Below are 144179 nucleotides of genomic sequence, written 5' to 3'. Positions count from 1 at the left end.
ATCTCCATTGGTGGAATGGTACTGCTCCGGCAATAGAGGGGAATTTTCCGCCGGTTTTCGAGTTGCTGATTGGAACATTTAACCACGGCCACTGTCGTGGGGGCGGGAATGTTGTGTGTTCGGCCTGTACGGGTGCTCTAGGCGGTCGGCTCTCGCCTTTCGGTCGAGGACGTCGAAGCAACCAGCTACCGCCTCCGGTACACCAGATCGTGTTGTGGGAGATAAGAAGACAGTTTGGTAATGTATGTCCGCAGCACCGGCAGATAGGGATTTTCCTAGGTGATAATCAGAGCTCAGCAATGCGCGCCTGTTCGTCTTTTTCTAACTTTGTTCTGTCTTGGGTAGCAGCAATTTATGTTAGGTTGGCTATGTGTTTTCTCTAAGATTTAAGTTGCAAGGAATTGGCTGCACATACCACTTCGTCATAATCCTCACAATCTAGTTTAGGGACAACTTCACATTCACAGCGTTTGTTTGAGTATCCAATTTGAGCCAATTTGATGTCTTGTAAATGTTTCATGTGTTTTTGTTTATTATTTTGTGTTTAGTCTTAATAAATCATATTGTTATTTTGGACAGAACTTTCATTCTGTTAATCGGTAGAGCAACCCTATCATTCCTCACTATGTTAATGAAACCTTCGTTTATTTAACTTATTTATCAAATTAAATTATTGCAGGTGCCAAACTCTCTTCTACTCCACTGGCAGGGTTGATTAGAGTCAGTTTGCGTATTTTTTTTAATCCTTGTGCAACAGCAAAAGTCGGAGTTAGAATAGGGGGGGGCTTAGCACATCATTTACATATGTAGATTCTAGAAGAATTTAGTGTTAAATACAGTGCTTGCCCTGGCACCTCGCAGACCTCCCTTTGAGATGTGGGGAAGTCAGCACTTCTTTCTTTCGTTTGATAAGTAATGACATCTGGCTAACAATTTCAGTATTACATTCTGCCATTTCAGATCAAATCTACAGACTTTTATATCAAATGTAGTAATAGTATTGTCCTCTCTTTATCAGCAGGATAACGACCGTCCTCAGCCCGCCACAGTTTACTCTGCCATCGACTGGGTTTTAAATGCAAAAGGAAGATGCCCTGCTGGCAAATTTGCTTTAAGATGTACGGAAATGAGTACTTCCTTGTTTCATTTCATTTCATATGTAATTACATTTGGTTAATATTTTTAATACAGTGACGCACCAAAGAAGCTGGTATGCGTATTCAAATGCAGAGATATGTAAACAGGTATAATACGGTATTGCGATCGGCAACACCTTGTAAGGTAACAAGTGTCTGGCGCAGTTGTTAGATCGGTTACTGCTGCTACAACGGCAGGTTGTCACAATTTAAGTGAGTCTGAACGTGCTGTTATAGTCAGCGCACGATCGATGGGACACGGCATCTCTGAGGTACCGACGAAGTGGGGACTTTCCCGTACGACCATTTCACAAGTGTACCGTGACTATCAGAAATCTGGTAAAACATCAAATCGCTAAGGCCGGAAAAATATCCTGCAAGAACGGGACCCACGACGACTGAAGAGAATCGTTCAACGTGACAGAAGTGCAACCCTTCCGGAATTGCTGTATATTTGAATGCCGGGCCATCAACAAGTGACAGCGTGCAAACCATTCAACGAAACATCATAGATTTGGACTTTCGGAGCCGAAGGCCCACTCGTGTACCTCTGGTGACTACACGACACAAACCCTCACGCCTCACCTGGGCCCGTCAAGACCGACATTGGACTGTTGATGCGTGGAAACATGCTGCCTGGCCGGACGAGTCTCGTTTCAAATTGTATCGAGCGGATGGACGAGTACGGGTATGGAGAAAAGCTCATGAATCCGTGGACACTGCATGTCAGCAGGGGAATGTTGGAGCTGGTGGAGGTTGTGCAGTGGTGTGGGCCGTGTGCAGTTGGAGTGATGTGGGACCTCTGATACGTCTAGATACGGGTCTAAAAGGTGACACGTATGTAAGCATCCTGTCTGATCACCTGGATCCATTCATGTCCGTTGTGCATTCCGATGGACTTGGGCAATTCCAGCAGGACAATGCGACACCGCACACATCCAGAATTGCTGCAGACCGGATCCAGGAGCACTCTTCTGAGTTTCAACACTTCCGCTGGCCACCAGACTCCCAAGACATGAACACTATTGAGCACATCCGAGATGCCTTGCGATGTGCTGTTCAGAAGAGACCTCCACCTCCCCGCACTCTTACGGATTCATGCTCAGTCCTGCAGGATGCATGGTGTCAGTTGCCTCTAGCATTACTTCAGACATTAGTCGAGTCCGTGCCACGTCGTGTTGCGGCACTTCCGTGAGCTCACGGGGGCCCTACACTATATTAGGCAGGTGTAATAGTTGCTTTGGCTGTTCAGTGTATTATATTCTGCTGCCTCAAGTGCCGTCTACAAATTCCTATATAAAATGCAGTAATACGGTTGCCCTGCAGTACTTTATTACAGCAGGTTGCCAAGCGTCTTGTGGCTGCCACTGTTTACTCTGCCATCAGCTGCTTTTTACCTGGAAACATAACATACCCTACCGAAAGATGTCTTTCAGAGGTAGAGAAACGAGTACTTCTTCTATTTGATAAAAACGATGTCTACAGATTCCTGTACGAAATGTAGTACATCTACATAGGTATCCCTGAAGCCATCGTATGGTTCGTGGCCGAGGGTACCCTGTACCACTACTTGTCAGTTACTCTCCTGTCCCACTCGCAGACAGAGCGAGGCAAAAACCACTCTCCATATGCCTCTGTATGAGCCCTAATTTCTCGTATCTTCTCTTCGTGGACCTTACGCACAATGTATGTTGGTGGCAGTAGGATCGTTCGGCTGTCAGCATCAACTGTGTTTTCTAAATTTTCTTTGTAGTGTTTATCGAAAAGATCTATGCCATCGACTGCGTTTTATTTGGAGAGTGAACATGCCCAACTCAGAGGATAGCTTTGAGACGTAGGGAGATGAGTACTTCCGTGATTCATTTGATAAGTAACTGGTTAACAGTTATAAGACTACATTAATGAAATATACAGATTTCTGTACGAAACGTAATGATACGGTTGTTCTCCTGTCCTTTATCCTCAAGTTAACGACCTTCTTCTGATTTCCAGTATTAACTGTCCAATCGACAGCCTTATTTTTTCTTTTTGCGAAGATAAATGCCCTACACGAAATCTGGCTTTCAAATGTAGAAAAATAAGTGCTTCCTTCTTTAGGCTGTTAAGTAATTGCATCTCGTTAAGATTTTTGTTATTATATTCTGCTATGTCAAATACTATCTACAGATTCCTATATGCAATGTAGTACTGAAAGTTTCGTTTAAAATAATTCCTTTCATTCGATTTGAGATTTCGTACTACTTTTGTGTTGTTTAGCTTTGGGTACATTTCCAACTACGAGAGAAACTTAATACATCTGCCAGAATGCGACATGTTGCATAATCGTTCTAAAAAATGTGAACTTTAGTATTAGTCTCTTTAATTAAATGAAGTTGTCCCTGTGCGTTAATGATCTGCCAAATAATGCTGTTCATGAAATCGTCTCTGTGTGCGCTGATAATTTTCGTAGCAAACAGATCGTGAAATGAAAATATCTCACCTGGTAATGTAAATGCGGGAAACGCAGTGCTTGCTTGCTGCTCTCTGCACGCCAGTTGCAAACTTCTAACTACAGTTGCTGAGAGGTTAGTGCAATGCTCCAGACTGCAAGTAAACTATTTCACACACATCACTGAGTGTGGCAGTTCTTAAATAAAAATGACTTGGATCGAGGTTTTGGACAATGCTCTTAGGTGAAAAATCCCTTTAACCACCTTTTTTAAAATTATCTGATGTCTTATTACTTGTATGCAATTGATATTACAACATTTATTAACACTGACAAAGGACGACACCGTCACCGAACTCTTACTCTCATAAACGTTAGAGAAATAATTAATAAACATGAAAAATATCTCACAGTTAAAATAACACAGTCTTTAATGAAAAATCTGAAACTCCCTGATATGGATGTCTCATTCAACAGTGAGTCTAATTAGGTGCGACTGCAGTGTCACTAAATAAGTAATGTTGCCTTCATTCCTCTTCATACTCTTTTCTGATCTCATTTCATTCCAAATCACTAGTCAAATCTTCCTCCTCTGTCTCTCAAACAAATATTTTCCTTGAACACAGATGTGCCCACCTCCACGCCTACACTGCCACGAGCCCCTTGCTCGGCGCCTGCTTCGCTACCCCTCTAACGACGTAACTTCCGCACTCCTCGCTGCCAGGCAGACTGCCCGTGAAGAATAAGAGATTCACGATTGTTGCTTGGCGTCTGAGACATATATAGTACGTATAAATTCCTGAAATGCAAATAACAAAGTCACAATAGATCTATTTCACTGTACCACAGCCTCTCCGGCCAGAATTTTGCAGGAGGATTTTTACATATGACGAAGATTGTACTAAAAAATTCGTCTATGTAATATTACACAAAAATAGTAGTAATCTAGGAAATAGTGTTGTATATTATAAAGAAACATAAAAAGATAACAGAATATGCAATATATACATGTGACTCCCCCCCATGAACCATGGACCTTGCCGTTGGTGGGGAGGCTTGTGTGCCTCAGCGATACAGATAGCCGTACTGTAGGTACAACCACAACGGAGGGGTATCTGTTGAGAGGCCAGGCAAATGTGTGGTTCCTGAAGAGGGGCAGCAGCCTTTTCAGTAGTTGCAAGGGCAACAGTCTGGATGATTGACTGATCTGGCCTTGTAATAATAACCAAAACAGCCTTGCTGTGCTGGTACTGTGAGCGGCTGAAAGCAAGGGGAAACTACGGCCGTAATTTTTCCCGAGGGCATGCAGCTTTACTGTATGATTAAATGATGATGGCGTCCTCTTGGGTAAAATATTCCGGAGGTAAAATAGTCCCCCATTCGGATCTCCGGGCGGGGACAACTCAAGAGGATGTCGTTATCAGGAGAAAGAAAACTGGCGTTCTACGGATCGGAACGTGGAATGTCAGATCCCTTAATCGGGCAGGTAGGTTAGAAAATTTAAAAAGGGAAATGGATAGGTTAAAGTTAGATATAGTGGGAATTATGGAAGTTCGGTGGCAGGAGGAACAAGACTTCTGGTCAGGTGACTACAGGGTTATAAACACAAAGTCAAATAGGGGTAATGCAGGAGTAGGTTTAATAATGAATAGGAAAATAGGAATGCGGGTAAGCTACTACAAACAGCATAGTGAACGCATTATTGTGGCCAAGATAGATACGAAGCCCACACCTACTACAGTAGTACAAGTTTATATGCCAACTAGCTCTGCAGATGACGAAGAAATTGAAGAAATGTATGATGAAATAAAAGAAATTATTCAGATAGTGAAGGGAGACGAAAATTTAATAGTCATGGGTGACTGTAATTCGAGTGTAGCAAAAGGGAGAGAAGGAAGCGTAGTAGGTGAATATGGATTGGGGCGAAGAAATGAAAGAGGAAGCCGCCTGATAGAATTTTGCACAGAGCACAACTTAATCATAGCTAACACTTGGTTTAAGAATCATGATAGAAGGTTGTATACATGGAAGAACCCTGGAGATACTAAAAGGTATCAGATAGATTATATAATGGTAAGACAGAGATTTAGGAAGCAGGTTTTAAATTGTAAGACATTTCCAGTGGCAGATGTGGACTCTGACCACAATTTATTGGTTATGACATGTAGATTAAAACTGAAGAAACTGCAAAAAGGTGGGAATTTAAGGAGATGGGACCTGGATAAACTGAAAGAACCAGAGGTTGTAGAGAGTTTCAGGGAGAGCATAAGGGAACAATTGACAGGAATGGGGGAAAGAAATACAGTAGAAGAAGAATGGGTAGCTTTGAGGGATGAAGTAGTGAAGGCAGCAGAGGATCAAGTAGGTAAAAAGACGAGGGCTAGTAGAAATCCTTGGGTAACAGAAGAAATATTGAATTTAATTGATGAAAGGAGAAAATATAAAAATGCAGTAAGTGAAGCAGGCAAAAAGGAATACAAACGTCTCAAAAATGAGATCGACAGGAAGTGCAAAATGGCTAAGCAGGCATGGCTAGAGGACAAATGTAAGGATGTGGAGGCTTATCTCACTAGGGGTAAGATAGATACTGCCTACAGGAAAATTAAAGAGACCTTTGGAGATAAGAGAACCACTTGTATGAACATCAAGAGCTCAGATGGAAACCCAGTTCTAAGCAAAGAAGGGAAAGCAGAAAGGTGGAAGGAGTGTATAGAGGGTCTATACAAGGGCGATGCACTTGAGGACAATATTATGGAAATGGAAGAGGATGTAGATGAAGATGAAATGGGAGATACGATACTGCATGGAGAGTTTGACAGAGCACTGAAAGACCTGAGTCGAAACAAGGCCCCCGGAGTAGACAACATTCCATTGGAACTACTGACGGCCTTGGGAGAGCCAGTCCTGACAAAACTCTACCATCTGGTGAGCAAGATGTATGAAACAGGCGAAATACCCTCAGACTTCAAGAAGAATATAATAATTCCAATCCCAAAGAAAGCAGGTGTTGACAGATGTGAAAATTACCGAACAATCAGTTTAATAAGCCACAGCTGCAAAATACTAACACGAATTCTTTACAGACGAATGGAAAAACTAGTAGAAGCCGACCTCGGGGAAGATCAGTTTGGATTCCGTAGAAATACTGGAACACGTGAGGCAATACTGACCTTACGACTTATCTTAGATGAAAGATTAAGGAAAGGCAAACCTACGTTTCTAGCATGTGTAGACTTAGAGAAAGCTTTTGACAATGTTGACTGGAATACTCTCTTTCAAATTCTAAAGGTGGCAGGGGTAAAATACAGGGAGCGAAAGGCTATTTACAATTTGTACAGAAACCAGATGGCAGTTATAAGAGTCGAGGGACATGAAAGGGAAGCAGTGGTTAAGAAGGGAGTAAGACAGGGTTGTAGCCTCTCCCCGATGTTATTCAATCTGTATATTGAGCAAGCAGTAAAGGAAACAAAAGAAAAATTCGGAGTAGGTATTAAAATCCATGGAGAAGAAATAAAAACGTTGAGGTTCGCCGATGACATTGTAATTCTGTCAGAGACAGCAAAGGACTTGGAAGAGCAGTTGAATGGAATGGATGGTGTCTTGAAGGGAGGATATAAGATGAACATCAACAAAAGCAAAACGAGGATAATGGAATGTAGTCAAATTAAGTCAGGTGATGTTGAGGGTATTAGATTAGGAAATGAGACACTTAAAGTAGTAAAGGAGTTTTGCTATTTGGGGAGCAAAATAACTGATGGTGGTGGAAGTAGAGAGGATATAAAATGTAGACTGGCAATGGCAAGGAAAGCGTTTCTGAAGAAGAGAAATTTGTTAACATCGAGTATAGATTTAAGTGTCAGGAAGTCATTTCTGAAAGTATTTGTATGGAGTGTAGCCGTGTATGGAAGTGAAACATGGACGGTAAATAGTTTGGACAAGAAGAGAATAGAAGCTTTCGAAATGTGGTGCTACTGAAGAATGCTGAAGATTAGATGGGTAGATCACATAACTAATGAGGAAGTAATGAATCGAATTGGAGAGAAGAGAAGTTTGTGGCACAACTTGACCAGAAGAAGGGATCGGTTGGTAGGACATGTTCTGAGGCATCAAGGGATCACCAATTTAGTACTGGAGGTCAGTGTGGAGGGTAAAAATTGTAGAGGGAGACCAAGAGATGAATACACTAAGCAGATTCAGAAGGATGTGGGTTGCAGTAAGTACTGGGAGATGAAGCTTGCACAGGATAGGGTAGCATGGAGAGCTGCATCAAACCAGTCTCAGGACTGAAGACTACAACAACAACAACATGTGACTGGCACATATTCAGTATAAAGAAGTCACGAAAAACTTTTTTGTTTTGCAAGTAACTGTGCTCTGTCGCTCATTAATTAAAGTATAAAAAGCTTTGTACGGGGGGCGTCCAGAAAGTAAGTTCCGATCGGTAGCGAAATGGAAACGACTATGAAAATCCGATAAAGCTTTGCACAGATGTCTCTAGTATGACCCCAGATAGCATCACGTCGCTCTTCTCATTTCTGATCTGAAAGAAGCGCGTAAAGATGTCTAGGAAATAGTTTCTCCCGCCAAGTACGAGGGCCTGGTGAGAAATTTCGCCTGAAGCTATGCAGCCAACGTTACGTAATTGTCTGTTTCTTCTGCAAGACAATTCTCAGCCGCATTCTGCAGGGGAAACGAAGATGTCCCTGCATCGTTTTCAATTGGAAATGTTTGATTACCCACAATACAGCCCGTAATTGTCTCGCTCTGGGTTTCATCTCTGGTCACAAGAACCGCTGTAGGCCAGCGTGGAGAATTGGCGAAAAGCACTGCCGGCTGCCTTCTATGATGAGGGTATTGGAAAGTTGGTACAACGCTACGACAAATGTCTAACTCAGAACGGCGACTACGTAGACAAGTAGCTAGACGGTGCAGCTAACTGTTACAAACAAAACATTTATGATATTCATTGTGGTTTCCATTTCGCGATCAATCGGAACTTACTTTCTGGACAGGCCTCGTACATTTCGCGCTCAGGTGCACTCCAAGTAAGATTACAAATGTTGATTACATTGGTGCTCAGGTGTACTCAGAACACGCTACATTCCGTTTAAAAGCAGTGTGCACAAGTTGAAGAAAATTCTCCATACATTGGTGTGCACTAGTTATAAAGTCATTAATTGTGGGAAAAATGCCGTTCATGGCATTTTCATTTGCCGTTATTCTGCACAAAATGTCGTGACACTGGCTGTGATTACGTCGTCTTTTTGTCGTAGCAAATGTGTATCGAAGCAATGTCTATTCGTGGTTTTTATACACGAAGCCGTTGGCACCAGTGTACGCAGTACGCTACGCAGGGCATGTTGAAGTGTCTTCCAGCACTTGTAACGTTGTAATATCTCACCAGGTGAAAGCGTCGTACCGTGACTGTTTGGTAGGCGGCTGAGAGCAGACTTAGTGGATGCTGTACCTGTCCATAATAAACCCAGTGACAACTCAGAGCCAGACCGCTCACAAAAGGTACCTCCACGTCACTTTAACAAAATGTCTGTGAAGCCATCTAAAATCACGATAATCGTAGTGGCATGTCGTGGTAAAGAAAACGTTCATAATACGTCCAACTTTCTCACAGTGCAGAGAATAACTCTACTCGAGTCCATTAATGTGCTGGTTTCATATATATTGTTACAATACAGTGGAAGAAAATGAAGCTTACACATTTATCTAAAACTACATATGGTGAATTCTCAGATGAAACGAAAAAGAATAACAAAGATTTCTTACGAATATCGAAATTTCAGTTTACACAGGTGTGTCGATAGTGACATCTCAAACAGAAGACTCATAATGTAAAGCTGTTTTACACTGTGAGAGAGAAGCGATATTAAAATATAGTAATCATTACATGTACAAAGCTCTGTGAAAATATCAATAGGCAAACATTGTCATCAGTCTTGGTACTTTTTACATGAGCACAAGTCGACCACTCGTGTTGTTGTGCAATAGTGATTTCTGCAGCGTGTATGTTTTTATATACTCGAGTAGACTTCCATAAGGATACAGGTTAAAGGAAAGGAAGGGAAAGAAATGTGAACAATATTTTACTGCTGTAGAGAAATAAAGAAATGATTACATTTCCAATAAAACAATATCAATCGCCTTTATTTTGGTTTAATTCTGGGCAACCATTCTGGACGTTACACAACATCATCTTCAGGCCTGCTTCAGTACATTACTTTCGTGTTACAAAATACAGCAGCATGCGATGTAACCTAGAAACTGGTTGCCTAGAAGTAAACCTAAATAGCGGCGATTGGTATTCCTTTATTGAATACTAAACAGCTGTAGTCCCATACTCCAGCCAGAAGATGGAGTTACATTCATTATTACATTTGTCTGTTGTCTGTCAGTCGCAAAACATAGAGCAAATGAAAATGTGTTCACAACACCTTAACTTACTCACGTGCCAATTACTTATAATTATCCCAAATGCCAAATTTAAGTGTTATCAAGTCGAGTACTTAATATCTATGAACAACTAAAGTCAACGTGCAGAGTGAAAATAATTAAGAAATTATCTCTTTCCGATGAAGTCGATTTACTATAGGCGAAAAACAATGAGAAATGATATTATCCTATTACTGAGAAGAAATTCCATTAGCGCAAAGTCACAAATTCATCAATCCTTCACGTTGCTGTTCACAAAGAAAAAAACGCATATTTTTGAAAGAAAGTGTTTACCTTCCTGCAAATACATAGCTTTGTATTATCGTTTTGCAACAACTTTTCTCAAACCATTAGTACATTTTTTACATCACATTTATCGTTTTCCATGGATCCCTTGGAAAGCAGTCTCTGGGATGTGGAAAGAGTCAAAGTTTTCTTTTTGACTCAGATACATGGATATTGTACGATTGTAATGAAGACAGAGTTATTAGCCATAATCCTTGTGAAGATATTCATCGATGGAGTAGAAGGAGTTGGCCAACAAGAAGTTCCCTTGAAGAAATACTACTCGTCAGAGATACACACCAAAACACAATCAACAAAGCACGCAACAAGGGTAAAATCATCACGTAGTCCCTGACAATCCCTAACATCAATATGGCACTTATAAATCATAAACGTGTGCATAAAAATCATAAAAAACTCGCTATTCTCACTTCATATTATCTCATCATATTCTCATTACAAAAATCTATAAATCATTGCTACACATACTTCATCTATAATTAAGCCTTAAGTCTTCACTTCACATACGACACCTACAGTAAAATTCTTACAGTCAATAAAGAAATCCTGGTTATATCTCAGGGTTAGAGTATCTCAGTGCAAGACGCTGAAATTAAATATCTCCTTCAATTACTGACAGTACGTATTATACCTGTGAAAATACATGTACTCTACCTGTTTTATCAGTACTATCTGGAACCCGTTGTAACATACTTCTGTACGTTAACCTGTAAGAGAAAATGCATTATGACGCTCAAAATTCCGTGTTATTGTTTCTCATGTTGCTTTTGTCTTTCGTGATGCCTTTGTCTTTGACGAAAAAATCGTTACTGTCTTCTTTTACGAAACGTCTTTGCTTTTAAAATGATATATGGTAAATATCGGGGTCCGTTACGCTAGAACATGACGTGGGATATGCTCTGTAACAATCATTGTATCCATTACATAAAAGTCATGACACAGTGAAAATAAACATATAAAATGGCCTTTACTTATAGAACAGTATGAGAAAAAAAAGTTATTCTCACTTACACATACACGTTAATAAAAGGAAATCTGTAGTAAAAGCTGAACTAGTACGTACAAACGGTTGACGTCATAAGAAAATGAAATAAGTGTTGTCAGAACGTAACTGTTATATATCGGAGTTGGCATCATTAACGAGTAGAAAATAAAATAATTTTGCAATGAGGGGTTTTCTATTGGTGAGGTGATGCAAACCTCTCGAAACTTCCGCTCTGAGTATTTCAAGATGTAGTTCGGAAGTGGGATTCGTCGAGTCCGAAATGATCCGCTATACAGGAATACAAATTTCTGACACATGTTTGCTTTACAAGGTAATGGGTGTGCTCGAACTAAAACTTTTTGTCCAGCTTCGAATTTTATACTGTGACTTACCTTATTTTGTAGCATGTTCGTTTTCTCAACTGCCTTTTTTGTATTAATAACTGCAGTGTCAATCAGTTCACGATGACGTAAACACTGTGACTTGGGGAAAGAAACAAGTTCTTTTATTTTGTCTGGCGGATTTTTATTCTTCGAAACTAAATGTGGTGAGAGCAAAGTTCAATCATTAAGAATTGTATTAACGGTGTGCTGAAATATCTGTCCCATTCAGTGTGTTGTTTGGTTCATCTGTTGCTGCTTCACAAGTGTCTGTCTTGGCTTTGATTCTTCATCTGAATTGTCGGTAGCAAAAGACGTGTCAGTGAAAAATTGTATTCACCATTGTGTATTGTTTGTGCGTGAAAAAAGCTCTGATCAGTTAACTTCCTATTCGTCAACTGAAATGATCTGCTGAAACTGTAATGCAATTTGCTCGTTATTGTTGCGTAGTAGAATAGAAGAGTCTTTAAGGTCGAAAATCGCTTCACGTTCTACCAAAAAGTCCATACGCAGCATAACTTCAGTAATTAAAAGTGAGAGATCCAAAAATTTGCATAAATGTGTGGCCATGAAGAGTAAATTTTAACTGTGTCTGTAGCTTTACATCTACTCCTGTTCCTGAAACTGCTCCTTTAACTTTAGTCTTTTGTAATAGGAATGTAGAGCAAGAATTATTCGCATTGCGTTTATTATATGCTGCACCACAAAACAATGTAACTGGAGAGCCATAGTCAGTTGCTGCGGTGAAATTATGTGAGTCAGCTTGTACGTTTATAACCGGATGGTACACATTCTTATGTGGCTATTTTTTTTCCTGCAATAATGTGTCTCTTATGCTTCCAACGTGATATTTCGTACTGTTACTGTGTTCGTATCGTAAAAATGTGCAAACTGAATTAATCCTGAACTTTTTTGTTAATATCTTGAATTAAACAAAGTTGCCCTGTGCTTTAATGATCTGCCAAATAATGCTGCTCATGAAATGGTACCTGTGCGTTGATTATTTTCGTAGAAAATAGATCTTGAAATGAAAATGTCTCACCTCCTAATGTAAGTGCTTGCAAACGCGGCGCTTGCTGCTCCCTGTGGTCCAGTTGCTGTCCAGTTGCAAATTTCTAACCACAGTTGCTGAGAGCCTAGTGTAATGCTCCAGACAGCAAGTAAACTATTTTATACACATCACTTAGTCAGACACTCCTTTAAATAAAAATGTCTTGGACCGAGGATGTGGACGATGCTCTTAGGAGAAATATTCCTTTAGCAAACTGTTTTTACATTATCTGAAATATTAATAATTGTTTGAAATTCGTGTTATAACACACGCATTAACATTGACAAAGACAACATTGATATCAAATGTTTACTCTCACAGATGTTGGACAAGTAATTGACAAACACGAAAAATCATTACAGTGAAAATTAAACAATCTTTAATGAAAAATCTCAATTTCCTTCACACGGCTGTCTAATTCAACAATGAATCCAACTACGCGCGACTGCAGTGCCACCAAATAAAAAAATGTTGCCTTCATTCCACTTCATACTCTTTTCTAATATCCTTGCATCTCATTTCATTCTACATCATTAATCGACTCTTTCTCCTCTGTTTCACAACACTCACTTTACTTAAACAGACGTGCACTTGACACTATGTCTACACCGCCAGGAGTCCCCTGCTCGGCGTCTAACTCGCAACTACCCTCCTAACGCTGGAACTCCCTTGCCCCTCTCTCTCCCCAGCAGCGATGACAAAAACGAGCACCCCTTCCAGCGACACAGCTACTCCTCCCTTCTTCCATTTGCTAGGTAAATAGATGTGGTTAACGTTGTTTATATGAGATTCTGCAACCTCAAATGCTGTCTTCTGATTCCTATATGAAATTCAGTAATAGAGGTAGTCTACTGTTCTTTATTAGCAAGTTGACGGACGTCTTTTAGTTTACTCTTCCGATGATTGCATTCGATCTGAAAATGGAAGATGCCCTACTCTAAAACCGTCTTTGAGAAGTAGGGAACATGAGTACCTCTTTACTTTCACCTGTTACGTAATTAGATCTGGCTACTCTATGAAACATTACAGTTTGCTACTTCAAATACTATGTACACATTGTACACGAAATATGGTAATGGGGGTGTTCTCCACTCCTTTATCAGCAGGTTAATGGACATTTTATGGGTGCCGCCATTTACTCTGCCAATGATTGCAATTTATCTGCAACTGGAGAAAGCCTTACACGAAAGCTGGCTTTGAAATATGGGGATAGCTCATCCTTTCATTTCATCTTGTTAACAGTTTTAATATTACATTCTGCTGATTAAAATTCTATCTACAGATCCCAATATGAAATGTAGCAACAGGCTTGCCCTCCTGATCTGTTTCGGCAGGTTAACTAGCGCCCCCTGCCTGCCAGTATCTACTCTGCAATCGACTGCGTCTCATCTCAAGAGGAATGACAACCCAGTCGATCGCTGGCTTTGAGATGTAGCCAAATGTGGACTTCCTTCTTTCATTTGGTAATTACATCTGGCTAACATTTTTACTATTACGTTATACATATTAAAAGTGTCGTGAGGATAATGGAAAAGAAAAAAGTTACCTCGTATTATGAAGACCTTAGTGAGTGTCTGTGCCGTTTCTCTGCGACAGTCTGTCACTTACTACAGACCGCGGCAGGCGGCTCTTGCTGATACACTGTGGTGACGTCACAGCACAGACACCCGCGTCTCAGTCGCCACGAGCGGCTCTGCACCGCCACGCGTGATGGCCCCGTGACCCAATGAGCCTGGCCTTGTTGTCTCTCACTGGACCGACAAGTTAACACCTCAAAGTGTCGGGCTCTGTACGACACTCTAGCACACGAGACTGGGGTTTCTGGTCGTTTTCAAAAAATCGTAATTCAGGAACGGTTACAGATAAATCATTCCATTTCTGTCTGTTTTACCACTGTACTTTAAACTTCAAATTGAAGTAACACATTATAGTTACCAACTTCATTTAAATTTACACTGTTATTACTAGTTTGTAGATGAAACAGGAAAAATAAAGTTTTATAGTAGGATTTATTGTACGTAGAAAGAATATTGCACTTGTTTGTGTTTTATAAAAACAAACTGAAAGGTATTGATTCAAAAAATCACAATACACAACTAAATTACATTACAATTTTTTATAAATAATTTCTATCTATAATCGGCTTTTGTGTGAAATGGCTCACAGAATTCTGGCATGTACAGCGCAACAACACACATTGCACATTAGTACGTTGCTTCTGCCCTTTTCCACTCTCCAGTTCCTTTTTCAGCTTTGTCACCACACACTTTGCACGATGTGTACGGCCTCGCTTTGCTGTCAGTTGCAGTAGGTTTTCTTCCAAGATGTCGCCCAGTTAGTCGGCCGCCTACAGTCGAAGGCTTCCCCCCTACTTGTTTCTCTCCTGCCGTCGTGGCCAGTGTTTCTCCAGTTAACAGACATGATGTAGGGAACCTGGTTCCATTTGTGAGATTTTTTACATAATATAACTGTTTACTATTCCCCGAATGAAAGATCAGTAAATAAGTAAGTCGTATGTAGGACTTGCTAACATTTTTTGTATTATTTACGTTCTGATATGTCATGTATGAGAAGTGAACGAATTATTTTTTCGGTTTGCGTATTGGCAATTACTAAATATTCTTACAAGTTTCAAATAATTCAAAATGAAATTCAAACTTTACTTCAGAGCACTCGTTAGTATTTTAGTTGATTGAACTAGCGATCCATCCTTCTGACACACAAAAGTCTGTAGTTTCCGAAGCTTTTATTTGTACACTGCTGTTACCGTCGCTGGAGAAAAATTTAGTCACCTGATCTTCATTGAGTCAACTTTCTTTACACGGTTCGTGTAGACTGTTCTCCAGAATATCAAAGAACGTATTGCAAGGATCAGTTTACTCAAAACGTGGAAATAAAGCTCAGATACTGGACATCAGCTAACGAAATTGGCTGGTGGCCACCCGAGCGACAAGCAGAAGGCGTACTGGAGTACTCCTCCCTCCTGAGCATGCGCAGATTCGCGCTGGTACTGAATGTGCCTGCTCAATCTGTGATGCTGGCGCCCTGTCTGTCTCCAGATGGCTGTCGCACTGGAATGGTACCGTACATGGGGGTTATTCGTCTCTGAACCCCCACATCTGGCATCAGTGGTGCATTGATAGAATGCCCACTTGTCACAAAGGTGTCCCGAGTTCGATTCGAAGCTGACGAGATTTACTTTGCCACCACTGTGTGACCACAGGTAGCTGCGACCTTCACCTTGCCGTGTTCAAACCTCGTTTTATTTGTGTTTTTTGTACTCGTGGTGGAAAATCGCGGTAACTCTGATCGTGTAAACACAATACAATGTATGTTAGAAGGTAACTTTAAAGTACTGATTGCATAGTACTTCCATGACTGGATTTGTGGCTCTGGGATATATGAACGGATTGCCTTTTGAACTTCCAAACGGCTAGAGGACAAATGTAAGGATGTAGAGGCGTATCTCACTAGGGGTAAGATAGATACTGCCTACAGGAGAATTAAAGAGACCTTTGGACAAAAGAGAACCACTTGTATGAATATCAAGAGCTCAGATGGAAACCCAGTTCTAAGCAAAGAAGGGAAAGCAGAAAGGTGGAAGTAGTATATAGAGGGTCTATACAGGGGCGATGTTCTTGAGGGCAATATTATGGAAATGAAAGAGGATGTAGATGAAGATGAAATGGGAGATACAATACTGTGTGAAGAGTTTGACAGAGCACTGAAAGACTGAGTCGTTTCGAAATACTGACGGCCTTGGGAGAGCCAGTCCTGACAGAACTCTACCATCTGGTGAGCAATATGTATGAGACAAGCGAAATACCCCCAGACTTCAAGAAGAATATAATAATTCCAATCTCAAAGAAAGCAGGTGTTGGTAGATGTGAAACTTACCGAACTATCAGTTTAATAAGTCACAGCTGCAAAATACTAACGCGAATTCTTTACAGACGAATGGAAAAACTGGTGGAAGCCGACCTCGGGGAAGATCAGTTTGGATTCCTTAGAAATATTGGAATACGTGAGGCACTTCTGACCTTACGACTTATGTTAGAAGAAAGATTAAGGAAAGTTTTGACAATGTTGACTGGAATACTCTCTTTCAAATTCTGGAGGAGGCAGGGATAAAATACCAGGAGCGAAAGGCCATTTACTATTTGTACACAAACCAGACGGCAGTTGTAGGAGTCGAGGGACATGAAAGGGAAGCAGTGGATGGGAAGAGAGTGAGACAGAGTTGTAGCCTCTCCCTGATGTTATTCAATCTGTATATTGAGCAAGCAGTAAAGGAAACAAAAGAAACAATTGGAGTAGGAATTAAAATACATGGAGAAGAAATAAAAATTTGAGGTTGGCCGATGACATTGTAATTCTGTCAGAGACAGCAAAGGACTTGGAAGAGCAGTTGAACGGAATGGACAGTGTCTTGAGAGGAGGATATAAGATGAACATCAACGAAATCAAAACGAGGATAATGGAATGTAGAGGAATTAAATCGGGTGATGCTGAGGGAATTAGTTAAGGAAATGAGACACTTAATGTAGTAAACGAGTTTTGCTTTTTTGGGGAGCAAAATAAGTGATGATGGTCGAAGTAGAGAGGATATAAAATGTAGAGTGGCAATGGCAAGGAAAGCGTTTCTGGAGAAGAGAAAGTCAGGAAGTCGTTTCTGAAAGTATTTGTATGGAGTGTAGCCATGTATGGAAGTGAAACGTGGACGCTAAATAGTTTAGACAAGAAGAGAATAGAAGCTTTCGAAATATGGTGCTACAGAAGAATTCTGAAGATTAGATGGGTAGATCACGTAACTAATGAGGAAGTAATGAATCGAATTGGAGAGAAGAGAAATCTGTGGCACAACTTGACTAGAAGAAGGGATCGGTTGGTAGGACATGTTCTGAGGCATCAAGGGATCACGAATTTAGTATTGGAGGGCAGCGTGGAGGGTAAAAATTGCAGAGGGAGACGAAGACATGAATACAGTAAGCAGATTCAGAAGGATGTAGGTTGCAGTAGGTACTGGGAGATGATGAAGCTTGCACAGGATAGAGTAGCATGGAGAGCTGCATCAAAGCAGACTCAGGACTGAAGACCACAACAACAACAACAAAATGTATGGAAAGTAAGGAGACTGGGTAGGGAGAAATAGTCGAGTGCATACAGAATGCAAGTAAATTCGGTTGGAGTGTAAAAATGGCGTCACGGAAGCAGGTGTCAGCTTTCACCGCAGTGTGTGGACGCGGGGGCCCCGCTATGTGACTGGCCGGTTGTCGAATATAACCTTTGCCCATACTAAGTCACAGGAACTATCTGCTTCAGTGTCATTACATAATTTTTCCTTAGGTTGTGCTTCTTGTTTCTGTTGTAGTGGAGATCATTGCAATTACAGCTTTTCCCTCCAAAACGTAGAATGCTTTCTATGTGACCCTGTAAATACCACAGCTAAACAATGTAGAAGAACAATGTACGTTACAAGCATAGCATTCTGTATTACTTCATTTCCTTATTTATAACATTTTAAAAATGTACGTCGAGTTTTGATGACATGTCAGTCAGAGATGTTCTTATCTCTATTTAGTGAACGTATTTTCAGTCATGTTTTGAACATTGTCCCACTACACGTTATTAACTAATGTTTTGCCGCAAGGGATGTCGCATTTTAGAGAGTAAATTAATATGGAGTATGTCGTTCTTCTTTTCGAACATTCACATTCCCATTTTTTCTTTCCTTTTTGTGTTTTGGGCATGCAGTTGTAGTAATTAGGCACGAATGCAGTGAACTAAAAGAAATGATTAGCGTACATTCGCATTCTCTGTACATCGTTCGTTTCTTGTTGCTCCCCTGCCGATGGACTGTTTCAATCGCAACCAGTGAGCATGAAAGGAAGCGACCATACAGACAGAAGGATCTATATTTATACTTGGCAGAACTAATTACCTACCGACATAATCGTCGCTATTGATTCCGTTTCCCAAAAGTTATAAATATTTCGATTTCGGAAAAGAAGCTCTGTATTTGGCCAAGATGTCGAAGAAGAAGGTCCCTTACGTACTGGTTGTATCGAGTAAGATGTGGAGGCAACGGTTTGAAAGCGGACAGAAGAAGTACGAGGAAGGGCGTCCCTTACCTGAGGGATCGCTACTCAAGCTACCTGCCGAAGGGGCAAGTGTGTGGCAAACGTCCGGCGTGGCAAAATGTCCGGCATTCGACGCAGCTGCCGGGGCGCGGCCGCTGGACAGGGCAGGCGGCGGGCCTGAGCGCCAGAGTTAGTCCCCCCAACAGGAGGGGGAGGAGGAGGAGGAGGGGGAGGAGGAGGATAGAGTGACAGGGGAGGGTGGGAGGCGGGGGCGGCCAGCGGTCCCTGCAGCGCCGGCAGGGGGCGGACCAGTGGCGAGGGCCGAGGGCGGCTCCACACACACACACACACACACACACACAAACCCCTCCCTCTTCCCATATATACTACCCACACAAATGCCTACATAGCTTCGCATTTCGTTAAAACAACTCACAAGCTAAGATATAATCTTTAATCCATAAGCAACAGTCAATATCTGTTAACCAAAAAGTAACATGTCGAATGTAATACTAAAACTATTCATGAAATATTATACTAAACTCTTTGTTTTGGAACTTTGTAAATAGCTCATATCAATTTTACAGTGATAACGCAGCTTACTTTTGTTATACTGACTGCAGTATAGATCGATGTATACTTACTGTCGCCGGCCGGAGTGGCCGAGCGGTTCTAGGCGCTACAGTCTGAAAGCGCGCGACCCCTATGATCGCAGTTCGAATCCTGCCTCGGGCAAAGATGTGTGTGATGTTCTTGGGTTAGTTAGGTTTAAGTAGTTGTAACTTGTAGGGGAGTGATGACCACAGAAGTTATAAAGTCCCATAGTGCTCAGAGCATTTGAACCATTTATACATACTGTCACTAATGTGGAATGCGACAGCTGAGCAAAGAACGTAAATTTAGTCACGCTCTTTGGTTTATTAACATTCTGTGAAGTACATGGATGATGCTACCTGTAACAAAATTTGTGAAGAGCGGTAGAATTAACGTCACAGTAAGACTTATTTAGCGTTTTCCGGTGTATTATGCGCAGCAGGAACAAACCACCAGTTACTTATAAGAGTAAGTAATGTCGTTAAGCCGACCTCATGTTGGAAATAAATCACGGCACTCTCAGTGTTTACACGTACATTTTTATGTCTTGCGACAGTTACACCATTCATTCTACCATCATCTAATGATGAATCGCTAGGCGACTCGAAATCGGTTACGGTAAAAAAAAAAGAAAAAAATCGAAGAATCACAGAAGGCTACTCGTTGTCATTCTCAGTCACTGTGAGTTTAGTGCCGTTAGTGTTAACGCTTCATTCTCCCCAGCTAATTCGGATCGACATCAAGATAAAAGATATCTGCGGAGCTCAGTTGCAAGTCACTCCTGAAGACAGTCAGCTCGTATTTTCAACGCATTTCACTCATTAGAATAGTGTCAACTACCCTATTTCTTAACTAAGTGTTAAAATGCATCGACCACCGTTCAATTTAGAATAAGATTTTGATGAAACAGAGCTAAGGTGTGGTTCACAGGAGCGGGCAGTAGTAGGCTGCTGTACTTTGGGCTGCCGAACTTTGGTATCAGTTTACACAAACTGTTCTCGAGAGACAGTAGACTGGCTCGCTGTGCGTGCTTCCCACTGTTCCAAAGACAAAGACAAAGGGTGCGGCGTGTTGCGGAGCTGCAACTACAGTAGTGGCCGCAAGTAGTTAAAAAAACATTTGAGATCCATCCTTACGACCTGCTGTTTTTTTCCTCCTCAGCAACCTGCAAAGAACGCTGGGAGGTCGCCAGGATCCACAGCAAGGACATTGTCGACTGCAGGTAGTGGATTGGAAGAGACGCGTTTCTACTTTGGAGATCAGCCAGCCTGCTCTGCTTCCACCGTCAAACCAAAGCAGCAGTGATGACGTCAGCTGCTTTTAGAAAAGCCTTTGGAGCAGAGAGAGAGAGAGAGACAGACAGACAAACAGTAGCGAGACTGCAGGAGCTCCACACGACGCATCTGAGGAACCTGCGACACCTGCAGGTGCCAGAAGGAAGCTGTTCATAAGAAAGATCCAGAGAGCAGCGAAAGGGCAGGATAATGGCGAGGAAGACTGTGATTCCAGCCACAGTGGAAGCATGCTCTAACACCCGCCGTCTGGACATGAATAGGATGGGGAGCGCTTCTGCTACGTCCAGCCGTGCCCAACTGGCGCCTCTGGAGAGGCCTGGAACTGGTGCCTGTGTAGAGGCCCGGAACTGGCACCTCTGGAGACGCCTGGACTGACAGTGGCGGTCGCTTCCCCTGGTTCAAATGGCTCTGAGCGCTATGGGACTTACCTTCAGAGATCAGCAGTCCCCTAGAACTTAGAACTACTTAAACCTAACTAACCTAAGGACATCACACACATCCATGCCAGAGGCAGAATTCGAACCTGCGACCGTAGCAGTCGCGGGGTTCCGGACTGTAGCGCCTAGAACAGCTCGGCTACTCCGGCCGTCTCGCTTCCCCTTGTGTCCTGAGCTTTGAGGAGGGGTCGGCGAGGGTACTTGGAGACTTTTGAGTCTGGTTTCTGTATCGAACACGACAGAGAGCCAACATTTTTCTTCTTGTGCACGAAGCGGCTGCTCAGTAGCCAACAGCTGAGCAGCAGTCTTTACCTCTGAAACTAACATCTGGTGTGAGCAAGGGCCACGTTATTCAGTCATTAAATCTTTGCGTTTCTTTCCAACCGGTAATTAGAAAACACGAAATTAGGAACTATAGTTTTCCAGAAATAAAAATTACGCGTTTTAATTATTTGTTCTCCTATTAGTGAGTGAAGAAGTATTTCGAAGGTTTCTGCAAGACTAGTATTTCAGTTTTCCACAATAACAGTACAGCTCGTTTAGAGGCTGCTTGTTTACTGTACCAGATGACTGGGTAGTTCTCGATACGCTTCCTGAGGAACCGAAAACAAACCGGCGTGAACTGTGTTATCTCGGCTGGAAATCTCCAGCCTTGTCGCAGGAAACCACAAAAACAGAGTGTTTGGAGGCGAGTTGGACTGCGTCACAGTGCAGAAGTCCAGCTGCCGATGCCAGGCGCGTCCACTCAGTGTCAGGACGCTGCCAGCAGAATGCAGCTCAGTGAGGTGTGGCAGAATAGCAGCCACACAATCGTGGAGTCACGCTCTTCCACAAAAACGGAGGGAGTAGACTAGACGCAACCTGTGTACCTCGGAACCTCGCCCAAGCAATATTGAGGGTAGAAATCAAGCCGTTAGCCTTTTCAGACCAGAACCACCTGATCTGCAGCTCGAAAGTGGCGCACCAGAAGAAGGCAGGAAGAACGGGGTTCTGCAGAAGGAAAGTAAAACGCCTGAAATACGCAGCGCTCCGCGAGGAGGCGACGGCGGGAACGCTGGCAGACCGCGTGAAGACGAAGCGGAGGCGGCGCCACAGACGGCGGCAGGGTGGCGCAGGGGGCGGCCGAAGCCAACGCTCGGGCAGGCATTTAGGGCGCAGCGGACTGGGGGAGCTCTCGGAACGGATTCCATACATTTACGTAATAAAGTATATACAAGTACTCAGCGCCGGCCAGAGTGGCCGAGCGGTTCTAGGCGCTTCAGTCTGGAACCGCGTGACCGCTACGGTCGCAGGTTCGAATCCTGCCTCGGGGATGGATGTGTGTGATGTCCTTAGGTTAGTTAGGTTTAAGTAGCTCTGAGTTCTAGGGGACTGATGACCTTAGAAGTTAAGTCCCATAGTGCTCAGAGCCATTTGAGCCAAGTACTCAGCATACACGAGCTGGAGAATACACCGCGATTTTTGTAGTTCCCGTAATAGCTTGGGTGTTGTGCCTTTATCAAACGCGTGTTTGACGGTGCTTGACTACAGCGTTTAATATTTGAATTGTTGTTAGTTCCGGTGTGACATCTATCTCGTATGTTTTCATTGGTACAGTCGTGGTTAACATTTTATTAGCTGCAACGCATTGCGGTGATTATTTGGTGTGATGGCATCTGCTCCACCGTTTGTCCCTGAATAGCTGCAGGTCGTGGCGTACGTAAGAGTGACCGCCTGTGGCGAGTCCGGTCCCCGCTAGTGTGCAGAGGCGCCCAGCCCGCCGGCCGCTGGTTCGAGCCCCGCCTCAGCCCTGCCACAGGAGACCCCAGCCGCACTCCGCGGCTCCTCCAGCCGGGCCTCCAGGCGCTCTGCAGGCGCGTCCCGGTCGCCGCACGTTTCTGCAAGTGTCAGCACGAATGCTCTTCGGAGCGGCCCATCACACATTACATACGTGAATGCGTTACGAAGTATTATCAACCGTGAAGGTGTTCAATTACATACCTTGACAAATACATTAATTACTAGGAAAATTTTGTTTCTCTCCCATTACCGTAACGGCAGTTGTTACAGATGGCAAGCATACGTCAGAGGCGACACAACCGTCTGGTGAAGGGACGGTCAGCTCTGAAACGTAAACAAGTCTCCAACAGGTGACAAACGAACAGGCACGAGTAAAGCCAAAAACATTGTTTGCTTCGTAATTGCAACTCGCCAAGTTTAAAACGGCGCAACGCAAACATAAATACATAAACAAGTCTTAAATTCATAGTAGAAAAGGAATTTATATCATGGTTGTTCATCACACATTCGCCGTCAAAACAGAAAAATCTGCAAAGTAATCGCGACAAATTACTTTACAAATACTCAAGACTTTTGTTGTAGGCCTCTTACCTTTGGCAAATTCTTTAAAGATAATGTTATTTTCGTCTCTGTTTTCACCACTGCATCTCAGTAGCTACAACTGTCTTTTTGACAATAAGCAACAGCATTCCCCTAGTCCACCTAGAAGCCAACTGCGTGAAAGCAAGAGAAAATAAGCACGCAGTTAAATCTGTGAAGAATATCATATCTGATACGTTTAGAAATTATTGCTCAGTGTTCGTCACAACAAACTGCCAATTGTTGTTTACCGACTGTTCTGTATGGTGCAACGTGCCACAAGGGTGCAGCAGCAACCGGACTCTCGCCGCAGGTAAGGATTTCTTCTGCCCGCCCGCCGAACTGGCCGGGACAAGAGGGAGACGGGCCGTGACCGCAAAGCGGCGCGCGCGCTTCTGCAACTGTATTTCTCAATGTACTCTACAAGTACAGTCCACTTCTACCAGTCACGTCTGTACTTTAATTTCAACCGCCCTTCCTTTGTAACGTGTGATGTGCATTCGTTTGGACTGTGGAAGGAGCGAGGCAGCGCCTTATGCGGCTGCCTACATTTTGCTGATTAATTAACGTTCGTAAGTCCGTAGCAGATTCAACTTTGACGATGGGCAGATTCAGAAGTTAATTTTCATGTAAATACCTTCGAACAATAAAATCCCATGCAATGTTAAAGTTACTTTCTGTAACTGGTAAGTTTTCAACCAACTTGCGACGTTCACCAGACACACATGACAACAGATAATAATATCGCTGGATATTAGTAAGGCTTCATTGCTAATTACTAATCCCTTAAAGGTATCGAACAAGTGCATGAATTCTTCTATGTTACCACTGAATTTTGGTAATGAAATTGCTGGTAGCTTTATTTCACGTGCACTGCATGAAATTGCATATTTAGGTGGTAACACAACATTTTACTGGAGCAATGTCGCTATCCTTGATTCTAAAACTAAGCACAAGTCTTCAAACGACTCCCTGTCTGCATCACCAGTTTCTTCTACATCGTTAATCTCTAACTGAGTCTGGATGTCGTTGTACTCGCCCTTGCTCGTATTTAGCAGAGACTGCTTCTTGGAAGCTATTAATAAATGTGGAGAGTCTAGTCACTCGTGACTTGATAACTGCTCTTTCCTTAACTAAATTTCGTTTCACCACAGGATCCGTGTTTCAGGAGATTAGCACAAAGGATAATAGATGACAGGACAGGGCAGGAGGATGGTACCTGCAGCCGCAATGGCGTCGCGCTGTCGGCACTGGCTGGCTGCTGGTTATGACGTCACAACACAGTTCTCGCGGCGTTTGTACTGTGGAGAACTTATGAAACGTCCCCTTAGAACAATTTTTACACGACTGTGCTTAACCTGACACACAATATTATTTAGCGCAACGCAATCTGACTTTCAAAAATCCCTACAAAAGAATGGCCCTGACTAACATTAAACTATACCTTTCACAAATAACTTACCTCACAAAAATCTTCATTACTCGAACTACTGCAATACAGCGAGCGCCACTATTGCCAGCTAAATAAAAGATTCAAACTACAGAAGGCACTAACTACTGATAGGGATAGTTAGCAAATGAAAGATATTAATAGAGAACAAACAATGTATTTACCTTAATAGTCATAATATATATATATATATAGCAGTTCATGACAAATTACAAAACTCCGCCATCTCTCTCCCCACATCCACCACTGCTGGCGGCTCACCTCCAACTGCGCAACGCTACGCGCTGTTCGCATCCAGCTGCCGCTGCCCAACACTACAATGGCAGACAACAATGCAAACTAGCCACAGACTGCACACAGCACAGCCAGTGATTTTCATACACAGCGCTACGTAACGTTGCCAATAAGAAAACATAAACAGCCTACTTACATAGCCCCCATGCTCCCCACAAAAAATTTTACAAATTTTTTTTGGGCAGTGGCCAATAATGATTTGAAAAATTTTTTCATAATTACAGTAAGAAAGATATCAAATGCACACACTTATTAATACAATGTTGGTCAGAAGCTAAAATTTTCTCACAGTCCATAAAGATAGTCCTGATCATTCATCATAATAGTAATTACAGGTTTTTTTTCACAAAGTCTCATTAGTAAAAAAAATTGCACACAGAAGTAGTGGATTTCCATGCAGTCTTGAAGAAGTAGTGTTGTCCTTCCAATGGAAAGACAGTGCTGACTCTTGACATGCAGACGGGTAATGGGCCACAACAGAGGAAACCCACAGCAGAGTCATTCGACGTTTTGAAGAAGATTGGTAGGTAGGTCATCACAGAGCAGACCCACTGCAGTCCTGGTAGAGAGTATTAGTGGGCCACCAGGGGTGCAGACCCACTGCAGTCCTTGTAGAAATTGTGGACAGGCCCACTGTAGTCCTGGTAGAGAGTATGGTATTGGTGGGCCACCAGAGGTGGAGACCCACTGCAGTCCTTGTAGAAATTGTGGACAGGCCCACTGTAGGGTGCACAATCACCATTGAAGAGTCTTGCAGTTAATATAGCAAGTCCATAACCACCACTTGTGCACTCACAAAGTTTTTGGAATTGTCCTTAGAACCAGCAATGCTGTTATCCAGTCCCTTGCTGAATTATCAACACACATGTAAACACTAAGAGCCCCAACTTCTCACATATTGTCCATATACTATGACCAACAGAAACGTGTGCAGTGAAATGTAACTTACAAGTTACTTAATTTGATGAACTGGTGTCAATTACAATTTTATAACATAAAAATACAATAACAAAGGTACAAAATACATCATTAAAGAGCATAACAATACAGATAACATTTGTAGTAATACAGGCTTTACAGAAGAATCGAACTAACATAAACATCAGTGTTACAGGAATTGTGACATGAGTACATACATAAAAGATCAGAATAATTATTGAAACATCAACTTCACACATGACCATTAAAATAAAACAGAATAAATAATGTCTAAGCATATTTACAAGGTAAATAACATATTATTAATGCCAATTATATTTGAGGATAACAGTATTCCTCATCATAGTGAATGTAGCTTAGTATTAGAAGAAGAAAAAATTCTATGAAACTACACAGACAGGAAGAAAACAAATACACAAGGGTACACAAACACATAGTGGAATAACACAAAAGGAAAGGACAGGTTTGTTTTACTGTAGTATTTTGCATGGAGATCTCCCTTGTTCATCATTATTCCCAAAAGTACTATCTAAGCCGGCCTTCTGTATTCTGTTCATATCCTCTTTCAAAATAGTTTTTCTCCCCTGTACACTACCTTTTTTTTTTTTAGAGAACAAACAATGTATGTACCTTAATAGTCATAATATATATATATATATATATATAGCAGTTCATGACAAATTACAAAACTCCGCCATCTCTCTCCTCACATCCACCACTGCTGGCGGCTCACCTCCAACTGCACAACGCTACGCGCTGTTCACATCCAGCTGCCGCTGCCCAACACTACAATGGCAGACAACAATGCAAACTAGCCACAGACTGCACACAGCACAGCCAGTGATTTTCATATAGAGCGCTACGTAACGTTGCCAATAAGAAAACATAAACAACCTACTTACAAACTCTACCGCGGACGTCTGTCACTGCTGGTGCTCGAGACACATGCGGAGCGTACGGAAATCTCGAAGAATCACACAAAAAGCCACCATAACCGGATACCTGTAATTCGCGGTACGTGCAAATCAAAGCACATAACTTTTCTATGTTCGACTGGTTATATCTGGCCTGGAGGACCAAGACGTAGGCAGCCGCAAAACGCGCTGCCTCGCTCCTTCCACAGTCCAAACGAATGCAGATCACTCGTTGCAAAGCAAGGGCGGTTGAAATTAAAGTACATATGTGACTGGTAAAAGTGGACCGTATTTGTAGAGTACATTGAGAAGTACAGTTGCAGAAGCGCGCGCGCCGCTTGGCTGTGACGGCCCGTCTCCCCCTTGTCCCGGCCAGTTCGGCCGTGCATTGTGTCGACGGGCGGGCAGAAAAAATCCTTACCTGCGGCGAGAGTCCGGTTGCTGCTGCACCCTTGTGGCACGTTGCACCATGCAGAACATTCCCCGCACCTAATTTATATAAATTACACTAAATACAAATAATTACATGCAGCACATGTAACACAAACAAACAAGGAAATAAAATGCTGTAAGAAATTGTCCACGGTAAACAAAAGAAACACTTCAGTTAGTACTTTGATAGTGATGTGCACTAGAGTCTATGTTTCCTGTGGAACAACGCAGATCTTCGGCAGTGGTCGTTGATAAGTTCCCGTTGCTGTGCGCACTGAAACAACTCATACCAGACCATCAGCACTAGGGTGTGTACCAACAATGACCCCAGCCCGCCACACGAGGGGTCGGAAATTGCCCTCCTTCAGTGGAACCGATGTACCTGGCTGTAGATTGTCCCTTGTTGATCGCCAGTCAGTCAGTTCTCTGTTGTAGTTGTGACAGGTAAGCCCTGGAGCACCGTTTCCAGACGTACTGCTTGCACTGCTGGATGAGCTGTCCTCTTGCACCTGGGACATGGCTCTGGGATAGTTTTTTAGGGTTCACCGATAAGGAAATGGCACAGAGTGAGGTACGAGAATTCAACTGGGTTGTTAGGAGGCTCGCTAACAGCAGCTGAGATCCTGCATGCAACAAACGAGGATGCTCAAAAATGGCTCTGAGTGCTATGGGACTCAACATCTTAGGTTATAAGTCCCCTAGAACTTAGAACTACTTAAACCTAACTAACCTAAGGACATCACACATACCCATGCCCGAGGCAGGATTTGAACCTGCGACCGTAGCAGTCCCGCAGTTCCGGACTGCAGCGCCAGAACCGCACGGCCACCGCGACTCGCTCAAGACTATTCGTTTAGTGACATGATGCTTAGCAGGAAGAATCATGGGGTGCTTCTGGCTATAAGAAACTTTTGATTGTTCTGATCTGCCGCCCACCCTTAACAACTGTTCCTCGTCCAGAAAGGGATGAAGTGAGTTCACTCTGCCTTTCTTGATGATTGGTCGGCCATATTCTAATTCTTCCGTTACCTTGTAATAATCTCGCAGTTGCACCATGCGAATGATTGCCTTCGATGCTGTGTGAAGTTCTGCTGTTAGGTTTCCATTATGCCTCTCGGTGGGTTGCCAACTAAGATTGTTTATACATCTCACATTAACTGTGGAACATCAAGGTCTGAAGAAACTGACGAGTTATAGCTTCTCTGGAATATTACATTAATAATAAGCTTCAAAAATGTATCAGTAAATGAAAAAGCTTCTGCTAATAAAAGTAGCCTAAAACGGCTCTCCAACGTATACCCTTCTATTAATGTAGAATGCTGAAACATTGAAACAAACATGCACATTTCAGTAGATGTCTGGACTCATTCCGATGGTATTTCTATCAAGGTTTTTTGGTTTTGCAACTGCAAGAGCTTATTTCTTGTTACTTTATAAACCAAATGAAATAACCAATTCAAATAACATTCTCTTGATGTGGTCATTTTTATTTAATATTGCATAGTACACTGCAAGATGCATGTCAAGTGCAAGTACAATAATCACTAAAACTTGCAGCAGCATATTCTTCATGTAGATATCAATGATTTTACTGTTGCCTTAACGAAATCCTTCTTGTGTGCCAGATCAGAATGTGGATAATGAGCATATACTTGTTTAAAAACAGTCTTCATTGTTCAAGGTTAGCTGCTTCCAAAAATTCTTTGACATATGACTTTATTTCTTCATCTGTAGATGGTGCCTTCGACTTTGTTGAGAGGGGTTCATCTTCAGATGAAGACCTGTCATCACTCTTAGGAGAGTATTTCTCTATTTTACCAGTTCTTCTTAGACTTTTTGTTTGGAGTCTTTTTAGCATTATCCTTCTTGGATGTCTTTTTTTAGATTGGCTTCTGTGACCTTCCTTTGATTTTGACTTGGATTCTGAATCATTCCTACTAGATTCTTCATCAGGTGCATCTTCCACATATTCCTTATCCCTTTAATTTTCTTTGTGTGTTGCTTAATTTTCTGATTTCGGAAGGTCCTACTTTTCTCAATCCATGTTGTCTTCGCCATCCAATGAATCTTCCCTTAAGCTCTTTCCATGCGCTTTAGCCCTCTTTAAACGTGGTGTTCGTTTCTCTGTTTCATTTTCCGATTCTGAATATCTCTTGTTGTTGGCCTTTTGGGCTGTAGAGCGCTTTGGTCTGCTGCCAGGAACAGGCGCTCCACAGTTACAAAAATGTTAAAATTCATCACATTTTCCTTTTCAATCAACGTCTAAAATACAACAAACTGTTTTCAAGACAGTCAGTTCCATCTTGCTCAGAATGTGTTTCTTCTTTTCATACTGGTCTGACCATTTGTCAAAGTCAAACCAACAGAATTTCCATATGTTGTTCCCCACAAGAGTGACTTTCCCAACTCTGTTGAACAGAACTCTGTGAAGATGCATTAGAGCATCAGCCTTGAATTTTTTGAGAAATGCGTCAGTTCTTGTTATTTCACCGTTATTTCACCGAGGGGAATTCCTTTGCCTTTTGGTATTTCAATTGCCTCCGTTTCTTTAAGGTCACAGAAGAATTCACCGACAATCAAACGATATGTTGTAAATATTCCCGCCACAAATTCTGAGACCGCGTTCTGTTATTGCTCTGTCGTTGGTTCAACATAATTTAACTGTAATTACTGCCTGAAGTAGAGTATTGTTTATTTCGTACTGAGTGCCAGGTCAATGGATGTCAGTAACACTTTCTCCGTCAAGAACACGCTACATAATTTCGGTTGGGAAGAAAGCAAAATTTTTCGCCTTTGCCTTATCCGAGATGTACTATAGTAATTTCTCATGTAAAACGTAATAAACCAAGTCTGAGTGATGGTTCTGCATTTATTATTTCTTTCCGTTTCCGTTCGCTTTTGAAAATCTTCATCACTCCACATGTGGGGGAAAAAATAGTCTTTCGTGCTGCGGGGGGCCATCCCTACGCGGCTGGCGTGACGCCACCGACCGACAGCCTCATTCCGCAGAAGTCAGGCGTGTTATGAAACAAAATTAAAAGAGTAATAACGAATCACAAGTGTGAGCATGAAGTGAGGTATATTAATGAATGAAAAAGCGATGTTATGCACTGGTAGCGATTTTAACTTTACAATGCATATAGATGTTACCTATGTAGACATAAATGTGGCATGTGTAGCTGTAGCGCTATTGAAAAAGAACTTAAACCACGTGTCTTCATAAAGCAAACTGCTCCGGTAAAGTAGTACGCATACTAACGTCTTGACAGGAATGCAAACCGAAAGTCACACAACCACAGATGGAGAGCCACGAATTATTTCTTACTTAAATCGGAGGAGCATATCGTTCTGCAGAGTGTTTCGTGTGGATTCAGGGAGAGAAAAGCATGCGTTCTGCGTCTATTCTGTAAGAATTAAAAGTTAAACTGAACGATTGTCAGGGTTCGTCAAACAGCACTCTCGCATCCTCTCTAAGAACGGACCCATTTAACAATTGCCTACGTTGGAAGAGCATATTTAGCAAATATTAGAAACTCAGTATTATTTAATTTTTGGCAGATACATAGATTAGCGTTCTTTGAGACAGCTTTCTACGCAGTTGAGCGTTCTGTCAACCTACTCACGGTAGACTTATTCTCTCACGGTGTTTATTATCAGCTACTCCGTTCCACCCCCATGCCGGTATTTAAGTGAGAATTTGAAGAGACACTGTCCTATATGCTAAGTCGATTTTCATGAAGTTTTGGCCATACATGTGAATGAAGTCGTGAATTTGATAAATGCACTCAACTTCTGTAGTATCGTTGTAACCATATTCGTTGTAGCTGTGTTGCTGAGACTGTAGATGTTGCTTCTTCTCGAGACACCAGCAGGCGGTGTGTGTTGGACGCTCTGGCTGTGTACTCGGCTGGAAACTGGCCTGCCGTGCAGTGGAGACAGCGTTAGCCAAGAAGGGTCTTGTACTAACATACAATGAGAAATCTTACGTTAAAAGGGGAAATTACAAGGTAATTTAGCATGTAACTGTGTAGTTTATTATTCTTAGGACATGGAGTATGGCTGAACTTTGCAGCAGAATCCAATGTAACGTTTTTTCTTACAACTGAAACAAGTGTTTAGGAAAGTAATTACACGTAGGAAATTTATTAAGCAATATTTTGCCGACCTGTCCAGGTGTGAGAACTTGAGGATGGGTATATTGTTGTTATGGCTTAGTGAAGCATAGTTATACTTGGAGTCTTTTTTCTCATTTATCAGTGGTTAACTTTTGTTCCTCACTTTTCATTCTCTACCTTTATGAATGGGTTTGCCTACTCCCACTGCACATCGCGAGTTGTGTGCTGCAGAAACATTGTTATGGAAACTGATAAGATACCGTCTGGCACTGCCTATCACTCGCAAGTACCTACCGTAAATGAAATTTGGTTTCCATCAGTATCTTAATAGTAATAGTGCAGAACAGACGAGCGTTGCGTTCGCACCGGTAGGCCAACAAATTTAATTATCATCAAAGTTCATGTTCACTGTAAGGTATAGTGATTGTAAGAATGTGTATGTGAAAAAATGATATTATTTCGGATGTTTCAAATCGGTAAATGATTTGAGAAAGATGTTATCTTGTGAATTTTCAAGCAGTTTTGACACAAACTCAGTTGCGTTAAATTTCATGTTCATTCGGTCTGTAATTAACAATAATAGTTCTGATACAATGATTGTTTGCAAGCGTAAAGATAAAGATTAGCAACATTCAGGGCAAACATACTAATGTGAGCCACTTGTTTTGCAGTGAAATAGCATACATAAATTTCTTTGAAAACGGACTGGCCTCGCAGGCGAATTATTAGATGTACTGGCCAGCCTGGATTTCGCATAGTGTAGCGTGTGCTTCACACACTTTTGCTTAAAATTCAATTTTAACACTATTTTGTCGCCCTGCACTGCGATCTACGTATTTAGGTATCAAAATAAATTTTGCTAGTTTCTCAGACACCAATGGAACATTTACAAAAACCGAGTTTAAACAAATAGGGACACGTTTCACAATATTTGACGTCCCGTTATTGAGCGATACCAGCGGTGAATACCGTCGTGTTTGACGATACGAGGAAAGGAGATGGAGTTCTGGGCTGTTTCCCCTCTGCTGGAGCGTGCTGTACCGTTCCAGTGCGCCGACATATCAGAGGAGAACAGATGAAGGGCGTCATGTGTACGTACTTATGTCAAAACGTCGATTTGGGAATATCGTGTTCAGTATTTGGAAACGTTAGCAAGTGCGCTGTTGTTTAATATACGCCACTAGTTGGTAGTATTTCTGCAGTAAAATGGTTGTCTATTTTGTGCATTTTATGGCACTGGAAGAAATTCGTGGTGTGTCTCCTGGGCAGATCTTGGGGTGGGGGGGGGATGTGAATCGAGCGAAGTAACATGGCGAGCTGCGCCGACATGCTGCCCGCCACAGAAGCCAGCTGACGGCCTGGGCAGTGGCCCCGCCCACCTGTGTGGGGACGCTGACAGCCTGGCCGGCCGACACACCGGGCCTTTGGCAGCAGGAAGATGATGATTGGCTCAGCTTTTTGATGCGGTCCAGCTAGCAATAGATCGACGACAGCAGTGTCAGACCGGTTTAATGTTATCACCTTTTTGGGGCGAGATATTATCTGCACAAGGATCACCTTAAACGTGTTAGTGGCGGAGCTTCAGGGCCCAGTGGGCAGTGGAAACTTATGACTTGACTATTTCTCATTGAAATAGAGAATAAAGCTTGTACTAGTTTAAAGTCAGATTCGTCTTTTAGAAAGAGGCCCACATCACCAGCATATGCAGTGCAAGCTGCTTTCATTGTTTCGATTGAAATGCCAGTTATTGATATGTGGACCATTCTAAAGAGAGCGATACGAGGATAAGACACACAGAACCACTGAAAGCGGGCAGCCTTGCCTCACAGACCTACGAATTGTCACCACTCCACCATACTGGTTGGGCAAGGTTGCAGGATACGTAGATTCAGTCCAGTCTACTGCTTCCGTTGATGTCGAAAACTGTGAGATTATTTGTGTGTGGGTACTTTGGTCTCCACACGCCCCTGTGTCGCATTTCGCTGATAGCGTCCTGTAATTCTGTGTGACGGATTTTGCATCGTCAGCTGGCCTTCCTCTGCTGTGGTGCATTTAAAGTCACCTCCAAACACTATGTTTTCGCGCCTTTTTTTAATGGAAGCCTCCAGATTCATCGTCTAAAGAAGCCTGATTTTCTAGTTTCTTTTCGGTTCCTTAGGGAGCGTCAGGGTTAGTGCCCCATTATCCACTAGAGTGACCTAGGATTCCTTAAATTGTGGCAATATGCCATCCTGTTAAGTCAGAAAATTTAAGTACTACCGTGGCAAAAATTAAACGTGAAGATATTTTTGGGACATACTTATAGGCTTCCAAAATTAAAGCCCTGCTAGATCAACACTGTGCTACAGTGATTCCAGTCCCGACACAGTAGAAAATTATGCCAGCAGCAGATTGCTTGGCTCTTGCGTCGTCTTTGAGTTTCTGACAGAAAAGGTGTAGTGCCTCCTTTGTGGAGCCCTTAACTTCTCATGTGTCCGAAATCTCAGTTCAGGACGCCATTTCACGAACCATCACAGCCAGATTTTACATGCAGAAAACTCATCGTAGTGGAAAAAATTTCGTAATTTTTAGTGTTGTGCAAGTTGCAATGCTACATATGTGATATCTCTAGCTTGACGTCCATACCACCTCTGGTCCAGATTCCTGCAATACCGCAGCAAGATGAGCATCTGTTTGTGCCAGAAACGCAAGGTTTCTGCCCATAAGCACTACACTGACATCTTGTTCGTAGTGCCTCTCCACGTAGTCTTCTAAAGTTTACAGAGGTACTGTGAAGTTTCTGGGAGCTTGGAATTAGCCCATTTCCTTCTTCTGGACAGCTTCCACGGCTTTCCATGTAGCTTCCAGTTACACAAACGTCGGTTTCTTGGAGGCGTGAATAAAAATTCAGAACATCAGTTTGTATAAAATGACGTCACTTTTCACAAGCTACCCGAAACAGAGCAAATTTGGGACCGTCCCTTACTTTCATTTCGGTACAACCTGATTCTTAAGTGAATGGTCGACGATACGTTTTATCAATCACATAAGCAACAGGATACTTGAGACTATTCTCTCTTACGAAATACACTGAAAATCGTCATAAATGGCTTCAGGAATAATTTACAACTAAACTCTGTGGAAGATTGTTATCTCGACAACAATGCAAAAATAGCGGCGTGGGGAATGAGGAGATAACACAGCCGGCAGTGAACCCACAATGGCGTCTGGGAATGACTTTCGCTATTGCAACCAGTCAGCTTTTGAAGTTCTTCCATTTTGTAAGTATGGTGATCGTTTGGAATCGCCCAGCGACTGATCATCAGACGGTGGTAGAGGTTTATTGCGTACTGGGGGTCGTGCAGCTGCGGCTGGGAATATACACTCCTGGAAATTGAAATAAGAACACTGTGAATTCATTGTCCCAGGAAGGGGAAACTTTATTGACACATTCCTGGGGTCAGATACATCACATGATCACACTGACAGAACCACAGGCACATAGACACAGGCAACAGAGCATGCACAATGTCGGCACTAGTACAGTGTATATCCACCTTTCGCAGCAATGCAGGCTGCTATTCTCCCATGGAGACGATCGTAGAGATGCTGGATGTAGTCCTGTGGAACGGCTTGCCATGCCATTTCCACCTGGCGCCTCAGTTGGACCAGCGTTCGTGCTGGACGTGCAGACCGCGTGAGACGACGCTTCATCCAGTCCCAAACATGCTCAATGGGGGACAGATCCGGAGATCTTGCTGGCCAGGGTAGTTGACTTACACCTTTTAGAGCACGTTGGGTGGCACGGGATACATGCGGACGTGCATTGTCCTGTTGGAACAGCAAGTTCCCTTGCCGGTCTAGGAATGGTAGAACGATGGGTTCGATGACGGTTTGGATGTACCGTGCACTATTCAGTGTCCCCTCGACGATCACCAGTGGTGTACGGCCAGTGTAGGAGATCGCTCCCCACACCATGATGCCGGATGTTGGCCCTGTGTGCCTCGGTCGTATGCAGTCCTGATTGTGGCGCTCACCTGCACGGCGCCAAACACGCATACGACCATCATTGGCACCAAGGCAGAAGCGACTCTCATCGCTGAAGACGACACGTCTCCATTCGTCCCTCCATTCACGCCTGTCGCGACACCACTGGAGGCGGGCTGCACGATGTTGGGGCGTGAGCGCAAGACGGCCTAACGGTGTGCGGGACCGTAGCCCAGCTTCATGGAGACGGTTGCGAATGGTCCTCGCCGATACCCCAGCAGCAACAGTGTCCCTAATTTGCTGGGAAGTGGCGGTGCGGTCCCCTACGGCACTGCGTAGGATCCTACGGTCTTGGCGTGCATCCGTGCGTCGCTGCGGTCCGGTCCCAGGTCGACGGACACGTGCACCTTCCGCCGACCACTGGCGACAACATCGATGTACTGTGGAGACCTCACGCCCCACGTGTTGAGCAATTCGGCGGTACGTCCACCCGGCCTCCCGCATGCCCACTATACGCCCTCGCTCAAAGTCCGTCAACTGCACATACGGTTCACGTCCACGCTGTCGCGGCATGCTACCAGTGTTAAAGACTGCGATGGAGCTCCGTATGCCACGGCAAACTGACTGACACTGACGGCGGCGGTGCACAAATGCTGCGCAGCTAGCGCCATTCGACGGCCAACACCGCGGTTTCTGGTGTGTCCGCTGTGCCGTGCGTGTGATCATTGTTTGTACAGCCCTCTCGCAGTGTCCGGAGCAAGTATGGTGGGTCTGACACACCGGTGTCAATGTGTTCTTTTTTCCATTTCCAGGAGTGTATAAAGATGTGTGTAAGCCGTGAGTGTGGCGTGAATTACGTGGGACACGAGGCACACTTACGGGCATTACTTTCATTTGCTACTATCCGTCGCTTTTTCTTGCTGCACGTAATATTCTGGATAACATCGTGTATGTTTTGCAGAAACGTTAATCCTATAGCACCTCTCAAACTATCTACAGGTAGGAACAGCCACACGCTTCGCTAAATGTAAAAAAACCAAAGTGCATGACTAGAGTTACGGTCAAAACACCTGCAGTGCCCCTGCCCCATTAAATCTTCGTTGTGCAGACAGTCTGATTTGTACCACGGCGGGAGGTCTACGTTAAGATGAAAGGCGACGATGTGCTTCTGTGTCGCGAAGGCAACGACTGTGAGAGCCAGATAATGGTTGTGGTAACAGGTTGACCAGTAGTGGACCGTAATGTTTACGTCCGCGCCATATTTAAAAATGGATCCTCGAGTCTTATTGCGATTTGATTCTTATTATCGAGTTGGTGGAACTTGTTCCCTCAAGACTGTGCCACTTGAGCGAATTCTGTCCCCAATGACGGAGAGAAGCTTGTCGTATGCTTTCAGCGGCGCCTTCTTGTTATTTACATGCGGCAGGAGTAGCATCCCTTTGAACATTGAATTTGTGCGACTTTCAACTATTCGACACTATTTTCTCATAGGTTTCGCCGACTTGTCTAATCATTCCAGCCGTGCTCACTTCCCGCCGTCCACCGTGCTATTACCACCTGCCCCCCGCAACGCAGAAGCCGGTGACACCGCAAGTGCACTTTCAGGCTCCGCCTGAGACTGGCGCGCGTCCGCTGGTTGCCGACCGGCAGGGGCAGCAGGTGGGCGCCCGGCACAGGGGGCGCGGAGGCGGCGGCCGCGCCGGCCTGCCTACTGCTCGGGGGAAGTGCGCGTCTCAGCGCTCCTCTAGTGTGCGCCCTAGGCTTGTCGACGTTTCTTGTTTTGCGTTGTTTACGTCTTAAATTTACAGAACGCCATTCTTCAGTAATAGTCAGGCAGCTCACCGTGTTTTATCTACTTCTGGAGCAGAATATAAACTGACAACTGCACAGTTTCTTGGTTTCACAAATAACCTTGTTAATTTTTAGAGAGATTTAAAAAGCCATGAAAACCTAAGTGTTCGTAGTTCCCGTTTGTACAAGCAACAGATTTTTTTATTTTTTCAAGAAATTTCTATTGTTTCTGACTAGATTTTAACAGTGCAACGTGCATGTAAACGTGAATGTTAGGTAACAGTGTATCAAATAACAAATAAGAAAAGATCCATGTTAAACTCACCACATAGTAAAATATGAACGTATTTTGAGTCGTAGAGTCTATCGTGCCATGGACTGGCTTGTAATTTTGCACCCCCCGTCCGGACAGAATGGGACAAAACAGCTGCCCCGAGTCCCACAACTCCGTGTGTCCCCTCCGGACACCCAGGTTCCAGTGCCACGCCTGATCACGTGATGCCTCACCACGCACGACCTTCCGAACGGAAATGCGACGGAAGGCGTGTGAGCAGAGCGGAGCAGACAGACAGCACCGAGCACGGGCTTCCTACGTAGTCGCAGCCGCGCGTGCGCAGTGACGCCTGTTTCCTGGCGCTCTCTGGCAGCTGCTCAGACGAACGTAGGCAGTAGTAGCAAGACGAAAGGCCCCAAAAAATTCTCGCCAGAAATCGAATATACTTTTTCCCGTTGTAGAAGTGACACCGGATAAACTTAATTTAGTCGTTACCGGCGTCTGACGCAGAATGTACAAAGTAGCTGTTTAGCGAAAGAGTCGAACTGTTTTCTGGCCACAGCACATTGGTTAATTCCGGTTGGGAAAGACGGCAGCTCTCGAGATTTATTTCGTTCATCTGAACACAAATCTACAAAGAAGAGGGATTTGTTTCCTCTCCAAGAAGGTGGTTCTAAAATGAATGTGCGCAACGGTACAAAATAATAAACGCTAAAATGAAGATTTGGTCCTGTCTTGACTACCCCCTGAAACAGATCATAGGTCCCTTAATGGACTTTAACATATAAATTCCTACCTAAACATAAATGAATGAATAAGACAACTAATACTGCTAAATGATAAACGTTGTTCCTGCTTATACAATTATTGTATATTTAAAAACCTTTATATTACAAAGTTTACATTTCCTAAGTAAAATTACCAATCAGTTGCCCAACTCTGCCCCTTATTCTGACTGCGCGATCTAATATCAATAACGTGAAATGACTGACGTCATCTACGTACCAAACACTAGAGGACACTACTTTTAGGGATGATCTACGGTGGTATGGAACCTCAGTGGAAATAAACTAACGTGATCACAGCTGTTTAGCTTTTATAGCCCTAATAAGCCGAAGCAATTTGCGATATCACTGTCTGTACTGCATCCAGTTCATCGAAGTGACGATTCTCGTACTCGTCTGCGACGATGCAAGAACTACAGCCACAAATAAACTCATTCAAACACTAGGACGGCAGAAGGCGATCCTCTGCCTAATATAATACAGACGAGAAACGCGAACTCCCAGTCACAATGACAGAGTTCAGATAACCTCGCAACGTAAGTATAGGCAGAGGAAGCGCTCCCAATTACTGAACTCTGCGTACTCAATGGCGACTTCCAACCTAGAGGTGAAGTCCAGAATCGTATAGGTTCGCAACAGTGCAGTGCCTAACTGTTCTAAGTATAAACTCTCCTGAGAGGAAAGACAGCAAGTCCGTCTGTCCCAACAAAGCTGATTTCGACCGCACGTCACACATGGCCACTCACAACAGAAGACCTCGTCTCTCCAGTGCTGGTCTCCCAGCAAGGCTCAGTTCCCCACCATCGTAGTTTCAAAAACGAACCATATTCCCGAAACTACGGAATACTTTGCCTCTCTACAGATTCTTCAGAGCGACGACCAAACATATTTTACTATTTTGTCGTCCAGCGCGGAAAGTTTGCGAGGAAATGTGTATACTCATACAATGGTAGGCTTCTGAGTAAAAATCCTTGGAAATAACCCAGACTGCGTGGTTTCCGGAATGCCGCTTCTTCGTTCCTCTCACCTGCGTCCAAGATTTGTAGAGTTCGGAAGTATCATCCAGTTATCCTTCTGGCCCTACAATAGCGGCCGGTCGCCCCTGTATTGTGCCTTCGCGCTCAGGTGTCCAGACTGTCCGTCTCGGTACTTCCTGTGTGGGCCCTCCACCCAGGGCTTGAGTTCCACCTGCCACTTCATCTCCACTGTCGTTGCAACCTCTACTAGTATAGGCAATCATTCATTACGCCGTTCTGATAATAAAGACACTGCATCACTTTTCATTCAATAAGCATTAACAGTTATTTACAAGACGTATGTGGCAATGTTGGTCTACTTTATATATTCATATATGCTTTTTACAACCTACCACATGATACCTAATTGTGTTTTTAGATCACGGCAAAGAATGTGGATGGGTGCTTCTAAGATGCGAAATTATAGTCACCTTACAATACCCCCACCTAAAGAACTATTTTGTACTAGGATGGTTTAATTCTTATAGTATTATCTCACCCAGTACGAAATCATATAACCATCAATTGTCTGTACAAGGGAACTAATAATAATATGAGGGCAGAGGAACACTTGAATCATGATAAGTTCATCTACAGTTATTCTGCATTCATTCATGGGTTTACTGCCATATATGTACTTATTACATTTTTATTATAATCTGTCTACCCCTTATGTTTGGAACATTGTTCCGAGATGTGACAATTGTAATATACAATATCAAAGGAATTTAACTAACATTACCAAATTTTTATTCTCTTTCAAAAATGGCAGTTCCCATCTTTCTTTAGACTTAAGACCGACGCTCTCTGTCCTTCATCCGTTCATAAGACATTTCACAAACTGATTTACCAAGTGTAGTGTTTCCGTAATGTTTATACCCTTTAAACAGTTAAAAAATCTAATGTTCTAACACATTCTTTGACAAACTGCATTTACATTTACTGTTCAAATGGCTCTGAGCACTATGCGACTTAACTTCTGAGGTCATCAGTCGCCTAGAACTTAGAACTAATGAAACCTAACTAACCTAAGGACACCACACACATCCATGCCCGCGGCAGGATTCGAACCTGCGACCGTAGCGGTCGCTCGGCACCAGACTGTAGCGCCTAGAACCGCACGACCACTCCGGCCGGCCTTACATTTACTGTGCCCACTAATATTTTTAATAAGAGTTCGGATTGACCACCAATTTAAACTTATGTGTTTGTTCACAGTGCATAAAATGTAATACATAAAAACATTAAAAACCCATAGCATCATCAACAAAGAAAATGACGAACAATAGTTTTACGTAAATACATGCATAATTAGAATTCTGGAAATACACAAATATACAGAAACAGTGAAGCACATCACATCATTATCAAAGAGAATGTCAAACAATACTTTTACATGAATACATACACAAATATTTTCTTAAGGCTACCCTGAAAAATAAGTACAAAATGTTTACACAATGATAGATATCGGAAAGTGATAGTTTTTTGGATGGACTTGTTCAGTGTTCACTACATTATGCACCTTTTTTTATCAAGAGTCACACACTGATTCGGATTTCACAACACACTTTCTTCTTCATTTGTGTACGGGGATGGAATCAACAGATTTTTTTGTTAAGTTTAGGAGGCAAAGCTTATTTGAGATCGTGTTGCCTTTACAAGTCAGTCTTTGGACCCTCAGCCCATTGTTGATTCCGTCAGGTTACCAGCCTCTCGCAGAGTTGATGACGTGCTGCCGGACGAGGAGGTCCTGTTAGACGTGCCTGAAAAAGTTATTTGTAAAATGAAGAAGTGACCGTTATTTCACGTTCGGTTCATATCGCCGTGCAAGCAGATGTAGTTACGGAGAGTTCTGTGAAAATTCGGGAGACTGTGGAGTGTTGTAGAGAAAACCATGTGTGTAACAATTGGCTTCTGTGAAGAATTCTGCGTGGCGTGTTCAGTATGCATTTACAGAACAGTTTTAGGCGAGCATTTCCCTTTGAAGAATCCACTGATGGTTCAAATGGCTCTGAGCACTATGGGACTTAACATCTACGGTCATCAGTCCCCTAGAACTTACAACTACTTAAACCTAACTAACCGAAGGACAGCACACACATCCATGCCCGAGGCAGGATTCGAACCTGCGACCGTAGCAGTCGCGCGGCTCCGGACTGAGCGCCTAGAACCGCTAGACCACCGCGGCCGGCTGAAGAATCCACTGAAAAGGACCGAATGTGAAACTCATTTCATAGCACAGCATAGACTGTATTAATCTCGTAATATTTCTTGAGTGTAACATAAGCTGCATGAACTAGTAGTGGATGTGATATCGACGTAAATGTGGGCTTGTTGACACCATAACTAAAAGAAAAAAAAACAAACAAACATTAGTATGGATAAGCAGACATTTTCAATGAAGGAAGGAAGCATCCACTTTTGCCCGTTATTACTAGAGATTTGCGGGTTTATTTTGTTACGTGAGTTACGCGGACTACGCAGTCGTAAGTATCAACGATGGTTTTGTTCAATGCTGCTTTCAATATCGTCTACATAGTACCTACAAGTGCAAAGCAATGGATGGTGAATGAACGCTGTACTCAGGTATGTGTGCATTAATTTTGCAGCTTGCTTCACTCAGTGCGAGCGTGTCTTTTAAAAATCTGCTACGCTGCACCACATCTTTACAACATTTTTGCAGTACCACATGTTTCTCAATTTTACTTTATTCCTTCGTGGACAGATAGCACATTTTACGCTCTGAACACCTTGTAAAATTGTACACTCATTTTGTTGTTAACGTAGTTATAGTCTACACAAAGAAGCATACCCTTATTTTCTTACCCACGACATCCTGCCCTTTCATGTACTGTAGTACCTCTTTTAACCTGATAATATAGTAGAAAATTCGATAAATTTACAAATAACTTCACTGTAATACTTAACTTAATTGCTAACTATATACAAGACTATACCTTTGCCATAAAAGATCCCTTCAGTTCTCCCTACTTACTTTATAAATGGCTTACGATGGCTCACATGATGGAGTTCCAAAGATTTTCCAGATTCCACAGACTTAATTTCAACCGCATTTGCATGTGCTAGTCTTCTTATTCGTACAGGGCCGCTGTATCTGTTGAAGAACTTTTGACATATGTTTGTTGGACAACCTATACCATTTAACTAAGACCTTTTGTCCAACTACAAATTCCCTTACATGCGCCTTTTGGTCTGTGCACACCTTGCGCTTCTCTCCAGCGACCTGAATATTGAGCAAAGCCTCCTCCACTGTGACTTTATGTTGTCGGCGCGTCCTTTGTGGAAAATCGATCAGTCCTCGAATTTTGTCTGGAAGGTCCCTATTCTTCAGAACCATCATAGGTGGCATCAGTGCAGTACTGTGAGGAAGCTCGTTTATCACATCTTGAAAATCTTCAAGAAATACATCCCAGCTAGCATGATTCTTTCCACAGTATAATCTACATAAATTACTCAAATCTTTCCTCGGTCTCTCTGCGGGGTTCGAACTCGGGTGAAACCTACTAATAGATATGGGCTTTATCTTATACCTCCTTAGTGTTGTTATCTGAGATAATACAGTCTACACTACACACTTGGTTTATGAAGTCTCTGCACAAGGCTCTACTTACAGTTGCACCAGTCGCCCTTTTCAGTGGCGTCTGCGCCAGAAATTTGGCTCTCAGCTACAATACTGCCGATATATATTGATGGCCCCTCGGTGTCTTGGATAATGGTCCCATTAAATCCGTCGCTGCCATATGCCTTACTGCTCAGGAATAATTGGGTATAAAGGGGCATGGGTTCCTAGTTATGGATTTCGCCTTTTAGCAGTTTTTACAGATGGCTAGTACTTTCTGGATGCGTTTCTCCAAGTTTTTAAAGCAGCAGACACTACTCATTTTTATAAAGCTTTTATGTGGAGCGAAATGTGCGTACCTTAGGTGTGTATACCATATAAGCTTATTTATTAATTCATCTGGTATGCACACCACCCACAGTGAATCATTAATGTTTGCCCTATAAAACAGAATGCCTTTTCTCAAAATGTAGTGCTGTCTTATGTGGGCCTGCGTCCTATCCTTCCACTTTTCTTTTATTTTGAGTAAATCTGGATCCTTGACCTGCACATTCTACATATTCTGCATCGTTCCAGTAACGACGTTTTCAAATACCACGCGTTGAGGTAGCACAACGAAAAGTGCTCTTGTTCTAATGCTTTAGCCGTCTCTTCTGTTATACCAATAGGTGAGCGGGACAGGGCATCAGCGATAACGTTTGTCGGACGAGGTACATAGACCATTGAAAACTGGTATTCCTGAAGCACAGATACCCATCTCGCTAGTCTTCCATGCGGAAATTCTGCGGTTAGGAGAAATTCTAGGGCCCTATGGTCCATATAGACTTCTGTTTTTCTACCAAACAGAAAGTATCTGAACTTTTTAAATCCCCATACTATTGCAAGGGCTTCATGTTTGGTAACAGAGTAATTTCTTTCACTTTTGGATAATACCGTGCTACCAAATGCGATTGTTCTGTGTACTAATTTGCCATCTTGTTCAAAATCCCGAAACACCATGACACCCAGACCGATCTTCACGCTGCCAGAGGCCATACAGAAATCTTGTGATGAGTCAGGATGTGATAAAATAGGAGCAGTGACGAGTGTCACCTTCAAATTATTGAATTCTCAGTCTGCACACTCATCGCACACCAAGGGTGTTCCTTTTCCTGTCAGTTGGCAGAGTTGGGAAATAGTTAATGTTTGCACATAGATAAACTTCTTATAAAAATTTATTATTCTTAGAAACTCTCTCAGTTGTTTTCTGGTTGTAGGAGTGGTAAACTTCGTAATTGCTGCCATCCTCCCTGGGTCGGGACTAATCCCTTGTCGTGTTATCACGTGTCCCAGAAAGCTAACCCTACTGCTCCCAAAAAAACTCAATGTTTGTGGTCACCCCATACCTTTTCAAACTGCTTAACACTTCCTCTAAGAGTTTTTTATGTCTCCCCCAGGTGTTTTCTGCTATCAATATGTCGTCTAAATAACGTGTGAGCTTCCAATCCAAAAGGGAGTCTTTTGAATCGAAAACACCTTCCGAAGGCAATAACGGTCGTATATTTTCGCCATTCAGGATCGAGCTCTATCTGCCAAAAGCTCGATCCCAAATCAAGTGAGGAAAACATCGAAACCCCCGTGAAATCTTTGAAGGAGCTCCTGAAGCATTTCAAGGCGATCCGTCTCTGGCACAATAATGGTATTTATTTGCCGTGAGTCTAACACCAGTCGAGTTCCACCGTTGTTTTTGTCTACTATGCTTAGTGGACTATCGCACTCAGATCTCGCGGCTTCAATTACACCCTCATCCTCCATTCTTCGTTGTTTACTTAGAACCCTTTCCCGGTATGACCATGGGATTACGTAATGGTCTCTGTTTCTTTACGTCAAATTTATACTGATACCCCTTAATGCATCCGGTTTTGGGTACGAACATCTCTGCATTATTTTTGAGTGCAAGCTCCAACCCTTTTATATCCTTATTCTCTATGTTATTCAGATTCTCGAGTTTCTAATCAGTCCTACTGTTAATTTCATTAACATGTTCACGTTCGGCCTTGAAATCTGCTCTATTGTCAGTATCTTTTTTACATTCTTCCCTCCGAACTGCATGTTGACCTGTGAATTGCAGTTATAAACAGCTAACCGGAATTTGAGCTTCATTGCCTTCTCATCAAGTCTGACTTTTATTTTATTCTCTTTCCCTAATGTTAACTCCCCTCTTCCTAGATAGATGATAGCTTTCTGCACTGAAAGAAAATCTACATCGATTATTATCAGCTATTAGTTTCAGTATTATGAACAGATTTACAGTCATATGGTGTCCTTGGCAATCAAAGTCTAGACATATTTGTTGAGATATTTCCATACTCTATCCAACTAACGCACCTCATACCTTTGTTTTTGTGTACTGTGAGCATAGGTGGATTAACTGACTTCTTGCATCTAGTGAAGAGCCTATTTCAAATACCTGAGAGTTCGCTTCCACTATCTATTACAGCAATACCCATAATTCCTCCAACTTGTACTGTTACCACCAGGTAGATTTCCTGTATGGGTAATGTTTCCTTTTTATCAAGTAATATCTCCCTAAGTCCTCATATTCTACAATATTTATGTTATTACTTCCGAGACGGTTTATGGGCACATTTTTCTAGTGTCTGTCGTCTGGCCTAGTCATTGTTCATTTTCCATGTTATTTTGGCGTACTCTCCCAGGGTTAGGTGGTCTAATTTCAGTCGATTGTTTCCAATTCCTGTTGTTGTTCAGTCCACCCCATCCTCGGTAAGACCAGTGACAGGTTTCTCTATTGTCGCCCCATGATGCGCCATTATTTTGTGTCTCCCATCTCCGGCCATTTTGTTGCCTATGTTCTCTGCCATAGTTTCTCCACTGCCCGTTATTCCCACTACGATCTCTCGCGCTCATGTTTTCGTGGTGCGGACGATTTACATTGTTTTGCTAATTATGGCCTCTATTATTCCCTTCGCTGTTCTCCCTTCTTTCGCTTTGCACGTCTCTCTGCTTACGTTTTTCTCGCGCCTGCTGCTCGTTGAAAGCGAACTCCATTTCTCTTGAGATACTCTTGAAGTCTTCTACACCACTTCCACATCGGTCGACGAGCGTTTGCGGGTAGCCAATTGGCAGCTTCATCTAACACAATCTTATTTCAGCCAGTGTGCATGGGTCGTCCAATTACTGATTTTTCTTGGTCAAGTTTTCAAAAACCTTCACTGGACTGTGGAACCCTGAACTCTCCAAGTCTCTGCTCATCATTAGATCCTGCCCTGTGTCTCTTTGGACCAGTATTTGTTTAAAAATGCGTCACGAAACTCTTCGCATGACGTGTACGTTTTTGCAATCTTCCACATGCATTCGGCCATTGTTCCCTCAATATGTGAACATACGAAGTCCAGTGAGGTAATGATAAATCGATTTGACCAATAAAAGTTTTCGAGTGTAAAACATTACCCTCGTCTTTGTAATGCTGAAATTTTCGTACAGAGATAAAATGCATAAAATCGAAAATTTCATTAGAGTTTCTCCCCGCTCGTCCCGTCATATTCTCACTTGGTGCTAAGGTTTCCGGTCTACCATTACTTTGGGCATCCCCTCTTTTATTCTCTGTCACGTTTTCCTCACTGGAAAAATGTTCCGTGTTGCGCATTAACGGATAACAATTAAGCATTTGAAACATTTCATTGCTCTTCTCCGTGTTCGCAATTTTCGATCCAGTCGTACTCTGTGTAGATGCGGGGTCTATATCTCTAGCGATATTTCGTCACTCTGCAGATACGCTTTCAGTCTCTAGTTGGCGGGCAACTCTTACATTGGAGCACATTCTAATAATGTCTGGGCTTGAACGTGACCGTGAAGAGTTTGAAGAGGCTCTTTCACATTCTATTGTTTCCAAATTACCTACTATTTCTTTTCCGGAGGTGATTTTGGTCTGTCTTGGTTGCGACCTGACTTCCTCAGATAATTGTTTAATTTCGCTTTCTATGTTCTGTTTAAATTGGGAGAGCTCCGCAGTCAACGCCTTATTTGATGCAATTTCTGTCTTTTGCAGCTGTCTTGTCTCATGCGCCTCTGCAACTTCGTTAATGCACCTCTACCTGTCTTTGTCATGTTTTCAGTCTTCTCTAATGTTTCAATAGCAATCCGCTTTGCGCCCCTCGCAAGTAATCGCGCCTCGTTCGCGGTGCTTCTGACTTCCGCTGTCTGTCGTTCTAGTTTTGTTCTGAGCGTCACTACCTCATTTTCACTTCCCTCGTTTCATGTTTTATTGCCTGAATTTCGACACTAACGTTCTGGATTTTATTTCCCATTTCTGAGCGTACTTCGTCGGTTCCCTTTCTTACTTAACTTCCCAATTCAGAGCTGACCTCCTGAATTTTACTTCCCATTTCTGAGCGTACTTCATCATTCCCCTTTTTTATTTGCTCTCCCAATTCAGGCACGACCTTCAGCATTTCAGCACTAACGTTTTGAATTTTATTTCCCATTTCACTTCCCATTGTTTTTAGATATGTAAGGATGTCCAACACATCCGTGTTATCTAAATCTTCTCTCCTGCTGTGACTTTGCATTCCACTACTCTTACGTGAATTTGTCCCCTTTTCCCTTTCCATTTTTTGGTATTCAAAAGAGTCATCACCACGCGCCCCTTATATGCTGACTCGTGACGATGTCACTGACGGCGATATAGCACAAATCTTAGTTGTTCCGCATTCACTTGGACTCCCTACATAATACTCCCGTATCTTTATGATTGCTTCAGTGTGTCGCTGTTCCTCATCTTCGCTATCAGATTGCCCACCACGGGCTTGACTGTGTGTATCGTCCTCACAAAATACCCTTGGATCGTTATTCTCCTCACCAGTGCCTTTTGCTGCTAACATAGCTGACTCTCATCCCATAGGCTTTCCTGACTACCCCGTGTATCTGCCATTTCTAGTACTCTGCTGTGCTACTTAGCGCGCTTTCGCCCTAGTTAACACGGACTGACCCCTGATAACAGTTCTCTCATAAAGGTACACAATCTACACAACCCACATTTATTATGTAACGGGCATGTAACATAAAATATCTACAACAAGGAAGATAAACTAATGGCTACGTCATGAACGAGTGCCAGCAGGTGTGGTCCTGCGGTTCTAGGCGCTTCAGTCTGGAACCGCGCGACCGCTACCCTCGCAGCTTCGAATCCTGTCTAGGGCATGGATGTTTGTGATCTCCTTAGGTTAGTTAGGTTTAAGTAGTTCTAAGTTGTAGGAGACTGATGACCACAGATGTTAAGTCCCATAGTGCTCAGAGCCATTTGAACCATTTGAACCAGCCATGAACGAGCAGTGTCGTTACAATTTAAGTAAAAAACAACGATAAATACATTACATGAATATCAGTGAACTGCAGCCAGAGGGATGAAGCGCAACGCCACTGAAGAGAAATACATTAAAATACACAAACATTATTTTTAATGTTATCACGTGAATTTGCCACTGCAAACTATACATGCAAGCTTTTGATCACTATCAACAACACCTAAACATTAAATGGAAATAAAGACTTTTAGAAAATTTCCCAGGTTTCAAACCACTTTATGACTACTATCAAAAGGGTGTAAGTAAGATCCTGGCAGGGTAAGCCATATCCAAGATGCTACTAGAGGGAGGTTTAAATGAACGTGCACTACGGAAAATAATAAACGCTAAAATGAACATTTGGCCCTGTCTGACTACCCCTTGAAGCAGACCTTAGGATCTCTTAATGGACTTTAACATGTAAATTACAACGTAAATATAAATGAATGAATAAGACAACTAATACTGCTAAATGATAAAAGTTGTTCCTGCTTATATATTTTTGTATATAAAAAACTTTATATTACAAAGTTTACATTTCCTAAGTAAAATTACTAATGCGATCTAATACCAATAGCGTGAAATGACTGGCATCATCTAAGTACCAAACTCTAGAAGACAGTACTTTCAAAGATGATCTACGGTGGTGTGGAACCTCAGTGCATATAAGCTAGAGTGATCACAGCTGTTTAGCTTTTATAGCCCTAATAAGCTGAAGCAATTTCGATATCACCGTGTGTACTGCATTCAGTGCGTCGAAGTGACGGTTCTCGTAATCGTCTGCGACGATGGAAGAACTCGAGCCACAAATAAACTCATTCAAACACTAGGACGGCACAAGGCGATCCTCTGCCGAATATAATACTGTCTTCCCCTCTCTGTGTTCTACAGACGAGAAATGTGAACTTCCAGCCACAAGGACGGAGTTCAGATAACTTCTCAAAGTAAGTATAGGAAGAAGTGCTCCCAACTACTGAACGCTGCGTACTCAACGACGACTTCCAACCTGGAGATGAATTGAAGCTCAGAATCGTATAGTGCAGTGCCTAACTGTTATAAGTATAAACTCTCCTGGGACGAAAGACAGCAAGTCCGTCTGTCCCAACAAAGCCGATATCGACCGAACGTCACACATGGCCACTCACAATGGAAGACCTCGTCTCTCCCCCGCTGGCCTCCCAGCAAAGCTCAGCTCTCCACCATCGTAATTCCTAAAACGAATCATATTCCCGAAATCACGGAATACTCTCCCTCTCTACAGATTCTTCCGAACGCCGACCACACATATTTTAGTCTTTTGTCGTCCAGTGCGGAAAGTTTGCGAGGAAATACCTATACTCATTCAATGGTACGTTTCTAAAAAAAAAATACATGGAAATAAACCAGCCTGCGTGGTTTCCGAGATGCCGCTTCTTCGTTCCTCTCACCTGCGTCCAAGATTTGCAGAGTTCGGAAGTATTATCCAGTTATACTTCCTACCTACTCAATAGCGGCCGGTCGCCCCTGTATTGTGTCCTCGCGCTCAGGTGTCCAGACCGTCCGTCGCGGCACTTCCTGTGTGGGCCCTCCACCCAGGGCTTGAGTTCCGCCTGCCATTTCATCTCCACTGTCGTTCCAACCTCTACTAGTACAGGCAATCATTAATTACGCCGTTCTGATAATAAAGACACCGCATCACTTTTCATTGAATAAGCGTTAACAGTTATTTCCAAGGTGTATGTGGCAATGTCGGTCTCCTTCATATATTCATATATAAGAGGTGCAACCTATCACATGATACTTAAATGTGTTTGTAGATCACTGACAAAGAATGTGGATGGGTGCTTGTAAGATGCGAAATTATAGTGACCTTACAGATGAAAGAGGAAGAAAAGCGTGACGTGTTAGAATTGGGCTCTGAGCAGTATGCGACTTAACTTCTGAGGTCATCAGTCACATAGAACATAGAACTAATTAAACCTAACTAACCTAAGGACATCACACACATCCATGTCCGAGACAGGATTCGAACCTGCGACCGCAGCGGTCGCTCGGCTCCAGACTGTAGTGCCTAGAACCGTGTTAGAATTGCAACAACATTCCTACTGCCATTTCTCCAGATATCGATGAGTCTGTCTGTTGGCTCCAATGTATTTATTTATTTATTTTTCGTGTTCAGCTCATCTTCAGTTGCGGACGTATTCTCTTTGACGCATTCCGCACAGCAGTGGAAGGTCATCCTTGCATCTAATACGGCCCCATTTCTGACGAATATAGAGACTGTGTGCATCTGGAGAGGAGATGGAGTCTACTTGTGGGGTGTGACAGGTGGTAGGCATACCCCACAGCGGCAACGGGCTTGGCGCTGCGCCACTTACTCGTGTAAAATGCTCCATGCTCAGATAACAGCTGCCCCATAAAGATGATAACATTAAACTGGTGGAAGATATTTGCCGCTGTCAGGGCTATAACGCCCAAACGCGCAAATCGCAAGCTGAACCTCATCACAGAGCTGAGGTCATCGACATCCTTTTGCTATGAAAGGTGCGGTACGTGAACGTGGTCGATTAACCATGCTGTTTACTTGTGTCTGTGGCGGGGAGAAATTCGGTGCTCTAACGAAATAATGTGCAACCAGTTGCGTTTTGCTGTATGCACCTCACTGACGACACCTGCAAACAATGTGACAAGTATAACATCCTGAAGACGGGCCAGAAATCAAATTTCTTTTCTGCAGCTGGTTGCTTATTATTTCCTCGCATACTACAGCTCCTGGTTAAAACATTGAATTCGGTCCTGTTCGCCACGTTATTTCATTAGATTCACACAACACCCCGTTCTGCAAGAATTGCTCCAGCGTTTCGGCACATCTTTCTTACGTTGTCATAAAATGCAAAAAACTGACCACCATTTCAGTGCCAAAATGCTACCAACTATGCATTAATTCTAAGTAAAAGATTACAGGCTGACAATACTGACACTAGTAATAACAGTATTCGTTAAACTGACACTTCACCTTCAATAAACACCCAGATTGAAAAAAAACGCAAGACCCAAACGGAGTTGTCTGACATAAACAAAAGTTAGGAGGCATGTTCCTTCATCTGAAAGATGACGTCATCTCAAATGTCGCGTCAGTTGAATAAGAGTGGAGCTAGTGGCCCCACTATGAGGTGTGCTTCAAACGTGCGACGTAACAGTAGCGGTCGTGGGCGTTAGTTGCCTTTAGCAGTGGGGGTTGCTTTTAACGCGACAAAGACGCCATTACCAACACCCCTCCGAGTTTGAAGGAGGTCATGTGATATGGCTACGAGACGCCGGATGTTCCTTCTGCAGGAGGACTTGGCAGGAATGTGGCCACTGTGCGTGGTTCCCGGCAGCTGTGGTCACGGGGATGCACGGTCGCCAGAAGACAGGGCTCCGGACAGCCACGTGGCTCTGCCGAGAGGGAAGGCCGTCGTGATTGGCGTATGGCTCTGGCTCATCGTAATGCATCTGCAGCAGCAATCTGAGCAGCAGTTGGCACCACAGTGGAAATTTGTGGTAAGGTGTTATGGGACCAAACTGCAGAGGTCATCGGTCCCTAAGCTTACCCACTACTCAACCTAACTTACGCTAAGGACGACACACAGACCCGTGCCTGGAGGAGGACTCGAACCTCTGAGGGGAGGAGCTGCGCGGGCTGTGACAAGACGCCTGAGTGCGCGGCTACCCCGCGCTGCAGGCATCATACTGACACAACAAAGTGTTGTATATCCGTTACTTCGAGGACAGCTCCGAGCCAGAGAACCTGTAGCGTGCATTCCACTGACCCTAAACCGCCGCCATTTGCGACCTCAGTGGCGTCAAGTGAGAGCTCATTGGAGGGCAGGGTGGGGGTCTGTTGTGTTTTCTGATGACAGCTGGTTCTGCCTCGGTGCCAGTCACGGCCGTGTGTTGGTCAGTAGGAGGCCAGTTGAGGGCCTGCAACCAACCAATCTGCGTGCCAGACTCGCTGGACCTACACCCTAAGTTTTGGTCCGGGGTGTGATTTCGTATGAAGCACTCTCGTGGTCATCCCACACACCCTCACTGCAAATTCGTATGTCGGTCTCGTGATTCGACCTGTTACGCTTCCAATTTATGATCAGCATTCGAGGGGGTGTTTTCCAATAGGATAACGCTCGCCCACATACTGCTGTTGTAACCTAACATGCTCTGCTGAGTGTCGACATGTTGCTGTGGCCTGCAGTCGAGCACACGTGGGACACCATCGGACGACAACTCCAGCGTCATCCACAAACAGCATTAACAGTCCCTGAATTCACCATCACACAAACTGACCTTCAGCACCTCTACAACACAATTAGTGCACGTTTGCGTCCTTGCATTCGCCGTTCTGGCGGTTACGCCAGTTATTAATGTACCAGCAACTCACTTTTGCAATGGCTTATCTCACATTTACATTAATCTGTATCTTGCAATGTTAATCGCTTAAATATATTACCTCGACAAATGTATTCTTGAAATTTCGTTAGTATACACTACTAAATTTTGGATGTAGCAATGGTCTTCCCTTCAGTGTTCATATAAATCTAGCGTACAATCTCTTGCCATGAAACAAAGAAAATTACGGAAGAATAAATGAAATACTCAACATAGATAACAACTTCATGCAGTTTTATTTTCCTGAGTGAATATGGAGTAGTCTAATAGTTCGACACAGATTGACAATAAAAAAAGTAAACTCCTACCATCCAGGAAAGCAGCATGTACTGTGATTTTGCTTGTTTCGTTGATAGCTGTTATCCAGTAGATGGTTCAAGGCACTTGACTAACTCATTTAAGCCGGCCGGAGTGGCCATGCGGCTCTAGGCGCTACAGTCTGGAGCCGAGCGACCGCTACGGTCGCAGGTTCGAATCCTGCCTCGGGCATGGATGTGTGTGATGTCCTTAGGTTAGTTAGGTTTAATTAGTTCTAAGTTCTAGGCGACCGATAACCTCAGGAGTTAAGTCGCATAGTGCTCAGAGCCGTTTTTAACTCATTTAATATTTGAAATGTTATCAGTTTTGCTGTAGTCTCTAACTTCGGTGTTTTTATTGATACAACTATGAATGACATTTTATTAGACACATCACACTGTGATTATTTGAAATGCTTGGTTTTGATCTACCATCTTCTCCTGAATAATAACAGATCACATACTTATTTAAGAATGCCCACCTTTTGTAGGCCTCAAATTCTCTCCAGTGTCCAGAGTCACCCACTCCAGGGAACGCGAGCTGCCGGCAGACCTACGACGCCAACTGGGCAAAACCTGCTGGTATGGTACCTGCCTTGACAGCCCCTTCCTTGCTGAGCACTCAGCCCTGCCAGAGGAAATACCGTACTGTGCTCAACAGCTACTCCATCCAGAACAGCACTCACATTTAACTTTGAAAACATTTTCGTCAGTCTCTCATTTATCCAGCATACCCTTTAACTTATGGCTTCCAGAACAGTTCGTGCATAAGCTTCAGGAGTTTAATATTAACTACAAGTTTCGATGTTTATATCAAAGCACTGGCCTGAACGAAGCAGTCGGCCACTAGCTATGTGTCATTCATAGATGTGGTCAGATCACGAGATGTGTTTCCTTAAAAAAATTTACTTCATTACTGAAAGAGTAAGTATTAATTCTATCACATCATATGTGTTAGCCCTGGGTGGGGGGTGTGGTTTTGTAGCATTAGGTACACATTATTCGCGCCAAATTGTAGTACATGTTTCTAGTATGGACAACTTACAAACGAAGGGGAGGGGACACGATGTTTGGGAGGAGCAGATACTAAAGATAAATTCATTGTCTGTAGTCAAAGCAACCATTGCACTGTTTAGATACATGGCCGGAATGTGTACCGGTAACGTATCACAGCATTACTTCTTCGAGAAAGATGCAACTATAGCGCAAACAATTGATCAATATAGGTTTCACAATTCGATTACCAAGGCCGAAACTACAGCAATAAAATAATGTACATTTGATTATTAATGACCGGATTTCACGTTATTCTGCCTCTTCCTTTTTCCGCCGACATATTTCGCGATAAGTAAGGATATCATGAAATTGCTTTCCATCAGGGCTACTAAATAATATGTATGCGCTTCTTACCACACACTTACTAGCACGTTCTTTCATTCAATGCACCAAAGCTTGTCCTACTTCCGGCATGGAAATTTTAGCTCTTAAATTTATTTCGGAGACATCTGTTGGTCAACTACGTCACTATCGTTGGCCATTTCTTTACGAGAGTAACTGCCTACGATTTCTTCGTGTCAGAGAACCTGCAGACGGTTTTATCGAGTATTTCAGTCCTAACGAACCACATACTGCACTGTTTAAACGTTCATCTGAGAGGTTAAGAACAATTTTATTCTTCAGTCCTTACTGGTGTTTGCCTTTCATGCGTGTTTAATTTTGATGTATCAGTTCGCATCTATCCTAAATCTCCATAGCAAGCCCTGAACATTCATAGTGCTATCCATGACTTGTGTGGCGAGATTGAATGCAAAGAATTTTTCGAACAGGAATTACGCTCATCAGATGATGGTACAGATTTATTCCAAACTGGGGTTGTGAAGCTGTCGCTAGGGATAAATAACGAAACGTGTAAGCAGTGAGTGTGCCGTGAATTACGTAGGACATGAGATCTACTTAATGGCACTACTTTCAGTTCCTAGTATCCGTTGGTTTTCTCCTACCACACGTAATATTCTGGAGAACACAATTTGTTTTCCCATAACCTCTCATACCTTGCAACACCCAGTACCAAGGCGACGGTCTGGAAGATTGCGTGCGACATGATACGAAATGTTTACTGAGTTCCTATTGGGACATTGGGAATGAATAGCAGAGAACAAGAAAAAACTAAACTACAGCCAAGAAGTGCTCCCCATCCAGAGTAGCTTAACTTGGGAAGGTGGACGAGAATCAGTGCATTCAAAGAGGTACGGTTGTATGGGTCTCTCTCCAGAGACACAGAATTCACAATTGTCGTCCGAAACCGGGCAATATTTCATGCAAGGATGGCCTTCCTGCACTGTGTACAATGCGGCAATGAAATTACGTGTGTAAGTGGTAGTGAAATGTTGGACTGTTTCTACTGTAGACTGTCCGTTCCACCCTCGACTGGATTCAGCAGTTGATATTTCCGCTAAACTGGAGCCACACGCTTTTTGGAAAATGCCCATAATGCAGAAATAACTCGTGTCGGCATTTTAGTGAGAAATTGAAATGGGCTGTCCTATTTGCTATGTGAATTTTCAAGTTCTTTGGACCATGAATGTGAGTGTAGTTGTGAATGTGACAAATGCACTCAACTCTTGTAGTATCGGCATAACCATATTCGTTGTAGGTCTGTTCCCGAGACCACAGGTGTCACTTATTTTCCAGTCAGTAGCAGGCAGTGTGTGTAGGGCAGTCTGGCCGTGTACTCAGCTGGAAACTGGAGACAGCATTAACTAAGAAGGACATTATACTAACATATTTCGAGTAATGATAACAAGTTCCTATTTTGTATATTTGTAACTGTGTAGTTCGTTATTGTTATGACATTGCGTATGGCTGAAGCTTATAGGGGAAATTGCATAATGCAACATAAGGTTTTGTCCTAAAATTGAAACACATGTTAAGGAAAGTAACTGTATATGGGAAATTTATTAAGAAATATTTTGCTAACCTGTGTAGTTGTGAGAATTTTGTGAAAGAGTGTATTGCTATTGTGGCTTAATAAAGCACACTTATACTTGGAATCTTTGTTCTCATTTATCAGTGGTGGACTTTAGTTCAGCATTTTTCATTCTTTACCTTTATGAATGTGTCTGCATACTGGAACTACACATCGCGAGTTGCGTACTGGAGAAACATTTTTACGGAAACTGATAAGATACCGCTTGCACTGAATATCGTTATCAAGAGCGGTAAATGAAATTTGGTTTGTGACAGTTCCATCATTATCATAGTAGTAACAGGTTGCAGAACAGACGAGCCTTCTGTTTGCACAGATAGTCCAACAAGTGTAATTACCAGCAAAGTTAATGCCCTCTATAAGGTACAGTGACTGTCAGAATGTATCTGTTAAAATCCGTTTCAAATCGCTAAAAGATTTCAGACAGTTGATATTTTGTCTATTTTCAAGCACTTTTAACACAAGGTGAGATGTGTAAAATTTTATGTTCTCTTGCTCTATGATTACAATAACAGTTCTGATAGAGTGATTGTTTGCAACTCTAAAGATAAAAATTAACAATATTCAGGGCCAACATTTTAAGGTTAGTCGTTTTGCAGTGAAATAGCATTCGTAAAAACGGACTGCTCTCTCGCAGGCGAAGTGACTTACTGGCTAGCCTGGATTCTGCTTCGTGTAGCGTGTGCTTCACGTACTCCCGCTCTAAATGTAATCTTAACGCATTTCTGTTGCCCTGCACGTAGATTTACGTATCTCTATAGCAAAATAAATTTTAATAATTTCTCAGATACCAACCATACAAACATGGGTTTAAATAAATAGGATCACATTTCAGAATATAGGATATCCCGTTATAGAGCAGTTACCAGTAGTGGATACTGGCGTGTTTGACGATTCGAGGAAAGGAGGTGGAGTTATGGGCTGTTTCCACTCTGCTGAAGCGTGCTGTACCGTTCCAATGTGAGGAAATAGCAGACAACACCAGATAAAGGGCGTCAGGTGCATTCCGTATTTTCGGCAAGGGGCATAAGATTGCGCTGTTTTAGTTCCATGAAGAGCGTTTAATATCATGGCGGAGGTGTGTAAGATTGTGTCTGAGATGGAAGTCATAGTTGCACACATAGAAATCAGACGTCAGCTTACATGTGCCACATATGGGGAATATCTGGGAAAAAGAAGCACTCGAGATAACTGCGATAATTCCCGATGACGTTTCTCCTCTGTTTTCAGGACAGCTGTTGTTTCTAAGAAACTCATTTAAAATGGATGTGGCAGCTATGGAAAGTTTTAAAAGAAAATATCGGCAACGAGATGGTCTATGCGGGTTGGCACCATGCATCCATTTGCTGAGAATTCGCCAGGATTACAAAGGCTGGTTGAACTTGCTAATAACTTTGACTGCGGGAGCAACATATTGAACTAAGGAGCATTCAGAAGTATTTGAAATTATTATCTGGAATAAACATACGTATAGTTGTACTTCAAACCAGAGAAACTACAACACATGTAAATAGTATTAATACGTGTCTCGGAGAAGAATTAAATCAACTGAGAAATGTTGGGATACTATCTACGCAGGAAGTTGTGAAGTAGCAGAAAATATTGGAATATCACCTGAACTGAATGTAATGATTGATGACGGAGACAAACGGCAAGGCAGAAGAAAACGATTTGTTGATGAAGCACCAGATGACGATTTAAACCAGAGCTGGAAGAACAGTTTTAACTAAATGTTTCCTATTTTAGTACACAGCTGTAAGAAACTAGAGTGTACTGTGATCAGCCACACACTGCACAAACATGTTGTTTCCTGTGCAACTATGTAAGGGAAACGACGAATCTTCCTAGTGTGTAGACGTTAGTAGGGAGGGTCTCAGATCAGAAATTTTGCTGTTGAAAAGATTCATGAAGGCAATGTTGGGTTTGAGCGACTTCTTCTGCGCCTTTTCAATGCTCTTCGTAAGTGCAATTTTAACGATATACTGCAAAACACGATGACGACCTTAAGGACTGTTCTGCAAGAGGGTCACAGTTTGTCTGGTGGTTGCATTATATTAGGATTATAAAAGAGGTGACTCCTAAACAAACTAGAGAGAAAGTACAGTTTGGTGAAGTATCGAATTTATACAAACAGCTGTGGGGGTACTGTGAGGGGTGAGGTTGTGCTCTAAATGTGTTTAGTTAAATGTGGACCGACTGTATATTTCCTGATGACAGGCGCGTTATGGGGGATGGATGTTGCTACTAATATCTCATTGTAATTAGAGACGGGGAGTATGGTAGTATACAATGTATGCTGAATATGCTGAAGTAAAGTAAGTGTGATATCAGAAGCGAAAATTCGGTTGACATAACTCATATAACAGTGTACGTTGCAAATTAAAGTAGTCTGATACAGCACCTTATAGACTGCTGTGAAATACTTTTCAGCAATCAGATATTATAGAACAGTTGTGTTTGTTTACAATGACCTGTTGACTTTTGCCAAGTTTAATCTGGAAGAGTACTCACGACATTTTTCTTGAGAGATAGATTGTCTGTTGTTATCTGAATTATTTTGCTGTTATCTGGCGTTGTCTCAGTTTTGCTACAGCGTTGCTTAGAGTATTTTTGTGCTGTATGCTACTTGAGGAGGGCTGAAATTAGTGAGTCACAATAGGATTGAGTTATTTGCTTCTTTATTTAAAAATTATGAATACTGCTCTTCTATAAATTGTGTCAGTACTCTTTTTTCGCACAGAGTTCGTTGTACTGGCTGCCTCATGACAGCATCTCCACCACCCGCCTGTAGCCCGACTCCCTGGCGATGTCCAGCGCTGTCTCCCCATCATCACCAGTTGTGGCCCCCCTGTCGGCCCCCGCGTCGAGCAACGCAGCTGCCACTTCTGCCTGGCCATAGGCTGCCGCAAGATGCAGAGGCCTCCACCCTCTGCAATCTCTGGCGTTGGGGTCAGCAGTCGCCCGCAGCAGCAGCTGCGCGACAGCGGCGCCTCCCTCCTCTGCAGCCAGGTGCAGAGGCGTCCTCTGCTTGCCCTTGATCTCCCTGGCGTCCACCGCCGCCCCTGCCTCCAGCAGCAGCCTCGCCGCCTCGACGTCTCCCCTGTGCACTGCCCAGTGCAGGGCGGTCCGCCCCTCCAGCCCGGCCCTCGCCCCCACGTCTGCCCCAGCGGCGAGCAGCGCCCTCAGCTGCCCCACTGCCCTCTTCCCAGCCGCATGGACCAGCCTCATGTTTCTCGACTTTGCAGAGAGCCTCCTGCACAAAACACACAAACTGCCACTCTCTGCTACAAACACACAACACACCCACATAACGAGGAAACCTGCCGCACAAGGAAAAAAATGGTTCAAATGGCTCTGAGCACTATGGGACTTAACATCTATGGTCATCAGTCCCCTAGAACTTAGAACTACTTAAACCTAACTAACTTAAGGACATCACACAACACCCAGTCATCACGAGGCAGAGAAAATCCCTGACCCCGCCGAGAATCGAACTGCACGAGGAAACAACTGTTGTGAATACAAAAGTGTCATGAAACAAGCCTACAATATAAGCTACAGCTTTTCTGTTCTATCCGCCCTCATAAAAAATTCTTCACTCATCGTCCTTTACAAATAGCATTACACAACCTCTGAAAGAATTACGTTGTCACATTTTGTCACACTCATCTCTCGAATTCAGCTCCATTTCTATCATGACGCTACAGCTAACCAGTCGCTCACCTCGACTACAGAACAGGCTTGTTGCAGCTAATACTACTACTCTGTCTGCAGCTTCACTGCCAGAGGTCACACACAAGAAGAATCCCATACCTCGGTTTTCAAAGACACACTTTCCTGATATGCAGCCACAAAAATTTCACTCCAGTTACTGGCAGTTTTCTTGACACAGCCTCACCAAATACTGAAACTCTCTGACAGACAACCATGTCTTCGAAACAATTCAGGCGTAACATACAGCATATTGGCCACTCCACCCCATAAAAAAACTGTGTGTGAGTGTGTGTGCGCACATCACATTTTGTGTGGCTGATAGCATATGCACATGTATTTAACGTGTACTACCATGCTCAAAAGCATCTGTACAATCTGATTTGTTGTCCATCTTCGTGTTTTCGCGGTGTAAAGACACTGCCATGAAGTTTCTGGGATCCAGCCGCATAAATTCAGCCTCTTATCCTAATATTTCGGCTGAACACCGTCCAGCCATCTCCAGAGTAAGCCGAGGTGACTGACGCTCCCGCACTTGCTCCGTCCTTTTACGCAGTGGTTCGGTCCTCAGGTTTAAAAGGACGGACCAAGTGCTGCGGCGTCAGTCACCTCGGCTCACTCTGAAGATGGCTGGACGGTATTCAGCCGAAATATTAGAAGAGGCTGAATTTATGTGGCTTCATACCCTAAACTTTGTGGATCGATCTGAATTGTGATTCGCCTGATTCGTGATCAGTCCACATGACATTGATCATCTGCTCTGTTTTCGGTACAGTCTTTGCCTGTACAGAATGTTCACTGCATGGGGCCACAAGAGACAACTGCTCTGTGCGACCATCAGTTTAGATGCAAATTAATAATTCCATAATGCAAATACGAGAAACATGTTGCTGGGGATTACACAGCCATTACGCTTGCAAATTCAAATTTATTGCAAAAATGAACCTTCAAAGCAACTTCCACCTTCAAATTACACGACGAACTTTTTTTTTACTGCGCTACTGTCTGGGAATTCAATCGAGCAAGTAAAGACGACAAATTTTTAGTATGGTTTCAGTCACAAGTAACAAAGAGTGTGCATGTTCAAACTTGAAACGACCTGACACAGATTTGTGTTTACCAGATATTCCAACCCAACACTTAATTGGATGGTTAACTAAGCACAGTCAAATGTTAGAAATCATTTTTCAGCAACAGCGAGATGACAAACTGAAATGAAGAGACTAAAGTCTTGTCTTATGGGGATTCCAACCCAGCACCTATCGACGCTGACATCTATAACCCGTTCATTATAAGAATAAACCTGGTGTAAACAAATGCAAATGCGATGACTGGTCAGAAGCCGTAGCACACGTACCCTGGTGTTGTCAACACTCTTGGAAGTAGGACCTACTTATGTATTAGATATCTTATTACTAAGTTACGTTAAATGAAACTTTAAGATATTCAAATGCATTAAGAGCCATCAAAGTTTTTGTTAGTCACGCTTTAGCCACATAGTTTTTACTTCAAAAATCGTGTACAGTCACAGCCTCTGCAGCGTTGTGCTCTGATTGTCGTGCTGTCAATGCGCAGTATGAAACTGGCTGAGGCTGCTCTCTGTTCCGTGGTGAAAAATCATGGTTAAAAAGTGCCGAGAAATAGGCTGTTCCTAATGTTTTTTCATAAATTTACAGAGATAATCGGCTTTGAGGTTTTTCCAGAGTTGTACATAATGCAGTTGTTTACAAATCCAAAATGATCGTGACAGAATCGCCTTGCGCGTCGAGCGAGCAGGTCGTCGTTAACTGCCGCCTGTGCCGCAGCGCCGCTAGTGTCGGAGCCGCTCAGCTCAGTCTTGTTGGTGTATCGGCCGGAGTCACATCGTAGTTGGCGTAGCGGAGTCTGTCGTCGTTTTCCTCTTGGCGGCGGTGTTTTCTGCCCGCGCCATAGTATACGTCGAGTCTCCAAAATCTGTTCCTCGTCGAGCCACTGTTCGTTTCAGTTTTGACGCGTCGTGTTCAACCTGGCTCCTTAGAAATTCAGGATTGGTTGGCTGATATTATCCGTGGTACACCTTATCAGGTAGATACCGCTTACTTTGATTCTGATTTGTATGCATTCTCTGTGAAGTTTTATGATCCCGTTCAAGCAAAAAGACTTCTCTCCCGGGTTGGTCCTAAAGTGTTGTTTACACATCGCGATGGTTCCGTTAGTCAAGTCCTCCTTGAAAATGTGGCACTCGAGTATACTCCGGTTAGAATTTATTTCCTGAAGTGGACGATTCATTTCTTAAAACAGCGTTGCTTCCGTTTGGAGTCATACGGCTTGCAGTGTTATAATGGTATCCGGACTGTCGAAGTGAAGTGACTTCTTTTCTTTTATTTTAATTGATTGCCTTCAATAAGTACTTTGGAAAAAAAAGAGTGACTATTTTCGTTTTTTGAAGGAATACACTGCCATTTGAGTGTACAATTTCGGTGTTTTTCCTGTGTCTGGGAAAAAAAGAAAAATTTAAATTGGCCGCGGTATTGTACTGTGGGGTGAGCGAGCAAAAAAAAAGTGTCTGCCATCTAAGTATGACATCCCGCGCCCGGGTTCGATTCACGGCGGGGTCAGGGATTTTCTCTGCCTCGTGATGACTGGGTGTTGTGTGATGTCCTTAGGTTAGTTAGGTTTAAGTAGTTCTTAGTTCTAGGGGACTGATGACCATAGATGTTAAGTCCCATAGTGCTCAGAGCCATTTTTAGCCATATGACATCCCGCGTTCGAGCCCCAGTCGGAAAGGAAAAAAGGAAAAAAGTGGTAATCGTAAAAAAAAGAGGTAATAGTCATACATTCTAAACTTACAGTCACGTGTTCGCGTCCGAGTGTATCGACTTTTTTTTTTTACTACATTTCGGTCCTCGTCTAAAGTTACGAGTCCGATAGAAAATCTAACATAATTCGCTTCACATTCTACCCAACAGTAACACAAAAAAAAGTGTACGTTAGTCGGTAGCGTAACGAAATGCAAACCACACGCGGTTATTCGTGCGTTTGTTTAAATCTCCCCAGTATCATTTTTTTTTTCTCGTTCAATTTGAAATACCTACATCTCGCAATTATAGAACTACTCATCATTTTTTAAGAATAATGCATGTCTTCTTGTTTCTAATTACATATTGGATGAGAAATTCCTGTTTACATTTCAAATACAAATTCCTAATTATCTGTTTTATGAAATGCTGTTCATAAAAGTTGCTTAAATTAAAAAATATAACAGTTTAATTTTTTAATGCAAAAATGAGAAACCAAATCCTCTTTATTTGGACTATGTCCATCGTTTTATGCCATAGAGGTAGATAAGTATCGTACAAACACGTAATATGAACCCAACAGAACTGAGATGGAGCCAAGCAGTGGGATATGGCCCAAGAAGTAACAAGACTGTTAAGCTGTCAGACGTACCGAAACTAACGCACGCAGCTTTTTCACGTCACTGTCGTACGCTGGCGCCTTGTAGAACGGGTTCATCATAAAAGAATAAGAGAAAATGCTGTGCCTGTTTGGCTTCGTGGATTCTAGCAGCAGGTGAACTGAATGTGTTTCTCGTATTCGGGTAAGGAAGGAGCTAAGAGATTACCAGACGACTAACTATAAGTAATACTTCAGTGGCTTCAATATTTACCTGTACAGTGAAATACTTCACTCTTCTCTTACGTTACACACAGCTTATACAGAAAAAATACCACGTGGTTCAGCCAGGACTTTTCATCATTCTTGCTGTCCGCCGCTCGTGGTCTTGAGGCAGCGTTCTCGCTCCCCGCGCACGGGGTCCCGGGTTCGATTCCCGACCAGGTCAGGGATTTTCTCTGCCTCGAGATAACTGCGTGTTGTGTGTTGTAATGGTCGCCTGGTCGTAGATATAGCTAATTGCTATAGTCGCACTATTTCACTCCCATTTACGGAGCTTGTTAGCACTTGATGTTAGGTTGGCGCCATTAAAATGCATTGTGTTGTGGTAATCGCTGCTACTTGCTGGATCGCTGCTGTGTCTCGATGCTGATGCTGGCTCTAAATCTGGTTGTCTAGTGTTAAAAACATGAGGTCCCGTGTTTTTTATGTGCTTTTGATGATAAAGAACGAGCGAAACCAACAAATATGTAAACTTCAAATATTTATTACTCTGGTGGCCATCTTAATTCCACTGTCCACCAAAGACCATGACTCAACACAAAGTAGTACTTCCGTTACATGTTCTTTGCATTGTTTATCCACCTCAAACAATAACACACAAACACACTTTACCAAAGTGACATTCCGACTGCCTCTCGACCCTCCTTGCTGCTCGTATTTATAACATTGTCAAAGAACTACTAAAAAGAGATATAGTTCATAAGTCACATGCACATCTGTTATCATAATTTGTGCCGAAAAGTTATTAATTTGCATCGAGTGACATAATTTAACATGTTATTAAAATGACAGACAGATTTGTTGACTTGACAGAATAATTCTTTGTTACAAAAAGGCCGTTTTTTAGAAGTATGTCAATTGACTTCTCTAATTTGCATAAATAAGTAAATAACATGAATTATTAAGAATTACATTGGTTTTCGTCTAAAATAGGATTGATTTCGTGAATACTGAGTGAAACTGCTCCTAGTGAACAAATAGGTTTCACTGGGTGATTTTTATTTAAGGAGATCCAAAATACCTAAGTTGGCCACTATTTTTCGTACTTCATATTAATTATTTAAGATGAACTTAGTGTTTTTACATGATGACATTTGCTGTATCAGTGATTAAGTGATATAAACTTTTGTGTGGGTCAGGTACTCAGTATAATTTAATGGGTTGACTGTTTATGGAGACATGTTATGCAATCATTGTTAACATACACAATAACTTTTCTACAATCATAAATACTGCTGAACTGGTTGAATTTGGAGGGTATCGCATACTTCGGTACAGTAAAGCCTTTAATATGTTCCGTTACAGTGTCCATCATCATTGACGAAAGCAAGTCGCCGAAGTGGCGTCAACTAAAAAGAACTTGTGATACGGCGGCGGAACTGCTGCGCATGGGGCCTCCCGGCCAACAATGCCATATGATCATTTCATTTTTTGCATCATTCTTGTTTATAATTACTATAAAACATTAGTTAAAAACGATAATGTGTTGCGGTTTGCGTCTAGTCGTCTAAGGAGCGTATTGAGGAAGATTTGCAGTGTATTATTTCATTCTGCTTAAATATTAAATGACATTCGAAGCTGTATTGCTCCTCTGCTCGTCTCTTGTTACGTGTGAACTGCAGCTGGGCACGCCACACTAGGCTAGCTGCACCAGCTGACCGGCCAGTGCTGTCCAAGATAAAGGCACCGGTACAGCTGTTGTCCCGTATTATCGCTCAGTCCATGTGCGCGTAACGCACCACACAGAACATACCCTTATTACCGTACCTGACAGTACTTCAGACAGCTTGGCGGCAGTTCCACGTGAAAAGAAATCCAATGAGGTACCAGAAAATGCCGAAGAATACATAGTGCAAGGTTTACATCAGGTTTATTCTTATGAATAACGGGTTATAGTCACTCGTAGACGTTATATATTGGTTTACTTCATGAGCAGCGAAATGTGCACATGTATGAATTGTAAATACCATGATGAATGTTTTCTGCTGACTAGGAATCGAACCCTAGACACATCGTTGTTGACTACATACAAAGACACATTGACTGTACTATTCTCTTTCACCAGTTGCTAGGAGTGGCATGTTTGAAACTGACATAAGAGAACGAAAAGCTGCCTGTCAGACTTGGAAGTCAAAACTAGAACCCACCATTATTGTTGACAAAGCGCAGACAGGCGTTAAAAATCATAATAACTTGTCACATGTAGTTTGGTGTGCGCATGGTACAACTCAAAATGACTTACCAGCATTCCAACCCAGACATGTGTCTTTTGTGAAGGTCTTTATGACTTTTCAGACAAGTGGAAACAATGACGCGGTGGAAATGTATCATCTGAAAGGCAGCGAACGTCGCGAAAAGGGAGAGCTGAGTTCGAATCCCAGTCCAGCGCCAAGTTTTCCACATCTCAGGCTCGAATACAGTAAGAGTCAAGTGCCCTGTGGTCCTGAACGGCGATTGACTGACTGATTTAAAAAAATATCGCTTAAGAAAGGTAACTGGGGACAGAGTTTCGACCTGGCATGACTTCCTCCTCTGTCAGGGCCCAGCCTGTACCGACTCTCCTCCAGGCTACCAGAGGTGGGAGAGATGCTACTTATGCTTGTTAAAAATGATTGCCGGATTTGAGAAACGAACCCAGACCTTCAGCATACGTAGCAAGAATCATTTCAACTTTTTTTAACTAACAACTGTTATCACGAATTAAAATTCATGCAAGTTGCGGTATTCGAACCCACTACATGCAGACTAGAAATTCACGCCCTTAACCCCTTTTCTTTCATTTAATTTTTTGACGATTCCAAGGTCTGGCAACGCCTCACCCATACCTGTCACCGAGTCGCTGCGTTATTTTCGCAAAAAAAAAAAAAAAATAAAAAAAAAATAAAATAAAATAAATAGACAACAGTTGAAAGCCTTTCCAGGTTTGTGTGGATTTTACAAAAAATTTGTTAAGAGGCAAGGCTTCAATAACCCATACTTGAACAACCTCTTAAAAAGGAATAGTGCGTTTGTTTGGACAGATGAATGTCAGCTGGATTTCGAATCTCTGAAGAATGAACTTTTACATAATAAATGTTTTACATCAGCCAATACTGTCAGAGACTTTCCATATGAATACCGCCAGTAGCACCTATGGGATTGGTATTGAAATTTTCCAAGAGGTCAATGGTTCAGGAAATTCAGAACAGAGCTATAGCTTTTGCCAGTGGGATGTTGATGGAATACGAAAGGAACTATACCATACACAGAAGGAGGAGTTGGTCATAGTACAGGCCTAAAGAAATTTAGAAATTATTTGTGTGGTTATAAGATCATCATACACACTGACCACTAGGGTCCAACATTTTGAAGAATCTTGCCTTCTAAATGGCATGCTAACTCTATGGGCTTTATACCTGTAACAATTTAATTGCGAAATCTGCTATGTAAAGGGAACAGAAACTTATGTGGCAATGCATTGTCCCAATGGTATTTATGAGGTACTCAAGGAATCCAATGAAGATTAATCTTTCCACATTAATCACATGAAGGAAGTTTCAGACAAAAAGAAAACAACGATTTACAAAAAAATGATATACCAAGAAAATGATGATCCAACTTGAAATCTGTGAAAGTAAATTTTGATAATATATAATATCCCCAGACTGAGAAGTTTTTAAAAGTATCTTGCGTAGGAGGAAAGACTTCGTTACTGAAGAATGGAAGGTGTGTTGTCCTATCAAATTTGATACCAATGTCAGATTATTTTCACCTATCATTGAGACAAAGGGGTGTCTAGATAAACTGGCTATTGTTATAGTGATTGCTAATAGTGCGCGTAGAAAGGCCACTGAACATATTAAATCTTCTGACACCTGCAAGAGAGCTAAGGTAATCAACAGAATTAACCAAGGCCCAATGCAGAACACGTTACCTGAAGATACCGTGGATTTACCATCCGTGGATCTGTATGGCGCCCCTTCCCCAAAACTTCTCGTAATTGCAAATATAATTTAGTGATTTTGGAAGTATTTTCTACATTTACAAAACTGTAGGTGACAGCAAAGTCAGTGTTCAATAGGATGATTGAGTATTTGGAAAACCCAAAGCAGTACTGTCCGATAATGGCTCCCAATTCAATTACAAAATCTTGAAAGATGGCATGGAGCAAAATGGTGTAGAAACTAAATATATTTCAGCCTAACATCCAGCACGCAACACTGTTGAACGGTATGTGAAGGAAATAGGAAGGTTACGTAGGACCTATTCCATCGACAACTGGGCAGATTTGTATCTGAATTTGAGTGTGTAATGAATATCTTGCCTCGTGAATCTACTGGTTTCACACCTGAGGAAATAATGCACAATAATAAGAACAAATGTTTAATTGAGAAAAAAACTAGTTCCCACCATGTACAGATTTGGGATTAGTACAGAAGAAATAATTGATGAAAGAAGAAACAAAGCAGAAACGAGATCTAATACGCACAGTAGGAACCTGAAGTTTGCCACGTTCAAAATTGGAGGCTATGTTCTTCTGAAGACTCATGAAAAATCAAGTGAACTTAAGCATGAAATTAAAAATATATATAACACGCCATTCATAATACAACATATACCTTACAACAATGCCTTCTATTTAATCTATCCAAAGTCCAAGAAGCCCCTTGGTGTCCATAATATAGTGGATCTCAAACCGTATGTCCCTAGGAATTAGTAAATGAAGTATATTCAGAAGTGATACAGAAATTAAAATGTGTATTATGCTGTAAAGGAAATACGAGGTATGTCCAAAAAGTAAGTTCTGTTTGGTTATATAAAACAGATGTGTACAAATACATAAAAAATATTTACTGTACAAAAATCTACAACTGTTAAACCACTTTCCTACATAGCTTCTGAAATTATGTAGGCACTTGTCATAGCATGGCACAAGTTTTTGTTTGCCTTCTTCAAAGAAGGTTGCCGCCTGTGTATTTAACCATATGGTAACATGTTCTTTCAGCTCGTCATCATCGTTGAAGTGTTGACCACCAAGGACAGATTTTGGGTGTAAGAAGAGATGAAAGTCGCTAAAAGCGAGGTCTGCGCTGTACGGAGGATGATCAAACGCGTCCCGGTGAAATTCCCGTAAGAGTTGTTAGGTCACATACGCCGTGTCAGGCGAGGCATTATCACGGAGAAAAACACCTTTTCACAGTAATCCTCGGTGCTTGTTCTGTATTGTGCGGCGCAATTTCTTAATGGTCTCGCAGTAACCATGTGCATTGATTGTTTAGCCTTGTGGTAAGAAATCGATAACATAAATGGCTTTTCTGTCCCATTAAACTGTGCACATGACTTTTCAAGGTGTCAAGATTTGCTTAGGCTTAACCTTCATTGGGGATGAAGTGTGCCTCCATTCCATTGATTGCCGTTTTGTCGTAGGGGCGTCATATGATACCCAAGTTTCATCCCCGGTGACTATCCGAGAAAGAAAACCGTCGAAAACCCATCGCCTTCTTCATTGTAGCGTGTCAAAGCCTGAAGTGCACTGCTCATCCATTGTGTTTTTTTTTTTTTTGTTTTTGTTTAGTAAGAATTTTTTGTACCCAACGTGAAGAAAGTTTTCGAAATTTCTGTTTTTCAGTAACTATATCATGAACTAGTGATTGCGAGATTTGCGGAACTTCCATAGCAAGGGCACTAAGTGGAAACTTACGGTTGTGTTTAATCTTCTCTTCAATTGTGTGAACCAGTTCATCAATAACCACAGGTGGGAGTCCACTTCGTTCTTCATCGTGCACTTGATCACATCCTTACTGTACAGTGTCACCCATCTTCTAACCACTGAATCACTCCTAGCATTTTGCCCGTAAACCTTGCAGATTTACCGATGAATTTCCTTTGGTTTAACTTTCTTTACATTAAGCAAACGAATCATAGATCTGTTTTCACATACGGCCCCGTTTTCAATTACGGCTGACAATATAAGGAAGCACTACAAAGCACACGTCGGCAGCAGCGATCTGAAAATGGCGTACATGTCTTCTCCTTGAGTCAGAGTAACTGCCGCGCGTGCTCGGAACTGCGATCGTAGCGCTGCTGCGGATAGAAATAGAAACGGAACTTACTTTGTGGCTGACCCTCGTACATCTTTCTATTGAAGATATTGTACTGTACTTAACTGCAATTTATGTCTGTACATAAATGGTGGTACCTATCTAAAATTGCTGATACCTTCTTGTAAGTTACACATTCTAAAAGCTGTTGTAAAATGTGAAACTCTATGTTGAAATGGCTAAAGGCAAATGTTGCCGAATTGAAAAGAAATGTGGATTGCCTAAAATACAGAGTGGGCGGCATAAAACACTTGCCAAAGTCGGGCAAGAAAACGTGTCTGGAAGACTTCCAAAACCAAAAATGGGCAGTCAATCGATTGATGAGATACGTGATGTGTCAAATGTTGTCAGACTGTGAGATGCTATGGCAGGTAGGAAAATTATTCGATTATCACCCCTGTTAGTATTTTATGTGTTTGCTATGGTTTTCAAAGAGGGACTGTGTTTCAAATAAGGACAGTGAGAAAGAATACTAGGTTCACTTTAAATATCTTTGTTTGTTTATGTAAATATCAAAGAATGGACTGCTATTATTAGAAGCAGCATTTGTAGATTCCTGTTTCGTAACTTCAAACTTATGCAATAGGATGTGTTACACGTAAAATGTCAAATTTCTTGTGATATTTGTAGGGGTATACTTGTATAAGTGTACCTACATTTTTTGAATGCTTACAACATGCTACTCTCAATAATCTTGGCAATACAGAAAAATTTTACTTACTACTCAACTTAACTGTTTCTCAAAATGAGATCCAGTTATGATAGGTGTACATAGCTGAATAATGATGCTTATGTCTTGTTTTGGTAATTATGTGTATCGAGTGTATAGTGTTTTCAAACCCAACTCTGGTAGAATTGATTATTTCTCTGACTGTTCGACACCATTAAGGTGTTATTGATGTTAACCTGACAGCAGACTTCAGTGAACCATGGGGCATATGTAACATCCAATTTTGACCTACTTTGTATCAATATTTCTATGTCAATTTGTAATGCTGCTTATGTAGACTGTAGTATCTATCATGGAAATTCTTTGACTATGTATTTCAGTTATGTGAACCTTCTGAACAATATTGTTTAAATCGTGCTTGTGGATTTAAATAACTACTGGAATAATTGTTATATAATGTACTGTAAATGACTTGGTCCACAGTTAGGGAATGTAGGGTTGAATGTCCAAGATACAGTTATTGAAGTAGCCTGGCGGACTGAAAAAGATGTGGTTGGTACGCAAGTGACAGCTCGTCCTTTGTGACGGGTAAGGAGTCTGGGCTGAGCAGTACTGTGGTTAACACCTCGCTAGCAGTAGCGGAACATCCTGGCTCACGTTCTTGCAGTTTTGAGGCAGAGGAGCCTAAGAGCAGTATTTATGGGCCTCGGGTGATGCATTTGGTGACACTGTTATCATGGCATTGTTTTTGGCCCTTTAAAAATATAATTCCGATTCCAAGAAGGTCTGCAGCAGGGCGAGGCCAACACTACTGCCATGACTGCATCGCCGCCATGTTAACAGCCACTGCAAATTACGCCACCAGTGCAACCAGCCTTCCACCAAACTGTTTATATTTGGCACTTTGTAAATTATCCAGGCATTTGTGAACTTTTATTGATTTTAATAATAATGTGCTTAAATCTGTCTTACACCCGTGATTATCCCAAATCTCAAATCTGCACAGGAATCCCATCCTAATGAATTTAATTCCGAGTAGCCTAACTTATTAAGGAAAGACTTATTCAGCAGTTGTAAAAATAATTGTGATTGCTTCGTAACGTGTGGAGTTATAGTGTTTAAAGTTCAGTTTTATAGTTTCAGAAATATTCCACTTCCAGTGCATTTTTAAATTGATCTGCAGTTATTTTCTTAAATAATTTGCTTTACTTGAAAAGCTGCCCACAGTAGTACAGTTACTATTTAAAAGAAAAATATTGATTTGAGGTGAAAAAGATTAATTGTTGCACTTATGCTGTTTGATCAGAATTACAAAGTTTTACCACTCTTCATTTCATGAGAAACTGTTTGAACTTGAATTTAATGTTGTGTTGGCATCTGCACAGCCAAATATACTTTGAGTAGATTAAAAGACTGCTTATCAAAGCACATTTGTTATTTAAAGAGTTACAGTTTGTTGTGCTTCAGTTAATAATTGTTGATGACAATATCTACCATTTCCCACACACACTTGGGTAGTTCTGTTAATGAGCATGGTTCTTCAAACCATGAAAGTGTAACGACCATCGTGTGCTAGGGTAGTTAATGAAGAAAAGCAAAGACTCCTTCAGAGCCAGTGTAATTAGATTTGCACTCTGATTAATTGCTTCATACTGAGCTTAAGAAAGATTTCCTGTTTTAGCTATTCTAAAGCAATTTGGTTAATGCACAGGCATAGAGACCCTATACTAAGTAATTATTTTATAGAGTACAATCATTAATAGACCCACTGATTTAAATCAGAATCATTTCATGCTCTGACCTGTTTAGTATTGCTATTAGCATCATGTGTGTTGAAGACTGTTGCTATCTCATTGGCCATTTGTTTGTCTGTCTTCCAAGTCAGTACTACTTTTATCTGCAAAGTTAGGTTACTGTGTTGTAGTGTGTTCATATAAAAGAATTTAGTGTGTGTGTGTCAAGGAAGTTTAGGTTAGCCGTAACACTGTGTTCTGATTTATTATATTGTTTGACACAAGAATGCCTAATTAGGCTGATGACCGATATTAATACCTAATATTACAACTAGCTTTTGTGCTGGCAGAATGTCTTTTTCAGACCCACCAGTTTACTGTTGTTTATACTCTGTTGAAGTGTTTAGGGAAACAAATCCCCATCTGATTGTTCTGTTCCCTTTCTGTTATCTCAAGGCCATAACTTTAAAAAAAATTCCTCACAAAGGATTAAAGTTAGCATCAACTGCTGTTTAAGGTGGCCAGTGTTACCGTTATAAGTGCTCCCTGTGGAGGACGCCTCCTGCAGCATTCCAGAACAGTTTCTGGATGGTGGACTCACTGAAGGACTACGCCCTTAAGTATTCTGTGACATTTGTATGGCTGCATCTGTGTCTCAGCATTTTCGGCTCTTTGGGATGGAGGCGGAGGTATAGTTGGTAAAGAGGTTTTCAGCTGGAGTACATCACAACCAGACACACATTCCAAAGTCAGGTATTGAATTGTAAAGTGTACCTAGGAACAAACGTATAGTAAAATCACAATTTAGTTATGATGATCAATGAAGTTAATTTTAAGAGAATTGTCACGAGGAAATCAATGTGTAAATAAATGGAATACGGAAGTACTGAGGAATGGAACGGGAATTTTAACTTCTATGAGGCTCTAGATAATGTGATAATGAATGCCTAGCTGGAAGTTCAGGTGAACAGTGGTTGGCGACTCTGGAAAGGCCAATAATCAAAGTTTGACAGACAAATCTAGGTACAAGGAGAGGAAATCTGAAGAATCATCGGCAAACACAAGAGATATTTAAACTGTTTGACGAAAAGAAAAAGGGCAAGACAGGAATACATCATTACTGGTTACTAAGGAATGAAATCAATACAAAATTTGAGGAAAGTACAAGCAGAATGACTACAGGAAGAATTAGAAGAAATGAACGTAGCAAGGACATACTCAACACATAGAAAATTCGGAACAATCTTCAGTGAAATTAAATGCACAGCAGTCAACAAGAGTTCGAAAGGAATTTCACTGTTAAACGTGCAGGAAAGAGCAGATGGCAGAAAACAGTTCATGGGAGGAACTACCACATGACTTGACGGAAGAAGAGATGAAAGCCGAATTGGAAAATGTGGGGGACTGACAATTAGAATTTAAAGCTCAGGAAAAGTTACACACAAACAAGACGGAATGGTTAGTTACCATTCCTTCAGAACTTACATGATCTTTGGGGAAGATGGCAATCAAATGAGTATTCACGTATCTGTGTGATTCATGAGACGGAAGTCTTAACAGCAGACTGCCAGAAAAAGACCATCTAGACACTACAGAAGCGACCAAGGGTCAGTAACTGCGATAGCTTTCAGACAATGACCTAAACAGCTCATAAATTCAAACTACTGACAAGAATAATAACAACATGCAAAAGAATGGAATACAAAGCTGACGATCTGTTTGAGGATACTACAGTTGGAGTAAAGGATCCACAGAGGCCGATCTGACCTTTGACTTGATAGTAGAATGGGTGTGTAAGAAAAATCAAGAGATTATTGGATTTGTAGATCTTTAAATGATATTTGATAAGGAGAAATTGTGAAAATGTAAGACCTTTTTCTTAAAAAAAAATAGGTGTAAGACATAGGGATCAGCACGTAACATACAATATGTACAATAATCAACAAGGATTGGTACTCTGATTAAAGATAGTGAAAGACAGGGTTGCAGGTAGCCTCCAAAAATGTTCAGACTGAACACTGAAGAATCGTTGATGGAATTGAAGAAACTTGTAGAAATGTAATTAAAACTGAGGTTGAAGAGGATTTCAATGATAAAATTCACTGGTGATATTGCTATGCCAACTGAAAGTGAGAAAGGAATATAGTAAACAGTCGAATGACCAAATTAGGATTAATGAACAGAAGAAAGACGAAAGTGCTAGGGGGTGGCAAAAATAACATTGGTGGCAAAGTTTACATCAGAAATAAGGACAAACTGCTACCCTGAAGCCAATTTATGCTGAGGGACAAAGTGTGGTTTTTATAAGGAGTAATGTAGCACGGAAAAACAGGAGATTCCACATAAAACAAAGTTACTAATACCAAAGATATGCCTTAATTTGTGTTAGACATATCTGAATGTATGTTTGGAGCTCAGTACTGCAGGAAAATGATTTGTGGATTATGGGAAAAACAAGAAGGGAATTGGAGCATTCTAAATGTGGTGCTATAGAAGGATGTTGAAGTTAGGTGAATACATAACATAGGAACTCTAGAATATCTTTGCAGAGTAGGTGAGGATAGTGATACATGGAAAACCATGACACTACAAGGGTCAGCGTAATAGGTTAAATGTGAAGGCAACAGGGATTAACTGCAGTGGTAATGGAAATAGCTGTAGAAGGTAAAAACTGTAGGGCAAGACAGATCGAAATGCATACCAGAAATGATTGTGAACTTTGGGTGCTCATGGCACTCTAAATCTGGTGCTCAAAGAGGCAGAAACATCATGTACAGCAGGCAGAGTCTCTACTATGCATGTTTTGTTACTGAGAGTGGCTGTTACACCAAACTACGGTGGGGTGACAAGGTGATCCACAACCTGACAAGCTGAGGCTCTGAAGAAAAATGGATCAAATGGCTCTGAGCACTATGCGGCTTAACTTGTGAGGTCATCAGTCGCCTAGAACTTAGAACTAATTAAACCTAACTAAGGACATCACAGACATCCATGCCCGAGGCAGGATTCGAACCTGCGACCGTAGCGGTCGCTCGGTTCCAGACTGTAGCGTCTAGAACCGCACGGCCACTCCGGCCGGCTGGCCTCCGAAGACATTTGATTCAGTTTGGTGCTTTATTAGCATATTTCTTGTTACCAGCAGAAGTTTTACAGCAAATAATTAGGTTTTTTTGTCCTCTCTCATTCATGCCAACCACCGCTAATGGTCTTATAAACATGTGTTTATCTGACCTCTGCTAGACCATTCCAGTACATCGGCAGTATTAGATGTTTATCAATCTTTACCTAAAGTGTTACATGCTCAGTGCATACCACCCTACCTCTTATAGTAGATTTTCTTTGTATGATGCTAGTGTACATGCCTGAATTATTGCAGACATTGGTTTGCTGATTCTGATGAGAATGAATCACTGAAGTGTGGACAGTAACACTATTTTCTCTACCAACCTATTCTTAATTAACCACTCTCCCATGATGCTACAGTCCGCCTTCTTAGCTGGGTGGTAATGTGCTTGCCTCCCATGCAAGTGGGTCCAAGTTCGTTTCCCAGCTGGACTGGAGATTTTCTCCACTCGTGGACTGGGTGTTGTGTTGTCCTCACCATCGTTTCATCCTCACCACTGGCACACAAGTCGCCCAATGTGGCATCGACTGGAGTAAGACTTGCACTCGGTGGCAGAACTTCCCCACAATGGGGCGTCCCGCCCAACAGTGCCATACACTTATTTCAATTTTCTTTATGCTACTACAACCTAATCCTGTGGATACCAGCCTGTTATTCATCTATGTTCTGATTATGTTCCCAGTTGACTTTCCTGGCCCTAATTAAATCTAGACTGAGCATTTACAGTTGGCTTTTTGGTATTTATATATTATCTACCACATAATGTTGTGTGTGTGTGTGTGTGTGTGTGTGTGTGTGTGTGTGTGGTGAGAACTCACCGCATGCGAGAGACAGTGGCCTCGTCAGGTTGAGGAGTCGTGGGCCGTGCAGCAGCAGGTGTCTGGCGAGGTGCGCTGGCAGAGGTGGCGGCGGCGGGGGCGGCGGTGGTGGCAGTGGTGGTGGTGGCAGGCCTCATCTGTGTGGCGGCTGGTGGGCTGCACACACAGAGAGAGAGAGAGAGAGAGAGAGAGGCACAGTGTGAGCTGGCTGATGTGTCCTCGTGGGGTCCTGGGTGCGGCTCACTGCAGCCAGCACTGCTGAGGGCCCGTCCACATACACACGCACACACACAAACGCAGAACGCACGCCGACAACGGGAGTAGCGGTCCAGGTAGTGCAAACGACTTGCCGGTGACAAAATCTCATCAGTTGTGTCGAAGTGGGAGCAATGAAAGTGAAAGTTTGGCTCTAGGCTCTCATGTGTCATGTAAGTGCTTGAGGAAAACTGTCCCTGCATCTTGACAGAAACATTTTAATTTCTATATATAGAAAGAAGACTGACTTAAAAAAGGAAAAATGGAAATGATCGTATGGCACTGTTGGCCGGGAGGCCCCATGCGTCGGAGTTCGGCCGCCGCATCCTTTTAGTTGACGCGCTTTGGCGACTTGCGGGTCAATGATGATGGACATATAACACCCAGGCCTCTGCCGGGAATTGAACCCGGGCCCCATGCGTGGTAGGCGGAAACGCTACCGCTAGACTACGGAGGCAGACTTTTTTTTTTTAAAAAAAGGGGAAAATTACTGAACATTTAAGCGGAAATAGTAACTTTATTTCCATGAAATGGTGAAGCCACATTTTCAGAAATTCACTTCGGCTAAAAAAATGGAAAAAACAAAAATGTGCAGTAGTGGCAGTGGTTACACTGGCCACACACACACACACACACACACACACACACACACACACACACACACACAGTAAGCGTTAAATGGATGTTGCTTTCGTCCTGTACAATTTTACTCCTTGTTTTCCACAGGTGTAATACATAACAGCAAAAAATGACACACAGCGATATGTTATGCCTGCTCATGAAAACTACTGCTGTAAAGCAGGACCCAGTTCATCGACTGGACGTCAGAACGCTTTGATTAGTATACTGAAGGTAATAACAGCTCTCTATTAGCACGGGACGTAGCCGTTGAATGCCGTGTTGGACATATTTCTAGTTCCAGATGATTGTGTCACATAGACATCACTCACAAACGAAAGTACTTCTGACAGATGGCTGCTAGCAGGTTTTATTATACCAGTTTATAACTTTGTACTCCAGCTCGTGTGACTTCCTTCACAGAGGCAAAGTCATGCTGTCTGAGGAGTTTATGATCGACGTTATCTTTCCTTCCATACTCGCGCAATTAAAGCTTCGATCTAGGATTGTGGTCATACCAAGACAAGCCGCATATGTACGTGAAACACTGGAAGGCTTGCAAGGGAGTTATCGTTTTGGTCAGATGTTTCAACTGTTCTGTAGTGTGAGTCATTCTACAGTCCAGACCCACTTTGGGTTTCCGACCAACGGTCCTGCGCTTACTTTTCCGAACGACAACAGTGTAAATCGATCCCCTTCTCAAGTAAACCGAAAACTTTATAACGATAGGTTAAACAAATTAGATCCCAAATAAAGTTGTACATCTCCCTATGTGTACTGCAAATAAACCAAAATAATGCTCGATACATCGTATATATCAACATTTACATAAAACGGAGGGACAAGCAAATCCACAGATATACGACGACATTTTTCAGGCTAAACAATCGCCATAGTGCAGTGTTTACAGTGATTCTTCCCGAGATATAGTCCGTCGTCATCAGGCACAGAGTTTGGTCAAAAATCTTCACAACCATATTTATCGTGAGTGAAAAGGAAATCACATCCAAACAAGACTGCATCAAAATATATTCCATTCTACATCACCAGCTATCCTTGCCAATATTTGACGAATTGGTGCGTTGCATTTGGTTTGCTGCCAAGCTATGCACTGAGGGAGAAGCTTTTATGTATCTAAATCAAGTTTTTTTTTTCTCGGGAATTCTTAAAACAGGCATGCAATTGTAAAAATTCAGAGTGGATTAATATCGACCAAGCACGTGTAAATCATCAACTGTAAAATGTTAAAAGTATCGCATTTTACGTACGAAGTTCTCGTGCACACTCTACAAGCCGATTCAGTTGCTGACCGCAGGAGAGTCCGTCCACACACGGAGCGCCCTCCCCTCTGGCGCGACACATTTCCGACCGTCCGACGCCCTGGCTTCACTGCCGCCTGCCACCCCCCGCACACTCCCGACTTGGCCCCATCCATCCCATTTTCATCTGCTCCCGAAACTTAAAGAAACGCCACCGAGGACTTTGCTCAGGTAGTGGTGAAGCGGTGCGTCGAGAGTTGAGGTTGTGGGTTCGTCAACAAAGTCAAACATTCTTCAGTGACGGCACCGAGAATATGGTCTCTTGTTCGCACAAATGTGTTCGTCGCAAGGGCGGCTATGTTGATTACAGGTACGTAAACATGGAGAGAAAATGCAGAATGTTAATAAAGTCTGCCTTATTTAAAGCGCTTTAAGAGTTTTCAAATAATTCGACAGCTAGCCTTGATATTTCCAAACTCAAATTTTACTTTTCCATTCGTTTTCATGGCTTTTAATAAAATATTAATAAATAGGTTGTCTGGAGTATTACTACGGTTTATTTGCTCTGTGACGTACAACATGAGAAATAAACTAAAAAGACTGCACCAAGAGACTCGACCCCACGACCCTCGGATTACCGCTCGGAACTCTCTGGAGCGCTGGCTGTGAGCTGTGCCGACATAATGACTCATTCCCCGCCCGACCCGCGCCAAAAGACCCAACGTCGTTTGCTGAACGCTTGGCGTTCTGGAGCCCTCATTTATGTCACAGTGATTTCTGGCCAAGCCATGCAGAGACCATAAATCTGGAGGAAGTATGTGTTGACCAGCAGTTGAGCTGCCCTTGTCAGTGAAAAGGAATAGAGAGACCCCTGTTCGACAGAGAACGCAGAATAATTTCTGACGGCGAACATGCAAACGATTAGGAATTGTTCAGCGTTACACTTTCCCAAATTTCCTCATTTTAGAATGGATCTATCAATTCTTGCAATGTAAGGGAGATCATTTTCTGCATTGAAGAACAACTCAGCATACAGATGCGTGAGCCCAGATGAGGAGCATTTGGATTGTCATTTATTTGCCATAGTGCTTTTAGTGCTAGGAATCTGAAGAGATGCTCGACATGCCTTTGATGCTGCTCTTTCCATTTAAGCAAAGGGGTGCGTCTTTAAGGGATATGGATCTTGTCAGGACAGAAAGGCGTTCGGAAGCAATTCGCTGTGGCCTCCAACATTTGCCTTAAGTGAAAATGACAATCCACTGACAATCATTTTCAACAATGACGCCGCATAGATTCGAACCAACTCACCTCCCGAATCCAGGGACTACTAGTTCAGCGGCTCGTCTCGCAGAGCTACCCGGAGTCGGTGGAGAATCGAGGAAAACCGGTTGTTGTACACTGTTTTACAATAAAATAAAATGCATCGCAACAAAAGATTGAATTCTTACATAGCTTGTTTTTCCTTTACATGTGCATCTTTGGTCATTCCACACTGCATGAGTGAGTTCATATTTTTAAGATTTAACTGTGCATGGAATTGCTGGCTTCAGTTACTGTGCTATTACAAGAGCAGAAATAGATTTCGTACGAAGGGGTGTGGGAAGGATGAAGCGTGCTGCCAGCTCAGAGGAATTCAAGCAGCCCGCCTATATAAACGAACTCACTGCGGAATGCGCTGTCATCCTGTACCCCGTCCGCTTCCCCTTCTCCACAACCCCCCTCCCCCCAAAAAAGTTCCATACCGGAACTGATTTTCGTAACTGATATCACGAAAGTCATCAGATTGGGTGATATTTTGTCATTTCGTCTACTAATGACAGAATACCGAGCAAATTTTTTTTAAAGCAATACAGCCATCGCCATTTAGGCGATATATTTTTGGGCGACACAGCTGAATCCGAGTGTATTTTTATCCACTGATTTTAATTTAATGTTATTTTCTATGATATTTACCATTTCGCTGCCTTGTGAAATACTGTAATATTGCAGCTACAGTCGCAGGTTCGAATCCTGCCTCGGGCATGGATGTGTGTGATGTCCTTAGGTTAGTTAGGTTTAAGTAGTTCTAAGTTCTAGGGGACTGATGACCACAGATGTTAAGTCCCATAGTGCTCAGAACCACTGTAATATTGCAACTCCAAAGTTCTACCAGCCTTCGAATAACGACTCCAGGGCTAACATTGAACTGCTATAGGCAGGTAATTGGGCAATGACAGTAGTATGTACATATTTTTAAGTTACCGTAACGCTGGCGGACGAATCAAAATCGGTTTGCCTCTTCTTTGCTGTTACGAACTTATTCATAATTGTAAACTATCACAACAGCACAGCCGGTCGAGATGGCCGAGCGGTTCTAGGCGCTTCAAAAATGGTTCGAATGGCTTTGAGCACTATGGGACTTAACTTCTGAGGTCATCAGTCCCCTAGGCCTAGGACTTAGAACTACTTAAACCTAACTAACCTAATGACATCACACAACACCCTTAAAATATTCCACAGATGTGATGAACTCTACCTAAAACATTGGAAATACTGAACACACGTAACCACTAAACATCAATAACGAGTACACTATTACTCCATTTCTGTTCTTTGAAAAAGCAACACACATTGGGATTTAATCATCTAGTTTCCTATGACGACAGCAAAGTCAGTGCTGTAACTTTTTTAACCAGTCGGTTTAGCTTTAACTGCAGTACAGTAACGAATACTACAATATACTGTCCTAGTTAAGGTTATCTGTTATACTTATTTGTTTTCGCATCCAAGATGTGCTTACGCATTTTGCATTTGACGATGTATTCGTTGTGACGCCTCATTTGCTAACAACAGTCTGCAGAAATCGATTGTTTGAAAATAAGCGTTACATCCCCGAATACGCAAGAAACAAAACCGAATGTTGGACCTTACAGCCGATGCCTTTCTCCGAAAATGGAATAAAAATCGCAGCTTTATACGGTAAGTCGCAAAAAGGGATGTCGTACTAAGCGACTTTTTAAATACAGTATAGCGTTCACATAGGGTTAGGTGGAACCATTGGATTTCGGTCCTACAGCCAACAAGTCGTTAAAAGTGATGTCGCTATAAACTGTCTCGACTGAATGTATCCGCAGGACGTGTGGCCTGTAATTGAAAGAGTGGCCTGATAATTTCTCCACTGGCAAAAGTTTCCGGACTAGTCCGCCATTTGGATCCCTGGGAGGTGACTGCCTAGGGGCAGGTGACTGTAAGAAAAGGTTGAATAACCAACGAAAGGCTTGCGGTCTATGGCGTGGGGCCCGAAATATGAGAAGTGTAAACGTGGTAGGGAAGGTCGAAAATCTGAAATGGGATATGCTAAGGCTCAATGTAGATACAGTGGGGGTCAGCGATGGTAATGGGAAGAAGACCAGGATTTTGGCCAGTCGAGTATCGGCAATATCAACAACGGCAGGAAGTGGTACAACGGGAGTAGGAGTCGTTCCCAACAGGAAGGTGGAACAGGGGGAGTATTACTGCGAACAGTTCGGCGACAGAGTTGTTTCCATCAGAGTAGACAGCAAGCCAACACTGGCAACAGTTAGTTCAGGTACACGCGCCGACGTCACATGCAGAACATGAAGACGTAGAGAAAGTGTATGAGGATACTCAATCGCCGATTCAGTACGTAAGATGGAAATGCAGTAGTAACGGGGGACTGGAATGCGGTGGTAGGGGGAGGGTAGCAGGGGAATATGGGCTTGGTATAGTAGGAACGAGAAAGAATTCTGCAACAGAGTTCGAACAGAGGACAGTAATAGCGAATATTCAGTTCAGGAGGGAGAGATATACTTGGGAAACGCCGTGAGACACAAGAGTATTCCAGTGAGATTACGTTGTGGCCAGGCAGAGATTCCGACATCCGGTATTGCATTGTAAGGCGTACCCAGGAGCAGGGATCACAATTTAGTAGTGGTGAAGAGCAGGCTGAAGTTTAGGAGACTAGTCGGGAAGAAACAGAGTGCACACAAGTGGGAAGCACTAAGGAATGAAGAGCTACGCTTAAAGGTCTCTGAGGCTACAGATACTGCAATAATGTATAGATCATTAGCCAGTTAGAATAGACATCTCTAACAAGGGCAGTGACAGAAAAAAGTTCAAGTAAACCAAAGTCCTAAAATACATACATTGTGAGCTATGAGCACTTTTTCATGATCGATACTGTGAAACTAGCAGTAAATAGTTTTTGTATCACTCTTTCCAATGTGTCAGTCGTTTTGAATTTCGTTCTTTGTACCTTACGAACATGTCTGTACCAGTGGAGGAGTCAGTTGTGTCTTGGCGGCAAAGTTTAAATATCCCCCACCTGGACGTCAATTCGGCATCGTGAGAATTCTGAGGAACAACGATCACCGTTCATTAGGTTACTTGCCGTGTTTGTAGAGATACCTGGTAATCCATCGCTATTTTCGTTCAAAACGACTAGAATAAATAACAGTTGACATCGTGTATCACCTACGTGTGAGCATTAGGGAGGCATTTGGAGCCGCAGAGCAGAGAAGGAGTTTTGGAAATGGAAAATATAGTTAAGAAAATGCTGCGTGTTCCAGTTTTAGGCACTGAAGCTTAGGGCGACTCACGACAAATACGCACAGGCAGTCCAGTTACGCTGGATTCCCTGAAAAATTCCAGCAATCGTAGATAAATAAGGGTATAAACGAGAGCTGTGCAAGGGGAAGTGGTACCTGATCCAGGAATGGTCGAAAGTAACAGTAGGCAGTCCTGCCAATGAATTAGGAGGCAAGCTCGCCAATGAGCGAGCCCGTGAAAACGCAATAGAAAACTAGAGCGGAAATTTCGCGGCAGTGACGAAATTACAGATGCAGTGCGAAACGGAAGTGGGAAAGAATGGTCTGAAACCATAAAAAGAAACGATGACAAAATTTTTCTCCGGTTGTTCGACATCGCCTTTCTACCGGTTTACCACTGCCGCCTAGTCTTACAGCTGTGTCGGCAGTGCAGGGGAGAGCGATGGCTGCCTCCAGTTTGCTGAGACTGCTGGGTGTGGTGGCCTAGCGGTGGGGCGCGCGCCCGCAAACCGAGGGGTCGCCTTGTCGAATCCCAGCCGCACCACAGAAATTCTGCGTGCGCCTTCAGTCTGAGCTTCACGGAGTCGACAAGAACGATGCGCGGTGGGGATTGCAGCTGCCCTCTGACCGCTGCGTAGCTCGGGTACGTCACAGACACACAAGTCGCTAAAGCGAGCGAAATAAGAGCCTGCCGAGTGGGGCACCAGGTTTGAGATTGGGTTCAGGAGTCCGTAGCAGATGGGGCTCGACTCGTCGATCTGAATGGGACCACTTCAACAGGTGGGAAGGTCAGCCCGGCAGTGTCCCAAGGGGGCGTTACAGGGCCTCAACTACTCGCAATGTGTGTCACGGGGGAGGGAGGGGGCGGGGCAGCGGCGGCTGGTAGGACTGAGGTGGAGTGCCCGCACTCTGCCCACACATTCATCCATCTACCCAGACCGTGTCAGTATTTCTGTCTCTGTGGAGTTCACGCTTAAATTCCACGTCGATCGTAAGTAATTGTGGGCTATACATTCTTACTACCTTGTGAACAGAAGTTAGTGCCGCAGGTTTGGGAATACTGGGGTCTAGTGTCTGGACGTGTCTGGAACTAACCGGCTATTTCCTGGGCAGTACGGGTTGTCATCGTCAGCGCGCATTCCAATGGACAGGTGACTTACGTTTCGAGTCAAGTGTCTCGTTCCGTCTTTGGTGCTCGTTTTCTGTGTGCCGCTTACATACCGGCAGGCTGCGACGAAGAGACGTCTGACTCCTGTTGTGTCAACCCTCTAAGTTTCGAGTGTCGCACGGAACAGGAAAAAGAGTACGGTAGTCTGTCTCTGACGCACAGTTAATCAAGGATCACGTAGCACAGCTCTCGTATCGCACAGAGTCCACCACCTGCAACGGCTGAGCCCGGCACATAATCATCATTCCGGACGAAGATTCAAACCTGATCAGAACCAACACTGTGGTGACCTGACCAGGTGGCAGAGATCGCATGATACACAGTCTTACCGGACAGGAGATGCGTGACATGTGGCGAGGCAGCCCACCTCGTATGCAGGGTGTTTCCGTAAGAGAGTGCAAAAATTTGACAGGACACAGGATACTCCACTCAACAATTTGAGGCAGGGAACCTGGGGTGACAGAAGCCAGCTTAAGGAGATGACAGGAATAAAATCACATTAATGTGTACTTTCTTATTTACATTAGTTACAATTAAGAGCAAATATCACTGACCAATGAACGTATCATTTGTACTGTATGTTACAAAATGTGCTGAACCTGATGGCCTTCGACATCAGTGCAAGAATGACATCGGCGAACTAGATTCTGGCGCACCCTGACAAATATGCCTGGTGTGTTTCGAATCACATCACAGGAAGCTACAATTATGGCAGTTAATTCCATCTCCGTTTCCACTGGGTCCTCACAGACAAGTGACTGTAGACATCCTGTAATCTATCCCCTCCTTCCTAGTTGCAGCTATTGTGCACAATGTGCAAAGTCTTTTCTGAAGATTTGATAAGAGTTAGATCGCAATGAACTACTCAGTTTACTTACCTTTTCTTGTAGAGTTGGCTCTAGTTCTTATCGAGGGGTCTGATTCTTAAAGCTGAAATTGTGACAGTCTGGCCATCTTGGTTGAAGATTATTGTTGAAGAATTTTTGTTTTTACGTTAATTTATTTTGTCACACTTTAGTGTATCACCCAGCCTTCTGAATTTTCACATTAACAAAGCCGAAATTACATTGTTCGCCCAAAATAGAAAAAAATACGTCCGATCACATCAGAGGCATGCTTGCTACTACTTCACTGTGCGGTAATAACATTAGAAAGGGTTTACAATTTTAACTTGACAAATGAATTCCTATTATTTTCGATTATTATTTCATAAATGAATCTAGAAACAAACATAATAAACAGTACTAGACTGCGTAATTAATAATAGAAATTTGAAGTGTGCCAAATAATTCGTAATTTCAAACGTTTTTAAAAAAATAAATTTAGCTGTACATTCAGAACTAGTATTTATTGATAACAACATCCAAAATAATAATTACTATTCATGAATTTCAGCTTGAAATATAACATTGTTTATAAAATTGTATGAAATTTTTCAGAAAAACCGCTGAGATAACATTGACCTATCCAAAATTCGAAAAATATACGGATATCGACTACTAGTGTTGAGGAAAAGTAATGCTAGAGGAAGATGTCCCGTTACAATCCACACAGGATATAACCGAGGGTATTCAGGTCAGTTGACCTCTGAATAGGACCTCCCCATCCAATCCGGCGACCACGAAGTACTTCCTAGTAATCAGGCTCGTCCTCCTGATTTGCATGCAGGAAATGAAAAACGTACATGTAAATAAACAGGACAGCACCTATAAACTTGTACGCGTGTTAGTCGTATATAAACTTGAAAACAGTAATGCCAGACTCAGCAGTGGCAAGTTTACTTGCACGTCTCCTTTAAGATGGCTTCTCCGACCACAGGTTCCCCTGCTTCAAAGTCACCAGTGGAACATTCTCCACGTCCCGCTGCATTTGCACGCTCTTTGGAAAAGCTGTGTATAACCAAAACGGAGTAAACGTATCGAGGGGTGCGGGAAGCCCGGCTATTTTTTGAAATGGGAGTAAATACTTTTTACGCAGCATTGGGCAGAGCATTAAAAAGAGCGTTCAACAGCCTGATGAGCGTGAAGCTTCACGACACAGTAGCCATGGCTCAGCTCCACAAACCCGTGTCCCGCCAGCCCTGCCGCACACCAGGTGTGGGGCTGCGCGCTGGAAGGCCACCGCTCAGTACTCCGCGGCTGGAGCCGTCACACGACTTGCTGCTGGAGCCTTCCAGGCGCCCACAACGTAAAGTCCAGACAGTGGGCGTGCTTTTCGTTCGTGGAGAATCTCACCAGACTGCGGCTGTGCGCTGCGAACTGTCCTGATCGAGCCGACGCACCACCACCCGACTTTCAAACGCCCTAAACAGATTCGAGAAGCGTCAAGTGTGGACACTGAAGAGGCTGATGCCGACTGCGCTCAGGCCCGAAGTTTAGCCCGCCCTCTGAGTGGTCGACGCGCGCTCTGTCACTTCTGGAAACTGGTGTACAGTGCGTGGTGGTCAATTTTTATGTCAGGACAACACAATGTAAGCCGGCACTGCGGCCTTTCGCTTCCTGTTTCTAAGGACTTGGCGGCTCTGACTGCTCAACAGGGCCAGGTTCAAGTGTGTTCAAGTGTGTGTGAAATCGTAAGGGACTTAACTGCTAAGGTTATCAGTCTCTAAGCTTACACACTACTTAACCTAAATTATCCTAAGGACAAACACACACACCCATGCCCAAGGAAGGACTCGAACCTCCGCCGGGACCAGCCGCACAGTCTATGACTGCAGCGCCTTAGACCGCTCGGGTAGTCCCGCGCGGCTGAACAGGGCCAGTAATAGGTGCGGTCAAGAATGGTTGTCAAAATACTCGTGCCCAAAATGGGACGCTCGTCAATGTATTATTCTCATTCATTTTGACTTTCGGGTTTAATGCTCATTAGATCTTGAATAAAAGCCCCCTCCCCCCCCCCCCCCTTTCCACTATGTCGTAACAGAGAGAATCTAAACCACATCCAGTGTAGTCATTTACCTATATATATAAATATCGGTTTATTTTGTTTTAATCGGAAGGCAGCCTCAGCGCGTGAATTTTCCTCCACCAGCCCTGCGAGGAGTACGAACTGGCCGTCAGAGCACAGCCCTCTGAGAAAGTGGCTGGCGGTAACGGTGCTACCAACATCTCATGGCAAACATTCGCCACGTAGCGAGTAAAACACTTCCGCACCAACTACCTGTTTGTGGAGGACTTCATGGCGCTCCGGCGACCTGCTGAAACAGCTCGCGCGCACCTCGGCGGGCAGTGAATCCCAACGCACGCAGCCGGTGCCCACCCGACTGAAGCACGACGCCAAAACAGAAGTGCGGCCAACATTTTAGCCGTGGGAACGGAAAAACCTGCATCTCACTACGAGGCGACTTTGAAAGAATGGAATCACTGCTCCCTGTTTTATTGACGCCGCTCTGTGTATCCAAAGACCGTTATATTTCTTTGGCAAAGAAAAATGATCAAATACTCGTCGAATTTCTCTGACGTGGCGCTAGAAAGGGGTATTACACTGTCATCATATTTTTCGTCAAATTTCAAGGTCGCGTACGAAAAGTTGTTATGCCGTGCAGTTGCTTGTACAACAACTGCATTGTGTGTTTATTTGGAAGAAAAGCGGCGGCAAAAAGGAAACATGCTTGGATGAACCCTAGGTACAGCGTTGAGACAATAAAAGCACTGACGAACATTTGTTACGAGAGCTGCAAGTCGAGGAACTCAAGTCTTAATATGTAGATTACTTGCGAATGGATCCGTGTGTATTTCAGTACTTGCTTAGTAAAGTGCATTCTCATACTACAAAACAGAATACTCTCTTGAGAAATGCTATATATGCGGAAGGCAGACAAGCTGTGACACTGCGACTTCTTAAAACACGAGAGAGCTACTCTTGTTTACAACACACCCCTCGAGTACCACATTGCACATTAACCAAAATAATTCCAGAAACGTGAGCAGTGATTTGTAAAGCACTGAAGGGGGAGTATGTCAAGGTAAGTAAACGTTTACTACACTATATGGGCAATAAAAACTATTCTTAATGTTGTATAATTTAAGTAATGGAATTAGTGTTCCAACAACAACAAAATTAAATTACGAAACAGATGAACCGCTTTTTAACTTGTGGCATCCAGCGTTCGAAAATAGAGAAAGTAGGATGTAAAGTTAAGAAAGGATTTTTTATTTTAGAGTGTGGCCAGATGCTCTATTCGGCCTTGCTGGAAATCTGCCTGTATGTTTGCAGACGTAGAGGTGGTTGGCTGTAGCTGTGCTTGTGGACAGGAAGTCGCCTGCAGCATACCCCACCTGCCCATCAGCACACAATAGCGTGCTCTGTGCCCCTCGCTCACCCCGCATCCTAGTCGAAGCAAAAGTATTAAAAAAAAGAGTCAAAGCAACAAACCAACTTTGAAGCCATCTTTACAAACACACTATGGAGACCTCAAAACGCTGTAGCGACACCAGCGCTCCAAGAGGTTACATTTTACATTGCCCTGAACGGAAGATGAACGACGCTTACGATCAAATCTACGGGGAGGCCATATATGTTATCAATGTTATCACATATATTTGATACCTCGCCGCCGCCCCCCCCCACAATGAATCATCGACCTTGCCGCTGATGGGGAGGCTTGCGTGTCTCGGTGATACAGATGGCCGTACCGTAGGTGCAACCACAACGGCGGGGTATCTGTTGAGAGGCCAGACAAACGTGTGGTTCCTGAAGAGGGGCAGCAGCCTTTTCAGTAGTTGCAGGGGCAACAGTCTGGATGATTGACTGATCTGGCCTTGTAACACTAATCGAAACGGCCTTGCTGTGCTGGTACTCCTAACGGCTGAAAGCAAGGGGAAACTACGGCCGTAATTTTTCCCGAGGGCATGCAGCTTTACTGTATGGTTAAATGATGATGGCGTCCTCTTGGGTAAAATATTCCGGAGGTAAAATAGTCCCACATTTGGATCTCCGGGCAGGGGCTACTCAGGAGGACGTTGTTTTCAAGAGAAAGAAAACTGGCGTTCTACGGATCGGAGCATGGAATTAAGATCTCTTAATCGGGCAGGTAGGTTAGAAAATTTAAAAAGGGAAATGGATAGGTTAAAGTTAGATATAATGGGAATTAGTGAAGTGGCTGGAGGAGCAAGACATCTGGTCAGGTGAATACAGGGTAATAAATACAAAATCAAATGGAGATAATGCTGGAGTACGTTCAATAATAAATAAAAAATAGGAATGCAGGTAAGCTACTACAAACAGCATAGAGAACGCATTATTGTGGCCAAGACAGACACGAAGCCCCCCCCCCACCACCACCACAGTAGTACAAGTTTATATGCCAACTAGCTACGCAGATGACGAAAAGATTGATGAAATGTATGATGAGATAAAAGAAGTTATTCAGATAGTGAAAGGAGACAAAAATTAAATAGTCATAGGTGACTGGAATTCGATAGTAGGAAAAGGAGGAGAAGGAAACGTAGTAGGTGAATATGGAATGGGAGTAAGAAATGAAAGAGAAAGCCGCCTGGTAGAATTTTGCACAGAGCATAACTTAATCATAGCTAACACTTGGTTCAAGAATCATGAAAGAAGGTTGTATACATGGAGATACTAAAAGGTTTGAGATAGATTATATAATGGTAAGACAGAGATTCAGATACCAGGTTTTAAATCGTAAGACATTTCCAGGGGCAGATGTGGACTGACTACAATCTATTGGTTATGAACTGTACATTATAACTGAAGAAACTGCAAAAAGTTGGGAATTTGAGGACATGGGACCTGGATAAACTGACAGAATCAGAGGTTGTAGTGAGTTTCAGGGAGAGAATAAGGGAACGATTGTCAGGAATGGGGGAAAGAAATGCAGAAGAAGAATGGGTAGTTTTGAGGGATGAAATAGTGAAGGCAGCACAGGATCAAATAGGTAAAAAGACGAGGACTAGTAGAAATCCTTGGCAGGGCGTATACGCGGAAAATGAAAAAAAATTCCCGGCTTTTTCCCGGATTTCCCGGTAAAAAATATATTTTTTCTCCTGGGTGAAAACACAATTTCTCTGTGTTAAGTGACACTATATTTTCTCTCGGAACTGTAAAACTTATCAATCCTTTGGATGGTTATGGTTTTATGCACAGGCGTGGAATTTCCCGGCACTTTAGAAAACGAAACTCACGGGGGAAAAAACACGTTTGGAAAGATGTCTAACGTGCAGCAACATGTACGCTGCGTATTACGAAAGTACACATTGGAATTCCAGCAAACACTGCATGTTACTTTCGGAATCATTGAAATCGAGATTGCGATGCGCTTTGGTAAGCCAGTCACAGCTCATGTCACGTGATCTCGCCGGCCGTTGACAGCGGACATTCAGAGCAACGTCACTGTTAAGTAGCGTGAACACACAAACAGGGAAAGTTAATAGTTTAAATTAATATACATTGTGTTGTTACAAGAAAAGGAAAGCTTTCACATATAAAATTAGTCTCTAAGGTTAATAATCTGCAAGAGAAGCTAAGCTTTCGCATATAATGTTGATCTTTTCAGCGCGTGTTACACTTTAAGATATATCACACAAATGTGCCAGTAAAATTTTCAATAATGTCGTAAATGTCTGATCTTCAGGGTTCGAAATCCTTCTAAATGGCTCGTCATCGAAGAGCTGATTTGTAAATGAGAGTCAAACGCTCTTTGATTTAAGAAATTCATGGTACATTCTCGCACATAGTTCAACTTACGTAAAAGGATATTTACTTTGAAAGTAACGCTTTTCAAACCACCATTCGCAATATTTTCCCGCGACCTGTTAGAAACAGGTCCGCTTCCGCAGTTGCCAGAGAGCGCAGATAACGCGACGCCGCGCTTGCGAAGCTGCCATGACGTAGGAAGCCCGTATGTGCGTACGTGTAAAACATTAAAAGATCACGCATTATGTCACAAAAGAAACAAGACGTCAGAGATTACTGCAAGAGCATCGGAATTTCGTGAACCATACTAAAATGTGCACATTTAGAGTGCATATTTAAAGTGCACATTCCAATGTCCAGATTCCCAATGAAGTAGACCTCGACCTGATACTAAGCTTTTCAGTGTGGTTTTCGGGATGTAAATTTTATTGGAGCACCAGTACTGTATTATATCATGTCTGGCTCTTAATTGAGGCAAAATGTCATACGTGCTAGAAGATGAAAACGTGCACTTAAAATTCAGCAACCAGTTGAAACTAGCCAGTACTGTGGAATTTCGTTTCAAATACATTGACTGCCTCTGCGGAAAAGGTTAATAAAATCAAATTTCTTTCGCAAACAGACAAAAATAACTACATTGTTCTGCAACGTGAATAATGCTTGACTGTCAGAAAGGTGGAAATAAAATAAAATCTGAAACTAATAAGATATTTTAGCCTTCCGTAATTATGTGAATGTATTTTAATTCACTTGATGGCTCCCGGCCACAGACATCCGTTTTGTTTTCATTTGACGTGAGAGTAAACGATGGGGAAACAGCAAAATAACTAAATGTAAAGACGGGTCACGTGGAGACTCCCCACTATAGCTCAGACTGCTCTGCGCATCAGCCCCGGGTCTACGACATTTGTGAACCGGGTCAATACGAAAAAATCGAATTTTCAAAAATATCTTCATATTGTAGCGTACATGTTTCTGAAAAGTCTGAAACATAATACATATGTGTTCGAGGAAATGTAAGACATGTTATGTGGTCTGGAGTGCGCCAAAGTGCATTGCCACGCCTCTTCATACACCATTCTTCTATAGCACGTCACTGTATTTCGCTCTCTGGAATTTAAACGTGTGTATTTTGTAATGGATGCCATCAAACTGTATTCAGGACAGTGGAAACTGAAATGTCCCGTTGTGCCTCTCCTGCCCCCAGTCGCCCCGTTGACAGCCTGCTCCTTTTTTTTTTTTTTAAAAAAAAAAAAAAGAAAACCTCGCAATTAATAGTGAATGGGATTATTTGTAAAGGGGAGAGTAAGAACTCTTCAGAAAATTTTCACTCTTTATTGTCTATTAGCTAATAACTTGCTCTTTTGTGGGTCATAACATTAAATATTAGGATACACAAAACCAATAAAGACCAGAGACAAGCAAGAAAGTACACATTTCTTCAATCCTTAGCTCCTAGCATTTTTCCCCTCTAATCTCGCTACAGCTTTACATGGTGTGCTTACCTCATCAAAGTTCGTCAAACGTTTTGCTATATGAAAAATCGAAATGTCATTATCTAATACTGAAAAAGCTGTTGACACAAATCATACCCAAGATGGTGTGGTTTCTCGATCTGATTACGTCTATTTTGTCACTGTCTGATAGATAAAACAAAATAGGCCTCTCTAATATTGCAGCAATTTTGAAACAAACACCAAATAAACGACACTGTTTTGGCACAAATGTTCATTTTTACAGCATGACAGAATATAATTCACGAAGTACCAATATCAAATGCCTATAAGACCTACTACAAGCAAAACGCTTTATGTTAGGAAATAGTTTCACATGTCATTCATACGCACCAGTTTCTCAAGCACGAGATCGAAAAGCAGTATTACGAAATTTTTATATAAATTTGGAATCGTCTTATTCTTCCATAATTTGTGTGATGTCCCCGTTTCTTCTCCTTCCCCGCTCTAACAAACAATCTCGTCATCAAGAATTCTGTAGCTATTCCTGCCACTGTGAAAATTTGTTCGCCGATTAACTTCACAAACCCTGCCAGAATCACGGGTTTAGTTATCCCGCGATTATTCTCCCGTTAGGCGTTGTTACGTGTTGGTACAACACGTTTTCCGCGTTACTATCAGAATAGAACTTAAGCGGCTGCTAGCCGGGAACTGTACAACTGGTCCTTACAAGTGTAGCGATCTGGCCAAAAATTTACTGTCAAAATTTCATTTCCTTATATACACTGAGAAGATAATACGCAATCTTTCTTAGCTGTTATTCCTGTTAGTCGTTTATTTCCACTCTGGTAGTCTGAATTTATGGATTTCGCTAATAACGCTGAACATTTGCAAACCCAGTCAACCACATAATCAGACAGCGATTGGCGTTCATCCGTTCGGCTTTACTCCGCTCAGCTCGTATAGTCACGTTCCCTTTGGTCTGCGGAAGTTTATTTCTAAATGCGACGGTATTCTCCTGACAGAGGCATCACGTACACTATGCACGCATTCAAAAATCAACTTATGATTCACTCAGAAACCAACTTAAAATGTGTTCAAAAATGTTCAAAAATCAACAGGGATGCGTTTCAAAATCTTATGAATAATCGATAAACCAACGTGAGCTGGATGCTTGGCATTTTGTGAAACACCTTTTTTTCCCCACGAGAATATGAATTTGGCGCCCCCTTTTCCCGGTAGCATCTAGTTACTTGCTGCGACTGCTTGCACAGCCAACAGCCACATTCCTGTAGCCAGAAGCGGGAAAATCTACTGCTCAAACACGACTCAACTGCGCATGCGCATGAGCCCGCTCGTAACTGCTAAAAAGAAAATAATGTAAACAGTTGCGGCTTCACACTCATCGGAGCCAATTTGTTGTTATGAAGCACTGCATAGTCTTCCTGAAGCCTTTGACACATTTGCTGTTGGCAGACGCTTGCATGATCACTGGGTGTCGTTGTATATGGCGCATTTCCTTTGCAATTTAAATTATTTTCTTTTTCTTTCTCTCGTTTATGTTTTATTGTTGAAGTAGTATTCTGCAGTACGGGGAAACAGTAATATCCTTAGGTAGAGTATCGGTTCTTACCGATCAAAATTACAAAACTTTAACTGAAAACTGAAAACTTTAACAATGAAAAATTCCCGGAATTCTAAAAAATTCCCGTGTTTTTCCCGGATCTCCCGGTACGTATACACCCAGCTTGGATAACAGAAGAAATATTGAATTTAACTGATGAAAGTAGAAAATAAAAAAATGCAGTAACTGAAGCAGGCAAAAGGGAATACAGACGTCTCAAAAATGAGATCGACAGGAAGTGCAAAATGGCTAAGCAGGGACGCCTAGAGGACAAATGTAAGGATGTAGAGGCATATCTCACTAGGGGTAAGATAGATCTTGCCTACAGGAAAATTAAAGAGAACTTTGCACAAAAGAGAACCACTTGTATGAATACCAAGAGCTGAGATGAAAACCCCGTTATAAGCAAATAAGGGAAAGCAGAAATGTGGAAGGAGAGAATCTATAAAAGGGAAATGTACTTGAGAACAATTTTATGGAAATGGAAGAGGATGCAGATGAAGATGAGATGGGAGATATGATACTGCGTGAAGAGTTTGACAGAGCACTGAAAGACCTTAGTCGAAACAAGGCCCTAGGAGTAGACAACATTCCATTAGAAGTACTGGCTGCCTTGGGAGAGCCTGACAAAACTCTACCGTCTGGTGAACAAATGTATCAGAGAGGCGAAATACCAGCAAACTTCAAGAACAATATAATAGTTCAAACCCCAAAGAAAGCAGGGGTTGACAGATATGGAAATTACCGAACTATCAGTTTAATAAGTCACGACTGCAAAATACCAACGCGAATTCTTTACAGGCGAATGGAAAAACTGGTAGATGCAAACCTCGGGGAAGGTCAGTTTGGATTCCGTAGAAACACGGGAACACGTGAGGCAACACTGACCCTACGATTTATCTTAGAAGATAGATTAAGGAAAGGCAAACCTACGTTTCTAGCATTTGTAGACTTAGAGAAAGCTTTTGACAATGCTGACTGGAATACACTCTTTCAAATCCTGAAGGTGGCAGGAATATAATACAGGGTGCGAAAGGCTATTTACAAATAGTACAGAAACCAGATGCCAGTTATATGAGTCGAGGAGCATGAAAGGGAAGCAGTGGTTGGGAAGGGAATGGGACAGGGTCGTAGCCTATCCCTGATGTTATTCAATCTGTATATTGAGGAAGCAATAAAGGAAACAAAAGAAAAATCGGGGTATGTATTAAAACACATGGAGAAGAAATAAGAACTCTGAGGTTCGCCGATGACATTGTAATTCTGTCAGAGACAGCAAAGGACTTGGGAGAGCAGTTGAACGGAATGGACATTATCTTGAAAGGAGGATACAAGATGAACATCAACAAAAGCCAAACGAGGATAGTGGAACGTAGTCGAATGAAGTCGTGTGATGTTGGAATTAGTTAAGGAAGTGAGACACTTAAAGTAGTAAATGAGTTTTGCTATTTGGGGAGCAAAATAACTGATGATGGTCGAAGTAGAGAGGATATAAAATGTAGACTGGCAGTGGCAAGGAAAGCGTTTCTGGAGAAGAGAAATTTGTTAACATCGCGTATAGATTCAAGTGTCAGGAAGTCGTTTCTGAAAGTATTTGTATGGAGTGTGGCCATGTATGGAAGTAAAACGTGGACGATAAATAGTTTAGACAAGAAGAGAATAGAAGATTTCGAAATGTGTTGCTACAGAAGAATGCTGAAGATTGGATGGACAGATCACATAACTAACGAGGAGGTATTGAACAGAACTGGGGAGAATAGGAGTTCGTGGCACAACTTGACTAGAAGGGATCGATTGGTAGGACACGTTCTGAGGCATCAAGGGATCACCAATTTAGTATTGGAGGGCAAGATTGGAGGGAGACCAGGAGATGAAAACACCAAACAAATTCAGAAGGATGTAGGTTGCGGTAAGTACTGGGAGATGAAGAAGGTTGCACAGGATAGAGTAGCATGCAGAGCTGCATCAAACGAGTCTCTGGACTGAAGACCACAATAGCAACAACAATTTAGTATTCACAATGTTTCATATGAAGATTTTGTTAAATACTGTGGTTAAATACAATCCTTTGTATACTGTTGTTGGTTACAATCTTGTACACTTATGTGTGAGGTTGAAACCTTGTTCTCTGTCAAGATGGTAGTTTATCCATTATTTCTTTTTTTAGTTTACGTGTGGCGTTCGCAAGTGTCTGTCAGTCAAATGACGAAGTCACTAGAATTGTTTCATTACAATTTTGGATTTAGAAGTACAAACATTTGTGCAATATAATGTTTTCCTTCTTCCTGGATAAAAAAAATTGCTTCTGTCGGTTACAACCTTGTTTTGGGAGGCAATTCAGTTACAATAGCAGTCCGTACTTGCCGTTCTTTATACTGAATTCAAGGTATTGCTACCGGCAACGGTCGCAACATTTTTCTGTATACGGGGCGTCCACACTTCAGAGAGCAGGGCGTGATACGTGTCGTACAGGTGAGTTCGTCACTGGGTATGCGGTGTTGCGTGTCTGCAGCGACGAGCGCATTCAGACGATACTGGAAAATGCAACAAGACGCTGTCTTGTGGTTTTGAAAGGATTTAGACAGGTCACCCACACATTACGCAGCATTACCGGACAGTGCCTACATTCTCTGAATCAAGGTCTAGGAATTAAATTGCACACATCACGTAAATTCCGAGCATAACAACTAAGAAAAGTAATTAGATGTCAGTGTCAAATAGGTAAGCGAGACTCACATGTGACATATTTTTTACCACCTGAGAAATTACACACACACACACACACACACACACACACACACACACACACACGCCGTGATGTAGGAAAGTAACTGAGCGCCGCGTCGCGAGCCACTGTTCCCTGAAGTGGCGGGGCAGCGGCTCTGACGTCACGTGGCCCCCTCCCCCCCCCTCCCCACTTCCCGCGTCAACAGCCACCAGCAACGGACGCTGCAAGTCGTGACCTTGGCGCTTCGGCCGCTTTTTTTCTCTCTCCAAGATGCGAGCACATGCAGCGCTTCCCGTGACAGAACGCTGCATTCCGAATAAACAATTTCGCCCTCCACTTGCCTCTAACAAGGGAACCTCCCCATCGCACCCCCCTCAGATGTAGTTATAAGTTGGCACAGGGATAGGCCATGAAAAACTGAACACAGATCAATCGAGAAAACAGGAAGAAGTTGTATGGAACTATGAAAAAAATAAGCAAAACATACAAACTGAGTAGTCCGTGTCGAAGATAAGCCACATCAAGGTATGTGTGCACTAAGGAGCACCGTGGTCCCGTGGTTACCGTGAGCAGCTACGGAACGGAAGGTCCCTGGTTCAATCCTCCCTCGAGTGAAAAGTTTTTATTTTCAGACAATTATGAAAGTTCATGCACTCAGACATGATCAACTTCGCTCTCCAAAATTCCAGGACATGTTAAGATTTGCTTGGACACATGCAGGATTTGACGGTCTACACACGGAAAAACTGGAAAACGTTAAAAACGTATGTTTTGACAGAGCACAGGGAAAACTGTGCGACTGTGAAACAGTTGCATTCATTTGTTGCAGTTTATGTGACAAATTTTTATGTTGTAATCACTTTTTTGGGAGTGATTATCACATCCACAAGAAAACCTAAATCAGGCAAGGTAGAAGAAACTTTTTACCCATTCGCCAAGTGTGCAAGTTAGGTGGGTCGACAACATATTCCTGTAATGTTACGCACATGCCGTCACCAGTGTCGTATAGAATATTTCAGACGGGTTTTCCTGTGGAGGAATCGGTTGACCTATGAATTTGCGATCAAATGTTTTCAGTTCCTATTCGAGAGGCACGTCCTTTCGTCTACTAATCGCACGGTTTTGCGGTGCGGTCGCAAAACACAGACACTAAACTTATTACAGTGAACAGAGACGTCAATGAATGAACGGTCAGATCGTAACTTTGCGAAACTAAAGTAAGTAAAATTTTTACTCGAGGGAGGACTCGAACCAAGGACCTCTCGTTCCGCAGTTACTCTAACCACGGGACCACGGCGCTCCTCGGCTTACATAGTCCTTGATGTTGCATATCTTACACTTGGACTACTCAGTTTGTATATTTTGCTTATTTTTTCATAGTTCCAGACAACTTCTTCCTGTTTTCTCGATTGATCTGTGTTCAGTTTTTCAAGGCCTATCCACTGTATCAATTTATAACTAAATCTGAGGGGGGTGCGATGGGGAGGTTCCCTTGTAAGTCTTCCACAGTCATTTTCAGCATCGACAGAACAGACGCTAGTCCCGTGTTCTCAAGAAAATCTTACGTTCCGAACGTATCCTTAAAGGCTATTTTCACTTACAGTACTACAAGTACTTTTAACTCGAAGTGGTGGCCGCTTGTATTTTCTACAGTTATTTCGATTTCAGAGAAGCTGGTGGGTTGCAAGTACATAACGTAATTAATTCGTATCAGATGGCCATTCAGTACATTTCACCGACTCAGTTTACTGTTGGCTGCCCTGGTATCCATCCAGGAACTTAAATTCTTCCGTCTGTTCCCTTGTGCTGTGCCCAGTACGAGGGCCTAAATTGTTCTTTCGTGGCAGCTGTTTTTGTAGTAACCGTCACTTTTGCGCTAGTATTTTTTAACAGTTCTTAGTAACTGGCTGTTATTGTGCTGTGATTGGTTGATGCAGTACAGACTACCCAGTCCCGTATTCGGTTTTATACTACGGGAGTACTGGTGCCACATTTAGTGGCTTTGTATTGAACATAAGTGCAAGGAAAAAAAGAACCCTCGGAAACGCGTACTTATAGGTGCGAATTCTTACAATAGAACAGCGCAAAATGACGCGCTATATGACGACGTCATCATCGCAAGCTGCACTTACTTTGGGGTCAAACACCAAGTTTAATTTCTGCCCTTTCAAACTAACTACAGTAAGGAACTAACTACAGTAAGGTCAGCACTGTGGACACAAAACTGTCAAGTCTTGATGCCGTAGTAGTTTTCTTTAGTCGTGTCGGAAATATTTCGTTAGAGAAAACTCACGTTAGTAAAGTCTTGCATGCATTTATAAAAACTGCGCCATTCATCGTGTAAAGACTGGGTATTACGTTTCGCACTGTGAGAATGGAGACTGCTACACCTGTCATTACACTGTTTTCAAGACCTCCTGGGTGGTGTCTGCACATTTTGGACAATATTTGACCGCTGTGTCGGCTCCTCTGTCCTGACTGTGCTGAATCGACGACAGGGGTCGTGGGTTCTCTCCCAGCAGTTGCTTTTCTACTCAGAAAGCCGTGACTCGCCGCGGTGTGTAAGAATGTGGCGTGGAGGGGACCATGGATTTTTCTTTCCATTGTTTATTTTTATTCACTTTCGTTGTTTTAGCTTTGCCGCCACCTGCTCACAGCCGACGATAAACTGTTGTAAAGACAATAAACATCAAATAAAGATTTTGTTAACAAAAAAATTAAAAATCGGCTCCCTCATTATCATTTCAAGTTAGAATTTCTCCTAATTAATTTTGGGTTTCAAAGAAAAATGTTTTGGAAGACCCCAACACAAAAGAGATTACGAAGAAGAAACTAATTCTCTTCTAGCCGCAACAGAGAGTAACCGACCACAGAATCAATTGTTTTACATCTGGCTAGGTGCTAATGATCATTTGCATATTTTTTGTGAAGTAAAAACATGAAATGATTTGCACACGCGATACGAACAAAGAAATATTCGAAACTAATTTTCTCACTAGGAAAAGATAAAGAGAAATAGCTGTTTGAAACTGATAAATAAGGGGACTAAAACTGTATCTCTGACTTGGCAGTTAAATGTATGCTTGGAGTTGGAAAAATTTACCCGTCGAAAGAAAGAAGGCGCGAAGGTCGAGGCCGTATTTTGATAAAGTGTAAGTAGAACAATATTTGCTATCACTAGATTTGCCAACTACTTAACATTTTAAACGTGAATGAACGAGAGATGGAATAATTCGTGAGTGGTATCGAAATTTAATTGTATTATCTGTACAAGTCAGAGATATAGTAGAGATCCAACTGTGCTTTACAGAACGTTACATCACTTACTGTGGCCTTTCGTAGCTTGTAATCGGAATGTTACACAAGGAAACCAATGATACTATAAGTAAACTGTCACTAAGACGTGAATTACAAGTTAATGAATAGCAACACTGATAGCTCACCGCCGGCCGGAGTGGCCGTGCGGTTCTAGGCGCTACAGTCTGGATCCGCGTGACCGCTACGGTCGCAAGTTCGAATCCTGCCTCGGGCATGGATGTGTGTCATGTCCTTAGGATAGTTAGGTTTAAGTAGTTCTAAGTTCTAGGGGACTGATGACCTCAGAAGTTAAGTCCCATAGTGCTCAGAGCCATTTGAACCATTTGTTTTGATAGCTCACCATACGTGTTAGGAAACACTATGACAAATTTCTCAGTATTATTTAGCAAGAAGAATGAAGCCAGTGGTGCAGTGGTTTTTCGTACTTGACTCTGCACATAATGAACTTCTAGATCCAATTCCAGAATTGAAACACTTAACGCAACCTATTAACGACACCTGGGTCTTTTGTCTATGTATACGTCAGCCACACGCGAAACTGCGTTGGTCCCGTCTATGTGCGTAATTAAAGTGTGTACCACAAAGGAGTAATATGGGTCCGATACCGATAGGCATATACTCACCATTTATCTACGTTACCGTTGATTGCTTACGGATAGATTCCCGACAGTAACGTACACAGTATATGTACTGGCATTATAGGCAGCACTGTGTGGTCAGTAAATACCAAAATGCTACTCTGTGAATTAATACTGGACGGTGCAGTGATTAATAGCAAGGGCAAAGGAGTACTGTGGTTGTAAACATTGTCGGGAGTGTTCTTTGAGGCAGATTATGTGTACAAATATTTTCTAGGTCATTCAAAGAACTCGCGAATACAAATTTCTCAACAGATCTGACGAAAAATTAAAATAATTTTTGGCATTACATGAAGGCAGCAAGCGGATCGAAATTATAAGTTCAGTGGCTCAGTGACCATACTGGCGTAGAAAAGCTAGACGACAGACAGAAGGCGAAATACAGAGCTACCAGGAATGATTTGTTTCCTGAATTCTGAATTTTCCAAAATATTACGTGCACAAATATTATTGGACCATCAATACAAACGCAGCTATTTTAAACTGTGCCGACCACCTGACATCACGAATTCACCGGCTTGCCAAAATGCCGACGAGGCAAGGCAAGGGAAGCGATTTCGTGCGTTGGAATACGCGAGATACTTGACCTAATGTGGGCAGCTGCAACCGTGGAGGGGGGTGGGAGGCGAGGGGGGCTGAACGAGATTTTTGTACAAAGAAGTCAACAGCAGGCACAAGCCGCGAACTCTAAATACCGCAACAAAGTGTGTGGAAGACCGTGCGCCGGCGCTTACACTTCAAAAGGTACCGTTTGCAGCTCGTGGGAAAGCTGTGGCGAGTAACAGAATGAGATGGGGCTCAGGTAGTGTGCATACTCGCGTCCATCTAGAAAAGCTTTCACCGAGTTTAACGAAGGCTATGTTGGCCTGGTCTATTGACGATGCCCTTTGGCTACACTGTCTAAAGGATCATTCTAAGAAGTATCAAATTAAGATCAACCTGAAGATACCTAAGTAAGGCGAAACGCGTAGTTGAAAAATAAAAAAATTAAAATGCAACCAAGACTGTTTTGGCAGAAATAGTCATTTTTATAGCACGACAGAATCACGACGAAGTATCAACAAAAAAAAAATCTGATGCCTATTACGCCTATTAATAGCAAAAAGCTTTATGTTAGGAAATAGTTTCACATTTCATTCATACGCTCCAGCTTCTCAAGCATGAGATCGAAAAGTAGTGGTATGAAATTTTTGTGTAAATTTGGAATCATCATATTCTTCCATAATTTGTGTCATGTCCCCGTTTCTTCTCCTTCCTCATTCCAACGAACAACCTTGTCATCACTAATTCTGTAACTTTTCGTGCCAGTGTTAAGTAAGACTCATTCTCTGCGTAGCTTCACCAACCCTGCCACAACCACCAGTTTAGTTATCCCGCGTTTATTCTCTAGTTATGCGTTATTACGTATCCGTACAACGTGTTTTCCGCGCTACTCCCAGAATTTAATTTAAGCGGCTGCTAGCTGGGGACTGTACACTAGTAAGTGTAACGATATGGCCATGCTTTTCTGTCAAAATTTCATTTTCTTAGATACACCGAGTAGATAATATATAATCTTTCTTTAAACTGTTATTCGTGTTTGTCGTTTATTTGTACTCTGGTAGTCTAAACCTACGGATTTAGCTAGTAATTATATATAACAAAGCTGATCATTCGCAAACCCCGTCAACCACATAGCAAACAGCTATAGGCATTCACCCGTTTGGCTTTATTCCGCTCAGCTCGTATAGCCCTGTCCGCTTTTGTGTGCAGGAAAGTTTATTCCTAGATGCGACCGAGGTTCCTGTGGCAGAGACATCACATACTCTATGCATGCATTCAAAAATCAACTTATGATTCATTCAGAAATCAACTTGGAATACGTTCAAAAATATTAATAAATCAACAGCAATGCGTTTCTAAATCATATGAATAATCCACAGACCGACATGCTCTGGATGCTAGACGCTATGTGAAACGAGGTTTTTTCCCTCAAGAATATGAATTTGGCGTCCCCCCCCCCCTCCGTTGAAACTGTCGATTTTTACGGGTAGCATGTGGCTGTTTGCTGCCACTGCTTGTACAGCTAACAGCCACACTTCAGCAGCCAGAAGCGCGCGAATGTACTACTCATACGTGGCTCAACTGCGCATGCGCATAATCCCACTCGCAAGTCTCAAACTAATGTAATGTAAACAGTTGTGACGTCACATTCATCGGAGCCAATCTGTTGTTTTGAGCATTGCATTGTCTTCCTAAAGCCTTTGACACATTTTGTCGATGGCAAACGCTTGTATGAGCACTTTGTTTTTTGTTGTATGTGGCGCCTTTCCTTTGCAACTGAAGTTTTATTTTCGTGATTCCTCTCGTTGATCTTTTATTGCTGCAAAAAAAAAAGATAAATAAATAAATAAATGGTACAAATGACTCTCAGCACTATGGGAGTTAACATCTGAGGTCATCGGTCCCCTAGAACTTAGAACTACTTGAACCTAACTAACCTAAGGACAGCACACAACACCCAGTCATCACGAGGCAAAGAAAATCCCTGACCCCGCCGGGAATCGAACCCGGGAACCCGGGCGCGGGAAGCGTTTATTGCTGTAGTATTATTCTGTAGTAAGGGAATACAGTTATATCCTTTGTTAGAATATCGCTTCTTACCAGCCGAAGACACAAAAATTTCACTGAAAACTAAAACAATGAAAAATTCCCGGAATTCTAAAATATTCCCGGGTTTTTCCCGAATCTCCCGGTTGTCCCGGGTCGTATACACCCTGTCATTACATCATTCAGAAGCCACACTGGAAGTTACCGATAACTCGCGTCACAAATATGCACAGTAATGTTCAGATCCGTTTTGTTTCTTTTTGGACCAACTTAAAAGTAAGACGCAGTAAAACGGAGCAAACCGAAACGAAACCGTGGACGGAGCAGCCCCGTCTGCACTCGCCTGGGACGTGGGGGCGCCGTGCTCACGTGCCAGGGGCGTGCGGCGCTGGCCGGCGGCACCCACGCCTCTTCGTGCACGGGCTGCGCGCGTCTTGGAACGTACCTCTGCACCAGGGACGAACGCTGCCCAGTACCGAAAAATACTGAACCTGCCGATTGCAGCCACATTTCCATCCATGACGATGTCAAAACAGACATAAAACACTCTGAAAGGTCTCTGTTGGATTCCTTTCATGTTTAATTTCTTAAATCTGTTGTCATTTACGGCATAAATTCCTCTTCTAAATTTACTGTGGCGTTTCTATCTGGGAGGAGACTGAGTAGTGGAACGTGTTACTTTTACACATAAACAAGAACGATCTGTCACACTACTACACTTTAAAACACAGTTTATATGTAATTCATGTCACACAGTCTCATACGGAACCTACATCCGCTTTCTTTTATATACTGTATATGATAAGATACTGTCATCCCCCTTCCCTTCTGTGTGAGAGGATGAATGAGCAAATGTATTTCTAGTTGCATGCTTGAGGGTAGCAGACAAGGCTGTCTGCTAGAGAACAGTAGGACCAACGTCGGAACAGCTAGCTACGCTTTCTAAAAGCAGAGAGGTTTATATCCTTAGTATGGTCCTGTCCGTCCCTTGTCATGTTGGTAGAGGAAGCTGCCTCTCTGGTCACTTCCGTTTTGTATACGGAAGCACCCTTGGTAGGAGCCCAGGTCAGTCTGTCCGCGGCGAGCGTCTGAAGTGGTAAGATCTCCGACTAAGCGCGTGTCTGCCAAGTCCGTAGGACAATGGATTTCTTAAGTTCAGCCTAACTGAAAATTTAATCACCTTTATTTCAGGTTTAGCTCTAAAATATCTAATGTTATCTCAAATTGCAGCGCAGTGTAATTCTCGTGTGAAGTTCAGATTATTTTCCGGTAGTTGCTTTGTCACTACTTTGTGAGTAAAGTGGAACCACGTGTTGATCAGTAACTCTAACTAAGATCAATCTTAAATGCGAATGCTTGTGTGATTATAACGTCTCGTCTTGACAATATTTTTCAATATAGCAACTTTTCTTTATGTTCAACCCACGTGGAGTGTACTTTGCGAGACGAGTACCACGTGCTTATATAACTGTTTGACCCATCAGGTTAATAGTAAGACGTTAGTAACCAGTTCGAGGTTTTTCTTTTGTAAATTGCTATCCGATCTAATTTACTTTAATTATCAAAATTATTGTGGAGTTATACGCTTTGTGTAAACCAAGTTGACCACGTGAAGCATGTGGTGTAATCATCAAAGTAGCCCTCAGCTATTCTTTTTGGGAAGATTTCACAGAGAGTTAGTATGAATTTAGTATACCAGTGTATGGTAATTACATGACGGACAGGATTGTGCTACGAACGTAACTTCTTTGGGTGAAAATTGAATCGGATGGTTGTGGTTAATTTCCTCTTGCATATGTTTCAACGTTCTTCGTGTGTTATTTTATGAATGCAGTGTTGTATGCAGTCTCCCAATCTTGGCTCCATATTTGATGTGTTCCGTAAGATTACAAACCCACATTTTCACAATCCTAAATAAGGCACCAGCTTAGTTATGAATCGAGTTTAATATGCTGAAATTTCAATGATCAATCTTAAAATAAATTTCCAAATATAAACTGATTTATTTCTCTTTATTTAAATTCTCCTTTTTTTATATATATCACCGGTTGTCGTGTGACTATTAAAAGATTACAATTAATGTTAGTCTGGTTGGGAATTTGGTTAGCTAGACTGGATACCTGGTGAAACAGTTGCGCAGTAATGCAAGGTTAACTTCCCCAGACAGCTCACAGCTTTTAAACCGCTTTTATTGTCCATCAGTACCGCTTTCACAGCAAATTAAAGTAACAACGTTACAGACGGCTCACAGCTTTAACCCGCTTTTATTGTCAGTTAGCACCGCTTGCAGATCAAATTAAAGCAACAACATTACAACTCTTCAAAATCAAACATGCGCAAGAATTATTGTTGCTATAACATTCCATTTCTTTGGCTCCGCTGACAACCGTACTGTGAACCTGTCGACTAGCCTAGACCTGGGGCTATGCAACAGATCAGTTTTCCACCACAGCCTACATAAAAAAAAATAATGTACCAGCCATGTAAACATCACTGCGTTCTGTTGCGTCCGTAAGTGTGTGTGACGACGCAGAGCGCATCATTACGCCACGGGGCAGTGGCTACGTCCGGTATCGGTAATTGCGACCTACTCCAGTTCGGACAGCCGCCTGTAATGGAAATACGCGTATTTTCAGAATGTAACGAGTGTTGGTGCTTTACGAAAAGTGAAACACACGACGGAAGTCTGAGACAACTGCAGATTTGCTTTAACTGACTAATTACTAAATCGTTTATCGACAAATGGGCCACAAAAGCTACAGCGAAATTTTCACGAATAGTTGTTTTCTTCAACAGAGGCATGGAAGTACTGGGCGGTCGGAAGTAAACTGCAGGTATTCACCGAGGTCCACTGTGGTCTGTAATTATCGTGAGGCAACGAAACTTGGTAGATAACATGCTAATGCATTAAAGCGAAACCAGTTTGCGTCGGAGGAAATTAGTTCCTACGTTGGACACCAGGTGTGAATCTATCGCTGTGCAACATCTCGCCGAAGTCTGCGGTGCTCATACTGAACAAATTGTGCAAGTGGCGGTTAGTAAGAGGATCAACATTCTGCCCTTCTCACTTGTTTCACCCTTCCTCCCCACGTTTCGTTCCATCACATACGGACACTTCTGTTAACGTCTTCCTTCCGTTCATAGCGCCACTTGGTGGCCAGAATGGGAAATAATTCCTTCGCAGTGCAAATCGGTTCCGCAAGGGCGCATCGGTGTGCCAAGTTTCGCTACCACACAGCAGTTACAGTCCACACTGGGCCCGTGCGAGTTGCTCGACTACGCATTATAAGCAGCCAGCGGTGCTCTTCCACGCAGGATACCCCCAGCCACGCGACAGGGCGGTCTCGCCACCCTCTCCACGTGAGTGACGTCCACCGCCGGCCCAAGTATCACGTGAGACACCGCACTATCAAATATTTTGCTGCCGGACAAGACACCGAAAGAATTAAAAGCACCTAGAAACGTGGTACCCATTCCTAAGTCACAAGTGATCTTACTCCCGTATTATGGTTCAATCGATGTGTCTCAAAGCGCGGATTCCACACATTAGCGATTAAATGGCGACCTTTTTATGACACTGTTGTGGCCGTCGCTACTGTTCATCTGTCAACGTCACACTTCCCGACAATTCAGCACAAATAATCTCGCTACAAACGAGACGTTTTGGACACGTCTGTAATATGGTGCATCAATTGCGTTGCGTATTTTACGATGGAACAGTATAAGTACGGAAACCACCGGACAGTTCAATGTCACCAAAGTGAAGGCCATTTCGAGCACCGATATCGGGTTACTTATTATTCATAAAATTTGCGCAACTTGTATCAAGTCACCATGTCCCTCACGTCTGACCACAGTCACTTTTCCGTGACATCACGCGTCCTGCGCTGCGATTCGATGCGGGGACCAAACTGGACAGTCGCTGTGTTGATCTACCGGTATGTGAAGTTAAAATTAACAATTTATAGTTATGGTATTCAAATTTGCGTTTTATGACGATGTGCGGTCTAACTGATACACATTTTACGACGTGCCGTCTAACTGACACACATTTTCAGGACTCTGTCATGCCACAGTGTCGGTAAATGCGACGTCAGGGGCTGCCCGTCACTCCAGGGCAGTGACTTACCGTCAATTACATGTGAGGCTGCTGTAACAGTACGTGGCTAAACGAAGTGTTAACTACAGGTTTCAATCAAATATAATCAGCAAATGTCTCCACAAATGTTATAATTCTGGCGTGATTCACTCTTCTGACGGAAACTAGTAACAGAAATCTACCTCGATGCTCGCAATTATAGCACTCAAAATGAGAAATTGAGTCCAAATTCTGCTGTCGTGCGGTTGTAGGCGCTACAGTCTAGAATCGCGAGACAGCTACGGTCGCAGGTTCGAATCCTGCCTCGAGCATGGAAGTGTGTGATGTAATTCTAATTCCTAGGGGACTGATGACCTCAGTAGTTGAGTCCCATAGTGCTCAGAGTCATTTGAACCATTTGATACGACTAATGCGGAAGGACGGTTGCGACAATTTTTCTACACGAGCTGCACAGAACACGGCGCGTCTCAAAGATCGCTGATGTGTTGCTTTGTCAAGACACCACGCTCTCTTATCAGACAAATATTAACACGAGAACTGCCAAACAAAGCGTTGTATAGTGCAAAAAGAATTGTGGCGTGTGATCGCTTCCGTTTCATCGGCAAATCTCAACCGAGACGAGACGTCACAGAACAATAAAAAATAATACGAAGGGTTTATTTCACGAAGCACAAACATTACGATGAATTCTCCAGAATTCGCCAACTACTAACCAAATCTTCGCCTCAGTTTAACCAGGATGTTACGGAAAGCAAGAGATCGCTCGTGCATCACAACTTCAACTCCAGAGAATTGTAACAATAGTGAAATGAACGCGAGTGCTGCGTTTGATCGCCAGAAGCACGTCGGCATGGCGCCAAGTGTTGTGAATCGCGAGTGGATCACAGGATTCGGAACGCCCATGCACAAAACAACTTCCGACGTCTGATTACTTTGCAGACGACTTAACGTGTGTAATATCTGGCGTTAAGCACGTAAGCGAGAAAAGGTTTAGGAACGGTTTGAAAATATTCTTAACGTGTGTTCCAACTCGCGAAGTGTTCATTCTCAAGTACTTGTTGAATAACGTCCGCGTATTTCAGCCCTGTGCGTTACCTTACCTTACGTCCAGACACGCCAATTTTCCAACTGTGATACTTTCCTCACTGTATGCAAACCGTAATGGCAGATTATACCTCTGAATATTACGACAATATTTTAGATGTTTAAATTCGGCCAAATTAAGCGAAATGCTGAAAAGCAAATTGTCAACCCTGCAAGCCGCCGCATAGGCGACCTGCAATCGCTCTCGGCTTGCGGGCTGGCGGTCCAGCATTACAGACCACCACGGCTGCTCGAATCTGGAATCGGTGGCGGAAGACGCCGTGTCGCAGTAAAATTCCCTCAGTCCGAAGTGCTGATTTTGATGGTTTTCTCATACTTGCGTCCTACGACCATTGGTTATTGCTTTGCAGTGACATAATCAGGAACGCGTGGTTTTCGTTTTCAACAGCTGTGGTACGAGAATTCTGCAGGATTCGACACTGGAAGATCGAAACAGTACCCGGCCGAATGTGGCGGTATTTTCCGTTCGTTCCACGTTATTCTCGCTCAAATTATCAGCGATTAAACGACTGAAAGAAGGCGATAAATAACGAGTAATAAATTACTAAGCACTAGGCACGCTGTTTCAACACAGTATTCGCCATCCCTCTGTTCGTACCGATCCTAATTTTTTAACGTAAGAATGTATTAGACAGGAGCAGCTGTTGCTTGACGTTGCCCTGTCGTGAGTTACGGGACAAACCACACAGAAGCGTGCAGAACAACATCCGCCGCTTCCACATAATCCAGTAGAGCCCTGCTGCCCGCCCCACCTGTCTCCGGTGTTCTCGCCGAGGCTGGACTGAGCCGCACGCCGCTACACGCCTGGCACACAACTGGGCCGCACAGACAGCCGGGGCGCGCGGCTGCCCCCACCCGGCGATGACGTCACGGTGCCGGGTTGCCAGGCAGGCGAGGGAACGGCTGCGGCAGGGCGGGCGAGGCGTCTACGTCGCTGTCGCCACCGCACTCCGCTGCTCGACTCGCTGCGGCTCACATCGGTACCGTCGCTCGCGCACGCCGACGCCACTAGCCCGACGCCACGGCTGGACGGAAGGGGAAGCAGGTTGCAGCCGCACTGGGAATTCTCATCCGTGCGATGGGGAACAACAGCTGCCGCCAACGGCAGCCAAAGCGCAGGCGCACTCAGCAGAAGAGCAAGACTCAGCAGTGCTACAAGTGCCAGCAGCTGGGCCATACTGCGCGTGACTGAAAGAACGCCGTCGCGTGCTCGAAGTGCGCGGCGGCTGACGACACGCGCAGCTGCACGAAGCCTCGCGGGGCGACCAGCAGCTGCGCGGACTGCGGCGGTCTACACGCCGCCAACTCGCGTAGCTGCTGCTGCCTCAGGGAGTCACGCCGTCAGCCCGCCGCACCACGCGCTGCGGCGGCGTCAAGCGCCACGGCGGCCGCCCTGCGCCCCCGCTCCGGCGACGGGTGCGAGCCGCGCCGCCACGAAGCAGAAGCCGCCACTGACGACGCCACGGCCGGCCACCGAGTCCCCTTTGCGGCAGAACCGGCCGCGCTCAAAGGAGAACTTGTCGAAGTTCATCGGCAGCTCCAGCAGCTGCGCGAGGAGCTGCGGGGTCTGAACAAGAATATGGTTCCCGCGCCCGCGCCCCCCTTGCGGTGCGCCCGGTGGGAGTGGACGCCGTCACGCAGACGGACCTACCGTCGCAGAAGGACGTGGCCACTCAAACGGACGTAGCAATGCAGGACACCGGGGAGACGACCACGGACGTGGCACCATCCTCTCTTTCTCCAACTACAGGCGGGAAGGCAACACAGAGGGGGAAGCAACAAGAGGATGGCAATCTCCGCACGGACATCATACCCTTCCCGGACAGCACGAACATGCCAAACGTGTTGAAGAAGATTGCCACCATGGTTCGGGATGGGCGCTTCAACGCCCAAAAGAGCCCGTACCTCTTCGCCCAGGCGGAAGGGATACGGAAGCCGTCGCTCCCGCACAGGCCGTTTGAGATACGTGGCGGGCATCGGGCAATTCTGCTCGAGTTCGTCACCAAGAAAGATCTCAACACCATCAACACGAACCCGGTCTTCACGCCGCGCGACTGGGAATACATCCTAGAGGACGCAGTCGTGCGGCTGAGGAACGAGGTTCGCGGCGGCACGAGGAAGCTGTCAGAGCAGACCTGCAGACAGCGCTGCAGAACGTCTCTCGCGAGACAAAGAAGACCTAAAACATCAAAGTCCACTAGTATGCCTGCATGCTAGTAGCCAGGACAGGACAGACACCGGACAACCAGAGGACAAACCATACAGTGAGGCCACATCACCATCGCATCACCAGAAACAGGAGGAACGACTGTAATAAGTCTAAACTCCTACACCTCGGGCCAAGGCCAAGACCCGTTTGTATATTGCAAAGCGTAAGCTGTCGCCACTGCCGGGCCGCCTGCCTGCTTCCCCGCCACAGTCCGCTTATCTCGTACCGCGCTATGCGGCTGCTGACACAAGCCCCGATCACCTGGGGCTCCCAAAACCCGATTTCGTAAACCGATTTCCCAACACCACTACTGGGTGGTCATGTAAAGACTTTAAAATCAGTTCTGCAAAACCACTTCTAGTTGCCAGTTTTCCAATTCCGCAATCGATTTTCGCTCCGATGTAAAAGCAACTGGTCCTGAAATGTGCTTGCGCTCTCAGCATTCGCGTTATTTTTAAAAATTTTTCGGGTAATATGCATAGAGTGGCTTTTTGTACAGTAAAGGGTGAGTGTAAATTTTAAACTATTTACAGCTCGTCTGATTGAACAGAAATAGCGATTGCGCTGACTAAATCAGAAAGTGTAACAGCTCTTTTCCACGCGCCAGCAAATGCGCTTCAGATCTTAATATGTGAACAAGGCAGCAAAAAACAGTTTTCTTCTTTCAGAAGATGTGCCTCACGTAAACGTAGTGACGGGTGCCGTTTTAAGTCGCGTACGCACTAGCACGTAGACTGGGGTGACTTAAGTGGTCCCTTTTTTAATGAGGCCGCCCTTTTTCTCGTTCTGCGTCCCGTTGTCCAGCAGAATATTCAACGGGTTACCAAATACCCCGTTCCTTCGACATCAGGAGTAACCATTCTTTTTGCTTCATTTTGTGTTTTGTATTTATTTTAACATCAATTTAGCATCACAGACATGGTTTTTTAACATTTTAATGAGTCTTGGAACGAAGAAGCTGCATTTTGGTCACCGCATGAGGAGAGGTCTAAACAGGAGATTTTCCGTCATCGTGCTCACTGCTAGTGGCGTATGAATCACCTTGGCGGCTTGTATCGATGATTTGCTACTGCAGAAATGGACAGATGTAACAAGTTTTCGTTGAAAGAACGTTATAGGGCTATCAATGTTCAATTGTATTTGTAGTTACGAGTTAGTTATTCGCTGTTTGTGACAAATTTGTAGTAGATGCAACCGGCACGATGTCCTCGGAGTTTTACAGACAACAATGAGAAGTAGACAACAGTTGAAACAATGGGTTCCGAGAGCTCGCCTTAGTGCGTTCCATTGTTGTGTGCTGCATGTGTAAAACTAACTCATGCCCGTTAATACGAGGGAAAGAAAGTGTTCTTCCTCTAAAACGATGTAGGAAAGCACGACTATACGAGGGTAGAATGTACGCCGTGTCGTTTGGTATTTTCCACTGAACATTGGGGACGTGTCGACAAAACACAGCACACAAAGTTTCTGCAAGAATTTCTAGCAGCATAACTTTCTTTGTAACTACGCATAAACTATAAACAGAGGAACAGAAAAGTGCCGCTACGGAAGAAGTGCTGTTTGGGTTCCATACCGCTAAACACGGTCGTTCTTTCCGTTCTACGGCCTTCATGGCTCTTCTTATCAGAGACGAATTTGAGAACAACTACACAAAATGCGAGTCGATCTTCATGAACGTTTTATAGCCATACAAATTGCGAGAAGTTCACGCAGAATTTGAGTTCAAATGTTCAAATGTGTGTTAAATCTTACGGGACTTAACTGCTAAGGTCATCAGTCCCTAATATTAGACACTACTTCACCTAAATTATCCTAAGGACAAACACACACACCTATGCCCGAGGGAGGACTCGAACCTCCTGCGGGACCAGCCGCACAGTCCATGACTGCAGTGCCTGAGACCGCTCGACTAATCCCGCACCAGAATTTGAGGATGCTTATAGTACGTCTGTGTGAGTGATAGCTGAGGCATCAAATCACAAAATCTTGAAGCTGGTGACAATCCTAACTAGATAATTCATTCATACAAAAGTTGTTCAATCCAACGTAATACATCTTCAGAACGTTAGTCGAGAAATGGCGGAATTATTAGCTAGCTTGAGTCAGGATATTTTAAAAAAGAAAAATGTGCTTGACAAGATTGTCACATTTTGTACAAATGACTGTAATACCAAATTTGGTGAATACAAGAGGGCAGGAATAAACAATGGTTATTCCAAACTTAACAGTGTTCTCGAGAGTACCTTTTAAGGCATTGGTTGTGCAGTCCATGTGGTACAAATGGAGATCAAGTGCAGAAATTCTTCCCATTAACATAGAAAAAGTAGTGAATTAAATATTTCAGTATTTTGACATTTACGTTCGGTGTGTGTATGAGGACTCAAATCATTCCGTGATTTCGTTGATACAGAATACAAACAAGTTCTAGGCAGTATTAACACTAGATGGTTGTCATTGTTGCCGGGTGTTACAAGAGTTATTGATATGCATGGACCTTTGAAATCTTATTTTCTGTCTCAAGATAGGTGTCCCAAATTGCTGAAGCAATTTGAGAACCCACAGATACGTCTTTGGCTTTATTTCACACAAAGCTAATGAAAATGTTTTCAAAAATTGGAAAGAACCACAGTTCCGCAATCAGCTGAAGAGTTGGAGCAGTCAATTGTAATTAACTTGAAAAAGAAAGGCATTTTCAGTCTGGTATGGGACAGCTGTCAGTTTATTTTATGACACTTTCGTGACTTGTTTAGAAAAGTCAACTTCTCCGTTTCTACCCCTGAAATCATTTCATTGGGTAACACTGAAAATTTTAGTTTCTTGGGCTTAACTTTTAAATTGTATGATGAATCTTGAGACAGTAGACTGATGTGCAATATTTCAGATGAGATTGGATGCGTGAACAAGATTGTATCCCAGAAACATGAGGAATGGGAAAAAAAACTAATTTGGAAACAAGTAAGTCATGGTGTGATGATTCCATACATTTCAAATCACAGGTACTTCATGTAGAAATATAGAGACACATGAGAGTTTTGTTCTTGCTTCACCAGGCACAAATGCTGATGTGGAAAGTGTGTTTTCAACTGTGAATTCCATTTGGATAGATAAGAAAAACCGTTTTACCACTAAACTGTTGCAGCAGTTGGAATAGTTAAGACTCATTATGCAGATTTTATCTGCAACGAGTTCTGCAATGTGCTATTAACCAAGTCAAAGCTTTTGAAAGGTATTAGGTCTTCTGATAAGCACAAAGTTAGTTCAGATGGTTCAAATGGCTCTAAGCACTATGGAACTTAACCTCTGGGGTCATCAGTCGCCTAGACTTAGAACTACGTACACCCAACTAACCTAAGGACATCACACACACACCCATGCCCGAGGCAGGATTCGAACCTGCGACCGTAGCAGAAGCGCGGTTCCATACTGAAGCGTCTAGAACCGCTCGGCCACAACGGCTGGCACAATGTTAGTAGCAGTGTTCGTGATACAGTAGGTAAACGGTTTACATATTTTTGATGTCTACATTTGAATCCATTTGTTAGAAAACGTTTAATCAGTTTCTGAGTATTTAGCATTGTAATCAGTTCATGGAAAAACAATGATGTGTCATAGGATGCTCTGCCATTATAAGCCTGTTTCAAAGTGTCTTGTTAAATTATGAGCCTTTTCGTGTGTATAAACTTTAGCTTTTATTTATTTTAGTAAAGCGATTCAGCCATATATGCAGAATATTTTCTTTTTGCCTGGTGTCACGATTTGTTCCGTTTTTCTTACCCCAGTTTTTCGCAAATGTCCCGTTTTCTCACTTGGAAAATCTGGTCACCCTAGCCTAGGCCAACGAATGGCAGCAACCGCTCCGTTGGCCGACGAAGCGGCTGGCCTCGGTTGCGATTCGGTCTACGTTTGGTTGGCGTTGGAATCCCACAGCTAGTGGTCCCGCCTGTTCGCGTTCGTGGGTTCAGTAGCGATTAGTTGTGTCTCTGGAACGGGTGTGTATTTAAGTTTTTGAGGATAGCCACAGGTCGCACTGAGTATGTTTTATTGCCTGGTCTCGTTCTTTAATTCAACAAGAGCGCCATCAGTAACTCTGGATTTTATAGTTCAAGTACAGTATTTGGCCGTTATACTACGTTCATCGTAAGAATAAACCTGATGTAATCGTTACACCATGTATTACTCCGCTTTTCCTGGAATCTCATCGAGTTGCGTTTCACATGGAGCAAAAGCCGAGCTGACTGAAGTACAAAAAAATGGTTCAAATGGCTCTGAGCACTATGGGACTTAAGTTCTGAGGTCATCAGTCCCCTAGAACTTAGAACTACTGAAACTTAACTAACCTAAGGACATCACATACATCCATGCCCGAAGCAGGATTCGAGCCTGCAACCGCAGCGGTCGCGCGGTTCCAGACTGTAGCGCCTAGAACCGCTCGGCCACTCCGACCGGCGACTGGAGTACAGTCAAGTACGATGATAAGGATACGTTTTGCGATGTGCGTTACGCGTACATCGACTGAGCGACAGAACGGGACAACAGCTTTACCACCGCGTTTAACTTTGACAGCACTAACCTGCAGTGATTTGAACGTTGCAGTTAAATCGTGAGAAGGGACGAGCACAGAAATAATGTAGCTTCGAATGTCATTTAATTTTTAAAGAGAATGAAATACTGTTTAGCTATAGTCCAGCAATACCGCATGTTTCTTAGGGGACCAGACAGAAAGCATAACACGCGCTCGTTCTTAGCTAACATAGCGTTGTAATTAAAAACACGAGTGATGGAAATTCCTAACTTGAACGCAGGGTAATCGATCTGCGTGAGATATGTGTGACGCAAAAGTGTATTTTAAGGATTTCACCATACAGTTAAATACTGAAGCCACGTAACGTATTACTTACGGTCAGTCGCCTGGTGTTCTCTCAATTCCTCCCGTATACGAATCCGAGAAAGGCATTTCAGTACTGGGCCTGTCATCAACCATGTTGGTAACGACTCGATCAACAACAGAACTCACATCCTGTCACAAGCGCGACAGCGAGCGCAAGTGGAGATTGCAAAATTCGTAATTTACCTGCAGCAGTACCTGCAACACAAGCGCCATTGTCTCACACTGCTCCGCACACTTGTAACAACAAACCGATGTCTCGTAATGCCGCATGTTTAACATCCATCTCCGCCGGTGAAGGGTTGCTTCGAAATAGGCAGTTTGCCACGTATTCGTCAGACGGAAAGCGGATGAACCAGGTGGTTTTTATCAGTGCGTTCCACAACGGGATGGAGGCTCAAAAGATAAGATTTGTTGTTGGTTACACCCAAGGTGGCGTTCTTCTGTGGGCCACTGAAATGGCGGAACGTTGTCACAGTTACGAGCAATCTGAACGCGCTTGTGTAAGTACTGGTTGGAAGCCGTTCAAGAAAGATTAAGACGAAGTCTTTAAACCGACTGCATTTAGTGGCAAGCTTGAAAGCTTGCAGGGTTATTTCGAAGAGTATTTAAGTAAGACCACATGTTGGACAATTCCCATACCACAGGTGAATGTATTGAAGATATTGAAGAGCCAGCTTCCGCCACACGTAAGGGAAAAACCACATCAGAACACAACACGATACTGGGTACTTTTTGTCAGTTTTGGAATCCATCGACCTGATTTATGAAGAGGCGCCACGGCAACATAAAGCAGTAGATAAAGAAACACCTCAACCCGTCTTTGGAAACTAACCTGTAAATAATAATGTTACTACGCAACAAGTACGGCAACCATAACCGGCACAGTACATACAAAAAGGGAATGGATTTGGTAATGAAAATGGGAAAAACAAAAGATTTAGGCGAGGTTGTCAGAACAATTGGAACAATTACAACGGGCAAGCGAACTACGGCCCGCCAGTACAGGGCTATGTTCTGTCAGTGAACTGAAGAGCGAGCGAGCGAGTCCCCACTGTGCCTACCCAGCTGCCTCATGAGGCGCTCCTACAGGCTGTAGTGCCGGCCCTGCCGCGGCGCGCGCTTTGTATCTGTGGTGACGCCGTCTACAGATACGTCCCGGCAGCGTTTATTTTTAGATAAATAATGAATACAAAAGACGATAGCTTCTTCCGAAACACAACATTATAGAGTAAGTAATATTAACATCAGAACGGAAGTTGTAAGTAGGCTGTTTATGTTTTCTTATTGGCAACGTTACGTAGCGCTCTATATGAAAATCACTAGCTGTGCTGTTTGCAGTCTGTGGCTAGTTTGCATTGTTGTCTGCCATTGTAGTGTTGGGCAGCGGCAGCTGGATGTGAACAGCGCGTAGCGTTGCGCAGTTGGAGGTGAGCCGCCAGCAGTGGTGGATGTGGTGAAGTGAGATGGCGGATTTTTGTAATTTGTCATGAACTGCTATATATATTATGACTATTAAGGTAAATACATTGTTTGTTCTCTATTAATATCTTTCATTTGCTAACTATCCCTATCAGTAGTTAGTGCCTTCAGTAGTTTGAATCTCTTATTTAGCTGGCAGTAGTGGCGCTCGCTGTATTGCAGTAGTTCGAGTAACGAAGATTTTTGTGAGGTAAGTGATTTCTGAAAGGTATAGTTTAATGTTACTCAGGGCCATTCTTTTGCAGGGATCTTTGATAGTCAGATTGCGTTGCGCTAAAAAATATTGTGTGTCAGTTTAAGCACAGTCTTCTATAAATTGTTCTAAGGGGACGTTTCAAAGTCAGGATTCTGATACAAACACAGAACCGAATGCCTGTTCATGTGAATGTATCTTCCCTCTACTGCTATTCGTGAAACCCAGTATAGTGCAATCAATCTGTAGAATTTAAGGCTTGTTCTTATTTCGTGTTTCTACTAAATGCTAGAAATTTTCTTTGAAGGTCTCCGTCGAATCTTGACAACTCTGGCAACACGAAGAGTGTTTAAATAGTAAGGAGAAATTTATAATTCCGCTTGTTGTATTAGTCCTATTTGCGCTACATCTTTTGTCACTGTCTTCGTAAACATGTCTGAAAAGTAGGAGTATAATGTTATGCATATTGGGTATTTATTCTATTGTCAGCTGTCAAAAAGGTTACATGTATTTTGGTAGTATCAAGGATTATTTGTTTTGTATATAAATAGATTAGAGAATCTATATTAAATTTTGTTATAAGAATGGAATAAAGTGTATCAAATTTTTAGTATATTGCCAACAGGCCTTAAAAGACAGCGGATTTACTAGCATGGATGAGATTAAAAATACACAGTTAGGAGACCTATAAACTATCCCGAAAAAACCGTTCCAAATGTGTCTCGGTAATTGGAAAAATCACTGGCATAAGTGTAGAGTATCTATTGGGGAATATTTTGAAGAGGTTAACATTGCTGTAGATTAACAAATAATGTCCTTACCAAAAAATAAAAATTAATATGTGAACGGAACTCTTATGTCAAGCTTTTGACATAGAAGTCCAGAATCGGTGTACAAGTGTCGAAGGAAATTTTAGTAGTGTTTAGCGTAGTTATTGCGCTTTTAAGCAATATGTCTTAGAACTAGTTGACTAGTAACCGAGATAGAGATTTAGCGACAGAATATATTCAAATGCTGGCGTTCCCTAAGCATCAAAGGTTTTAGTGATTAAATCACATTCTAAATTAATTAATTTTATCATAAAGTTCTTAAATTATTACTGATTTTGTACAACTAGTGATAAAGGTATTTATTGCTTTGAATCACATTTGACTGTATTTATCTTGGAAAACTGTTTAACACTTCTATTACCATGTAGTACATTTCTGCCAAAAGAAACTTTATAGTGTATGAGCAGAGTCACGCTTGAAAGCATACACAACGTATTTCTTAAGAAATTACTTATCGCCCTATTTACATACATCTTACTTTAGAGGTCACCATCAACAGTGTCACTGTCACTATCATTGTCATCATCGTCGTCGTCATTTTCTAAATTAATAACTATGGCATCTAGTAGGCCTTCAATAATCCCATCCTTAACCCAAGAGTCTCCACGTCGAGGCATTATGCACTCCTGTCAACTTGAGTTATCGTTTCAAAACCTGTTACAGTTGGGACAAGTGTTTGTATATCCTTTTTTCGGTTACTGCAAAATTTAGTTTGTAATAAAAAACGGAATCTCGGAAAACTGCTTCATACCTTCTTTCACCAACTGCAGCAACTTCGTCTTGTAAATATCTCCCAGAATATTTGTTCCTCTGAGGAAATTTTTGAGTTTTGTCCACGCCATTTCAATTGGATTTGAATCACAGTTTTATGGTGGAACTCGCAGCACAGTCTGCCCATAAGCTTCAAGTATTTTATTAATTTCAAATAATTTGTCTTCCAGCTTATGTTGTTTAATTAAATCAAATAACTTTGAATGATTATTAAAAAATGAGGTGGAAGATGATTTGTCAATAATAAAAACAATCATTTCCCTTTTATTCGAGGACCTAGTCGGAGCTTTGTTATTCTCCTTGCTGTGACTTGAAGTGTTGTCCATTACAAAAACGAAGTTCGGTGGCAGATTCGGAATTACTTTAGTCGATATCCAATTTGAAACATTTTCGTAGTTCATTTGCCCACGATAGTCCCCTGTTGCATATCCTGCTTTATAAATTAACTGTGCGTTGGATTAAAACCCATCTTTTTACTCAATATTGACCACTATAATCCTGTTGCTTCAGCTAACATTGTCGATAATGATATCAACGCAAGGGCCCTGCCAACATTTTCTGTAAGTAATATTGTTGTCCACCCAAGTTTTATCAATATAAAACAAATTTTCTGCCTAGCTCCCTTAATTTCCTCACTTGGTTTGGGTACTAACATCGCCAGTCAATTATATCCGTTCTCTCTATCGGAATCTTTCGTTTATTTATAGATCTTTTCCAAGTAAATCCCATTTCACGCAGTGTCTTATGTAAGACATCTTTCTGCAAAAGAAAATAGATTTTTTTTCATGGCAGTAAGTAATGTCCGTAATGTCGGCATTATTTTTTTGTTTATGCGAAAGTCCTCCATCGTTTGTCGAATGAACGATTTTGTGAAACTGCCTATAACGACCTCCCAAAATTGTCAGTCTTACCTCGTGGCGGTTCCAGTAAACCACGCGGTTTATTTTCGCGTTTCTTCCTTCTGCGTCCTATTGTGGCGAGGCTGACGTTTGCATAAATTGCAGCCCTCTGACTGGGACTGGTAATATTAGCCAACAGTTCTTTTTGTGCCGCCTCTTCAACACATGATGTTGTAACATTAGAGACGATCGAACGCAAGTTACTCCATAAATACCTCCACTTCTCCAAACTCTGCACATTTTCTTGCAATGAAGGGTGATTATCCATCACTTCCGAATAGCGAAGACTATCAGTAAGCATACAGTCTGACACTGGCAACTAAGATCCCACGAACAGAACGACGTCTATCACTGCACGCCGATCTACATCGCTAGGCAGGTAAGGGGCAACTGATTTTGGGTGGCCCTGTAGGCCAGTGGCAGGGTTCGTCTGGGAAAGGCCACTTCCCCCACCAAAAGGGCAGCTCGCTCTTGAGTTTACAGACAGTGTCTTATGTAAAACATCTCTCTGCAAAAGATCCGCCGCCCAGTAAGTGGTAACAGCCAGCCGATGCTGTGGCAAGCGGTCGGCTACAATCGAAGGCCGCGCGCTGTGCCTCAGCCCACTTTCGGACAACACAATAGCGCGAACTGTAATTTCACAACTACGAATTCAGGCGAAAATGGGTCACCCGCAGCCAGTGACACCAATTGGCGTAACACAACACACACCGTACACCTCGCTGAAATTCCTCAGTCCGGTGACTGGAGGTCAACGCTCCTGCACCGGGGTTCCAAACTCAAACCGGTCGCAGTGAGGCCCCACGCTGCTGACCAGGTAGCGAGTGCGGCCAGTACACCTATGAACACATGTTTTCTGATATCCGACGAACAAGGTGACGTGAAAGATGATTTATACTGACATGAGGAGGAAGTTCAGGAACAGTTGTACGAAGAGCAGGTACACGCAGTTACAAAGACATAGAGGTACACTTAGTTCTAGACACAGGTGCAACGACTAACTTAATGTCGACTGAACTTTTCCAAGAGTTAAAGAAAAAGGGGTAAAATTCCCATGTTCCCAGTGCAGAACGGTAGAATACAGACGGCCAGTGGAAACAAATCCAAAGCAGTGAAGTTGCAAGCACTTATGCCATTTAAAATAGGACACTTTAGTCAAATGTCATTTCCTCATCATTGACAAATTAATAGGGGATGGACAAGTTTACGACATGAGACGCAAATTGACATAGAAAATGGTACAGGGTGTTTCAAAAATGACCGGTACATTTGAAACGGCAATAAAAACTAAACGAGCAGCGATAGAAATACACCGTTTGTTGCAATATGCTTGGGACAACAGTACATTTTCAGGCGGACAAACTTTCGAAATTACAGTAGTTACAATTTTCAACAACAGATGGCGCTGCAAGGGATGTGAAAGATATAGAAGACAACGCAGTCTGTGGGTGCATCATTCTGTACGTCGTCTTTCTGCTGTAAGCGTGTGCTGTTCACAACGTGCAATTGTGCTGTAGACAACATGGTTTATTCCTTAGAACAGAGGATTTTTCTGGTGTTGGATTTCCACCGCCTAGAACACAGTGTTGTTGCAACAAGACAAAGTTTTCAACGGAGGTTTAGTGTAACCAAAGGACCGAAAAGCGATACAATAAAGGATCTGTTTGAAAAATTTCAACGGACTGGGAACGTGACGGATGAACGTGCTGGAAAGGTAGGGCGACCGCATACGGCAACCACAGAGGGCAACGCGCAGCTAGTGCAGCAGGTGATCCGACAGCGGCCTCGGGTTTCCGTTCGCCGTGTTGCAGCTGCAGTCCAAATGACGCCAACGTCCACGTATCGTCTTATGCGCCAGAGTTTACACCTCTATCCGTACAAAATTCAAACGCGGCAACCCCTCAGCGCCGCTACCATTGCTGCACGAGAGACATTCGCTAACGATATAGTGCACAGGATTGATGATGGCGATATGCATGTGGGCAGCATTTGGTTTACTGACGAAGCTTATTTTTACCGGGACGGCTTCGTCAATAAACAGAACTGGCGCATATGGGGAACCGAAAAGCCCCATGTTGCAGTCCCATCGTCCCTGCATCCTCAAAAAGTACTGGTCTGGGCCGCCATTTCTTCCAAAGGAATCATTGGCCCATTTTTCAGATCCGAAACGATTACTGCATCACGCTATCTGGACATTCTTCGTCAATTTGTGGCGGTACAAACTGGCTTAGACGACACTGCGAACACCTCGTGGTTTATGCAAGATGGTGCCCAGCCACATCGCACGGCCGACGTCTTTAATTTCCTGAATGAATATTTCGATGATCGTGTGATTGCTTTGGGCTATCCGAAACATACAGGAGGCGGCGTGGATTGGCCTCCCTATTCGCCAGACATGAACCCCTGTGACTTCTTTCTGTGGGGACACTTGAAAGACCAGGTGTACCGCCAGAATCCAGAAACAATTGAACAGCTGAAGCAGTACATCTCATCTGCATGTGAAGCCATTCCGCCAGACACGTTGTCAAAGGTTTCGGGTAATTTCATTCAGAGACTACGCCATATTATTGCTACGTATGGTGGATATGTGGAAAATATCGTACTATATAGTTTCCCAGACTGCAGCGCCATCTGTTGTTGAAAATTGTAACTACTGTAATTTCGAAAGTTTGTCTGCCTGAAAATGTACTGTTGTCCCAAGCATATTGCAACAAACGGTGTATTTCTATCGCTGCTCGTTTAGTTTTTATTACCGTTTCAAATATACAGGTCATTTTTGAAACACCCTGTAAATGATACTTCAGTGTAAGTGAAGAGGTATTTTCTGTCGATTTAATAAAAATGTCGGACAAGAAGGTGTGAGAAGGAGGAGTCTGATGTGGCAGTTCAATTTGTATTTCCTACTGTATTAATTTGTAAACAGACACTATAATGAACAAGTGCAAACAAGTTCAAACCAGCATTGGAGACGAATTTGCTTATCTAGATAGTTTACATGTATTCTAGAATCGACAGACCTTCGACTGTTATTGGCACACTAAGAAAATGCATTTGGCACCCTAAACATTCCGTCGTTTTAGGACGTTAAGGAATTTAAGGGGCATGCTTTTTGTTTGGCTCTAGCTTTAATGAGCTCTAAAAGCAGCGATGTGTATGTAACCGTTTGCAACTCTGTCGCTTATGTATAATTATTACGGCCTAAACATGTGTTTTACGAGCTGACTGCTTGACATGTTTTCCTTAATGTGGCATCTTCTATTGCTACGTGGCGCTGTGGCCCTTTACATATTCCGGCCACATATTAAAAGAGTGTTACAATTGTGATGATAACGGAAAGAGAAATATTTGTTGTTATTATTTTATCTATTGTTATTAAGAGCTTAAAGAGTAACTCTGCAGCTTCTTTGTGACAGTACTTCATTAACTAAAGACCACGGCAGTCGTCTCTTGCGATACGCTATGGTTACGTCATAACACACAGACTCGCTTCTCATTCATTACGAACGGTTCTGCACTGCCACATATCCTAGCCCTGAAATCGAGTGAGCCTGGCCTTTTTGTTCTCACTAGAATAATACATTAATTACTCTAAAAAATCCATGCTTTTCTGAAGAGATGATTTTTTCCGTTTAATACGACACTTTTTTTTCTAGCATAGCTATTAACACACTTTGAAAGTGTATAAATGGTCGATATCTCTCCGATCGTGTCTAACTCACCAGAGTACAACTTGTGTTCGCCTATACAAACGGATCACGTGCTCTCTGTTGGCAACATGCTAATAATATTCCTGCGGCGCCTTACATCTCGAAATTCTACCGTAGTCGGTTTCACATTCTTGCTATATGTCAAAACAAACCCGCAATTTTTTTGATGACCAAGAAAACAAAGTTGTGATTTTTATTTCCTCTTATTAAACGTGCTATCCGTCGTGTTTCAACAGTCGACATCGCAAAGCTGTACCACAAATCGGCGCGATTTGTATATCTACGAGACTATCTCGAAGTCATTGCCCAATATGAGAGAAACCCATCTGCGGGACATTAGCGATGACAGAATTGTTCTCTAGTATTCGAATCTCCGGTTTCCCAGTAATATACTTCCGTAGGGAAGCGTATCTGGTACTCAGTCCGTTTTTCTGAACATCAAACAGAAGGGACTGCTACTACGTACCATATAGGGCAGTCTTTCCAAGCCGATCTGCCAACAGCTGTTCTGTCCTATTACGCAAACTCTGTGACACCTATCCTGGAAATGTGCTTATGACCACAGCCAGCCTCTCGCTTAGTGGCGAGGGCCACGGCAAACAGTGGCCGGTGACAAGACACCCCCTGACTCTGTGCACAGCGGTGTGACTGTGTGTTCACTCTCTGACAAGTTTTGTCGCCGTGTCTAAACGCCTAATGCTCTTTGGTGAAATGTGTTTGCCCATCTTCCACTTCTTTCCACAACAATCGTAATCCTGATCGCGTAACAAATCAGCTATGAACGCTTCAATGGCCGTGCACGAGACTTTTGAACATCCATCTACCCGCAGTTCCTTCCTCGCCTTCCACCGCATCATGATTTCACTGGCGTCTGTCAGGAATCCGTGCTCTCCACTACCTGTTAATGTCTCCCTTTCATATTACACAAAGACTGATAGGTTCTCTTCGTCAAGGACAGCTGTATTGCAGAGACCATGCGTGTAAAAATTATGATTCACGGGACATCGACGTTTGTTGACCCCAGCAAAGCCGATTAATGCCTAACATATGACCACATGGTTAGAGAAAAACGGATTCCGAAATTTTCCTCACCTGAATGTTGTGTTCCGTGTTGTCCTCGTCTGTGTCGTACCGTTCATCTTGACTGCTGAGTAAAAAAAATTGAAACTTGCAGCAGGTATTAGATACCTACATCGAGGACTTCAGGCAAAATTTACCACATTTCAGTCAAAACTGTAAATAAATACAACAAATGAGGGCAACTGGGCTGAGTTGTGTTTCATTGTCGGTGCATTGGGAACTGACCAATGGTGCATTGTCTCTCGTTTCATTAGTACCGATGCTGTAGCGGCTCATATGTTGCCCCATAATAATGTGACAGACGATTTTGTCACGACATTTATACATTTACAACTTCGGTCGAGGACTTTTTGTAATCAAGAAACATATTTTACATCTTACATAGTAACACCATGGTTAAACGTATCGCATTTTCCTTCACGTACGTACGGTCTACGTAATTTTAAAGTTGTACATTGCTACCAACGCATTCCGTCATTTTGCCGTTTCCAGCAGTTTCTATGGACTCTTGAGAATTCGACTATCATTATGTCATTTGCTACGACATACTTACGTTAATTAAGTGGTGACTAATTTTTTTACTCATTTTTCATTAGTTTGATCTTTTAAGACATCTTCAAACATTAAACATGGACTTGTGATTGTCTTTATTTCTAAAGAAGTACTTCGGCCAAGTATGATAAAAGTGTATGTAATGTTTTAATTTTTTCTTGTTCTCATCCTGAAGACTGGCTAGTCCAGAGACTGTTCATGCGTACATTTTCTGTGAATTTCCTTTCATTTTGAGTCAAGACGTCCCTATGTCTTAAATTACGTTCCAGCATCGCGAAAGCGGCATCAGATCCGCATACCTAACGTGTACCGATTATGAGCACATTTAGATGTAAATTGCAAATGCAGATAGTAGTAATGTAAAAGTTGAATTTATTTTTTCGTTAACTTTCCGTCTCCTGCAACCAACACAGCTTTGTCGCTGCCTCAGCCACTGATTGTTGCTGTTTGCTCCGCGGAATGTTGGCAGTTTTAACTCTCCCGTGAGCATTGGCGGTTATATGAAGTAAATGAGAACGATAAAGAAATTTACATGCACGAGTTCATTACCGAAATGAGAGTGAATCCATACTTGACGCGACGACTACATTTATAAAATCAACCCACAGCACAGCGTCGCGTATCGCTCCAGCTGCCAGACGCGTGTCCACTCCCACATGTGGCTCACACTGACGGTCGCTGGCCAGCCTCCCCGCTGTGACGCACCCGCACGCCTCCTGTTTCGCACTCCGCACATTCGTGGATGGCCTCCTGTCTCAGCTGCCTCCAGCTCTACGCTTCTGAGAAGGAGGCGATTCTGTGAGAAAATCTCCCGAAAACAATGTGTAGAAATCGTCACAATGTTTTTATCCTAGCCAATTAACACATGTGATACTTTTATTATGCTCACTTTGATGACACGCGTTGTACAGAATAGGAACAGCTGTAATGGGTGGAACGTATTTACACTCCATGGTTTTGAAGACATATATAATGGTTAGAAAAATTGCTCTGGAGTCAAGGCGAAGTCTTAAAAGTAGGATTAGCGGATATGTTTTCTCTAGCCACTGCTTGTGAACATATAATAATCAAGTTGACAGTATCATCTGTTTTTTATGGATGCACACAGTTTTAATCTGCCAGGAAGTTTCATATCAGCGCACACTCCGCTGTAGAGTGAAAATCTCATGCTGGACTGATCTCCTTGTTGTTTTAATGTTACCCATTTAGTAACTGAGTTATCGTAAATTCCCCAAAACTCGCATTGTTATTGTAATGGCTATTCTTCTTACGTGGGACGACAGCAAACGTTTACTTATTCGATGAATTCCTTTTCATGGTGGACTGTGACTCATTTAGTTGAACGCTTCCACAGTGACAATACCAAATATCGGTTTGGCAGGTGGCATATAGTTTTCTTGCAATTTCCTCAGCTATACATGTGACACGCTCTATTATGCTACAGGACATCCTAATAATGAGTTAGAGAATACGTTCAGTCGTGTCAACAATCGTCGCCATTCGTAGAGTCTTAGATCTGACGACCGACGTACATCCCTACTTTCAACCCATGCAAGGATTCTGAAACAGGATTGCTGCATAGCTTGTGCAGTCAACTGGCTTGACATTCTCCCTTTTGAAAGAGAGTCTCCAAATTTTCGTCACTGGCTAAATCGTAACGAGTTTTGTTTCACGTGTGTTTGTGATGGTCAGCAAGCACTTGCAGCTTAAGCTGACCGACACCTCACCGCTGTGGAAACGCGTATGATGATTGTATGTAGGCTGTTTATGTTTTCTTTATGTAAGTAGGCTGTTTATGTTTTCTTATTGGCAACGTTACATAGCACTCTGTATGAAAATCACTGGCTGTGCTGTGTGCAGCCTGTGGCTAGTTTGCATTGTTGTCTGCCATTGTAGTGTTAGGCAGCGGCAGCTGGATGTGACCAGCACATAGCGTTGCGCAGTTGGAGGTGAGCCGCCAGCAGTGGTGGATGTGAGGAGAGAGATGGCGGAGTTTTGTAATTTGTCATGAACTGCTATATATATTATGACTATTAAGGTAAATACATTGTTTGTTCTCTATTAAAATCTTTCATTTGCTAACTATCCCTATCAGTAGTTAGTGCCTTCAGTAGTTTGAATCTTTTATTTAGCTGGCAGTAGTGGCGCTCGCTGTATCTCGTCAGAAGCAGAGGTAGAAAAAAAGAAAGGGGAGGCCATTGTCCTCGCTATTGACATTTCCTTGTTGAAAGCTTACTGTGGAGCTCGTAATTTATGATATTTACTGAAATGCCTAATGAAACGATGAAAAACATTTCACGGCTATTGTCTTGCTAGTTGAGAAAAATGCCATATGGCTTGCTTTATGTATTTATTTACACATTTTGTTTAATATCAAGTTTCTAGCTGCACTGCAGCATTGGTTAAAATAAAATTTAATATATGTACTAATATAGTTATTTTATGCCTACAGATCCAGTCAATAAGAAACTTATGATCTACTTCCAAGAAAATGAGGGCACATAAATAGACATTTCCCTTCACAGGAATTGCATAAATAATTTCTTTACGATTTGGTAACTTATCTGCTAGTGTAAGTTCTCGTGATGCATCACTCTAGTGTTAAGATGTGACATAGGTATTAGACATGGCCATTTTAGTGTAATATTTTTTCTGCTTGAGCTATGTCATGTTTAGGTATAAGTTACTGCTGTTTGCCAGGCATAGTGCTACTGAATTTTAAATTGTGTTACTCTGTTAAGCTAGTTTTACTACTGACTTATATTTATTGTTACTGCACATTGGCTCATATTAGTTGTAATGTTGCATTGCTTGGTAATTTAGATTTACTGTAGCTTGCTTTGCAATTTTCCATTTTTTTTGCATTGCTGTTTGTGTTAATTTGTTATGTGCTGCTACATTGCCTCGTCCCTTAGTTTAGCATCTGAGCTCAGTAGATTTAAGTTAGCTTAAGAGGAGTAGACTATATAAGAAACTAACTATGATGAATTGGACGAAATGCATTAAGAAGCTATAAGAAAATAGTTTGGCCAAAAAAGTAGTGCACAGTGGAGAAAAATTATTTTTGAAAGAGGATGTGAACAGAATACAGAAAGCATGCTTGGATAGGATGTTTTTTTGGCTGGAGCAAATGTTGAAATAAGAGGGACAATATATTGAATGAAGTTTTGGGACTGCAGTATCAAATGTTACACTGAAAACAAACCCTGTCCTTTCCTTTTGTGTTATCCCACTATGTGTTTGTGTACCCTTGTGTATTTGTTTTCTTCCTGTCTCTGTGTAGTTTCATAGAATTCTTTCTTCTAATACTAAGCTATATTCACTATGATGAGGAATACTGTTATCCTCAAATATAATTGGCATTAATAATATGTTATTTACCTTGTAAAGATGCTTAGACATTATTTATTCTGTTTTGTTTTAATGCTCATGTGTAAAGTTGATGTTTCACAAGTTATTCTGATCTTTTATGTATGTACTCATGTCATAATTCCTGTAACACTGATGTATATGTTTATTTATATTCTGTTGTAAAACCTGTACTACAAATGTTATCTGTATTGTTATGTTTTTAATGATGTATTTTGTACCTTTGTAATTGTATTCTTATGTTATAAAATTGTAATTGACACCAGTTCATCTAATTAAGTAACTTGTAAGTTACACTTCACTGCACACGTTTCTGTTGGTCATAGTATATGGACAATATGTGAGAAGTAGGGACTGTTAGTGTTTGCACGTGTGTTGATAATTCAGCAAGGGACTGGATAACAGCATTGCTGGTTCTAAGGACAATTCCTAAAACTTTGTGAGTGCACAAGTGGTGGCTTATGGACTTGCTATATTATCTGCGAGACTCTTCAGTGGTGATTGTGCACCCACACAGTCACAACAGATGGCTGCTGGCCATCTCTACAAGGACTACAGTGGGTCTGCATCTTTGATGGCCCACCAATACCATTATTTCTACAAGGACTGCAGTGGGTCTGCGCCTCTGGTGGCCCACCAATACCATACTCTCCATACTCTCTACCAGGACTACAGTGGGTCTGCTCTGTGATGACCTACCTACCAATATTCTTCAAAAGTTCGAATGACTCTGCTGTGGGTTTGCTCTGTTGTGGCCCATTACCTGTCTGCATGTCAAGAGTCAACACTGTCTTTCTGTTGGAAGGACAACACTACTTCTTCAAGACTGCATGGAAATCAACTACTTCCATGTACATTGTCTTTTACTGCTCAGACTTTGAAAAAAAAAAACCACTGAAATTTTACTGTGATGAACAATCTGGACTTTCTTTATGGACTGTGAGAAAATTTTAGCTTTTTACCAACATTGTATAAATAAGTGTGTGCATTTGATATCTTTGTTATTTTAATTATGAAAAATTTTTTTCAAATCATTATTGGCCACTGCCCAAAAATATTTTGTAAAATTTTTTGCGGGGAGCATGGGGGCTATGTAAGTAGGCTGTTTATGTTTTCTTTATGTAAGTAGGCTGTTTATGTTTTCTTATTGGCAACGTTACGTAGCGCTCTGTATGAAAATCACTGGCTGTGCTGTGTGCAGTCTGTGTGCTAGTTTGCATTGTTGTCTGCCATTGTAGTGTTAGGCAGCGGCAGCTGGATGTGAACAGCGCGTAGCGTAGCGCAGTTGGAGGTGAGCCGCCAGCAGTGGTGGATGTGAGGAGAGAGATGGCGGAGTTTTGTAATTTGTCATGAACTGCTATATATATTATGACTATTAAGGTAAATACATTGTTTGTTCTCTATTAAAATCTTTCATTTGCTAACTATCCCTATCAGTAGTTAGTGCCTTCAGTAGTTGAATCTTTTATTTAGCTGGCAGTAGTGGCGCTCGCTGTATTGCAGTAGTTCGAGTAACGAAGATTTTTGTGAGGTAAGTGATTTCTGAAAGGTGTAGTTTAATGTTCGTCAGGGCCATTCTTTTGTAGGGATTTTTGAAAGTCAGATTGCGTTGCGCTAAAAGTTATTGTGTGTCAGTTTAAGCACAGTCTTGTATAATTTGTTCTAAGGGGACGTTTCATGATGTAGTCACCTATTTTAGAAAATTTACACTTGGAATTCTAAACACCTCGTTTCAGGCCTCGTTCTGTGATAAACAACTGTGACGTCATAACACGGACCTCGCGTCGTGTTTATTACGACCGACTCTGCAACGCCACATACGCCGGCTCTACAATTGACAGAGCTTGTCCTTACACCCTTGTCAGTAAGGCAAGGTCTAAGACGCTTTTGGAACCTTTAAATTTGGGGTACACGTAATCAATCGTTTGGAACACTGCAGGTTACAAGCGTCAAACGTAGAGATTTCCGTCGCTTTATTTTCTGCTCGGCATGCGAATCCCACAACCTCTGTTGGCAAAGTGTTTTCGTTCTAGCTGCTTCTTCCTCTGCGAAGTAGGCCTGCAACGTCTTCTGGCCACGTACTTTAACAATTAGACTTGATGACGACAGAGGAGAGATGTATCATTAGTAGCTGCTCATGCGGAATGTAGAGTCCGCACTCCGCCTTGTTTTAATTCTCCGTAGTAGAAAACTACTAGGAATTGGAGTGAATATAAAGTTTGAAAACCACAGGACAATTACAGCAAACACAACTGCTATGCTACAATTACTGCGTACTATTAAAATCTTTAATTTCTGTTTAGTACACTGACTTTATGTAGGACAGCGTCTCTGGTACTCTGAACATTTCTGTGAATGACGGATACTACGACTCTTCTGTTTCGTTCCGATCAGCGCTTCGATGTAAACATCGAACCTTAAAGTTCTGGAACGTATCCACACATGCGTCTGGAGGCAGTACTTAGCAGCTAACATTGGTCATATACGAAGCTACGTTGCCTTCTGCTCATAAGAAACTGATAGCACCTATTTGTTCCGCGACACATATGCTTATTCATCCTGCCACGTAGACGACAACATCACTGAGATTACGTTACTCTTGTGCATAGATATACACTGAGTCGAGAAAGAGAGAAATCGCTTGATATCACTATATATCGACGTCTCACTCATTCACCTCTCGCCGCGTGCTGTGCTTCCCCTGGGAACTAAGGACGCCTCTGTAGTCAGTGACGGCAGCAAACTTTCGCTGTCGATCTCCGTTTCCAAACCAGAGACGCTATTAACTGAGATCGCCTTGCTAACAAGGCGATGAAGCCATTTGACCATCTCGTTTAAATCTTCCGGCTTTAAGTTTCAGTGCTGCGGAAAGAGAGTGGAAGTGCATTGTCTTCTCTCCCTTAACCCACAGAAAACACAGTCTCCCGATTTACCAATAGAAAAGAAAAAAGCCTTCACCAAATCATGTTTGGAATCGCATTTCTTTCGAGTTTTCTGGTGTGCAATTCATCAGCGTCAGATTAACGAACAATTAAAATCAGGCGGTGTTTATAAATTGCCGCTGAGAATTCCGTTACAGCTGCGAACGGGATTGCTGACAAAGGCATTCTTGCGTCAGGCGCTGTCCGTGTCCGTGCCGAATTACACTTGAGTAACAGATCGAGATGAGCACGAGAAACTCCACCGCCTTGTTTTCTTAGTTTTTTTCGGGACCGTATTACTGCCGTCGGGCTGCCGGAGAAGCTGGCGATGTCTGCTGCACTGTTTCCACACACGGACACAATAAATTCCGGCGAATTTCTCTGTACGCAGTCAACGCTAAGACAATAGCCGCTTCCCATGCTGAAACTATGGTTGCAAAACGTGCTCTGTGCGGCGTCTCTGGTGACAGAAAATGCAAACCCCGGCCGGCCGCTGTGGTCGAGCGGTTCTAGGCGCTTCAGTCCGGAACCGTGCGACTGCTACGGTCGCAGGTTCTAGTCCTGCCTCGGGCATGGATGTGTGTGATGTCCTTAGGTTAGTTAGGTTTAAGTAGTTCTAGGGGACTGATGCCATCAGATGTCAGGTCCGATAGTGCTCAGAGCTATATGAACCGATTTTGAGAAGTCTTCAGACGTAAAAGAACCTTCGCGCCCGGCGCAGGCAAATATCATAGGACCGTTACTTTTCATAATACATATATACATGGTCTAGTACGCAAAGTCGGAAGTTCAATGAGGCTCTACGCGTAGATTGGTGTATACAGACGAGTCGGTATGCTGTGAAATTTTCCGGAAAGAGCTGCCCCCAGGTTTCAGTGGCGGCCCTCTCCGTGGCGCACAGCACGGCCCTCTCGCAGCGTCTGGTGCCGGGGTCTGTTGTTTCCATCGCGCCGAGCAAACCGTCCCGCTCTCCGCCGGATCTTCCCCGCCTCTCCTGCCAGAACTACCCGGTTAGCGTCCCACACTGATGAACGGCAGCGAAGAACTGGTCGCACAAGCGCCTTCTAATCCACGACTTACATTTGCGTAAGATTCTCCCTACGAATCTGATCGGGGTGCGCTTTTCCTACTAATTGGTTTATATGGTCATTCCACGTAGGATCGCTCTGTACATTCTCTCCTAGATATTCTTCGGTACGTACTGTTCTCTCCGTAAGGAAGTCTCGTATCCTGTGGCAGATATAGTCTGAAACTGGCGAAGCTCGTATCTGTTCACTCAGTGGCAGAGCGGGACGGTGTCAGATGCCTCCCTGCAGTCAGTGGACCTGAGCGCCGGTGTCTCATGGAGCAACAGGGCGAGCTGAGGTTCGCAAGGCCCCTTTCTGCGGAATCCATGTTCATTTTTACAGAGGAGATTTTTGCTATCCAAGAATCTCACAATACCTGAGCACAAAACATGTCCCATAACTCTACAACAGCCGGGCGGAGTGGCCGAGCGGTTAAAGGCGCTACAGTCTGGAACCGCACGACCGCTACGGTCGCAGGTTCGAATCCTGCCTCGGGCATGGATGTGTGTGATGTCCTTAGGTTAGTTAGGTTTAAGTAGTTCTAAGTTCTAGGGGACTTATGACCACAGCAGAGCCATTTGAACCATTTTTGAACTCTACAACAGATGGACATAAACGATATAGGTATACAATTATGTGCATCTGCCCCACGACCTTTCCTGCAACCGGGAATGATCTGCGCTTTTCTCCAGTCGCTATATACCCTTCGTTACTCTAGCGACCTACGATAACCTGCTGGTAGAAAGAGGGCAAATCTGATGCCAGACTGAGGTACATTGGAAGAATCCCCAGGATATATCATCCATCAACAGAGGCAGCAGCTTACAAAAAGAACAACACACACACCCATGCCCGAGGAAAGACTCGAACCTCCGGCGAGAGGGTCGCGCAATCCGTGAGATGGCGCTTCTAACTTCGCGGCCACTCCGAGCGGAGACCAATACTTGAAAAGTGCTCGTCAGACAGGACTGATAGATGAGACAGAGAAGAGTAGCGCGTTTCGTCACAGGTTCGTTTAGTAAGCGCGGAAAAGTCTCTGGGATGCTCTGCCAACTCCTGTGGCAGACACTGCGAGAGAGGCGTTCTGCGTCACCTTATGGTGTGCTGTTAAATTTCTGAGAGCGCACATCGCTGGAAGAGCCGACCAGTGCATTACCTGCTCCTAGGTTGTATCTCGCGAAAAGGCCACGAGGATAAAACTGTGGAGGCTTAACAGCAATCGTTCCTCCCGCAAACCATACGCGTCTGGAACAGGAAAAGGGGGAGGCAGCACTGGTTCACAAACCACCCTCCGCCATACACCGTGAGCTGGCTTGCAGAATGTACTTTAGATGCAGACGTAGAGTAGCAGGCCTGTGGTTTTCCTCATGAAACACCTCTCCTCACTTGTTAGTAGTTCGTAATTTTCTTTAACATACCGAACCAAAATTAAGTGAAAATGACACAGTTTCATTTTTAACTGAGCGCGGTGTGCAGTTCTAGTTAGTAACTGTTGTGGAAAATGACGCCATCTCAGCAGTTGGCATTCTTTGTATCCGAGGTCGCCAGTCACAATTTTTCTCTTTTTTCAAACTGTGATTGCTCGTCGATAACAAACTTGGGAAGGAAGTGGACGCAACGTAGGGCTCTTGTCGCTCTGCCCAGCTGGTCGGAGAGCTGTCTGTTTAGGCAGAATCTTGCAGGTAAATGTGATCAACATCTGTCCGAATAATGTGCTGTATTGGGTCCGTATACGGTTCCGTTCGAATACAATAACTGCTCTCCTCAAAAACAGACATAAACGTAGCTATTTTCAGTTACGTAAATAAACAAAATTTAAACTCTAGTCGAGCCGCCTTATACGGTATCAGTGCCGCCCCAGAACCTGACGGTACGTCACGAGACTCCAGTCTGACGTCACCGCCCACGCCACCCTCTGGCAGCAGTCCCTGTGAGACGCTTTCCCTCTTCTAAGCAGAAACATTTTCACAAACTATACCACGGATTCATCACTTACATGTCTCTAGACTGACGAGTCCATAAAAAACAAATTTTAACGACGAAACAATTGGTGCGTCAGAGAAACTTAAATTTTTCTCTCTAAGTTAATTGTAAGTCGAGTTACAGCAGTTTGGTTTTGTACCGTACGTTTTGGGACACCCTGCAGACCACACTACAAGATTGTATAAGGAATTGGCGCGAATCGTGAATGTATTTAATCTCAGAAAGCAATGTCCCACCTAGCGCAAACACGTCTGCTACGGCAGAACTACTGTCTGCTTTCTCATTAATACACTAAAGTTTTCTAAGGAATCTCGTCTGGTACTGCCACCATGTCAATGAATGACGCATACTAAGGAACGACTCTCGTTTAGCCCACACCGCTACTTGCACATAAACATTCCAACTTCAGCCAAGAGGCATTATTTGAGGCTTTACGCTTAGGCAACATTGGAAACAGATGAAATTAAGCTACGTTCTAGTGAGAGGAAACTGATGGCACCCGTTTGTTGCGACAGACTATGTTCACTACCTGCTGAACATCCACCACCGCGTCACACACGAAACGTTACCGTGTGACGTGGGTACATACTGAAACCGTAAAGAAAAGAGTGCTTTACATCCCTATTTAATGACTCCTGACCCATATTTGTGAATCATACTGGGGAACTAAGACCCCTTCTCCAGTTAGTGATGGTAGCAAACCGTTAATAGCGGCGGAAGCAGCACTCGCCAACCAGAGACGCTGTTAAATGCGTCCGTCATTACTGGCGATGCGAGAGAGCTGTCTGACCATCTCGTCTAAATGTTGTAGTTAACTTTTAAAGCTTTGCGATGAGTCTGAAATAGTCACAGAGTTTTATTTCCAGGTTAGCTGATTCCTTGTTATCTCCGCACACAGTTTTTATTTCGCTTCACTGAAAGCTGTGACAGGAAACCTGTAGGCATCTCTGAAATATAGCTCGCATTTACCAAGCAGATCATCTGTAGTAATATTACTTTATACAGGCTTCATTGTTACATTTACACGCAAACGTTAGTGATGTAGGTCAGACAGAGAGTCCATGCTTGACGCAATGAAGTAATTCCTGAAACATGTAACCACAGGAGGAGGTCATTGTGACATTTCAGTCCACCCAGACACAGCAGTTCCGCTGTCCACAGAAAATCTTCCACGAGCGACTGCTTTACCCTCTTTCCACAAAGTGTGCGAACGAGGTGGGAGAATGAAAAAGCTTCCAACGAATTAACAGGAATAGGACAGATTTTTGCACATCGATTGCGAAGCAATACCCTCTTCCTGCTCCTCCTCATCACGACTCTATTGACATACATAAACAAACTGTTCTGTCCCTTGGTTCAAATTATTACCAAAGTACTGCTGAACTTGCCTCATCGCACAAGCGAAATAGATCAGCTGTTTTACGGACACCACTACTGTAGAGTAACAACGCCTCCACAAAAGAGATATGTGATTTGGTTAGCGAAAGTGATTCAAGTCTTACACGCAAACACGACAGCGGAAAACGGCTCCTGGAATTCGATTTTTCTTTTTTGAGATTCTTTTCCGCCACCTCACATTTGTCCGATAACAGAATAAAATACTGTAACCGCAAAAAGAGAGTGGTTTACATTTCATCACCGGCCTTGGCTGGAACACTTGTTTGATTATCAACGATCGCGTTTCCTGTTCGTGCTCTACACGTGTAATGCAAGCAAACACGTAGGTACCAATATTCCCACAGTCGATCTGGTTGGGAAACCAAATCACCATCGTCTTCAGATTTCTGCTGAGTTGACTGGTTTTCGTATCGTCAGCAACAGAGCAAACGAACACTTTTAACTGAGGAGCAGTTTACAAAGCGCGGCTAAACAGCTGTGGGCCGAAAATTGCGTTACAGCCGGCTGCGGAGTCTCACGCGACGACATTCTAGTGACAGACGCCGCTGTCTGTATTAGTGCTGCGCTAGATTCCAGGCAGCAAATCTAGATTAGGGCGAAAATGTACGTCGCCTTTTCTCGGGACCATCTCGGCGCCGTCGTGTTTGCAGATAGGGTGTCGATGTCTGCGACGCTGTGCCCCCCACCGTGGTACGTGAGTAAGTGGCGGGATTGCTCTGCAGATGAACACCTGGAGTCCATGTTGAAGTTATTGCTGGGTGATCTGATTCCTGAAATGTAAAGCCGTTTTGTCGTTTAACAGAATAGCTATACTGCTCGGTTTTGCGAACTGTTATACGTCCTTGTGCTAAGAAGAAAACGACGCGAAACGTTAGAAATATGGCTCCCTTGGCAGAATTAACTATTCCTTTCGCTTGATTTGTGTTGAATACGTTCAGTTTCTGAGTACTGGTTAGTATTTTCACATTTGCCTCTGTGAACTGGCAGGCAATTAGACGGCGCTGCGGCCGGCCTGGCTCCGCCGCCCTGCCGGGGCCGCCCCTGGACGCCTCGGCCTGCATCAGCAGCCGTCTGCCCAACTTGTGGGCGTCCTGCCGTGGGACAGCTCGCGTCGTTCTCCAGGCGCCTGCCGACAGAGCTGCTTCAACACTTCCGTCACACTCTGCCGTGGTTCAGATAAGGCTGTGACCGTTCGAGCTGCCCTTCTCTGTAAACGTCCAGCAGCCCCTGTCGGTGCTATCTGGTATGCGTCCCACACACTTGAGTATCGTTCTGTGACGGGACACACGTGTGTTTCTTAACTCAGTAGTCTGGCTCCACTGTCCGAGTACCCTGCCACAGGTCTGAAGCCGTATTCGAAAACTTCAACATAAGCAAACAGACATTCGTCACAGATTCAAAACAAGTCAAAATATAGCTGACAAGCAAAAGCTGAACGAAGCGATAGTGAGGAAAAGCAGGACAATTACTCAGGCTTTTAATGAATTTGACAGCAATATTTTGGCAACCGATTCGACTAAAGGCCCTTACAAGTTTTGGTCTTACCTACAAACAGTAAGTGGTTCGAAATCATCTATTCACTCACTCAGAGACTAAACTGGCACCAAAACGGAAGAAAACAGAGAGAAGGTCGAAATACTGAATTCGGTCTTCCAAAAATATGGTTCAAATGGCTCTGAGCACTATGGGACTTAACTACTGAGGTCATCAGTCCCCTAGAACTTAAAACTAACTAACCCAAGGACATCACACACGTCCATGCCCGAGGCAGGATTCGAACCTGCGACCGTAGCGGTCACGCGGTTCCAAACTGACGCGCTTAGAACCTCACGGCAACACCGGCCGGCTCTGTCTTCCAAAATTGTTTCACTGCGGAAGGTTCCGAATTCGAACCCACCTTTCAGTCACCGTCCGAGCATCGAAATGACAGGTATTGAGCATAAACGAAAGTAAAGAATGTAAGATACATTCGCTCATTACCTATCACAGTATGAGAAAATCGCCCTTAAAGTTAATGACACTAAATCGACTCAGAATTAAGTGGATCGAGAAATAATTGTCACGTCAGCATTTTTCATCATCTTATACACTCCTGGAAATTGAAATAAGAACACCGTGAATTCATTGTCCCAGGAAGGGGAAACTTTATTGACACATTCCTGGGGTCAGATACATCACATGATCACACTGACAGAACCACAGGCACATAGACACAGGCAACAGAGCATGCACAATGTCGGCACTAGTACAGTGTATATCCACCTTTCGCAGCAATGCAGGCTGCTATTCTCCCATGGAGACGATCGTAGAGATGCTGGATGTAGTCCTGTGGAACGGCTTGCCATGCCATTTCCACCTGGCGCCTCAGTTGGACCAGCGTTCGTGCTGGACGTGCAGACCGCGTGAGACGACGCTTCATCCAGTCCCAAACATGCTCAATGGGGGACAGATCCGGAGATCTTGCTGGCCAGGGTAGTTGACTTACACCTTCTAGAGCACGTTGGGTGGCACGGGATACATGCGGAAGTGCATTGTCCTGTTGGAACAGCAAGTTCCCTTGCCGGTCTAGGAATGGTAGAACGATGGGTTCGATGACGGTTTGGATGTACCGTGCACTATTCAGTGTCCCCTCGACGATCACCAGTGGTGTACGGCCAGTGTAGGAGATCGCTCCCCACACCATGATGCCGGGTGTTGGCCCTGTGTGCCTCGGTCGTATGCAGTCCTGATTGTGGCGCTCACCTGCACGGCGCCAAACACGCATACGACCATCATTGGCACCAAGGCAGAAGCGACTCTCATCGCTGAAGACGACACGTCTCCATTCGTCCCTCCATTCACGCCTGTCGCGACACCACTGGAGGCGGGCTGCACGATGTTGGGGCGTGAGCGGAAGACGGCCTAACGGTGAGCGGGACCGTAGCCCAGCTTCATGGAGACGGTTGCGAATGGTCCTCGCCGATACCCCAGGAGCAACAGTGTCCCTAATTTGCTGGGAAGTGGCGGTGCGGTCCCCTACGGCACTGCGTAGGATCCTACGGTCTTGGCGTGCATCCGTGCGTCGCTGCGGTCCGGTCCCAGGTCGACGGGCACGTGCACCTTCCGCCGACCACTGGCGACAACATCGATGTACTGTGGAGACCTCACGCCCCACGTGTTGAGCAATTCGGCGGTGCGTCCACCCGGCCTCCCGCATGCCCACTATACGCCCTCGCTCAAAGTCCGTCAACTGCACATACGGTTCACGTCGACGCATTCGCGGCATGCTACCAGTGTTAAAGACTGCGATGGAGCTCCGTATGCCACGGCAAACTGGCTGACACTGACGGCGGCGGTGCACAAATGCTGCGCAGCTAGCGCCATTCGACGGCCAACACCACGGTTCCTGGTGTGTCCGCTGTGCCGTGCGTGTGATCATTGCTTGTACAGCCCTCTCGCAGTGTCCGGAGCAAGTATGGTGGGTCTGACACACCGGTGTCAATGTGTTCTTTTTTCCATTTCCAGGAGTGTATGTTGCCAGAAAACGTACATTTTCCGAGAAATTAGGAAAAGAATCTTTTACGACTGCCGCTTTCACACGCATGAAAGTAAACATGCTTCAGCGAAAGCGGCGCTACGTAAGTAATGGAGACACGTGGTCCGTGAGCGAAGATTCCGTATCTGGTTCCCACACGGATAATGCAGTTCTTGTTTTCGCATACGTGACTTTCTTCGTATCGGGATTGGCTGGAACTGGAGGGTTCATAAGGTACATTAGTCAATAGCAAATAGTAATAACACGGTAGGTCAATCAATTATGTCACCTAGTTACAACAGTGGAGAGTAGCCTTTTAAGCCTTGCTGTATGAAAACAGATCCGAAAAGGACTGCTGTGTATTCGTCACGAGGAACCGCAGCAGCTGATTACGGGATTCTTTGTTCATACCGAGAAGCGACAATGAGTGGACGCAGATACAAGAACCTACACTTGTTCCAGCCATTCTTGTACCTGGCGCCCTTACCAGGTAGGCCTGACAGAAGAGGTACAGAACATCCAACGAAGAGCGGCGCGTTTCGCCACGGGGTCGTTTGGTCGGTGCGACAGCGTTACAGAGATACTCAACGTACTACAGTGGCAGGCGGTACAAGAGAGGCGTTAAGCATCCCAGAGGCTTTACTGCTGTAACTAGGAAAAAACGCTTTCGACGAAGCGTCGGACAACATATTACTTCTTTCCACATACGTCGCGTGAAATAAGTATCACGAGAAAATTCTAGAAATTAGAGCCAACACAGCGACTTACCGACAATCACACTTCCCAAGCGCCATTCACCAATGGAACAGAGAACGTGGGGGGGAATCACTTAGTGGTACCAGAATTACCCTCCGCCACACACCATCAGGTGGCTTGCGGACTATTAATGTTGATGTGGATATTACGGCATATTCTAAGATCTATCTGTTTTCTGACAGATTTATTGGTAGTGAAGGTAGGTAGCACTGTATCAAGTACAGTAGGCGTAAGTTCATGAGTTGTAGAAAACAAATTGATGCTAAATCAAAGTAAGACTCAGTTTTTACAGTTTCTAGCGAACAACTTAAGTAAAACTGACATAATAGCCGTATGATTAGTCAGTCCGAACAATCCAAACTCGTAGGTGTTCTGGTAGGTGGTAAGCTGACATAGACAGCGCATGTTCAGTATCTTGTTAAAAGACTTAATAGCGATGTATTTATCACAGGAAGAGTATCTGAAATAAGCGATAGCCCCACAAGAGAATTAGTATACTTTGATTATTCTGGTTAGCTTATGATTTACGATGTTACATCCCATGTAGCTTTTCTCATTCTCAAAGGCTCTTCTTGGCTCGGAAAACGGCAATTAGAGCAAAATGTGGAGCAAGTTCTCGAAACTGTGGTCGATCCCTGTTCCGGATTATGGGAGTTCTGGCCTCTAAGTGTGTAGTTTAACGTCGTTTGTTGTTAAAAACTCGTGGTTGTGCCCGAGAATTAGCAGCCCTCACTCAGTTAACACTAGGCAGAAATCCACACTGCACTTCAATCCTGAAGAGGGGCAGCAGCCTTTTCAGTAGTTGCAGGGGCAACAGTCTGGATGATTGACTGATCTGGCCTTGTAACACTAACCAAAACGGCCTTGCTGTTTTGGTACTGCGAACGGCTGAAAGCAATGGGAAACTACAGCCGTAATTTTTCCCGAGGGCATGCAGCTTTACTGTATGGTTAAATGATGATGGCGTCCGCTTGGGTAAAATATTCCGGGCGTAAAATAGTCCCTCGTTCGCATCTCCGGACGGTGATTACTCAAGAGGACGTCGTTATCAGGAGAAAGAAAACTGGCATTCTACGGATCGAAGCGTGGAATGTCAGATCCCTTAATCGGGCAGGTAGGTTAGAAAATTTAAAAAGGGAAATGGATAGGTTAAAGTTAGATATAGTGGGAATTAGTGAAGTTCGGTGGCAGGAGGAACACGATTTCTGGTCAGGTGAATACAGGGTTATAAATACAAAATTAAATAGGGGTAATGCAGGAGTAGGTTTAACAGTGAATCCAAAAATAAGAGTGCGGGTAAGCTACTACAAACAGCATAGTGAACGTATTATAGTGGCCAAGATAGACACGAAGCCCATGCCTACTACAGTAGTACAAGTTTATATGCCAACTAGCTCTGCAGATGACGAAGAAATTGAAGAAATGTATGATGAGATAAAAGAAATTATTCAGGTAGTGAAGGGAGATGAAAATTTAATAGTCATGGGTGACTGGAATTCGACAGTAGGAAAAGGGAGAGAAGGAAACATAGTAGGTGAGTATGGATTGGGGCTAAGAAATGAAAGAGGAAGCCGTCTGGTAGAATTTTGCCCAGAGCATAACTTAATCATAGCTAACACTTGGTTCAAGAATCATAAAAAAAGGTCGTATACATGGAAGAATCCTGGAAATACTAAAAGGTATCAGATAGATTATATAATGGTAAGACAGAGATTTAGGAACCAGGTTTCAAATTGTAGGACATTTCCAGGGGCAGATGTGGACTCTGACCACAATCTATTCGTTATGAACTGTAGATTAAAACAGAAGAAATTGCAAAAAGGTGGGAATTCAAGGAGATGGGACTTGGACAAACTGACTAAACCAGAGGTTGTACAGAGTTTCAGGGACAGCATAAGGGAACAATTGACAGAAATGGAGGAAAGAAATACAGTAGAAGATGAATGGGTAGCTCAGAGGGATGTAGTAGTGAAGGCAGCGGAGGATCAAGTAGGTAAAAAGACGAGGGCTAGTAGAAATCCTTGGGTAACAGAAGAAATATTGAATTTAATCGATGAAAGGAGAAAATATAAAAATACAGTAAATGAAGCAGGCAAAAAGGAATACAAACGTCTCAAAAATGCGATCGACAGGAAGTGCAAATGGCTAATCAGGCATGGCTAGAGGACAAATGTAAGGATGTAGAGGCTTATCTCACTAGGGGTAAGATAGATATAGCCTACAGGAAAATTAAAGAGACCTTTGGAGAAAAGAGAGCCACTTGTATGAATGTCAAGAGCTCAGATGGAAACCCAGTTCTAAGCGAAGAGTGGAAAGCAGAAAGGTGGAAGGAGTATATAGAGGGTCTATACAAGGGCAATGTACTTGAGGACAATATTATGGAAATAGAAGAGGATATAGATGAAGATGAAATGGGAGACACGATACTGTGTGAAGAGTTTGACAGAGCACTGAATGACCTGAGTCGAAACAATGCCCCAGGAGTAGACAACAACCCATTAGAACTACTGACGGCCTTGGGAGAGCCAGTCCTGACAAAACTCTATCATTTGGTGAGCAAGATGTACGAGGCAGGCGAAATACCCTCAGACTTCAAGAAGAATATAATAATTCCAACCCCAAAGAAAGCAGGTGTTGACAGATGTGAAAATTACCCAACTATCAGTTTAATAAGCCACAGCTGCAAATACTAACGCGAATTATTGACAGACGAATGGGAAAACTGTTAGAAGCCGACCTCGGCGAAGATCTGTTTGGATTCTGTAGAAATGTTGGAACACGTGAGGCAATACTGACCTTACGACTTATCTTAGAAGAAAGATTAAGGAAAGGCAAACCTACGTTTCTAGCATTTGTAGACTTAGAGAAAGCTTTTGACAATGTTGACTGGAATACTCTCTTTCAAATTCTAAAGGTGGCAGGGGTAAAATACAGGGAGCGAAAGACTATTTACAATTTGTACAGAAACCAGATGGCAGTTATAAGAGTCGAGGGGCATGAAAGGGAAGCAGTGGTTGGGAAGGGAGTGAGGCAGGGTTGTAGCCTGGTAGGACATGTCCTGAGGCATCAAGGGATCACAAATTTAGCATTGGAGGGCAGCGTGGAGGGTAAAAATCTAATTCTAATTAACAGGTAATGACACATCTGCTTAACATGTGTACTCTAGCTGTCCCTTTCCAAAACATTCAATCATCATACCACGCGGTATACGACGTACTGTCAAATAGAACTACAACAAATACTTGAAACTACATATACTTCACCATTATCCTCATCTGCAAAAGAGAAAAAGAAACTTCATTATTCATTACCATTTTCTTCATTTATTATCCTCACCGTTATTTATTATCCTCTGCCAAATAGTTCACTATTCATTACCTTATTTATCAGCATCGTTCATCAGCGTTATCATTTCATATATTAGGAAGTTTCTTACTTCTAGCATACTCCATCACTAAAATTAACATACACAGCTCTGCTCAATGGTCCGCCGCAATTGCGTCTGAAACAAAAGTAACTAGTCAAGGTTGCTATTATACAGTGCGTACACTATATTTTGGCAATCTTAGTTAATTCTAATCCATTTGCTCTTCATGACAAGGTATTGCATTTTCTTTCGTTCATTCCGATGGTGAAAGGTTGTTTAATTTATTTCTTTTACACAGTATTGCTTTCTGAAGCAATTAATATCTTGCATTTAAATCATATAGCCATTAAATGAAAACTTGTTTCTAGTGATATGACTAAGCGCACAGAACAGCATTACAGAAAACGTATTCGGTCAGAACCATAGACAATTTTCAAATGCAGAAATGTACACACAGTATCATAATGTAGTAGCAAAAAAAATGTAGAATAGTCAAGATGTTGAGATATCATAAGGCAAAATGTCAAAGTCAACTGGTGTTTGTTATATCTTAAAGATTTCATGGTGCATACAGAGTAAATTTTACTTTCAATAGGAAAACCATCATATATACATAAGAAACACGGAAAATGTGCACGGCCTGATACATAACGACAAGAAAAGCGACCTGCTAACCATACCTTGCACGGCACTTGCCAAGAAAAAATATGATCATCATCAATAAGTGGTCATATAAATATCTGGAAATGGCATTATAGTGTGATAGATCATAAAGTATGTTCATTCAATAAAGGGTTTAATATTGTAAATATGGTGACTGCCCTTAGTTTTCGTGGTTCTCAAAGTTTCTACATGTACTACATTGTGGTGAGGAATGCTGTGAATTCTAAATGGACCAGCTTACAGAAGCTCAAATTTACTGCATCTACTCTTTCCTCTTTTGGATAAATAGTGTGGGCGTACAAATATCTTCTGTCCAATGTGAAATTCATGGCGTGTACAAACCTGTTTCTGCTGTGTCTGCGGCGCTCTGAGGCACGTTTGATGTTGTTGAGCGCAATGTCACTTATCTCATGGTGGCGTAGTCAACGAGATGTAAGAAAAGATAGTAATTCTTTAATTTTGTTGGGTGGTTCAACATTTTTCAATATAACAGTCAGAGATAGCATAGTAGATTCATTTGGTATGGAGTTAATTGGTATGGAGTTAATTACATCCTAGAATGAGAGCATTTGTGTGTCCCAATCAATATGTCTTTTATGGCAGT

The 144179-nt window shown here is 43.0% G+C and overlaps 1 protein-coding gene and 1 pseudogene across 1 annotated transcript; both read right to left on the bottom strand.

The window, feature by feature from the left end:
* Window positions 1-29558: 29558 nt before the first annotated feature.
* On the bottom strand, window positions 29559-55196 carry LOC126159856 (uncharacterized; annotated as a pseudogene).
* Window positions 55197-58762: 3566 nt separating this feature from the next.
* Window positions 58763-108736, bottom strand: LOC126159889 (poly [ADP-ribose] polymerase tankyrase-1-like). The gene is made up of 3 exons (XM_049916701.1): window positions 108682-108736; window positions 75875-76030; window positions 58763-59334 (listed from the first exon to the last, which is right to left on the bottom strand). Exons 2-3 carry the CDS (start codon window positions 76009-76011, stop codon window positions 58842-58844), a joined length of 630 nt encoding a protein of 209 aa, XP_049772658.1. The 5' UTR covers window positions 76012-76030; window positions 108682-108736; the 3' UTR covers window positions 58763-58841.
* Between the last annotated feature and the right edge of the window lie 35443 nt (window positions 108737-144179).

Source organism: Schistocerca cancellata, unplaced genomic scaffold (genome assembly GCF_023864275.1).
Source record: "Schistocerca cancellata isolate TAMUIC-IGC-003103 unplaced genomic scaffold, iqSchCanc2.1 HiC_scaffold_1148, whole genome shotgun sequence".
Classification (NCBI taxonomy): Eukaryota; Metazoa; Arthropoda; class Insecta; order Orthoptera; family Acrididae; genus Schistocerca; species Schistocerca cancellata.
This window is presented reverse-complemented; position numbering and strand designations above follow the sequence as displayed.

Coding starts and splice junctions, on each gene's coding strand:
- LOC126159889 (XM_049916701.1), bottom strand. CDS start 76,011: ATGAGGCCTGCCACCACCACCACTGCCACCACCGCCGCCCCCGCCGCC. Junction 59,335..75,874: donor GCCACTGTCTCTCGCATGCG/GTGAGTTCTCAC, acceptor TGTTTTGTGCAG/GAGGCTCTCTGCAAAGTCGA.